Raw genomic sequence first — 121,130 nt, 5'->3', positions numbered from 1 at the left:
ACTAGGGCTGTGTGAAGCTTCAGGTGCTGATTTGATTTCAAGAAGATGCGAGCACTCTAGGGTGCCATGAGATCTTTTGAAGGGTGATGCTGAGAGAAGCTTAGGCTCAGACTTGTCCCTGACTCCAACAATGACTGCCCCACCTGACCCCAGCTTCCATTTCTTTAAAAAATGAAATAAAATCCCCGCACTCACTGGCTGCTACAGCAGCTGTCAGGGCTTCTGGGGACTCGTGGTAGAGCCCCCCCCCCCATGCAGCATGAGTCAGTGGGGAGCAGCAGGGATCGCCCCACCCCCCCCGCCACCTGGCAGCAGCCAGTGAATGTGGGGCTTTTTAATTTTTTATTTTTTTTAAAGAACCAGGATGCTGGGACTTGGTGGGGCAGCCAATGACAGGGCTGGGAGAGCGGGCAGGGGATAGGGCCAGTTTGATTTAGAGAGTCAGCCAATTCGGCAGCGGTCGAATCTCCGAATCAGAGTTGACTGAATCAATTCGGGGCAGTGACTCACCAAATCTACATTGGTTAGCACTACAGAAGAAAAAGACTTGGGGGTCATCATTGACCACAAGATGAACATGAGCCTCCAATGCGATGCTGCGGCTAGTAAAGCAACCAAAATGCTGGCGTGCATCCATAGATGCTTCTCGAGCAAATCCCGGGATGTCATTCTCCCCTTGTACTCCGCCTTAGTGAGGCCGCAGCTGGAGTACTGCATCCAGTTTTGGGCTCCACAATTCAAAAAGGATGTGGAGAAGGTTGAGAGAGTCCAGAGGAGAGCCACGCGCATGATCAGAGGTCAGGAAAACAGATCTTATGATGACAGGCTGAGAGCCATGGGACTCTTTAGCCTGGAAAAGCGCAGGCTCAGGGGTGATCTGATGGCCACCTATAAGTTTATCAGGGGTGACCACCAGGATCTGGGGGAACATCTGTTCACCAGAGCGCCCCAAGGGATGATGAGGTCGAACGGTCACAAACTCCTGCAAGACTGTTTCAGGCTGGATATAAGGAAGCATTTCTTTACTGTCCGAGCCCCCAAGGTCTGGAACAGTCTGCCAGCGGAGGTGGTTCAAGCGCCTACATTGAACACCTTCAAGAGTAAATTGGATGCTTATCTTGCTGGGATCCTATGACCCCAGCTGACTTCCTGCCCTTTGGGCAGGGGGCTGGACTCGATGATCTCCCGAGGTCCCTTCCAGCCCTAATGTCTATGAAATCTATGAAAGCTATGAAATCAGCAAATTGAATCACTGTTCCCCGAATTGTCTGAAGCCAAAGCGAATACTAGCCACTTTGCACAGGTCTATCACTTACTGTGCAGTAACCAAAATTACTGCACAATATGGGCACACATCTACACATGCACACCCATACTGCACAGTAAATATGATGACTTATGCTGACTCGAGTATAAATTTGATACCTGCACTATGCAGGTGTCAAATTTATGCCTGATTAGCTACTGCTCAGTAATGCATGTGTAAACACCTTACTGCACAGTAACACTGTGTGTGTGGACTGACTTGGGACTAATTTTTGTCCCAAGTCAGACCACACACAGCAATAATGTGCTTTAATGCCTGCACATGTAGATGCTGGCCTATTCCTAGTTACTGCACAGTAATTTACTGCACAGTAAATTTAAGCTGGCATAAATGCATGTGTAGACACACTCACAGTGAAGTAAATTTGGGCAAATTGCTTCAGCTATACTTTGTAAATTGACAATTCATTGTAGCTCTTATGAAATATAATGTTCAGCTTTTGTAAGAAGCAACATAGTAGCATATATGCATTTGCAAATATGGATTATGTAGGACAGTTTTTTTCATCAGTGAAGATACATTTAGAAATCACAGTTCAGTGGTTTGTAATATATTCTGTATTTGTCTGGTTTAATTTTAGATTTATTACAGCATGTGAAGATGCCACTTATTAAAGTGCCAGTGGTACAAAATTTTGGAATACAGGCCAGTACACAACAGGATGAACTACTAAAGAGATTTTTGAAAAAAACATTGCTGAGTTGCAATGCAAAATCTAAGTAAGTGCAATTTAAATTGACTATAAGATCAGTGTTACATACAGTAAAGTAAGTTACATAAGTTTGTAAGTTTCACTTTCTCTATGATTAACTTCCTGTAGAGAGTTCCTGAGTTAAGTAATTCATTGCTATCTGCATAGTCACTCAACTCTGGAAGTCAGTATGACTTTAAAAATATGTAAATCACATTCATTAATAGCAGCACAGTGTTGGCAATCTTCGAGCAGTGGCAGGCTGAATTAAAGCAGTTGGTCTTATGCAAGCTGCCATCTGTAACCCAGTCCCCACCACTGCATACCATCCCATGCCCTAGATTTCCACTACCATGGAATACTACCAACTCACTTCTGACCTGCTCATAGCTGATGTGCTTCCTCTGCTACCGAAAGTCACCTAATTACCCAGATGCCAAACTGCCACTGCATTCTTTTCTCCATGGGGTGGTTGCATTCCCTTTGTGGGCCAGATCTGGCCTGTGGGCTGTAGGTTACTGACCCCTACTATACTCGGCCACCTCTTCCTCTCCTAAGTATTTGGAGATTTTTTGAATGATTGATTATAAGATCTAGAACTGACCTACTGAATACAATATTAGCTCCTAATTTTCACATAACTTAGTACACTTTATCATTTAGTTGAAGACACAAAGTCTGGTTTTCATGAGTATATTTGCAGTGCAAATGGCTGACTTCTACAAGAAACACTTCCATTAGACTGTTGTGTAGGGGGACCAGAGACCCAGCAAAGATCAATCACTGAAGCTCAACTGAAATTTGGTCTCAAGGATGCAGTTTGGTAACTCGAAGTGGCTTGAAATCATTTAAAACCAGATCCTTAGCTAATGCAAATGAGCATAGCTACTTTCCAAATTCTCCAAGGTCTTACTAGACTCAGAAAATAGTAGGCCTGCAATCCCTATAGGCTCTTGTTTAAGACATTTTTTTCCTTCTGCTGGAAACAGTCTTAGCACAATGCATAACATTTTGAAAAATACTGAGCTTGATCAAACAACCAGATTATTCTTTTCCATCTCGATTTGTATTATTTGATTCACAGTTTTTCTTTTTTCCAATGAAATTGAGTTTTCAGAAGTGTAGGATCTCAGATGAAATATGTACATTTAGTTTACAGCCTAAAAGTAAACCATTTAAATGGAATGTGATCATAAGAGGTCTACAATAAAATACACAATTAAACTAGCAGATATTCACTGATTCCCCTTGAAAATCTTTTATTTCTGTCAGATTAATTGGTCTGCTGTTTGTTCTTTTGGTCAACACATGCAAAACCTATGAGGTACTGAATGATTGACAGTGACTCAAACCTTTACAGAAATTTCTTGCTTGTCTTATAAAACTGATTCTTGGAAAAAGTAAAAACTGTACAGTGATTGCAAGGATTTCCTTAGTGATACAGGATCAAAAATGAAAAAAATCATAACTTCTTCGCCTGGGAACATACTGACCAGGTGGAGGCTACCTTCTTTTGCCTATTTACTGCCAGTTTGACAACTCATTCTGTCCATTAACTCAGAAATGGAAAAAGCAATATTCCTTCAGAGAAGTGCAGTATTGGTGGTACACTAGTATCAAATTTTACTTTTTATCTGGATCTGTGTGCAAAGTATTTGGTATGGACAGATCCTCTCAGGAAAAGTACGATATTTACTTGAATACAAGATGAGGTTTTTTCCCCCAATCAGCACAGGGAAGGGGAAACCCTCATCTTACATTCACATACAAGGAAACCTCATTCTATACAGTGGGCACATCTCCGTGAGATGCTTAATACATAGTAGCCTAATAACACTGTGCAGTTGCATGCCATGCAAAAACTGTGCTAATACACTACTATACTGTAATATTAAGCTACTGCCCCATCCTTCATTCAATTTGTCCTTGTATAGGGTTGGCCTCCTAAGCCTTTCCCTTTTGGTTTTCTAAAAGAGCACCATCAGTTCCTGTTGAATCCTACATGCGCTGATCCACAATGGAGGGAACATCATACCTACATATAGTATGACTGGGAGTACCACTGCCTTAACTACGTTTACCCATCCTTCTACTGACAGCTTGTGATCATACCAGCTCCTCAGTTTTTGTTTCAGCTTCCCTTTCATTTTCTCCAGAGCCACTTCACCTGTCGTTGTGCATTCACCCTTGCTCCCAGTATCTTGATTTGGTCCACTGTGACTTGTAACCCCAGTTTTCCTATTCCTTCCATCTTCGCCACTGCTAGGTACTTGCTTTTTTGTATGTTTAGTACAAGGCTTCCCCACTCAAGCAGTAGTAGACTATAATGGGTTATTAAAAGGGGATAAACACACAACCCTAAATGGAACCTTATATATTAAGTATTGTCTAAAACAGTCCCTCTCAGACACTGCCAAATAAATGCAAGGGAGCTACTACAGAGAACAGAGGGAGATACACCAAGGGTTGCTGTCTAGGGACTCTACTGTCTATACCAGACCAAGTGACAAGTGCTAGGTAAGGAGGCCTGTACTGGAGTTTGCTGTTCCTCTGTCTCTTCCATTGGAGTCACTGCTACTAGGAATTACTGGGCCAGGGATTATTACTACTCTACCACTGCTGCCAGGGATCACATCTGCTCCACCACTAAGGATCTACTGTTCCTTGTCACAGATTTGTCACTCAGGATCACTGCTCCTCTTCAGGTTCCTTATGCAACCCCAACTCTTTTAAACCCTGACCTGCCCAATAGCAGGCTCAGAAGTTTCAGCGCTTTTAGAAGTTGTGGGTAAGAGGTTTCCACATGAGCCCACTATAGAGAATTCTGCACAAAAAGCCCTTTCCCTTTGAAGAATTGATGGCCAACTGCAATGCCATCCTGTCAGGAATCTCTCCTGTTCTTCATGCACACTTTCCACTGTGGAATGGAGGACCACTTCACTGCAGACCTGTGCACAGATCACAGTGAGTGCAGACCTCATGAGCAATCACTCACACATTAAGGCATAGGTAATGCATAAGCACTGCCAGTGGGGTGGACAACTCTGTGCTGCCACCGCAAGTGAGGGGACGCAACTCCGTACCTCCACTGCCACTTGGTTTCAGCCAGGCAGCAGCCCTGCACCTGTGTCCCTCCATCAGTGCAGAAATCTGGGGGGAAACAAGCCCCTTCAAGCCCCGCTCAGTGTATCACCAATGTATTAAGCATTAATCGTTAATGTTATTTCTTGTCTGCACAGCTCTGACTTGCCATTAGGGCTAGGGACAGAAGTTACACATAAACTGGTTTAAGTGATCAGAAGTTGGTTTAAACCTGTAACAGAACAGAAGTTCAGTGCACTTAAGCCACTTTCAAAATGGCTAAAACTGGTCTAAGATAAACCTGGATGGATGTAGTATCAGATTAAACTGATTTAGATCAAACCTGTTTATAGAACCGGTCCCAGATCCCTTCCCAGTTCAAGTTAACTTACTTGGTCCCAGGATGCTTTGTAGCCCTGGGCTGTGCTGTCTGCTCCAGCAGAGCAGGGTCTTCCCCAATCCTCTGCTCCCTAGTCAGAGCACTAGCACTCCTTTGACTGGTTGAGAGGGTGGAAGGGGGAAACCCTGCAGGAGGAGGGAGGGTAGGGGAGGAGAGAGGTCTTGTTTCCACTCTCAGGAGTCTGGATCCAGGAGCAGGTCTGGGGTTTCCCAGCAACCCCCCCGCCCACCTCAGTCTCTGGCTGGCTGACAGAGGTGGGGATGGCAGGGGAAGCCTGTACTTGGGCTTGGTTCCACCCCCCAAAGCTGAAACCCAGGACTGTAGCTGGAATCCCTCAGCCACACCCTGCTTCTCAGTTTGTGGCCCAGCTGGGAGATGGTATGGAAAGCCTGCATTCGGACTTGGCTCTGATCTCCAGACCACTGAGTTGGGGAAGGGGCATAATATTAGTAACTGCTGCACTGCAGCCAAACTACCACTGTCAATGCTTGCAAGGCAGCCACCGACACTGTCCCATGCTGTGCCATCGCCCAAGGTGTGGATGTGCCAAGTTGTGCTTCTGAGCATTATAATCTTCCAGGTGGCCTGCACACAGATTAAATCATACAAATCATTAGAAATATTTTGAAACTGACAGGTTTTGCTTCTGAGCTGCATACTGTTTTTTACTATCGGTAGTGCTCTGTCACTAGATTCTAATGTCTATATTTATAAAACCTTCCTTTTTGCAACAGTCAGCTATTGGTTAAAAATAGCTACATTACTTTGTCATTAAATATTCATTAAAATGAGCTGTGGTAGACTGCAAGAAGCATCTAATTAAGGAGTTCTGTTTCTATACGTAAGGCTACAAATGGGCATTCTCCTTTCTTTTCAATAATGCATCATAGGCTGCAGTTAGTATCTGTAAAATAATTGATAAGGCAAAAGTTATTTGAAAATACATTCTAGAAATAGGAAAGTAGATTAGAGAAGATGATTTTGCTGTGGGACCTTCCTCTGACTTTGGGAAAAGTATAGCATCCTTTGATTTCATTTTTCCACAGCCTGAGGAAAGCTACAAAGCCATATCTAATTTTACAGTATTTTCCATGTCTGATATGTATTCTGTACCACAGAATCAGATGGAAAAAACATTTTTGCTGTTATTCACCTCCCAGCTAATACAAAATTGTAATGAAGGCTTGATCCAATGAAAAGACTCAATGGGCTTTAGATCAGGCTTGTATTTCTTATTTTCTTGCCAATGCACTGGTTCAGCCTCAGGGTACCGACAGACATAGTAACTGTACTGATATCAAATGATAGCTATGTAAGCTGTTAAGCTCTGACTGTTACATTTACATTCTCCTATAGTGATTTAAGTGTAGCAAAACTGTTGCATCTTAGAATCTGTGGCTGCTTGTACACATGACAGGGGTTTAGTCCCCTAAATTGAAATGGTGGGTTTTTAATTGCAATGATTAAAAAGCCACCATTACAATTAAGAAGTTTTTGTTACCATTACAGTGAAGGACCTGATCCTTTGTTCCCCCCCCGTGGAGACTTCCCACCTCTCCAGCAGCTGGTGGGGTGAGCTGCCGGTAGGCTGAGCAACCCCTGGGCTGTGGGGGACCTCAGTCCCTCCTCCACAGCAGCTTCCCCTCATGGCAGTGGCTTCTCTTGGGGCTGTTCAGGCATGGTGTTAGCTGTGCAGGTGCTGCCCCAGCTCACAGGAAGCACCTACTGGATCCAATTCTTCCCCAAGTCCATGTGGGGATCAGTGCCTGGTAGGCTTCCAGCATGCAGGCTCAGGGAAAAGTTGGATCTGGCGGGTGCTGCCTGTGAGCTGGGGCAGCACCCAACACAATCCAGCTGTTCCCTGACCCGAAGCTGGGGCAGCACCTGCCCAGTAGCAGTCCTTCTGGGTGGCCCCAGGGGGTGCCATTGCAGCGGAAGGAAGGACTAGGGCCCTCCACAGCTCAGAGGCTGTTCAGCCCACCGGCAGCTCACCCCCCAGCCATGGAAGACATGGGTAAGTTTCATAGGGAAAAAAAAAAGATCAGGTCCCTCACTGCTTCTGCCTTCAACCTACATCTCCTATGGAGGGGATGCAGGGGAGCAAGCTGTCAAAGGCTGCAACATTACAAATAGCTACATTGCAAACTAAACAACATGCAGATGTGGTTTAGTTTGCAATGTAGCAAACTAAACCATCATTTAAATCATAAAAAACCCTTGCACGTGTACAGCGTGATGCAATTAAACTGCAAAACTGGCCAATATTTGTCACATGTACAAGTGCCCATAAGAATAAAACTTTACCAGTTTCCTTCAGTGTTAAACTTTAATAAGTGATTTAGCCAACTTGTGTTACTATTGGAGCAGGCAGATGTAACAGCTACAGGGTAACAGCAGATACATGCTCCAATGTACATTGGTTACAAATGTAGCTATTTTTAACCAATAGCAGTGCCCCCTCCCCTTTTAAAGCCGCTAAAAGGGTATGTTTGTCCATAGCCTTAAATTAGTTTCCAAGGGTATGTCTACACTACAGCTCAAGGTATGGTTGTAACCATTCCAGTCTATCAAATCTGAGTACCAGTAGCAGTGAAGTTGTGGTGGCACATACTCCAGTCTGGGCTAACTAACTGTGTGTGTACCCAGAATCAGACTACTCTGAATCTCATGCTGCTCAGTCTCCATTGTTATAGGTACCTCAGCTAGCTAGCTCAGATTTACCTACATGTGTACTGCAATTACATCTAGTTGTAGTGCACACATACTTTAAATTATAAATAGACTCATACACCAGTGACCACCAGTAATAAGAAAACTGGGGAATCAGATAAGCTCTATTGATCAAGCATTCCTTGTGAGACAAGGGTTGGGGGACAAGGTGGACTTACCATTACTGCATTCTCTGTACTTAGGATGTGGCTGGGACCAGCCTGGGATCTCCTGTAAGTTACTACAGCATGAAGCATACATATGCTTCTTTCTGGAAGATTTAAATTTTAATTATTGCCTCATATACATTTCACCTCCTGCCACTGACTGATTAATTACTGCCTGCCTTAATTTATTGATGTTAGTCTTAATTCACCACTTTGCTTGATTGCTAATGTCAAGTCTCTGTTTCTGAGCATACCTACTGATGATTATGAAGACCCACCGTACCATGTACCAGCTCAGCCTAAATTGTGTGGTATACTGGTGCAGCAGACTGGAGCTTGTATGGCAAATCTCCCTTAAATTAAAAATGTAGGCTTTAATTGAATTAAACACAAAAAGAGTACTGCAACCAATACAGTCTTTCTTGTGTCATTTAATCAGAGATTAAATGGTAGTTTCTTTTGCTATCCCTATACTTAAAATATTTAGTGTGATGCAGAATTTTGTATTGACAAAGCTGTCAAGGAAAGAAGCCTGCAGTTGTGGCAGCTTGGCACAGGACAGCTGCAGTTTTGGAACTTTGCAAGGCATAAAAGTGCAGTCTGAGGACATGTCTACACAGCTGGGATTGCAGTTTACTGTACACATACACAAACCAGCTTTAACAAATCAGGCAGTTTAGGTATTAGTAGCAGGACAGAGCTCAGTACAGGCTAATTTACCCAGGTTCTCGGAGAGCTGTTTGAGTGTGCACTGATCTGTGCTGCCATATCCAGGTTTCTGTCAGTGCCTGAGCTAAATACTTTATTAAGATTTGGGGTATGTCTTCAGACCCAAGCTAGTTTTGGATTATCTTGGGAAGCAATAACATACCTAACTTTGACTTAATTTTAAAAAGGCACTTTATAAAAGGAAGTGAAAAAATTCTTTTTTGGAAACTTTTTCACTCGGTATTTTGAACTTCAGGAAGAGAATATGAAACTACAATAATTGTTTGGATATTTCTGTAGATATCCTTTAGAAGTCACAGAAGAGTTTGTTCAGAAGTTCAATCATGCAAAAAGTCCAAAGGAAAAAGAATCTTTACTAGAAACAGCCAAAAAAATGCTAGCCAGATGTAAGGTCAGTATACAAAATAACACTCTGTAATGTGTATATATTATATACACAGTATTCTAAATCATTAATTCCTTTTGTCATTTTTCATTTCCATCAATATATCTGTTATCATAAACCAAAGGTAGCAAAATGTTTAAAGCTTTCATTTTTTTAAAAAAATTGAGAATATGAAGCTTACAATGAAAAGAAAACCGCAAAGTTAGGCACATAGCACTTAAAGTATGTGAACAGTCCCACTGATGTTTTATTATTTTTTTTTCTTTTTCTTTTGAACAAATATGGTGGTTGTGTACTGGGAAAAAAAATCTTTTTCTACCAGACATTCTTCATTCAAAGCTCCCTATTTCAAAGGCTATCCAAGCACATTATTTACTAGTGTCCTCATTCAAGTCCAAGTTAAGTCAATGGCTAGACTCCTCTTGACTTGAATGCACCCATTCTCCTCTATGTGACTGAAAAGGGGGTTTATTAGGAAGAAACAGTTATGGCTCCCTGATTTTGTGTTGGGCCCTAACAGTGTTGAACAACTGTTTTACTTCAGTGGAATTATGCCAGTTTTTACATTTCTGAAGATCTGGTCCTATAAATGGTGTTTTTGGACTACTCCAACTGCTTTAGAAAGAAAATTAATAGTAAAATTCTCAACAGAAATTAGCATTACCAGAACCTCTCCTCTTTAGAGAGAAGAGCCATTGAGTCCCTAAGATCCAGCAACCAAATACTAATCAACTCACGGGCAGTAAGCAAGGAAGGACCTCCTCAATTGTCATGCCTGTATCAATGAAACTAACAGACAACTTTGATGCCAAGCACTGTAAAGAACTTGGGGAGAATCTCATGCCAACATTTACCCTTGAACTCAAAAACATCATCAAATCCTTTCTGGACCAGCTTCAGAAAAAAACTGTATACACTAATCTCCACCTTTCCCACCCCAGAGATATTTGACATGCTCCCAAAGATACACAAACAAGGTAACTCTGGCAGACCTGTTATATCAAACTGTTAGCTTCACTGAAGAACTACCAAGATTCATAGAAACTATCCTTAAACTACTTGTCACTCAAAGAACAAGTTTTTTGCAAGACATGATAGATTTTCTTGACAAGATCCAGAACACCAAGGCCAGGATTTGCAACCTTGGATATCACCAGCCTATACTCTAATATCCCAGACAAATAACATGCACCATAAAGGCACAGCTGCCTGCCTGAAATACCTGCAAGAGTATGAACTACAGTGAGATTTACAACTGCAACATATTGTACAAATCATCCGCTTCATTCTCACCCACAGTAACTTCACTTTCAGCAACGTCTGTTCCTTCTAACAATAGGCACAGCTCTGGGCACAAAGATGGCTCCCTTAATATGTCAATCTTGTCATGAGCCATTTTTAAGAAAAAAAAATGGAAAACTGCACCATCAAACATGCATAGTACCCATGTTATGTAGATGATAATACCATCACTTGGACTCACTGATTTCTATCAGAGCTTCAGCAACTACCACCCCTGGATCAAATTGTCTCTAAAATACTCCTGGACTATCATCAGCTTTCTAGATATAACAATCCATATCCAGAATGGCACCCTGCAAACCACTATGTACAAAAACCCCACAGACCAGAACACTTATGTCTACAAAATCAACAGTCATCCCAAACTCACCAAGAAAGCTTCACTATATAACCAGGTCCTCAGATAGCATTACATCTGTTCTGAAAAGAATATTTGTGACACCCACTTCACCAACCGAAAAACTGGCTTAACTTAGAAAGGATATTTCAGCAGATAAATAGACTGCATCTTGGAAAAAACACTCAAATAACCCTCATTAACTTCCTACAGTGCAGAAAGAGAACCTCCACTGACCACACGCCTCTGCTTGTCATGTACGTCCTATACTGAAACTTAAAAGAAGGATCATCAGTTACAGCTTATACTCAGAAAGACTTTGATGGAAATATTCCCAACCCCTTTCCTCATGACTTTCAAATAATCTCCAAACCTTGCTCAACTGATCAGCAGAAACTCAACAAACACAAACCAGTACATAATCCTGCCTGTAAACACATCTCCACTGCCACCCTAACCAATACTCCTCATGACAAAACCATCAGAACCTACAAATCCTACACGGTTATCACAGAATAATATGGTATACTTCATCCAATGCACTAAATGCCTCACAGGAACTATGCGCATGAAACTAAATAACCAATATGCTCCAAAATAAATAATCACGGAAAAAAGATAAAAGACAGAGACATCAAATCAGTAGTAGGACAAAACTTCACAGAACAGTCAACTGATTTCTGACTTCATAATCCTTATACTCAAGGACAATCTACAAAAGACCTTCAGAAGAAGGGTCTGGGAAGAAAACTTTCATAGCTTTACTAGATGCCAACAACTTGGACTAAATGTAAGTGCTGGTTTCATGATTTATAATACTCTAACTAGTGTGTCTTTTAGCCCTTCAATATTCCATAGGTAATAACTGTCTTTTTTTGTTCTGAATGGTCTTGTTCTTTTACATAATTAGATTATCTATTCAACTAAGTTTCTGTTGCTTCAAAATTACTCCTGATAACTTCTCTTTGCTCCTAGTTTACAGATCTCTTCCACACCCTTAACTATCTTTTTTCTTTTTCCCATGGGGCACTTGTGCCTGAAAGATTGTCTAACATCTCTCCCAACTATGTAGGTGGTCCAATAAAACGTATCACCAAAATCTTGCTTCTTACTTAATGAGACATAGTGTTTCCACCATATATAGGTACCGGTGTTTCTGATTCTTTTAATCCCATTTAGGATGACTTTTTGTATATTAAGAGAGGAGCATCTTAGGGACAAGGTTATGGAATTATAGCAAAATAGGTCTGGAAAGGACCTTGCGAGATTATCTAGTCCAACTCCATGCTCAAGGCAGGATCATCCCTATCTAAACCATCCTAGACAAGTGTACGTCTAACCTGTTCTTGAAAATGCACAAATGACACTCTTGCACAACTACTAGGCACAGTGCCCTCCCTCCCCACAAACACCAAGAACACTTTAACCTGCTACAAGTAAACCATGGGGATGAGGGCACTGTCAGTATCCTGCCACTGCAAAAACAGAAGTAGTTTATTAAAATATTCTTAAGAGATCCAAGGAAGAGGACCAAGTCCTCTGCTACCAAATGCAAAGACTCCCACAATCCATGCTGATCTGACCATGGGGTAAAATTCTTTTGATCTCAAATGTGGTGAATACTTTGACCTTGAGTGGAGGAGCAACCAGGAACCTCCAGACTTTTTAGTGTGAGCAAGGACATTGGTACACCTCACTCAAAATATGCACTGTTGGCTGTAGCCAAAACCCAGTTCTTCTGAGGAAGGTGAATCACCTCCCCCTTGTATCTTTAGCAATGAGGGTGAAAAAAAGCCTTCCCATCTTTATATAGTAACCAGCAAATCCCAGAAACGTGTAAATTAAAAATGGGGAAAATCTAACACCCTCCATTCTGCACTACAACTTGGGGACTGCAAACAAATCCTAAACATGACATCCCCTAACTGGAGAACCAGAACTCCACTTTCTGTCATCCAGCCACCTTCATAAATTTATTCCAAAGCTGGTTGTAGAGTTCCGCTTCCTTATCCTGCTGCTGGCCATGATGCTTTCCAATTTCCACCTGTTCTGGGCTGCAGAGCTTTTTGTGATTTCTAAGCAATGCCTATATCAGGGTGTCCCAGGCTTCCTATTGTTGATCTTCACAGCACACTCCAGGTATTGCTATTCTTAGATCATCCCTATTCAATGTTTATCCAAGCTTTTCTTGACAATCCCCAGTGGAGGAGATCTGACAACTTCCTAGGCACTCTATTCCACTGCCTCGCTGTTCTCACAGTAAAGAAGTTTTTCCCAATGGCCATACAAACCCCACTTCATGGCACTTTCAGGTCATTCTACAAGTCCTACTCTGCAGTGATAGAGAAAAGATGTTGACCCTTTTCGTCAGCTATTTGAAGACTACTATCTTGTCCCCTTTAAATTGCTTTTTTCTGCAAGTTAAACTCACCTAATTTATTCCACCATTTCTCATATGGCTTATTTTCCAAGACTTTTCTAATTTTTGGCACCTTTCTTTGGGCCCTCTGTGACTTATTTTTAAAATGTTGAACCCAAAACTGCACACAATACCATCAGTGATGCGTAGGGGAGCGTAGGGAAGGCATGCGCCTCCTCCCCCCGACAGTGCTGTCCCCAGTGCCACCACCGCCACCGCCTATGGATGTGCGCCAGCTTTCTCCCCACCGCCAACACCGCTGGCAGGTTCTGCAGGTGCCTCCCCAGACTCAGGAGGCACCAGTTGCCCATGCGCTATTGTCTAGCTGAGGCCTAACCAGTGCCAAATAAAGTGGCACTATCACCTCACAGTCCGGCTGAAGCAGCCCACAACTCCATTCCACTTTTTACAGCTTCATCACATTGCAGACTTATGTTGAATCTATGATCCAGCAAGCCCCCTAGAGCAAGGCACCTCAAATTGTGGACATATAAATGAAACTGGAGAAAACATTGGGTATATATTCCTAAACAGTATGTTTACTTTTGGGACTTCTTTCCCCATGGAAATGTCCACATGGCTCGGACAGCGAATTCTTCAGGAACATGATACCACTAGCAGGCAAGAGGGGATTTAGAGGATTTGGGATTAGAACCACTGCCCTTTTTCTAATATGAGAGTCAAGTAATGGGAAGGCTATCCTGCCAAGCTGCAAGCAGAAGATTTTTACTATATTTTTTTGCCTCACAGACGCTTTCATGTCTTAGGATTTTTCTGTAGTTACCACGTAGTGCTAAATTTCTTCCCAAGGAAACTGAAAGAGTCTTCAAAAACAACAAGCCCTGTCAGCTCAATGTCACTCTTCAACCTGAATCTACCCTGCATTAATGCAACCACTGTTAAGCAGAAATATGTTTTCAAATGATTTCTTTCTTATGGTACGCATCATATATTATTGCTTTGGAGTCTGCCAGCTCCACTTCCATTTTTTAAAAGCAAAGCTAAGGGTTTTGTTGGAAGAAAGGACTGTGGTAGATGACAGGAGCAACAGGAAAGTGCAAGTTAAATTGGATAATTAATATCTATGCTCTCACATTTTCCTTATCACCAGTATTGTAATATAATATCAAGTTAATCAATACAGGGGCTGGCATTTGGTTCTTCTGTTGCCTGAATGCCTTAGGTCTTGATCTTATGCTAGCTTAATGCTTGAAAAATTAAAACTCAAGACTATATAGTGTATTTTACTAGTTTGTAATTGAATAGACTTATTTTAAGTTTCTACAAGAGAACTTTCCACAATGTTGTGAAGTGTTATTTAGCTGGAATACTGCTCTAATGTGGTTTTATATTTCGTTTTGTTCTGTCCATTTAAATGTTTGCAACTGTTTTGAAAGGATAAAACAGTAAACACAGCATTTAGAGACCCCTAAATGATTCCTTGTGGACTTAGAAAGCCAAAAATAGATAATGTGTAGAAACAGAGTGGTCATTCATATTGAAAAGACATAAAAAAGCAATATACTTGCCGTTTAATAAACCCTAAAGAGAAGGCTGTGGTGCTTATACAATCTCTGCAACTATCCAAATGAAAAATGTTTACATTATGAAGCACACTGAGGGCCTTATTTGCAAGTCATGCTTTTTATTTTGAGAGTTATCTTTTTTCCCCTCCCAATGGATCTCTTTGGCAGTGAAGGTGCATTGACTAACAGTATTCAATAAAACCCCTTGCAGAATTGGCAACCTTGCTGAGGGAATTTTGTGATGTTTGGCTGATTTCACACTTGAGCATAGATATGCTTTTTGACCAAATTATTGCTGGATTTTTTTCAGTGCTGCAAGAATGCTTGACATTGCATCCAGTAATAAAGCAGCAGCCTCTTTCAGCATTGAGAACAGGAATTGGACAGTTGGAAAACTGCCTCAGCATACTACATTTACTGATGCTGTTAATTCTGTCAGCTTTGGTCTCCAAAAGACGTTGCCTTCCCATCCTGTGCTGACTATGCCAATGCAAAATTTGGGATGAGATGAGAAGGGTTTATTTTATTGTCCACTATGGAATTCTTAGTGCAAAAAGCCAGTTAATATTCCCAGTTGCAACCAGTCGCTGAAACATAGGAATATAAATGAAAGAATATCCATATACAGTGTGTTTCCATTGTACATACCAAAACCAAGTGTATGAAAAATGTTATGAAAATCAGAGGTAATATACCTTATGTGTTCCTTGTTTAATCACAAGTACTAAGCAGATAATAGCCTACATTTTGGCTGCAAAACCCTCCATAAATAGGGTACCCATTGAGCTGTAAAGAGTAGGAATGGCTGAAATCTAAAGTTTCAGGGATGTGTATTATCATGACAACATATTTTCACAGTCCCCAACAATTTTGATCCCTCTGAGCTTGTTATAAGGGTACTTTTCTATTAACTTAGGTGGAGCCACTACTGTGATTCAGAGATAGTAATTAATTGTTTTTGTTTGTAAGATATTAAAGATGGATAATAATGCTATAATTAGAGTTATGCAGCCCTACTCTTATCTAAGTCTTAACTCCAGGGATTAAGTGTTGCTACCTCATTAGGTCCTGCTATTGTGCTTTGCATCAGTAAACTCTTACTAATGTTGTTTTTAAAATATGCACTGTTATTTTAAATATTTTGGCTTAAGAAAAGTTTCACTGTATATTAAATAGACCAACCCCCCCCCAACCAAAACAACCCCCCTTTTGACTTTTCTTTTGACTCTCACTCTTTTCCTTTAAAACAGAGAAGATTAGGAATTAACATGTTAAATTCTGGAAAACATGTGGATCTTATGAGAGGCTGGACTGAAGCACTTATATTGGTGCACTGCAGTGGTAAAATCCAAGAAGGTACAATGTTCTTAACTGTATTTCTTTTAATTACTTCGTGCTCTTTCTGACCCAGCTGCGAAAGCAAAATTTAATTACTCCCAGCTATAAAAACCTGAAAGAAAGCCAAGATGAAGTAGGCTTTATGTCTTACCTGCAGAAAGAAACTTTACAAAAATATACTAATATTATCACTGTAGCATTTACATACAATGTTTCAGATTCTTCTATTTTTATGCTTAATTTCCTAAATTGCAGAATCATTTTCATATAAGCACCGCTCATTTTTTATTTCCTTTCTCATGGTATTACCTTGTAACCTGTCTCTGAAATCGGTTATTAATTAAGAGTAATTTAAAAAGTCATTTAATGATCTCAAAGTGCTTCATATAACTTCTTTTATACTTTTTGTTCAACTATTCCTACTAATAAAACTGGAGAATATTAGCTTGGTTCTCCAGATATTTGAAATAAAAATGTTATCTCTACATTTTTTCAAACTAAAAACATCATAATCACAGTAGCCCTTGTTTTGTAGAATGAAATAAAGAGTGATAGACAGTGATACTCATGGATACACTGATTTATTTTCACTATTTTACTGGCATATAGAATGTTAGCTAGAATAAGATTTATGTTAATAATGTCCTGGCAGATAAGTTAAAAGAAATAGTTGTCATATGTACCTTAGGTTTTTTGGTTAGGTTGAAGAGAAAGCGCAATAATAGAATGGCTAAAGAAAAGATCATTCAACCCTGCATATATGAAACAGAAATGATGGATGAGCGTATATGTAACAGCTATGATCTACAGTTCACACAGCAGAGATGTAGGACAAAGCAAAGTCACTTCATTTCTATTTTATACTTTGTGCAGTCTTAGTATTTTGTATGGGGTCATTCCAAAGGTAAAATGGGACTTTACATAAGCCTGTCTGTAGAACAGGTAGGGGTGGGCAATTATTTCTGCTGGAGGGCCACTTAATGTGTTTTGGGGACCTGTTAAGGGCCACATCCATCTCTATTGCTCTTTCTGTTACCTGCTCCTTCTCCTTTCCCTCTCTCTCTCCCCCTCCTTCCATCCCTCCCTCCCCACTCTCTCTCTCTCCAGAACTCGACTGGAGCTGTAGTTTATCAGGAGCCGTGAAGCTCAACCATGGACTCAAATGGGGACTTCCACCGCAGCAGGAGCGCGGTGGTGCCAGTTGTGGGTGCAGCCAGCAGGTTCCCAAGCCCTGACATGGAACCTGCCAGCAGCATCATAGGTGATGATACCGGCCACCTGGTGCAGCAGCACCTCTCACCTGGGTCCATACCTAACGCTACTGTCAGGCTTAGGGTTGGGGCTCTGCACGGGAGCTTCCACTGTACTGGGAGGGTGGTGGCGTCACCTGTGGACACCACTGGTAGGTTCTCTGTTGGGACTTCTGAACCTGCCGGCAGTGTCCACAGCTGCTGCTGCTGCCCATCCGCTGTGACAGAAGCCCCGCTCAGGTCCACAGCTGATGTCCCCACATCAAGGGCTGATGCTGCTAGGTGGAAGCAGTCCCACCTACCTGCCTGGCACCATGTAGCAGCTGGAGCTCCCAGCCAGCCACACATCAGATCCAGTGAGCTGGCAGCTGTCCACCTGCGGGCCGGAACGAAACTGTTGGCAGGCTGGATGCAGCCCACAGGCCATATTTTGCCCACCCCCGCTCTAGAATGATATTGTCTATCATGAGCCTGGGATATCATGGGGGAATATTCTCTACATTTACCAAGTTACCAGATCATTATTGCAAGGTCTTCACTTCTAGTTCAGTTTTTCATGGCATTTTGAGCAACTGTTTAGATAAAATGAAAAAGGAAATCTGTAAAGAAAATGAAAATTCTACATCATGACTGTGAAAGCAATATCCAGGGTACTATCAAAGTCTTTTGTTGCTTTTATCAGCTGGGTATTCTTGGGGGTTTCTGCAATCAAGAGAAATACTCTTCAAGAGGAAAAGAAAAATCAAAACAGCTTGGTGTGCAGAGAGTTTTGTGCTCCTCCTTGTTTAGTGATAGCAGGATGACTGCTACATTATTTCTCTTATAACTGGCAGGGTTTGATTAAAGACATTGAAATCTAAGGCACAGGACTGGAGAGTTAACTTTTTCCATGTTCATTCAGCTCTAAAAATTCTGTATTTTATGATGACATTGCTGTCTTCAGTTACACACTTGCTTGCACCCCATTTACACCTTGATGTAAATTAAAGTTAAGTGAGGCAAGCCAATGATGCGTATGTTTCTGTATGCTTTGAAAAAGATGACCTCTGCCAGAAACAGGAAGTTTGAGAAGGAAGTGTTAAATAAAATAGCTAATCTGGAAACTAAGGTTGATAGATGTAAAATTTAGGGAAGAGAAACAAAGGAAGGGATCTCAGCTGAAGAGAGGTTATTGTCACTACAAATAACTGGTGACTTTGGAGATGAAAACTATTAACGTTCTAGTACTGTGCATTCTACTTACAAACTTTCAGTCTGGTTTGATGATCTGAAACAGGTTTGTATAACTTTGAAGGTCTACCTTCAAAACACTTGTAGAGGGGGGAAGGAGTGCTGTTGGAAAAATATGGAAACCTTTTTCCAGATGCATAACTAATGATTTTTGCACCCTAGACAGAGATGACAGAGAGCAGAGGGGAGGTGAGGAAGGGGTACTGGAGGGATCAGGGAGATTGTGTCAAATGCCAGAAACTAGGGGGGCAGAGGACACTGAGCTGCTTCAGGCTCCCCACACACAGGCCTCTAAATAAGTGCTTAAGGCTGGTACCCTGCTTGCCCTGTTGCCTTTTTTTCCTGTTAGGCCAACTGGCCAGCCTCTTTTAATTCAAATTATTCCTCAAACATACTAATTAAGATCAGTCTACTATCTGCAAGCAAATAAGTACTGAATTATTTAAAAAGTAATAATACAGTAGCTGCACCACTTAATAATAAATACGTACACTGGTCAACAGATAAATTACATGTCTGAATTGTTTTGTCTGTCTGTTTAGGCCATAATCCTGCAACACAATCTGTAAGCATACAGTCTTATGCCCTCAAGGAATACCTTGAGGCAGGGAACTGTTTCATCCATGTACAAGCCTCCATTTATCATTCAATAAATAACAGCAAAAGTATACCAGTTTTACTGATTGCAAAGAGAAAAGGCTTTGACATAATAAAACAAAGATATATCTTCTTCAGTGTTTTGGAGAAGAGAAATACTTTTTTAAAAGTCCTGGGAGCTAGGAAGGAGCAAGGATGTATAGGTAATTATAAACTCTTTTGGCCAAGGACTGTAATTTATTAAATATTTGTATTGTTCTAGCAAAATGGGTTCTCACCCTAGCTGAGACCTTTGGGAACTACTGCATTATAAATAATAACAACACACCTATATTTTTGGATGAGTGAAGGAGGCTGAAAAATTTATTAGGACTAAGATTGATTCTTTCATCATATAACATATGGATGATCAGAGTGGAGAAAGGGAGCCCTAAACTCAGAAGATTTGTGTGGGACTGTGATTTCACTCATCCGTGCAGGATTTGTGGTATTTTGTTTTTCATTCTACAGACTTTAGAGGTTGACTTAAATTGTGTTAAGTCAAGACTAAGGTATAATGACAGGAAAATTTGGAGAAATTTGCATAGTGATTGCTTGGCTAAATTTTGCCAATGGGATCTATAAATCTGTCACTTTAAAGAACACAAGATTCACACAAATCTTTAACCAAAATTGAGAAAAGCCATTATTTAATATCAGAAATAGTTGAAAGACCAATTTAACAACCTTTTCAACCATAAAAAGCAATCCTGCCTTTTCAGCCATAATTTTGTATGGGCCATTTCATTGACATAGCAAAAAAGATCAGCACATCTAGCAAAAATGGATACTATACAAACTTTCTAAAAATGTGTAATTCTTTCAAGAAATAACTTGCATTATTACACCTTTTCAGTACCCTGTTTAATATTATTCTTTCAGATTTAGAATTTTTCAGTAACTGATAAATACAGATTATCAGAGAGGTTTCAGTTGTTCTGGAGTACAAACTTAAAAAAACCCTCAAGTAAATTTTGTTGTCTTATTTTTGTTCATAATTAAGCAAGTGCTTGATGCTTGTGGAAACTGTGAATGAATACAGTGTATGAGGTATAAATCATGGGCCTCTTAGCACTGAGCATGAATGAAATAATTCTCCATTTTGTTTCTGCTTTAGAGGCTTTGGATCTCCTTCTAGTTTCTTTAGACCAAGCTCCAATACATCTGGAACATATCCCTGTTTTACTTTCTATCGCTGAAACCGTTTTATTCCGTCTTTCTCTTGATGTGGCATGGGAATGTTACTTATACTCAACGGAAGTCAAGTTCTCAAAGGTTACAGTACTTTTAAAAGTCTTTATTAAGATTTCTTGTTATAAATATGTGTATTTTATATAATTGTATCCTAATTGTACTATACTGATGACATGAAATCTATTAAATAACTGGATTTGCATAAGTATAAATGAAAACAGAATGTGATCCAATTTGTCACATGACTTTAAAGTTTTAGTATTTTATAGTTTTGTTTGATGCAGTCTTGTGCTATAATTTGCTTTAATCTTAATTTTTCTCTATCTCTGAATACCAAATATCTCTGAGAAGTCACAAAAAGACATTAGGAAAATACAATTTAATCTTTCACAGAGTATTTAATGAGGCACTATAAAATGCATATGAAAGTCTCTACGTTTTTGTCCATAATGCATAAAGTTAACTTGGATTTCTTCATAATTTCAGTGACAGTCTTGCATAATGTGTGGCTCTCTTGCTAAATTATGTGAACTCTTTATTCTCCCATCTGGACTATCATTAACTGAGATACAGTATGTCAAGTTATACAGTCTTAATGCAGCAGCAAGACAGTTATGAATTTAAGAAAAAGGATGATATTAAGGTAATACAAACGGGAATGATCCAAACGAGGGCAATCTCTTCTCAAAGCTAAGCAAGTAAATCCAAACTGTGTAGCAGAAGACTCACTGGGCATGTCTACACAAGGTGCTTAACTGTGAAGTAGCATAGTTTAGTGTGCAGTAAGGGCATGTGTCTACATATGCGCACCCTTACTGCTCAGTAAAAATCCCTAATTGTGAGTAATTTTGGTACCTGTATTTGCCTGCATACTGCCCTCGGTCCAGCACCACCCAGTCCCTCAACTTGGGCTTGGGTCTGCTACTTGCCATGGCTCTATGCGGGCATACAGCCAGAGCTGCCTGCAGGGGGGCTAAGACCACATTATGGCCCTGCTGGCCCTGGACACTGCCTGCCAGAGGGGGAGCACTGGCCACTGTAACTCCTGAGCAAGCCTCCTGCCCACCATACTTGCCACAGAGTCTACACCCACTGGGGAATGGCCAGAGGCTGGGATGCTGGCCACCTGTCCCCAAGCTCTATCCCCTAGTTCCCCCATCCCACAGCCCACTGCCCCAGGGTGGCACACAAAGGACATTGTACATAGTTTTCACAGGGAAGAAGGGTGTTTATTGTTGGTGGATGATGTGGATGGTGAAGGGGCTCTGTTGGGGTGGGGGTGGCTCTGGTTGATGTGAGGGGTTCTTCTGAGATGCATCTGCAGTGAGCATGGTGCTAAGTTTGGGAAGAGGGGACAGTCTGTGGGTGGCAGTGCAGGTGGTCTATAGTGGGATGTGCTGGAGGAGATGGTCAGCCACTGCCTCCTGCACCCTGTGCCCTGGCCCCCATTGATGGGTGTGTGGCTCTCCTGGGGCTTTGGTGGGGGAGGCACTGCTGATGCTGCATACCGCTGCCATGCCTCCTTGGCCCAGGCCTTGTGGAAGAGCTCCCCCTGGGGCTTATTAATGTTATGCAGCACGTAGGCTGTGATGATGACCTGAGGGAGGTTGTCCCTCTGCAATGATGACCCAAGGGAGGTGAACTCAAAGTGGGTAGTGAGGGTGCACTAGCAGACCTTGAGGTGCCTGAAGGTGCATTCCATCAGGGTGTGGATCTGGCCCAGGCAGTGGTTAAAGTGGGCCTAGCAGGGGTCCAGCTGGCCAGTATAGGGCTGCATAATCCAAGGCAGGAGTTGGTAACCAGCATCCTCTGGGCTTGGTCCTGGGGCCAGCACTGTTCAACATCTGCATCAGTGACTTGGACAAGGGGGTAAAAAACACCCTATTCAAATTTACTGATGACACTAAGATGTTGGGGCATGTGGGCACACTAGAAGGGAGGAATAGGCTACAATCGGACCTAGACAGGTTGCAGGGGTGGGTGGATGAGAATAGGCTGGGATTCAACACTGGCAAGTGCAAGGTGATGCACCTGGGGAGGAAGAACCAGCAGCATACCTACAGGCTGGAGAACTCCCCTGTTGTCAGTGCAGAGGCAGAAAAGGATCTCGGAGTCATCATTGATGCCAAGATGAACATGGGCCAACAGTGCGGGGACGCAGTCAGGAAGGCCAACCGTACCTTGTCATGCATCCACAGATGCATCTCTAGGAGGTCCAGGGAGGTGATCCTCTCCCTCTATGCAGCATTGTTCAGGCCGCAGCTGGAGTACTGCATCTAGTTCTGGGCACCACACTTCAAGAGGGATGTGGATAACATGGAGAGGGTCCAGAGGAGGGCCACTCATATGATCTGGGGGCAGCAGGGCAGGCCCTACAAGGAGAGGCTAAGGGACCTGAACCTGTTCAGCCTCCACAAGAGAAGGCTGAGGGGGGATCTAGTTGCCTATTACAAACTAGTCAGAGGGGACCAGCAGGCATTGGGGGAGTCCCTGTTCCCCTGAGCACTACCAGGAGTGACCAGAAATAATGGTCACAAGCTGGCAGAGGGTAAATTCAGATTAGACATCAGAAGGCCCTACTTCATTGTCAGGGTGGCTAGGATCTGGAACCAACTTCCAAGCAAAGTGGTGCTGGCTCCTACCCTGGGAGTCTTTAAGACAAGGCTAGACAAACACCTTGCTGGGGTCGTTTGACCCCAGTACTCCTTCCTGCCATGGCAGGGGGTCGGACTTGATGATCTGCTCAGGTCCCTTCCGACCCTAGAAACTATGAAACTATGAGGGACAGAACTACCACATCACCCAGCTGCAAGTCTGGCACACCTGGCACAAAGCACCCACTCTCCACCAGGCCTGGCAGGCCAGAGTTTTGGAACGTGAGCATTGTGGGTGCTGCCTGCCCAGCTGGCACTTACATGCGTGAAGGCGCCATAGTGGTTCATGATGGCCCGGAGCACCATGGAATGAAAGCCCTCCAGCTGTAATAGGGGAAGTCTCCATGAGGCGGGTAGATGATGGGGATATGGGTCCCATCAAAGGCCCTGATGCTTTGGGGGAATCCCAGGCCATGGAACTCCATGACCACTGCTAGGGGTTCATGCATGTGGCACACAGTGTCCCTAGTACTTCTTGGAGGACACTCCACTCCTCCAGGACAGCCTCCCTGGCAGTGGCCGTGTCCATGCCAAAGAGGTGTCTGAAATACCACAGGCTGGTGGGTGTGACCATCTTCAGCAAGGTGAGGACTAGCCAGGTGTCCATGGGGAGGAGCCCATCATTGGCATTCCTGGTGGGGTCCAGCCAGGCAGATGGGATTGAGGTGGCAGGTGTACAGCGGCAGCCCTAGGACAGCATGCAGCAGATGGGCGGGTGGTTGCTGAGTGTGTGGAAGCCAGGAGGAGAAAGAGGGCTGTGGGTCAGGCAGCGGTCAGCATGATGGGCCAGCAGGGCCAATGCAGTAGCCAGCAGGACTGTGGGGCGTTGGTTGTCACTGCCAGGGGCAGCCAGGAGAGTCAGAGGCAGCGAGGAGAGTGCTGCCACATGCTATCCCTATGCTGCACATGCTGCTCCTGGCCAGAGAAGTGGCTGGCCAGAGAGCAGTGAGCAAGGTGGGCTTTTGAAGAGGGCTGCTGACTGTTGGCAGCTGCAGCTGTAGTTTGGAGCTTCCCCTGGTGGCAGCAGTGGCCCATTCCAGGGCCCTGGGAAGCGGGAGCAGATTGGCAGCAAATCTGCTCCTGTTTCCCTGAACATGTAGATACCTGCCTGGCACTGTTAACTTGCGAATAATTTACTTGCAAGTAAACTGGTGCTGCAGCAAATGCATGTGTAGATGTGCCTACCTTGTACTATTTAATAATCCAGTGTTGCACTTCATGATCATATCTCTTTTCTGTTTCTTCTGAGCAATCATTCCCAAACATAATTGAGAAGGAAACTCAGCTTTTTACAAAAAGACAAGGATCTCAGTTAAGGCTTGGACAGACACTCAGTTGCTCCAGGGAGCGTCCCTGCTGTCTCATAATTTTTCTCCCAGATTAAAAGTTGCCACTCAGGAAGAAAAATAACATGGGAATGAGTTCTCCCTGGAGAATATCTATCAGGAGACAGAACTTCTGTACAGGCAGCAGATACAGATCCAATCTCTACAATCCCAGAGTGCTTTACTTCTCTCTCTCTTCTCCCACAGGAGTGCTTCTGTAACAGGATGGCACCCAAGGGCAGCTGTGACGCCAAATGACTGCCTTAATCCTGTATGGCTCCTGCTTCAGCCTCTCAGGGTCATACCTTGGTGTTAAAGGTAATCAGGGGCGGTTTCCCTCAGAGGCTGGTGAGCCCAGGTTACTTTCTCTCAGTATTCATTTCTTCTCTTGAGCACAATTTAGCCCATCTGACTTGGTGCTCAGAGCCTGGCACACAAATTTCCTCTCACTCTTCCTTTTGGCCTGGGGCTCCTTGGGCCCTGATTCTCTTATGAGCTGAATTTGTGGCATCCTTGTGTTCCTACCACCATGTCCATGCCTCACAGGTGTTACTCTGTCCACAGTTTTGCCTTCCCGTAGGGGCCTCGGCCCTCTTGGCTTTAGCTCCCTATGGCAGGGCCGGGGTTAAGTGGCATGGTAGCACGCTCTTTTGACCCCACGAGCCCTTTCTCTTCTGGGTGCTTGGGTCGTCCCCTTTTCCTTTCTGCCATGCCTTGAAGTTACTTGGGAAAAACTGTTGGGAGGCTGCCCAGGGGCCAGCGAGAGTTGCATCTATTGTCCGTCCATTCCCTAATAGTGCCTCTGGGCACCATTTGCCTTAAAGGCTGTGTCTGTGTCCTCCAACCTCCCTTATAGCCATGCACATGCCTCACAGTTGTTACCAGCCATTACCACAGCAAAGCTCTTTGCCCTACCCACTGTTTTTCTTTTTGATACTCAGCAACTTTGTGGGAACCTTGGCCTTCCCAGCCTTGGCTCCTTTCATCTAGCTGATTTATCTTTCCTTCAGCCCACTATCCGAGGAACATGGATTCCAGGCCCAGCCCTGGTATCTGCCCTTCTTGAGCTCTGGTCTTAGCCTTTCCAGCTCTGGACTGCTTCAGCTGTATTTCTTGTCCAGACTTTGGCCCTCTTGGTGGTATCTTGCTTAAGTTATGAGCCCCAGCCCCTGGCAGGGCTTACAATACTCTTCATAGATTTCATATACATTAGGGCTGGAAGGGACCTCGGAAGATCATCGAGCCCAGTCCCCTGCCTGAAGGGCAGGAAGTCAGCTGGGGTCATAGGATCCCACCAAGATAAGCATCCAATTTACTCTTGAAGGTGTTCAATGTAGGTGCGTGAACCATCTCTGATGTCAGGCTATTCCAGACCTTGGGGGTTTGGACAGAAAAGAAATTCTTCCTCATGTCCAGCCTGAAACGGTCTTGCAGTAGTTTATAACCATTTGACTTTGTCATCCCTTGGGGCACTCTGGTGAACAAACGTTTCCCCAGATACTGATGGTCACCCCTGATAAACTTATAGGTGGCCATCAGATCACCCCCGAGCCTGTGCTTTTCCAGCCTGTCGTCGTAAGGTCTGTTTTCCTGATCTCTGATCATGCGTGTGGCTCTTCTCTGGACTCTCTCAAGCTTCTCCACAACCTCTTGTGCCTCTTGGACACCCCTTTGACCTCCTCCTTCCCTTATAGTCACTTCTGGTCAACTGGTTAGCTTAAACAGAAGAAGTCTATCTATTGAACCCAAACCTTCCCTGCTCAGGCTGGAAGAATGCCCTGAAAGAAAAAGGTGTGCTGTCCCTTTAACAAACCCCCATTCTTTCTCAGGGTAAACTAACATAAAGAACAGGCAGGCAATAAGATTAATTCATACAGCCCTGTTCTGGATAAAAGTACATAAAGAAAGGGCAAACTATCACTCTCCCTATACAAGTTCCCCTCCTTGGGTACATGGCGTGCTCTTTGGGGTATTCCAGTTCTGATACAGTGGCTGAGTGGTTTCTCCCTCTCCCCTTACCTACTTCCCAGAGTGCCACCTTATCACTGCAAGGTAAGTCAGGGGCTCATACAAGTGTTTTGCTCTCAGGATAATGAGCCACTCAATCCTCCCTGTGGCTGCTTCAGTCTGCGGCCCACAGCCTTTCTCGGTTGCATGGTTATTTATATTGCTGGGTCTTCAGCTGTATTTCTCCCTTCTCAGTAACAGGGACCTCTGGCTCCCTGTTATACCCCACTTTATTCTAGCTTCAGGCTTCCATCCCCAGCCCATGGGTGCAGGTCCAGTTCTCTCAGCCTTCACTATATGTCTCCGGTCTCTGGGCCCCTTGGCTCTGTCTTGCACCTTGCCCCAGCCCCATTGGCATCCCTGCCCTGGCATGAAGCTGCTCTTGGTTTTGCCCAGTCCCCTGGCATCCCTGATCCAGGACAACATTGCCCTCAGTTTTGCCTAGCCCCGCCTGGCATCCCTGACTCAGGAAGAGATTACTCTCAGTTCTCCCCAGCACCCCTCCCCTCCCCGCCCCCACGTCCCTGGCCTGGGGTGAAGTTGCTCTCCCTGTATACCCATGTCCGGCCCTGTAACTAGGTTCAGTTTCCTATCTCTCAAGTATTTGGGCTTCCGCCCCACGCAGCCCACCATGTCGCAGACCCTGAAATGCTGAGTGTACCTGTGGCAACCCTGTGGCCTCCTATCCACCTCTATCAGCTGCATCAGCTCCTCCAGTGTACTCTGCCATCTATATGTAGACCCTTTCTGGATCCCCCCAGGTCCTCAACCAACTCCTACCCTTTGGCTGCTGGGTTGGCAGCAACTCCTTGGCTTCCTGGTTGGTTGAGTTCCTCCCTATTCTGCTTGCAGTGGGAGGCAGGGCCAGACTTTTAATAGGCTGGAGACCCGCCTTCTGTAGTCACATGGCTCAGCCCACAGGTGTTGCAGTTTCAGGTCAGAGCCTCAGTTGTGCCTTCTCCCCTGCTGCCCTTTAACCTCTAGTGGGTTTCCCTGGCACACGTAGCTCTGCAGGTGACCCCTGCCCTGCTTCCTACTTAACAGCAGCCCTTTGGTGCTAGCTCCTTACCTCTCAAGTAGCAGGGGCTAGGGGTGCCTGCTACAGCTTTGATCTAGAAAAGTCAAGTACTGAAGCACTTAGGGGATGTTTTCTGCTCCTGGCTTGTTCCCTGCCTGAATCACACTACAGTACTTGGGTGCAGGAAAGCATATAAGTGTATACACCCTGCCCAGCCTTAGCTGGGTTCCAACATAGCACAGGGGAGGGGAAAGACTGGAGGACTCTTCTGGGCATTATACCCTGTCCCCACCTTCCCTGTCCCTGACAATTCCTGCCCACATTCATTTAGAAAAAAAGACTGCAAGGCTCTAGGCTGTTCTAGGGACCCCTGGCATCCCAGGGCATCTTTACACATGCTCCAGGGTTCTGGAGCGGGGTGAGAGGGTGGACGTTTTAATTAGAGCAGCTTTCAGGAGCCTCTCTAATTAAAATGCCTGAAGCATCTTGTGTATTCAGCACCACACACTTCAAAATGGTGGTGGGGGTACTTTAATTAAAGCTTGTTCAATGCGCTTTAGTTAAATGCGCTGTCATTTTGAAACACTGGGATGGTGAATACATGTGAAGGTGACATTGTTGTAGCATTTTAATTAGATTAATCGAGTCTGCTCTGATGCTTTCTAATTAGAACATATCAGAAAAGGAGTTGGGCAAGTGTATTCTGTGTCCACACTGTAGGCTCTTGCTTCTCTGTTTGAACTTCTGTATAAGTCCATTTTTCTCTCAGGAAAACAAATCTGGGAGAGTTGTCTTGGATGATTTGAATGTGTATTTGCAGCCTCTGTCACAGCCCAGAAACATAAAACACTATTTCTCATAAGCAAGAGTAATAGACTGGGTTAGAGACTTGATTCCACACAACATGCATGTGGTGTACTGTTAATTAATGGGCTGGCTAGGGAGGATATTGGAACCTGAGGGTTGGTAATAGAAATGGTTGAAAAGTTGGGGAAAAATGCATCCAAAAGGGCTATTTCATAGCAATGAAAATATTTTTCAGAAATTTACTGCTGTTGATTAAATTTAGCTGTGAATATGCTGAAGTTTTTAAAGTGGTAAAATAAAGTGCAGTAGAGTCAGAAATATATATGCAATATATATGTACGTTCAGATTGAATGGATTTTAACTAAAACCTTAAAATATGTTCTCTTTTCAACTTTGTTCAGTCTCAAAGAAGATTTTATTTCAGCAAATGGACAGTTGCTGCTGAAATTGTTTTGCAGCTGCAACAATGGTGAATGATTCATGGTGTTTGGTATTTAAATTAGTGGAAAGCTCCCTGAAATTTTCTTCATGAGGGCAATGCTGAGTGAGATCTGTGGCAAATTTATTGTGACAGGATCTCCATTAGAGTATGAATCCAGTAAACACCAGGAAAGGATATGGCATCTCTAAGAACGGTCTGGGATCTGTAGCACTGGTTTTACTTTCCTATGACTCAATAAGGTCCTTGGACTTGTACTGTGCACATATTGTTTATTCTACGAGGGTTTAAGGGTTCCTGAAGTTCAAGTTCCATTTCCTTCTTTTACAACAAAAGTTGTCAGGGATACTGCAGATTTATCTTCTTGTAAGTAAGGTAATTGGGAGCTCTAACTACACACTGTAAGGGTTTCTTTTCAGTATTTACTCTTTGAAAACAGAAACTCCTATTCATTTTGTGAGATGAGGGTGGACGGATTTGTCTTCCAGTCTCTGCATAGACTTTGCAAGATTGAACAGTTGGGTTTTTTGGCATCCTAACAAAGTATTACCCATCCAGCAGATCACTTGTAACTTTTAGGATTGTATAAGTGTAGAGATCGCCTCCCTCCCCCACCCCCCATCAGCATACGAGTAATAATTTTCAAATAAATGTTAAACTACATCATAAAATCATAGAGAAGTAGGGCTGGCAGGGACCTCAGGAGATCATCTAAACCAACCCCCTGCCTGAGGTAGGATCATCCCAATCCCAGTCATCCAGTACAAATCCACTATATAACCTCTTAGAAAAACTGCACAGCCAGCCTGACACAACATCAGATGTAATACTCTAACCTTTCTAAAGCAGGAGGACCACTATGGCCAACATACTTCTGCTGTAAAGATTGTTAATATATGTTTAAGAGATCCCAAGAAGGGGGTCATGCCCCTTGCTACTGGAGAAGGCAAAACCCCCACAGTCCATACCAATTGACCATGGGATAAAATTCTCTCTTAACCCCAAATATGGTGATTGGTCTGACCCGGAGTGGAAGGGAACACCTTCTAGTCAGGAACCTCCGACTTCATATCCCAGCAGGAGCATTGTCACTTCCCAGCCCCAACCCCCAGCCTTGGCTACAGCCAATCCCCAATGCCTCTGAGGAAGGCTTAAAAAAGCCCTGATATTTAGCAGCCTGAGGGGGATGAAGGAGAGAGGGAGTGGGGGACATCCCTCCTGGCCCCATGTGGCAAGCAGTAAAGCCCAGAAGCATGGGAAATACTCATAGTAAAACATAGGCATAGCTATGCCTAGAGCATCCCTGACCAGTGGCTGGCCAAAGTCTTCTTAAACACCTCCAGTGATGGTGAAATCACAGCTTCCCTAGGCAGCTTATTTCACTGTCTAGCTAGCTCTTTCAGCCTCTCCTTGTACGACTTGCCTTCCAAGACCTTTATCATTTTTGTCACCCACCTCTGGACCCTCTCTAACTTCCATATCCCTTTTAAAATGTGCAGCCCCAAACTGCACACACTGCTCTAGATAAGTCCTCATCAGTGCCAAGTACAGAGGCACTGTCACCTCCCATGTCTCACATATAATGCTCCCATTGATGCATTCCCAAAACTACATCTGCCATTTGTGCAGTTGCATCACACTGCAGACTTGCGTTGAGTCTGCGATCTACCAAGACTCCCGGATCCTTCTCTGTAGTTCTGCCAAACAGCCGGGAGTCACCCATTTTGTATTTGTATTTTTATTACTTTTCCTGAGGTGCAGCACCTTGCATTAGTCAGCATTGAACTTCATCCTGTTAATTCCAACCCAGCTTTCCAATCTGTAAGGATATTTCTGACATGATTTCACTTTCCATCCCTGAAAGTGAAAACAAGTTAGGTGCGGAGTATCCCGAGCCTGGGAGAGGCCAGGCCAGTGACCGTACCCCACATCTGCCCTAGCCTTGTCCCTTGGTATACAATGACACTTTCTCCTATCAGGTACTTCACCCTGTATCATACGAGGAGAGGTGGTGTGGGTGCAATAGCAGCTGGTTTTAAGGCATGTCTGCACTACCTCTGTTGAATCTGGGAGTGCTGCCAAGAAGCATGCCTTGCCCACTTGTTCCCGCTGGCATGTATCAGAGCCCAGATATTGAACATCACAGCAAATTTACCACAGACCTAAGCATGCGCCAAGAAGCACATCTGAGACAAAGGCCAAGCATGGCTCTGGCTGTGTCAAACCAGTTACACTACCTAATTTCTAGGCACTGGGGCATATGAGGAGGAGCAAGTGGGCAGGATTACTCTGTGGAGCTCCTGGATTCATCATAGTCTTTCTGAAATGAAACCCAAAAGTAGCTACATGGGCCATTGTGGACCAAAGAGTGGCATAGCAGTAGAGAGATCCAGGAGCACTGGAGAAGTGAGGAAAGGAGGTGAACTAACAGCATGGTTCTGGAATAAAAGCAGAGATGACCTTAGTGAAAGTTCTCATGTTACAATTCCAGGGCTCTAGAGACCTTTGCATTTTAAGAGCTGGTCTCCCAGTGGCCCCAAAACTGTATAAGACCAAGAGAAATACAAGAATGTTCTTTCTGATTAACAGCCTGGTAGGATTTTTCTACTTACTTAAAACACTTTGTGCTGTTTCAATATTCCAAATAAAATGTTTTCTCCTTTACTCCCTGGCTGGGAGCCTGGCCAGAAGAAAGACAGATGCTTCAATGTTTTCCTTTTTCCAAACCCTTTCTTTAGAAGAACAAATTCTCTTGGTTTTGCCTGTATTCATGAGCTTTGATCTGGGAAGAGAAGAAAAATCAAGATTTTCAAAATAAAACATACCCATTTTTTTCCCTAGTTACTGCCAGTATTCTCTCTTTAGACATGGCTTTTGTCACATACACTTGGCACAGTAAAGATGATTGCTCTACCTACGTCTTGCTCAGGGGTCTTAAATGGAGCCCTTGTTTTGATTCAATATATTCTGTATTGAATCTTTAGCTAAATCCAACTGCAATACATTCAGTTCCAAAAAGAAATAAAGCTGTATCCTCCAGCTGCTCCAGGGAGTCTAATTATTCTGACATTTTGTGTTTGACTGAAATTTTGGTGAGAGGGGAAAAATATGTTTTTATTTAAATGATTTTCTTTAACAATGTCTGTATGAAGTCTATTAACTTTTTTCGATTCTTTTCACTTGGTTTATAGCTTTTTCAGCCCCTATCAGCTTGACAAGCATATAATTAAACCACCATCCAAATCTGTAAGCCATCAAATGTACTATCTAAACCTATGGTGGCAGAACGGACATTACTACAGTGTGCATGCATTTCACACAGGGCCTCCTTGATGAAGTTCCTATACTCTGCCACTTCAATTTTCAGGGTCTCTTGCTATATTGAAAAAGATAAGGGCTCCCCTGTTGTCCCAACTGGCATTTTTGCCGGTCATCATACCATGTTATGGGTTTTCTTGTGTTTTTGTTTCCTCAGATAAGTTGAATCCCCAACAAATGCAGTCTTAGGTTTACCAAAATGTGTTTTTTCTCCTTACAAAAAAAGCTTAGTGACTCAGAGTCCCTTACTAGTCCTAACCACTTAGAGTAAAAACCTATATAAGTGCCAAGATATTACTATTCATTTATTAAGTATCATAAATACACACTGAAAGACACACAGTAAAATTATTCATTAGTCATAAAATCACTATATGTGTAGAGTGTAAATATGTATGGCCCAATTTAGCATTCCGGTTTTCTCCTGATATAATATAACAGAGCTATATCACTATATAGTTGGAGGATGACAATGGTGTAGCCCTGTAAACTAGAATGTCATCTGCATATTTACTGTAAGCGTTATGAAGAAAGCAATAATATTTTTACTTCTTTTGTCAGGTTGGATTTTTGGTTTTTTTAAGGCTCCTTGTTTTTCATTTGTCTGGTCAATTGGACGTTTCTGAAGAACAGATAGATGGGCTTCAAATAGGATTAAATGGTAGAGTATTACATATTTTCTATATAGAGAAAATCTCTTGAAAAATACCCTTTAACTACTTGGGAACTGTAAATAAGCTAGGAATCAGTTTTGTTAAATGAGGTATATAGTAAAGGTCATGTCTATAAGTGAAAAGGAAGAAAAAAATTAGAACAACTCTGCACCCCTGACTTACTAAATGCAAGTTAGTCAATATAGTCTCAGGGCATGTGCCAAAAATTTCCTGTATCTTGTGATTTTTAAACCTATTGACTGGTCTCAATAGATATTGCAGTATATGTAGAAATGCTGAAAAATTAAAATGAAGTTGAATCAAATCAACTTATTTAAATCCTCTTTGGAATTTGATTGATGTTAATTACTCATGAAATCCACACACAAAGCTTTCTTAGATATTACCATATATTTTAGGTGATGAAAGGTCATTGCTATAAATAGAAAAAAGTCAACATTGCAAAATCCTTAAGCAGTTCTAGGGTACTGTAGTGACATATAATCCAATCCTGTAAGGTGCTGAAAACCTTATTCAGGGTGCTGAGTACCTAGAACTGACATTGACCACAATGGGGAGGGAGGGTGCTCATAGACTTAGGCTCCTATTTATTTATTTATTATGCCAGCACTGCTGATAAAACAGACCTAATGACAGGCATTCATATTATATTTCAGTTTTTTGCCTTTACATATGCTGGATGCAGTGAATCAGTAGGCTGCTGCTGTAGTAAGACTGCAGAGGCATTGCAGTCTTGCTACTATCATTGGTTGTCATGGCCACGAGTAATACACAAAATGAAGAACAAAGAATCGGATGTTTAAAAAAAATGATTACCCACTTTTTCCCCACTAGTGTACCTTTCCCATTAGTGTACCTTTTTATATTACAAGCTTTGTCCACAGTGGTCTATTACAGACAATGTATAAATACAGTAATAGACATCTTCACAATAGAACTTCCTGTACCTGCCATTCTTAAAGTAGTACTTACACTGATATGCAGTGTCCAGTATCTTGGTTTACAGGCAGTCATACCTTCTTTTAGGTAACCACTGAGGTTATGTCCTCTCACAAAACCCTCTTTTTCATGCAACTGAATACATGAAATTAAATCTCTTCTATGTCAAATATATTTTAACAGGAATCAAACCACATTTGTATTATAGATATCAGTGTATGAATGCTAAATATGAAACTTCAAGTATTATCAAACTACAAAAATATTTTGAGAAAAAAGTTACACTTTTGTTTAGGAAAGTTAAATTTGGTTTGCCAGCAGTCAGCCAGAAATACCTAGTTACCGAATAACTGACGTAACAAGAGAGATTTCACATTGTGATTCATTACTACCTGGAAGCCTCATCTTTGTTCAGAGTTAGCCATAGTTAATTAGGAACTCAGTCATCATGATAGACTTCAGTTGTATGTAGTTTGTGGGTTATGTAAGTTATTAGCTATGAATCATATTTGTAGTATTTTGTTGTACCACAAGAGGTCACACAATATTTATAAATCTACCCTGTGGTAAATTTGATAGTGGTCTATCAGTAAAATAGTAAAGGGAAATCTCATATAATAAGTAAAAGCCAAACAAAACACATTGTAAAACAATAGTAAGATAATATTCACCAAATTATTTTTCATGCCATAGCATTTTCACTTTGTGAACTACGGTACTCATCATTTCCAAACCTCTTCCTGGCTGTGAATTTTATGCGGGAGTCTGGAGAAACCATATGTGGTGCTATGGTACTTTCTGAATCATTATCAGGATCTGATGTAAGCTTGGAAGGAAGACAGGATCAGACTCTTCTTGGCACGGTGGGTAACATAATCGGATGATGTATGATGCATCAGATAGGATTACTGTGATCAAATAAGCATGCCTGGCAGTTCTGTGAAAATTATTAAAGCTGAGCTTAACTGGACAAATTGTCAATAGTACAGTAAAATGATAAACAGAATAGACTTCAATTTGGAGAGATTGCAGTCTGGATTTGTAAGACAGATCCTTTCATGAATTCACCACCCACATTTTTAATACAATTAATTATCAGTGTAATTAACTAGTACAATTGGAAGAGTCCCCTTTACACATTCCATTTTTAGGACAGCTTTAACTAATGCTCACTCTTTCAAACTGGTTGGGAGTGGGGAAAGGGATTCATGCATATCCCTCCTCTGGCAACACAGCACTTGAGTGAACCATGCTGCCAGGGGGGGAAGGCTGCAGATCAGGGAAACTAGAAATAGCTGGCTTTCTACCAGGCTATCCTGAAATATAAAGGTTTCCTATTGGATCCTGGGGTGTCAGCATAGTTGGATCACTATGTTCCCTGTTTGCCTTCAGCAGCCCCAAGCCTCCTTCCCCGCCCCCCACCAAGGGATTAGGCATCAAAACTTCTGTGCAATGGGCCATGAAGAATTTTTTTGAGTTAATTTTCTCCTCTGGCTGTTTTTTCTGTAGTAGGGGATGATACAACCATAATTATTTGATACACAATAACCTATCATTGATATGATTAAAAACTGCCTAATTATGTGTCTAGGTCGCAGGCTGTTAATACTTCAAAAGAGCTGATGTAGTCTCAGTTAGATGAACAATATTTCTTGTTCCTTTCTCTTTACTTAGTCATGTACTTACCTGAGAGAGAGTAACAATGTCTGAAAAATAACCAGCACCATTTCTGGTTTTTTCCTCCTAACCCAAATAAAAATAGTGGTCATGATACTAGTCTATTTTAGGTCTTAAATAAAGTTTCCATCCAAGAGCCTTATAGTATGTTTTAAAGAGGTTAAGTATTAGCTCCATTTCACAGGTGGAGAAACTGAGGCACAAAAAAGTGAGAACTCACATTTTCACTTAAGTGAAGTGCTTAGAACAAGCCTGTTCAGCAAATATGCTCCTGAGTGACTTTTCCAGGGTCACAAAGCTGAACTTCATTAAGATAATTATAATGTTGTTTGTGGCAGAGCCACGTGAACTCTTATAAGAGCAATGGCCCTTAAACATGAAAAGAAAATATTTAAATATTTTTTAAAAAACATGTATCCAGGGCTGTAGCCACTTGCATGTATACTTCTTTGGGCAGAGGAATGGTGTATGCATTGGTTGTCAACATTTTCAGTCAGGGCACCCCCCACAACTTTTTCAAAGGTGGCATTATCCCGGTTGAGAACCACTGTTGTATTCAACTTGCCTCAGTGCTTCTGAACTAGGTGATGCTTTTCTATGCATCTGATTCATAGCTAGACTTGGAAGCACCGTGGTCATGCACTTACTCCTCTTGCATTAGGGGTCTCAGAGAAAAGTGCTGGTGTTCAGTACATCGAGAAAAATGAAAGGGAAAATAATCATAATGAAATATTTAACCAATCTCTTCAAAGCTGACTTCTTCAAAAATAGGAATTGTTCCTCTAGTTCAGATTTCATCATGAGAAACATAGCAAACCAATCCTAACCATAGCAGCCAACCCTCTCACAGAAGCACTTGGAGGGAAGAATGAGCTTCACAGCATGGCCTGACAGTCACTAATCTGGGCTCCCTCAGAACAAGAAGTGTGGGTGGATAATAAACAGCTGATAGGAAAAGGGTTTTTATCAGTTAGGAGTGGGGCGTTGAGACAGATAGAAAGTAGGAGAGTGGAACATCCTACAAGCCTTATGTCAGGACAAGCCTGCAGAAGAAGATCTTTAATATAACCCACTGTGAAGATCTTTACAGACTGAATGGGACAAGTTAAATTAATCCTCTACTTAATAGGAAGACAATATAAAGAAGAAAGAGTAGCTGTAATATGATTGTTATTGTTTAGGCCCTCAAGCTGTGTTTGAACAGCTTTCAAGCAATGGGGAAGTGCTGGTAGAAGCCTTGGTAGAAAACGAATGTTAAGTATTGAAACACCTGGGCATTGGGTGGTGTATGGCATTTATGCAAGAGTGTGATTATAAAAGTAAAAGTGGAGTGTCCACAAACTGCATGGCTAGAAAAAAGATGCTGGTAATTTATTTTTAGTGTTGCACCACAGGGGCTAGAGACAGGCATTCAAAAAGCCTGAGCCTAAATTGATTCAATCATTTCAATTTAGTCTAACCCACGAGCTTGAACCGATTTACAAGTGGATAGACATTTACTTTTGAATCAAGAAATGCAGGCACATGTCTGCAGTGGCTCAGGCTAGAAGTCAGGGGGCACTAGAACAAGCCCTCCCTTCCCTTCTTCAGTGCTGAGCTGAGGGGGGCGGGGCAGGAATGGCTAGGTCTGGCAGTATTCTACTATTAGGGAGTGTTTTAAACCCCCACCTTGGTTTGCACAGGCTCCACCTGGAGTGTGCCTGGTGGGAGAGGGGAAAACAGCCCTCACCAAGCTTTCCTGGTTTGCTACTCAAAGGGCGGGAGTGTTGCCAGACCCCGGTCCCCAGCTAGCGCTCTGAGGCAAGGGAGACAGGACAGAAAGGACTGCTTGTATGTAGTGCATGCATCTGTTGATGATAGTGAGCTTTTCAATCTCCCTCTCCTGCTTCATCATACTGTCTGCAGCAAACTGACAGGCAAGGGAGCCAGCAGGGAGCTGATAACACAAAGTTTATCAGTCCATTGAGAAAACAAAATCCTCTCTCATTAGTTCAAGCTCTTCTTAAACAAGTTTTTTTCAAGGAAGAAATGGAGGGACATTACCAGCTGACCTGTTGATTAGCACCAAAAAGTCCTAAGCGGACACTGTTCTGTCTGCCTTTGTCCTAGTGAAATTGGAGACATGCACATACAGACATCTCTCAGCATTAGCTAGCATAGGATTGATGTGACCATGACCAGATGCTGGCTATGGTCTGTGCAGATGAGGTCTGTGCTGTTGGGGTGCGGGGGGGATCCCTGCTTGAGCAGTGAGCTATGAGTGGGTGTGGGATAGGGGGAAAACCAGGAGATGCTGCTGTGCCTGCAGTCCCCCAGCCCCTTCTCAGCCAGCTGGAAGAGTGACAGTGCTCTAGCTAGGGAAGAGAGGAGTGGGGCCAGCCCTGCTCTCTGAAGCAGGCAGCCCCGCCCAGGGAAAAGCATGCTGGGATGCTGGGGGACTCTGATTTAACCTAAACCAGGAAGGGGTCTGGGACAGAAGTTCCATAAACCGGTTTGACCCAAGTCAGTTGAATCTGATACTGCATTCAACTAGGTTTATCTTAAATCAGTTCCAACCATTTTGAAACTGGTTTCTGTGCACGGAACTTCTGTTCTGTTACAGGTTTAAACCAGTTTCTGATCACTTAAACCAGTTTATGTGTAACTTCTGTCCCTAGCCAGGAAGGCACAGTCTAAACTTACAGACCAAAGAGGAAGTGGGGTGGGGGTTAAGCCCAAAATGGCTTTATGTCACCATTTGTTCCCTCCTGATTCTTGATTAGTTCAGGGGCCAAAAGGGACTACAATGTAGGTGGCTCAGAAATGCTAGCTAAGTTATGACAGTCCCAGCCAAACTGCCCATAGGTAGCAGCGTCATACAGAAGTGCGATAGCAATGCTACTACTATCCCTGCTCGAAGCACCACCCAAACAAACCCCCTACCCTACAGCTTTCAGAAAAGGCTTTGTAGTTTCTATGTCAGGGGAATAACCCCACCAGCCAGATGCTGACTTGGTGGTACTTTTATGCTGCTGCAGCTATAGCCTGAAGGAAAAATCCTCCCCACCCTTTGTTATTGCATTCAACATGTGAAAATGATACCATCATTTTAATTAATTAACTAATTAATTCTGAGCAAGTTTCTTCAATGAACGAGGAGAGAAAATAAAAGAGAACCTTCTCATAACAAGGACCTCTGCTCACTAATAAGAAATAAGAAACTCTTAAAATGCCTGGATCATTAAAGGAAGAAACCAAAGAGGAGGGACGAAAGAAAGAGTGCTTTGGTGCCCAAACCACCTCTATCCTTTCTTTCACTCATAGAAAGTTTAGGGATTTGAAAAGTTTATACCGTGTAATTTAGCAGAATAATAATCTATTCCTAACCTTTGTTTTTTATGAAAAAGAATTGTTACAGCCTTCAACAACATTACTTAGTATTTAAAGGAATCTCCTCTGAAAAATCAGGTGTCTGAGGCTTTTGAATGCAGTCAATCTTTCTGACACTGCTGCTAATAAATTATAGGCAATACACACCTACACGTTTCAGCAGCAGATTGCAGAAGCTTCTTCTATGTCTATTTTTATTTTCCTTATTTCAAGGTCTGCTGTTCTTTGTCATAGCTATGAATCCCTAAATAAAAGTAACAGAGCAGAAAGGATTTTAGAAACATTAGACAAGTTAGGAGCAGACAGCTAAAACATATCCTGATGGTGATTCAATTAACAAAGCGTAGTTTCTACTAAATATTTAAGTGCACAGTTTAATACATTATCCCCCAAGGTTTACTGAATCAAGCAGTAGGGGCCCTCAAGCATCCTCCAAGAAGTGAGGATGAATGCTAGCTCCTTCATGGGAACTCTGGCTAATTTTAAAAAACAATTCCAGTCCACAGCCTGTTCCCTGAGTTTGCTAAGTCTCCTACTTACACACGGCTATGCAGGAAACTTGCCACAAGCCTTAAGCTGAATTAACTTGCAGGCTCAGCATAGCCACCAATGAGGAAATTCATGCACCTGAGAAATCAAGAGCAGTAGAGTTCAAGGAGCAGTTTGCTCATTTACATTCACCCCCCTTCCTCTCCCCAGAAGCTCTCTGTCAGCCATGAAGCAAGCATTTTGTGAAAAGAGTTTTTCCTATGAATGTGTAGACTCATTGCAGAGCCTGCACTTGTGGATAAGGCCATAAAGTATTTTGTTCTGGACTGGGGCTTTCTCTTTGGACTGTGATTGCACTTTTATAACTATTTTGAATAATGAATATATATTACTTCAAAGTTATTTCCAAAACAAGCAGGGTTTGGACATTTATACCTATATCAAGAATGTTCAGAGTTATCCTAGTTTCATAGAGGGGATATTAGACCTCACAATTTAGGGGTACACCACTCTCTTAAAATTACAAAGCAGATGAAGCTTCAACTGCAGGTGTGAGGGAAGGATTATGCTACATCTGCCTACTAAAGAGTTCTTTAAACTTCATCTGAATCATCCTGGTTGTTGGCCACTATCAAAAGACAGGAACCAGAGCTAGATAGACCTCAACTCTGATCCAGCATGGCAATTCTTTCCTTCAATATACATTATTTAAGCCAGGCAGCAGGAGTAGTCACACGCTAATGCATAAATGATAGACATGAATAATTTTACAAGTAGATTATTATAGAAGTTGATAAGGGTGTGTCTGTACTGCCTCTGCTGTGTGCTGTAGGATGCCACTAAGTGCATCTACACATTAAATTAATTTGACTAAATAAATTCCAGTGCAGTTCTCACTGAGGTTTATTGCTCCTGGGCACGGTGTTTACATGTCTGCTTGGGACTGCAGTACGTTGATTAGGGATGGCACAGCCCCAGCTGGTAGGGGGCCCCCTGGGGTCAGCTTGCCACCCCGGGGTTATTCCAACCTGGCTCAGTGTGCCGTGGAGGGGCTGTCTGGGACATAAAGGCACTTCAGTGAGGGGCTAGCCAGCAGGCAGCCTCCATACTGAAGCACAGTTGTGCCCCAGCCAGCCCTGTCGGTGTCTATATATGCAATGCAGTGGAGTAAATAACTCTGCCATAGGATAATACTTGTATCTGGCAGTAATAACCTATGGTGGAGTTAATTAGTTTACTCTGGCCTAATAGCTCCACACATGTAGATGGAGATCTTTTATTGTGGAACTAATTAGTCTCTTCCTCAGGAAATGTCTTGTGTAGATGCACCCACTGTGAAGCAACCCTTCTCACTCCTGCTTTACACACAGCAAATCTCGGAAATGAGGCCTCACAGAGCTGCACTGAGCCAATGCCAATATAGATGCCCAAGACAGCCCAAGTGGTGGCAGACATGCATTTGGTAGTGCTCTAAGTTAGCTACTTTACCTCATTTTCAGGAGTTAGCATGTGCAGATCAGGAGCATATAGATGGGTTTAGTTCATGCAGCATTCCCATGAGTGGCACACGGGCAACTCAAGTAAGTGTATAAAACTCCTTGTGCACCAATCAGGTTCACTTTGATGAATCATTACAAATCTAATCTGAAGGTTGCTACATTATTATGGAGTTCTACTGAAGTCAGAAGGACTCCAACAAAGGAAGAGAGGTCTGCACTAGCATATCCTGTTTCATGTGTGGCTCTTTAAGTCAACACTCCACGTCTCTTGATATGTAATATACAATACACAAACACGCGCACCCTCCCCCATACATACATACAGACATACATACTATAAAATGAGTAGAAATCCACACCTGTAGCCTGGCTTTGATCCTATAATCTGATAAGTAGAGGTGAAGACTTGCATTACCACAAAGTTCTGTTCAGAATGCAGTACTGGAGGCCTTACTCATTTACAATTTTCTATGAAAGTTCACCAGTTCAAAGGGTTGATGGACATAAAACCTCAAACTACTGAACTTGTACTTTTGTTAATAGTCAAGAATTGTTAATAGTCAAGAATCAATGAAACTGTATGTAATGCCAAACTAAAATTTTCTTTTCATAAATCCCTTCTCCAAATGGAGCAAAATCCCAGCAGGGCAGTTTATATTGATATACTTGCTGTAAAACAAGCTTAACTGTAAACATATAAGTAGGGCCCCTTATATTAATTATATCAAGAAAAACAAATTTGAATGGTGACGGCTTTAGAATACAGAAAGAGCCAGAGAACAAAACAGGAGCTCTTCTGATGACTATATTCTGAGATTTTGGGAGACATTGTGTGAAAGATACTAGATACATTTGTAGTACTGTGTTTTATAAAATAATAAAATGCTAAGCAAAATTCAAAGACTAACTTTTTAATCCAGTACCTCTTACCTATGCATTTCACTTCAATTTTCTTTTATTTTACCCTAAATTTTGACCAGACAGTTCAATTAGAAGTTGAACAAAAAGCATTCAAGATTCAGTCCTTTCTTTGGCATTGCCTTGTTGTTTGGGTATGTGTAAACAAGAACTCTTCACAACTAGATGAAGTGCTCCAACATCTTCTGCTCCGTAAGGAAGAGCTCTGCCAAAAAAACTGGTAAGGATACTCTAACAAATCTGACATAATTCTTATAGAAACAACCTTTGTGTTTAAATGTTAACTGCCCCTAAATTGCCCATGAAAAAGATGTATAATCTCAGTTCCCAAAGCAGAAGCAATTTATGCACTTTGTATGTCTTCGTTTTATCAATAAATTGTTCCTACCTTTTTTGCTAGAAGCACATACATATATTGTTCCAGTTTGTGTTTATTAAATTAAGTTTGTTATTGATAGGAATTTCAGTCCAGCATTTTAAGATGCCAAGTAGTTAAACAACAGACATGAAGTATACCATCCTTCAGGGAAATGTACCAAGCTTTGATTTTTGCATTCCATACTTCTCAAGTGTAACAAAAGCTAATCTCGAATGATTAAAATTAATTTTGAACTGGAATGTTTTCTTGAATCTTTCTGTAATTTAATCAAGTAGGTAAAGCCAAGCTTTATATCTGGGTTTCATTGAGCAAAGTTACAATTTGAAATGACCAACTTTACGCAATTAATGCCTTCGTCCCTCCCCCACCTGCCTCTCCCTGCAAGTGATAGTAGGTACGTGCTCATTCATAAGAAAAAAATCTAGAGAAAAACAAAAGAAACTACTACATGAAAATCAGAGGCATGGGATAGTTATTCCCAGTTTTTCATTGGGGCTGTGCAACCTCTAGTAAAATGCAATATTGAAAATAAGAACAATCTGTTACTTTTCATGTTTGTGGGCAGTATGCCTTGTAGTTGTGTGGCAGGGTTAATTGTGTAGTTTTAGGAGTAGATTAGGCAAATATTTGTATGGCATAGTGATGATCCTGCCTTGATCCTCCTGAGGTTCCTTCCAGCCCTACTTTCCTATGATTCTATATCTAATTAGTCTTGTTCCTGAGCTTTACTATACAAGGGGTTAAAGAAAAGAAGGTTTACATAAATAGAACCATGCAGAGGAATGCCTGCTCATGCTATAACTCAGCTCACAAACAAAAAAGGTATAAACTCTGCCTCCTTAGAGTGAATTATTAGTGCATTATATAAATTGATCTAAGCAGCAAATGTATTGGTTTGCAGATGTAGGGGCTTGGTTTGGCATCTCTACATAATAGTAGAATCCCAGGTATAATGTAATTATGATGCTGAGCAAATGGTCAAGTAATTTAACTTTTAGTCAATACGATGCATAAAGCCCTCACAGCTATCTATTTTCAGAAGTAATGGAACAGTGGGCACGTCTACACATGCACACTTATTGTGCAGAAACCAAAATTACTGTGCAGTATGGGTGTGTGTCTACAGGTGCATGCCCATACTGCACAGCAAATACGGTGACTTATGCTGACTTGAGCGTAAATTTGATACCTGTACCATGCAGGTATCAGATTTACGCTTGATTAATTACTGCAGAGTAATGCACGTGTAGACACCTTACAGTAACACTGTGTGTATGGAGATACTTGGGACTAACTTTAGTTCCAAGTCAGTCCACACACAGTGTTAATGCTCCTTAATGTCTGAACATGTAGATGCTGGTTTATTTCCATTTGCTGCACAGTATTTTACTGTGCAGAAAATTTAAGCTGGTGTAAATGGACATGTAGACACACCCAGTAAGAACTGAAGATAACTGCTAGCAAAAAAAGCGGAAGTCAGACACTCTGTCCCACACCATGGGCATGTCTACAAATGATGAAGTAGGGCCTATGAAAGTTCATGTCTCTCTGAACCAGTCTGTCTCTGAGGTGCCACCCTGCTTTACTTTCTGCTTGACTTCAGACTTATATGGCTAACTACCAGTTTCCCTGACTTTATGCGTGTTCTGTATGTGCAAATTTGCTCTTATGCAATGATCCTTTTTATACCAAAAATTCAATATATGCAACATAAATTCATTCTTATGCGATCTATGTGGTGGAAGCCCAGAGTCAGCTGCTTTGTGGGAGTGATGCACACCAAAATATAGTCTCCTGTGTGGATCTGTGCTCCTCACTCATTGTCTGCCACAAGTGTTTCTGTAGTTGCCATCCCCATTATGATAATATTCACCACCACCCTGTCCTCATGTGTACTGTCTGCTGTTGGTGAGTACCAAATTGTCTTCTAAAAGTGGTAGAAGTGGGTATGGGGGTCAGTACAGTTGAGGGCTTGGAATGTATCCCTATTTGTTACATTCTAAAGTGGGTTCCCTTTATGTGAGTATGAGTTATGTGCTGTTTTCCAGGAACTCATGTACAGCATAAAGCAAGGGAAACCTGTATCTCTCTCTCTAAAATTAGTGATATACAAAATTTACAGTATTTTCTCATATCCATATTTAGTACTTTAGGACTAAAGGCATTTTTTCTCAGTTTTAATTGATTACTTGTTTGAAGCTACTAATTGAAATGGAATCTGTTAGGATGTTTAATCAGTATGTGTCAGATTCTATACCACCGCTTAGACATGTAAGTGGACTTAAGCAACTAAGTGCAGTTCTATTCTGAAGAAGAATATCTTGCGTTTGAACGAAATCCTTGCCTCCTGTGTTCTATTCCACCCCACTCAAGTCTCTGAAAAACTGTTAAGACAAAAGATGGGTGGGTTGTCTTTCTTCTTCTTGCTTTTTTGTGACAGCCTTAAGGACAAGATGATGGATGGCGTGTTACAAAGTTCATGCATTAATGGATCTTCATGGACTTAAATAGGGTGGAAGTCCACTTAGATGTCTCATATGTGGAATAGAACCTAGCCCTACCATAGCATAATTCAGTTGGGTGACTAGGGTACCAGCCCAGGACATCAACTTAGGAGTGGACGTAAAAATAGCAGGTGCTACTCCTGCTCTTCTGACTACCCAGACCACAGAACTGCCCACTTATAGCTCTTGCCCTTCCTGTCCATAACTTTAAGGAGTTTCTGTGCCTTTTATTTCTGTTTATTATTTGATATCTTTTATTAGACCAACAAGATTTTTCCAAAAAAAGGTCTTTAATTGCATGCTTTCAGGCACAAACAGCCTTCATCAGGCATTTGAGAAAAGATTGTAAAAGTTCTCCTACCCAGGAGTGGTAAAAGTTCCCAGGAGAACTTTTACAGTCTTTTCTCCAATGCCTGATGAAGGGTGTTTGTGCCTGAAAGCTTGCAATTTAAGACTTTTTTTTGGAAAAATTGTGTTGGTTTAATAAAAGATATCATCTCTACTATGAGTCCTGATTGCCTTTTCTTCTAGACCAACATGGCTACAACCTGGATACCTAACACAGGCGATGCACTTTCCAGACTTTCAAGAAAAGATAGTCCAGGCTTTGAAGAGTTCATAGTCTAAAGACAGATAAGTGGTTAAGGGAAAGAGAATAATGGATTGAGATTTTTTAATGAGTCAGCTAGTTTCAACAGAATGGAATAGTTTTTAGTTAAATAAGTGAAAATTGGCTTAAATATATAATCATTCAACTCCACAATTTGGCTGTTTTTCATGTATGGTTTAACTGCCTTTTTGTAAGCAGTCAGTCCTCAAGGAAAATGGCTAAGCCTGAGTTGTTTTTCTCTCTTTTTTTTTTGCCTGTGAAGTATAAAAGCTTAAATTTGCTATCCAGCTACTGCTGCGGTAAAGCTTCCTTTTAACTCTACCCTACAGACCTCTCCCATTTTCATTTTATTCCCCCAAAGGTTTTTGGTCTCAAGTTTTTACAAATTATAGTAAATTAATTCAGAATTGTGTTTGCAAAGCAGAAATGGTCCACTGAATTTTAGAGAAAGGAATTTCAGCTGCTTTTTATGTACAGACCTCTTCTTAAGAGAGCAATCATGTTTATGAAGCACAGTCCCTCCCTATCATGATCCTACACTATCTCTATGGCAACTGTGGTACTTATTCAATTTATGTGTGTATTTAACAGCATTAAGATCAAATGAGTTTCCCTTTCTCCTTTCTAAAGCATTTCTCTATTCTCTTGAGTTTGTCTATGTACAGTTAATAAACATTTAAACTGAACTATTTTTCCTTTGCTTCAAGAAGCCCTTTGCTTCTCATTAGCCTCTTCTCTGCTGCTTCAACTCTCTACTAAGTAGCCTGTTCCTCAGCACTTCCTCTCCTAGTTCTGGTTCTCCTGATGACTTTCGTTCCACAAGCAGCATGTGCTCTTTGCTAGCTGGTAGATACAGGGTCCTCTTTACTCTCCTGTTAGTTACAACATTCCTTGTTTAAAGCTTCCTTGTCCTGCTTTTCTTCCTTATGCTTGACATTGTTATAAGTAGCTAGTAAGGAGACAATGCTCAACAGATTACAAACAGTGCCTAGAGCAAACTGGGTACATACAAACATTCAGGAAGATTAGAGAGAGGTTAGATTATGTTAAAAATGGCCATCCGATTTAACTTACTTCCCCCAGGTGCACCTAGATTGACCTAACTAGGGGTTTAGGTGCAAACTGTACAGAAGTTCAGATCAGTCTAATAATGGCTGACCTGATCTAAGCTAATGCTACCTTGGAAGCAGTCTAACTTAGATCAGGTCTGGCAAGACCGATGTAACTGAATTTTTGTAAAGATCCCAGCACAGCCCTGGGACTACGAAAGCACAGCTGCTGGTCCTAGCCCAGGGGTGGGCAGTTATTTTGGGTGGAGGGCCGCTTACTGAGTTTTGGGAAGCCATCAAGGGCTGCATGACAGGCATCCGGGGCAGAAAAATATTAATTCTCTAAAATTTTTAGAGTCCCTGCGGGCTGGATAGAATGGCCTGGTGGGCCGAAATCCGGCCTGCAGTCTGCATTTTGCCCAACCCTGTCTTAGCCCCAGGACTATGCTTTCTCTACCCAGTCCCTTGGCATCAGACTATTTTTAGCCCTCCACCCACCCCCAGATGAACATCCATCCCTGGTAGACCAGTTGGACCACCCCCCACAGCCCACCAAGCCCACTCATCCTGCAAGCTGCTCCCAGTGCTGGTTTTACTGGCATTTGCCAGTGCCAGGAGCCAATAGAAGTCAGGGTGGGGGGAGGGACAGGCAGGGTGGGGGGTAGGTTCCTCAGGGGAATTGTTCAACTTTGGGTGGAGGGGGTGTCAGGGAGCTAAAACTATCTCCTGCTTCAAGGGAGTGACACAGAAAGCCCACCATTTTCCCAAGACCCTCTGAAGACCCTGCTAGATCCCCTGATTCTGCCAAACCCCTCTGGATCCCACCAACCCACACCACTGACCCTACCTTCCCCCATTCCAATCTCTCCTATGGCCCCACTAACCCCCCCAGTCCCTCCCATGGATCTCATCAGCTCCCCATACCCTCTTATTCATCCCACAGATCATGCCTGCCCCTCCAATCCACCTGGAGCTGCTTGGTTCCCCAATCCTCCCAAGCCCACCCCCCCACTCCACTAGCCCTCCCATCCTGACTTACCTTAGATTGGGTGGCCATTTTTAACATGATCTAACCTCCTTCTTACATCTATGAATATCTGAACGTACTCATTGAGAACTACTATTTTAGATCATAATAGTAAAAAATCTCTAAAATCTTTATAAACATATACTGCTAAAAGAATTTAAAACACAACATATTCCATGAAAGGAAGATGTGAACCATGCTAAGAGAATTCCAGTCTTTATTGTATTTTAGTGACTGGTCTACCATAGTCACAAAAGCACTTAGTTATCTAGTGCAGGATTTAAGCGGGGTTTAGATACCTAAATCCAAGTGAGCAATCCACAGGATCCGTGCCTAACCTCTCAAGTGTGTCAAAAGGCCACCAGTACCAAGTTTAGACAGAAAAGTTCCCTAGCCATGTAGAGTGCTACTTTTGGCACAACTGAGCATCTTAGCATGTATTTTCTACCTGAGATTATTTGGGATTCACAAACTGGGCAGCTGTGCATTGAAGGTTGTTTAGGAGCCCAATCCAGTAGGTGTGCTCTGAATAGCTCCAATAAAGCATTGAATCAATGTCAAAACAAAGCAATGGCAGTAATTTCTATTTACAAACATAGCTGGAAGAGGAGAAGATTCCTAAGCTTAAAGAATTCATGACTGCTCAGTGTAAAGTGGGAGCAGGGAACAAAACAAGGTATCCCCCAAAACAGGAACTTGCTTGTAGTCTTTAATCATTGGGCTACAAAATCAAACTCTCTCTATTTGGCCCCAGAATCTTGCATTATTTCACACACTGGTACCACTTCATCAGGAAGACTGGAGAGTGACTCCTTTATAGGCTTGCCATCTGCCTGGTGGGGTGGTACTCTTTTAAGAGGTGGGAGATATGAATTTAAACCTCTTCAGCCTGAAAACTACCTAGAAACCCTACTGTCTAGACTTCTTTCTGGGCAAGTTCTCTAACATCAAGGCAGTCATTTCTGCTTAAAGAAATGTTTTGGGTACCAGAGTCTAGGCAGACTTCTCAAACAGTTCATAATCATCTTTTTTCCTCCTCCAGTTTGTCAATCAGTAGCTTTTTGGTAGTGAGTGTGTCCACGGGTCCACCCGTAAGGGCACGACTCAAGCACCCATGGGTCGTCGTGGGGGCCTGCCCCCCCTTTTTTGTACTCTGGAGTGACTCCCGCTCCCAGTCTGCTCCCGCCAAGTCCGCCTGCCATGACTTCGATGATATTGGTTCAGTGATTCTCCTTGGCGGGTGCACGTCCAGAAACGGGTCTCCTGTCCAGTCTGGTCTGGGGTCTTTGAGGGCTCCTGCCTCCCCTACACCCTCGCCCGAGCCTCCGCACGGTGAGTCCTGATGGTGCTCCCCTTTACCTCGGCAAGGGTAGGGGTCTCTTTTTTCCCAAAAAGAGTCCTGGTAGCGACCCCCGGGTCACTCGGTGAGTCCCGGCAGGGTCCCCTATGTATAGCCGGGGCCCGCCGTTCCTGCCCGGGGTCCGTCTCCCAACAGTCCTCCCTGGGTCAGCCAGCCGCCGCCGCCTCTGGCCACGGGCCGCTTCAGCCAGGGCTGTGGTGGGGGAGCTTCCCCACTCCCAGCCCCCACCACCCGATCAGTAGCCCTGAGGGGCCTCCGTCCCTCGTGGTTCGCCCCATGGGGCCCTACCCGGCTCCAGAAGGTCCTTGCCGGGTTCCCTCCTGTCGTCCGCCGTGCTGCTGCTCCCCCGCCAGGAAGCTCCTCTTCCTCTGACTCCTTCCGGCCCCCACTGCTCCGCACCGGCGCTGCTTTTGAGTCCGCCGGCTCCTTGTGGCACCTGGGAGAGTTAATTAAAGTGCGTGCCGCCGGTCTCCGCGCGGAGATCCCCTCCCGGGCTTTTGCGCCGGCTCTGGCGGTGCTGCGTCGTACGTTCCCGTCGTGTGTTCCCATGCTGCCGGCTCTGGCCGAGCGTGCTCCGCCCCGCCCGGTGAGTCCCGGGGCTGCCTGGGGTCGGGGATCTTCCACAGAGTGAGATGTCCAGAACTAAATGTAACACTCTATAATCGTATCAGATATAAACAGAAATGATCAATTTCTCTGCTAGGTACCTCTGCTACCTCTCATTAGGTACCTCTGCTACGTAATGCAATATGTTCTGTAAGCATTTCAAATGTAAATTGTTTTATGCTGCCATATAGCATTGAAAACTCATGCATAATTTACTTGAGTAAATAATTTACTTGCCTCTGTAACTGGTCACTTTCAACATTATTGCTTCAACGTTATCGCTGCTCACCTTGTCAATTTCATTCTCTCTGGGCACATCTACATGAAATGCTTTACTGTGCAATAGAACAAAATTACTGTGCAGTAAGCATCACCGTCTACATGTTCAGAAGCTTACTGTGTAGTAATCTGGAGTACTTACTGCACAGTAAGGCAGATGTAGACAGCCAACAGGGGGCAGGAGATTGCTCCCTGCCTCCAGGAGCTGCTTGCTGCTGGGGTGGGCTCTGGTGGTGGAACCTGGGCCAGGATAATGTCCCCCTGTCCTGGCAGCAGGGAGCTCCTTCCCGTGGTTCTGTGATCATGGAGATGGTACTGGGTGCTCCAAGCACAGGGAGCATTCCCTGGCCAGCCTGGAGTTGACTGGGATCTGCCCCAGGCAGGGACAGTTCAAGGCCAGCCCTGAGCTGGCTGGAAACTGCCCAAAATGCAACAGGGACTTTTATACATGCCACATTTTTTGCCCTTTCTTGCACTGCAACTACATGACTGTTTGCACGATCGAGTTTTCCAGATGGTTTAAAAGTCTCTCTGGTGCATTAAACTAAAACTCCTCAGACATAGTTTAGTTTGGCTTACTGGGAAATAAAGCATCGCATCCATGGATTCATTGAGTGCAAATGCAAAGCGTCTCAAAGATGTGCGATGAGCTTCTTTTGTCCACCAGATGGAATTGTGACTTTTTTTATAGTTCACCCCTTTCAGTTGCTTTCACTTTCAAATTGCTCCCACATTTGTTTTTTCTTGTGTGGTTTGCTGGCTCCCTGCTTCCACAGCTGCATGGCAGGGCATGGGCACAGGGTGGATGGGGGGTCCTGGGCCGGGAGGCAGTGCTGGACCATCCCAGTTTCCTGCAGTGCTGGCCAAGGACCCAGCTTCAATAGTTTGAAAACCTAGTGTGTGTAAATACAGATGTGACACTCCAAAATAAAAAAGTTTAAATTTTATAAACCTGTTTCATTTAATGACAATTAAAACCCATGGTGTGTACAGGTGCCTACAGTTTCCAGGCAGCTCCAGGATGCATGTGCATACCGGGACAGTTCTTGGCCAGCCCTGGGCTGTGCAGGGAGGTCTGCATGTGCAGTCTGGAGCTGGCTGGGAGCTGTCCCATTTTGGGCAGTATCCAGCCAGCTCTGGGCTGCGTGTATAGATTTCCCCAGCCCTGCAGCTATTTCCCAGCCCAGTGCCCCAATTGGGCAATCAAGGCATGGGGCTTGGAAAGACCTGTGGGGGAGGGGCAGGTCCCATCTCCTGCTCCTATCCACTGGTGGGCCAGCTAAACAGTGAGTTGCTGCAGGGGAGGGGCAGGTCCCAGCCCCCAGCCCCAATTCACTGGTGGGGCAGCTAAGCAGTGAGCAGCCAGCTGGGTGGGGAATACCTGCCCAGTCAGAGGCTCACTGCTAGCTGTAGCTCTTTACAAGCCCCCTGCCCCCAATCAGGGTACTGGGGCCAGGAATTCCCCGCTGCTGGAGCAAGAGGACATTGCCCTAGCCCAAGCGTCACCATTGAAATGCATCCTGGCAGCAGGCAGCTCCCGGTGGCAGAGAGCAATCTCCCAACCCAGCTGTCTCCTTGTCTGATGCTCCCTGCCAGCCCTTGGGCTAGTATCCAGGGGGAGCCTGGAGCTCCCCCTGGCTGCTACAGGGGGGCAGAGCAGGGTGGGAGCAGCCCAGAGAGCCCATTTGGAGTAAATCTGCTGTCAAATGCCTGCATGTGTAGCTGCTGGCCCAGGGTGGATTTACTCTGCAGTAAAACCATCTAGGAGCATTTGTACGTGTAGATGTACCCCCTGTAATTATATTAATTTGAATTGTTCATTTTGTTGACAAATTATTTTGTCATTTTTTATGACTATGTTACTAACTTCTTTGAAGACATTTGTGTTATATCTTCACTGATGCCTGCTAACTCTTCATTAATGAAGATGTGGAATAAAGCTTGACATAATATTGATTCTCTCAGTGGCTTGCTAGAAACCTCCATCCAGTTTGATTCATTGTCATTTAACATTTCCCTTTGCTTACCCATCAGCAAATTATGACAAGTCATCATTTTTCTTCTTTTCTAGTTAGCCAGATAACTCATATATCACCGATAGACCCAGGTGATGGCAGGAGGGGTTAGCAGAGGAATGAACTGGATTGCCAGACTGAGCTGTCTCAAACTATTTATTCCTTCCATTAAAAGATGTAACATAAATGCTTTATCTGATGACTTCCTCTTTGCTATGTGGCTGACAATACAACACTTCTAAGATCTAGCAGCGGTTGCCTTCTTGTTACCTATAGCAAAATATTCTACCTATGTTAAAGCTTAACAGAAACTTCTTCCTAAAGTGCTAACTGATTTGTTTTTACCACAGATCCAGAAAAAAGGTAGGATAGCTATACAGTTCTAAGGCATGGTTTTGTTAGACTTTTACAATTAACTTTATAAATCTCTATAAAAACTATGGCACACTTTTACTTTTTCTTTAGGCTTTGATGTCAACTGGCTCCAAAAATGCCAGTGTTTATTGTCTTTAATTGGTTCTAGCAAACTAGGACACTAATTGCCTCTGGCCAGCCAATAGTTTTATATTTTAAAAATCAATTATTATTTTATTTTGTACTAAGATTTGTTTTTTCTGTCCTGAAATATCTAGGTTGGCTTCAATATTAGGTTTGTTGGTCCTTGGGGAGGCCGCCAAATTAAACTTGTCCTGCTTGAAGGTTTTAATGGACCTAGTGAGAGATTTTATTTCAAGCTCTATGTCTCTTCAGAAGCAGGTAACAGCACTGTTAATTTAGATGTAAGAGGAAAATGTGTTTGTTTCAAACATTAAATTGGATAGAAGTAACGCATTTATTTTCTTTACTCCTGAAAACTGAAGGTCATGTTCATCTTAGAATTCTGAGATGCGGGATAGAGCGAGCAGACCAGTTTTTCAATAAACTAAACACCTGGGAATGCAATTCTCTTGTAGTTTAAACACCCTGCGTGATTGCTGAATGACTATGTCTTCTACTAAATTACCCGCTCACTTCTGAACAGTTAACATGGCCAAATGTGAAATTAGATTAAAGTATATTAATCTGCTCCTACTGTAAAATACTCAATTCTTCCATTAGAATCTGTATTTGTTATAGATTTTCTAGATATTTAATTGAAGCTTTATATTCCTACCAACAGGAAGAGAGGTCCATAACTTATCTACCATCCTGGCCCTGGGAAATATGCTACATGTACATCTGTGTGCTCCGAGACATTTGTTTAAGTGCTAATACATCAGATTTACAAAAAACTGCTTTTCTTGGATTCTGTGATTGCAAAAAAACATCAGAACATCCAAATGAATTAAGAGGAGCAAGTTTTTTTGACCTTTTGCAATATAACCTTTCACAAACTCCAGCAGATGGTAAGTACCTAATACGAAAAAACCCCCTGACGTTTTAACACATAGTAATGATACATAAGCACATGAAAAAACCCAGTTACAGAAAACTCAGTTTCCTGTTTACTTCCTTTCCTTGAAAATTTGGAGATAATTTGTTTCAAAGCTTCAAAAAGTTTTGTCTGTATTCTGTTCAGTTTATTTTCCCTGAAGCCACTAAATAGTACCATTTGGTTTTTGAATACAGGTCATATAGCTCAGGTTGCATTTTTAGATTTCATTCTGACCGAGATTACTTAATCAAATCAAAATTTGAATCATTATTTTTCTTCCAGATCGTATTATAAGAAGCATTTTCCCAATACATGTAAACAATGGAAATAATGAATTTAGTTATTTTTTTGGAACAGTGAAGGTTATAATATTGCTGACAATTTGAAGTTAGTTATTTGTATGCTTTTAATTGCCATGAGCATTGGTTGTCAAAAGTGGCACTATTTTTTGACATGTTTATTATGATTCTGGTTAACTTTTTTGAAATTATCTAATCAATATGTCACTTTTATAAATTACAAAAATATTTGAATTAATCAGGCATTTTAAGAATGAAATTAGTTGGCAATACTTTTAACATATAATTTCAGTTTAGCAATCAAAGTAAGTACTCCATGCTGGCAGCAACTTTGATATTAGTTATAGTGCTGACTGATTTACATTTCTCTAGAAACATTTACCTTATTCTAAAAATAGGACATTAGTGACTTTCAAGGACAGGTTGGTTTGCATTAGAACTAAATTTTTGTTTCATTTGTTACTTGGTGCTTAAAGAAACTTCAGTTACTCTGTTTATTCTATAACCAACCTTTGCACAAAAGGTCATATCCAATATGTAAGTAATCCAGTTAAAAAATAATCAAGCTCAAATTAAATCACACCACTTTAGTGCATCTACTGCACATATTCCATTTTAAATCCATGGGCTAGGGACAGACATTCAAAAAGCCTGAGCCTGAATTGATTCAATCTTTGCAGGTTAGTTTAGACTATATCTGTTCTGTAAATGGACAGACATCCCAGAAATGTAGGCACATGCCTGTAGTGGCTCAGGCTAGAAGCCAGAGGGCACTAGAGCAGGCCTGCCTTCCATAGCATGGAGCTGAGGGAGTGTGGCCAGGCTCAGGCAGGATGTTGTGATAAACCCAGCAGAGAATTAATAACAATGTTTATTATCCATTTAAGATAACAACAGAGGGACATTACCAGCTACTTGTTGATTCTGCCTGTTGAATCAGCACAGACTGTAGCCAGCATGTGGTCTGCTAGTTAATACACAAACACCTCCTCAGCAAGGCAGACAGGAGCAGGGAATTCCTGCTTAGCAGGGAGCGGTGGTAGTGGTGGGAAACTGCATCTCAGAGAGCAAGCTGGGATGCTGGGGGAGTCTGGTTTATCTTAAACCAGCAAGGGGTCTGGGACAGACATTGCGTAAACCAGTTTGAGTCAAATCAGTTAAGTCTGATACTACATTCAACCAGGTTTATCTTAAACCAGTTTCAGCCATTCTCAAACTGGTTTATGTGCACTGAACTTCTGTTCTGTTACAGGTTTAAACCAGTTTATGATCACTTAAACCGGTTTGTGTGTAACGTCTGTCCCTAGCCCAAAAGATAACTCCATAAAACAAAAATAACCTCCCTCCCAAACCACATTGTATTATAAAGTTCCTATATTACAGTATAGTTACCTTGATATTAAGGTATGAATACCCCAGGCTTTTATTTTAGAAGATGCTGTTACAATTAATATATATAACCAGAAGGTTAACTACATAACTGATTTACTTATTATAACCTTACAGGGTTCTCCTTAATCATAATGTTAGAATAGAGGTATATGAACTACAGCATATTTACACTAATTATTCTCAGTCATGCAATGTTTTATCTAGTTACATGTATAAGTGGTAATTTATAACTATCAAAGAGAAAAAGTATAATTGTACTGTAATGGTAGTGTAAATAACACTAGGATTATAAACTGTGTCAAATGAATAATGAATTATAAGAGAAAAATTGGAAACAGAAGACTCCTACTTAGGTCTAAATTTTCAAAATTATCTATTTTAGGTAGGGTTTCATTTTGCCAATTCTTTAGCTTCCTTTGATTTGTTTTACAGTGAAGTATGCTCTCATGCCCAAGGAATAAAATAGATTAACATTCTCTACAAACGCTTTCTTTCTTCTAAATACCATTTTATATCATCTCAACATTTAACCAACTCAGATCCACAGGGCTTATGTATATGCAGAAAAGTGTATACATAGCACTGGGTGTGTGCAAGCAATCCAGTGAATCAGTAGAAGTTGTAAAGGGGCCCCTAGCCCATGACTAGAGAGGGAAGGGGTCTAGGAGTGACTGGCTCTCTCTTTCCCTTTTTTGTCTTTTCATTTTTGTTGTTTTTACACCCCGCCTTTACTCAAACCTTCTTTGTTTTGCCTGAGCCAAACTCACAGACAGAGAAACCTGAGACAAAAAGGCTACTGAGCCTAGTTACAGGCAGTGCCTGATGGACATAGGGCAGAAGTGGAGAGTTAGGTGTCTCATTATAAGCCCAAACCCCAAATCAGAGCAGCAATCTGGTGGTAGGAGCTACAGGGGATGGAAATCCTGATAGAAGATCCCAGGGACAGAACCCAGGGCTATGAAGTAAGGACTCAGAGCAGCAGCCAGGGTAAAGGAAACCTGAGAGTCCGTATTGGGAACAAGAGAAGTGCCTTGGGCCTTTTTTGTTTTTTTTTTGGAAAGCATTGCACAGGGTGAGGTGAACCCAGGTGGAATACTTTTGAGTTGGGGCAGGTGCTCATGTTCTGGGGTTTCCATTTGTACCCATTAACTGTGTTGTGGCTGTAGGAGTGATGGAGGCCACTGAAATGGGTCCCTGGGAACACCCCAAATCTCAGGCTCAGTGTGTTAAGAGGACAGGAGAGAGAGACTGAAGCATAATCCCAGAACTCATGAGGGTCAAAGCCTGTGGGAGACTGAGAGGCAGGGTTGGAACCAGTGAAAGTGGAACCCATGACCACAGAGGACTGTACAAGGGTTGCATGAGGCCTAGAGCCTGAGGTCACAAGGATGTGACAAAATCTGAGCCAGAAGCTTGCAGCCCTGGGTAATGGGCTTCAAGCTAGTGGGCACAGCCAAAGTAGAAGTGGGATGCAGTATTGTCAGCTCTTACGATTTTTGGCATTGTTCTTAAAGTCTTATATATATAAGAAAGAGCTAGGTTTTTCACATTCCGAAAGCGAAGACTTTAAGAACAACCCCCAAAACCATGATAATTGGCAACATGAAGGGTCCACTACCCAAAGTCCTCCTCACCCTCAGGGCAGCCTCCCCTGTCAATTCATTACATTAAGGTGTGGCAGAAGAGATTGCAATGGGGGAGACTCTGAAGAAATGAGGAGTGCTAGCAGGAAAAGAACCATAAAGGTGGAAGCACCCATAGGTCTACTACAGAAGTATACCAGTTTAGTTAAAGCAATTGAAAACCCTGATAGACCTCAATACAAGAGTTCATGTGGCCAGGTGCATGCTCTGCAGATACCCTGTGCTGTAGAAGGCACCCAGCCAAGGGAACCCAGAGCACATACCCCAACGCGCTTTTCAGGCTCCCCAGTCTGCCTGGAAACTGGTGACAGTAGTGTAGGGCAGAGGTTCCCAACAACTGGGCTGTGGCCCGGCATTGGGCTATGAATGTCTGGCCGCTGGGTTGTGGCACGAGATCCCCACTCAGACCCCTGACTGTCTGCCCAGGCGAGCAGCTTCCACCACCAGCAGTCACACGTGGGATTAAAGCTGGGTGGCGGGGCAGTCAGCTCCATCAGCCCCATCCCACTCCCATGCTGGTCCACAGTATAAAAAAGGTTGAGAACCACTGATGTAGGGCATAGGGCTACTTGGCTGGAGGCCACAAGAACCGTGACTCTCTTGTAAGAAGACCCCACTCCCTCCCTCTCAGCTGTTAGTCTATTAGACAGCAGGCCCAAAGTAGGTCTTCTGTCTTTAAAGCCTGTCATTTTCCCTGCCAAAAGCCCACAATGGACCCTACTTCTCTGGCACAACCTGAGGGTCTGGCTGCTCCAGGGGGGCTTGGCCTATGATGCTGCTGGGGCTCTGGTTTTAGGAGACCCTGCCACCATAGCCAGTGCTTAGGGCTCTCAAACCTTGCATTGGGAAGCATCTCCCCTGAACAGCACTTCTGTGCCTTGCACTGGCATGCCTGCATATGGGGCTGCAGGCAAAGGTCTCTGAAGGCCCACATGGGGGTGATGGTCCCCTCCACGGCACTTCAATCCAGTTCTCACAGCCCCACACATGGGGTGGTTGGCATGGGGCTCTGAAGTGCCATGGGAAGAAGGGTAGATTTGCCCCCCAAATCACTTCAGAGCCTTGTACTTGTGGCTTCAGGCACAGGGCTGCAGGTGCTGGTGTTGATGTGCCCCATGGGATGCTAGTGGGTCCAAAGCAGTGCTTACGGGTGGCTTTTCTACACCTGCTCGGGGGGTTAACAGCTGCACAGCTCCTGGTCTGTGGAGATGGGCTGGGCTTTTTCAGCCCTGGGGCTGACAGGGGTTGGGTTTGTCTACGATAAAACCAGAGCAGTGGAGTCTGAGTCCGACCATCCCTCTCTGGAGGCAGGGGCAGGGAGCAATGCACACTGGGACATCAAGAGGACAGCAGAGGAGCTTCTATTGATTGGAAAGCAAACAAGCTTTCATTAACCTATTTAACCCCTATTACACTAAACTTAAACCTCAGAGGAGGTTTAATATTCATAGAATAATAGAAAATTAGGGTTGGAAGGGGCCTCAGCAGGTCATCTAGTCCAACCCCCTGTTCAAAGCAGGACCATCCTTAACTGTATCATCCCAGCTAAGGCTTTGTTTACCCAGGCCTTAAGAACCTTTGAGGATGGAGATCCCTGTGACAGGACAAGTCCTGTGGAAGCCATGGCACCTCCCTTTGGGCCACCCTAATCCTGCCTGCAGCCCAATCCTCTGTATAGCCTCCCCTGCTTAGGTTTCTTGCCATGCCTTGATGTTCTTTTGATGTTGAGTGAGAGGTTGCCCTTGAGTGCTCTCACCAATGTCTAAATGACCTCTCATGGTCTCTGGGCTCTCTGCTCACTAGCCAAAATAACACAGTTCTCCACGGGTACCTCTTATATCACAGCAGATCTACTGGTGCTTTGCTGGTACTGTGAGCCAGTGGTTACCATGTGTGGCCTGATTGGCTCTTTTTTAAACCTTAGGGCTTTTAATTGTGGCCTCTTGGCTCTATAGCCACACCCATGCCTCACAGGTGTCACTTTCGCCATTTATCTTCCTGTATAGGCTTTGGCCTTTTTAGCTTTAGCCCGCAGGTTACCCTGGCTGTAGACTGGCTGCTTAGGCTTACTGGTTCTGGCCTGACCTTTCAGTCTCAGTCTGTCATTGGCTTCCAGTGTGCATGCATTGCCCCCTCTCGGCTCAGCCCTCTTGACTTTAGGCTTCTTCTTTCTCATTCCCCCAGCCCATGGCAGGGCTCAAAACCTGTTGTGCCCTGCAGGCACCCCTGTGGCCTCGTTTCTACCTGTACAATCACATCCAGCCCTCCAGTCTAAAACTAAAATAAAAATGTAAGCAACCACTTTAAACTTAAACACTCCAAGCCCTCTGGGTTATCATACCACTACCAAGCCACCTTCCTACTCACTGGCTCTTTAAGCCCTGGGAATACCTGACATGGCCTACAGCTCCAACTCCTTGCTTGCCTGAGATGCCATGGGGTTTTTCTTCCTGCAGGGCTCAGGACTGCACTGCCCCTCTGCAACCAGGACCCAAGCTTATATCACCGGGACTCCTCCCCTTCCGGTCAGGTGTTCTCCTGACCAGCCGAAGGTGTGTCCCCTCAACCTTCAGAGCAACTTACTGCTGTTTCTCTGGCCAAGCTGTAGTAGTACCCTTGCTGCCTATCGCTAGGCTCTGCCCTATTGTCCTCAGTCTTTTTTTCTCTAGACTAAATAAGCCCAGTTCCATCAACCTCTCCTCAGAAATCATGTTCTCCCACTCTCTAACCATTTTGTAGCCCTCCACTGGACTCTCTCCAATTTGTCCACATCCTTCCTGTAGCAGGGGTCCTGAAACTGGACACAGTACTCCAGATGTGGCCTCACCAGTGCTGAATAAAGGGAAGGGATCACTTCCCTTGATCTGCTGGCAGTGCTCCTAGAAATGTAGCCTAGTATGCTGTTAGCCTTCTTTGCAACAAGAGCACACTGTTGGCTCATATTCAGCTTATTGCCCACTGAAACCCCCAGGTCTTTTCTGCAGAGCTACTGCTTAGCATTCAGTCCCCAGCTTGTGCCATTGCATGAGATTGTTCTGTCCTAAGTGCAGGATTTTGCACTTCTGCTTATCGAACCTCATGAGATTTCTTTTAGTCCAATCCTCCAATTTGTCTAGGCTGCTCTGAAGTCTTGTCCTCCCCTCCAGTGTATCTACTACTCCCCACAGCTTGGTATCATCTGCAGACTTTCTGAGGGTTCTCTCCATCCCATCTTCCATACTGTTGATGAAGGTATTGAATAAAAATGACCCCTGGGGCACTTCACTTGATACCACTTGCCCATTATACATCGAGCCATTAATTATCCTTCCAGCCCAACGATCCAGCCAGTTTTCTATCCACCTTGCAGTCCATTCATCCAACCTGTATTTGCTTAGTTTCCTTGCAAGAATGTTATGGGAAACCCTATTAAAAGTCTTGCTAAAATCAAGGTATATTATCATATCCACTCTTCTCCCTGCATCCACAGAGCCAGTCTTCTCATCATAGAAGGCAATCAGGTTGGTCAGGCATGATTTGCCCTTGGTGAATCCATGCTGACTGTTCCTAATCACCTTCTCCTCCAAGTTCTTAGAAACAGATTCCTTGCAGACCTGCTCTATGGTTTTTCCCAGGGACTGAGGTGAGACTGACCAGTCTGTAGTAATGCCCAGCAGCTCTGTAAGCACATCAAACAGCTCCCTCAGCACCTCAGGTGCATCACATCCATCCCCATGAACTTGTACATGTCCAAGTTTTCTAAATAGCCCCAAACCTGTTTTTTCACCACTGTTGGCTGCTCACCTTCCCTTCTTCCCCCTCAAATTGTGCTGCCAGGTGCAGTAGTCTGGGAGCTGACCTTGCCTGGGAAGACTAAGATAAAAAAAGGCATTGAGTACTTCAGCATTTACCACATTATCTATCACTACGTTTCCTCCCCCATTCAGTAAGGGGACCACACTTTCACTGATCTTCCTTGTGCTGCTGACATACTTTCAGAAACCCTTCTTGTTACCCTTCACTTCTCTTGGTAGCTGCAACTCTAGTTGTGCTTTGGCCTTCCTGTTTTAATCCCCACTGTGCATAGCGTCTTAGGCCAAGGTAAGCATTTTTAACACCAAGCATTTCTACCAGACTAAAAATGATTCTATCAACAGATATGTAATGCTTGTATGTGCCCTGTGTTTGCAAATCCCAGAGCTGCACATGCAATAATTGTACAGAAATCAGATAAATATGGATGAAAATGCCTGGGTACCCAACTATCAACCCCTTTGAATTTGTAATTTTAGGATCAGCTCCAGCAAGTGGACGTGCAGTCACTGATGTCCTCTTGGAAGCCCTCCTAAATACTTCAGTATTCAACCTCCTAGTTGCTCTGTAGTATGGCAACTGCATGCGTTTTAAGATCTATGGAGAAATACAGGATACAACTTATTTATAACAGATGACATATCACAGTGCTTTACTCAAGACCCATAATCAAATGTTAGTATCACATATAATTTGCATAATTATTGCTTGAAAATAGGCTTTTTACCTTATCACATGTTTCTTAGCAGTCCTTGTGAATGTGCAATTACTCAAAGAATGTCTGTTATCATTACAAGTGCTAACAACCCAGAGAACACCATGTCCATGGCAGACATGCATGAAAAGTGACTCTCTGTGTACGTGTGTGTGTGTGTGTGTGTGTGTGTGTTTTAAATTAACTTTTTATTTTAAAATAGCTCCTTCATTCCTTTTACATCTATATTTCTGTCACTACTTTACCATGTTTATGCTCATGAAACTGTTTTCCATTGTCTGCACAGCAGAACACCATGGGGTCCTCATTCATGCGGTGGGACTCATAGTTCATATGACAATAGAATTAATAATATTTTATGCAGCAGACAGATAAATGATAAGCTTTTTTTTATTCCTCCCTCTTTTAAAAATTACTTGCACTCCCACCTGTAGCTACATTCACTGCTCAGGACAACCAAAAGGCTTTGTATTCTTTTGTTGTGTTTCCTCTTAAGAAAGGTGGAAGTCCTACTGCTCCTTTTGTCAGGGGTTTCATGATCCATCCTCCTTTTCTGTCAGATGTTCTCAAGGTAAAATACATTACACAAAAAGCCTATTATTAACCTTACTATTTCGCTAATAGTCCCATGCCTCTTAAATGACTTCCCACACAGCAATGTCGGTGACATCTGTCATAAAAAATAAAGCCAAATATATGTATTTTTCATTTTGGAGACTGATTCTAAAAGGCTTCACCAGCTCTACTTGTCAGGCTTCAAAAATGGTATAAAAATCAACTTCTTAACAGCACACCTGACCTGGATACATAACACTTTACTGTTTATCTTATGGTCTTATGTTGTCTGAGGCACAGAAAAACGTTATTTAACACTAAGACTGAGGAAAGCAGGATGCAATGGAGACTGATTGCAACTTGCCTTACTAATGCCATAATTATATGTTGGTGTGTATCATGAATGGAGAAAGGCTAACAGAATGCCCATCTTTGAAAAGAGGGAAATGGAAGATATAGGTAAATATAGACCAGTCAGCCTGACTTCAATATCTAAGAAGTTAGTAGAAAAAATGTAAAAACATTCAGCTGGCAAATATCTGAAGAATGAAGGAGTGATCAGCAGCTGCTGTTAGGAACATAGGAATGGGTATTTGGGGGTGGTCACCTGACACAGGCAAAGTCACTGGCTGGGTTCTCAGGGAGCTGGACATCTGGAGATACCATGAGTCAGAACTGGAGTTAGGAGTCAAAGCCGGAGTCAGAATATGCCAGGAGATGGAACCAGAATTAGGAGTCGAAGCCAGAGTCAGGATATGCTGGAATTAGGAGCCAGAGCCAGAGTCAGGATATGAGCCAGAACTGGAATCAGAAACCAAAGCCAGGGCCAGGGTATGCCAAAATCAGGACCCAAAGCCAGAGTCAAAAGCAGAAATCTGATATACAAAGCAAGAGAGCACATGAGTCAAAAGCAAGTACCTAAATCTTTGTTTAGACAGAGTACTGCAGGCTGAGCCTAGTCTTTAAAGCAGGAATGGGCAAAATATGGCCTACAGGCTATATCTGGCCTGCCAGTTGATTCTGTTCAGCCCACGGCTGTCCCAGCAGTGTTTTCTGCCCTCCTCTCTCCCCCATTTAGGAGGCAGTGGCTAGCTAAAGTAAGGGCAATGTGTGGATTGGGGCTGAGTCATGGCTTGCCAGGGGCAGGAGGGGCAGGTGGGGTGCCCGGGTCTGGGCAGGGATGTTGGCACCAACTTTTGCAGGGTTGATGCATACTTGCTGCTCAGCTCCCAAATGAATGGCTGCAGCAGAGACAGGGCAGGGGCGAACCTACATGCACCATTTTTGTTTTTGGCCATGGGTGGTGAGCAGGGGTGGCACAGGGTGAACGGCTCCAGCCTGGCCCCAACCAAGGCTGTGAGGAGTGGAAATGTACTGGGGCACAGATGGGTGGTAGGGGGCGTAGCACTTGTTTCCCTTTGCAAACTCTTCTGAGTCCTCCCCAGGCTGAGATGAATTGAGCTGAGCTGGGAGTGGGTCCTCAGTGGCAGTGGTTGCTCCCCACCTGCCCACCATGGGCCACACATTCCCTCATGCAAGGGCTGGGAGAGGCAGTCTGAACATGCTCTGGCAGTAAAGAAGCCACTTTATTTCCTGCTGCCTTCCTCCAGCCATGTGTGACAGCTGAGCTGCCTCTCAGCCCAGGCTTAGAGCTCCCCATTCCCACTCCCCCAGTCCTACTCCTCCTGACCAGCCTCCATCCTCACATTCCATCTCCCTGAGGCCTCCCTATGCACCCCTCCCTCCCTCCTTCTTCTGTCCCTGCCCAGGCCTTCTCCTTCTCCTCTCTCTATCTCTCTGTTGGTGCTTCTCCAATCCCCAGTCCCTTCATGTTACATTTCACCCACTCCTTCTCTTTCCCTCTCTCTAGGACATGAATACACCATGTTTTTATTATTGTACATTAATTAACTTAAATTAATTAATATTTGCTTAGTTAATTAAGCCACCATTCATTTTGTGTGTGTGGCCCTCACCAAAACTTGCTAAGAGGTTCTCCAGCCCAAATAATTGCCTACTCCTGCTTTAACAGCTGGAGTGGGCATGGCCTGTTGCCTTTGGTTACAGTCTCCCAAATTGGGGGGTGGCACACGCAGCTAGGCAAGGCCTTAAATGCCTATATACCAATGCTTGTAGTATGGGGAATAAGCAGAAGAAACTTGCCCTCAGAATAGCCAGTTCAGACCCAGACATAATAGGGCTTACAGAAACTTGGTGGGATTCATCCCATAACTGGGCAGTTAGCATTAGGAGCTATAGGCTTTACAGGCGGGATAAAAAAGGAAGGAAAGGTGGGGGTGTGGTGCTGTATGTCAAGGAGCAATACACATCCTCTGCCAGCAAAATGGGGTCAGAGGGGCAAGCTGAAGTGCTCTGGGTCAAGATACAAGGGGGCCATGGGGAGAGGGATCTAACAGTGGGGGTCTACTACAGACCCCCCAACCAAGGGGAGGAGCTGGACTGGGAATTTTCAGGCCAGCTTGCGGAAGCACTTAAGGCAAGGGATGTAGTTGTCATGGGTGATTTAAATTACCTGGACATCTGCTGGGAGGAACAGTCAGCCAGGTCGAACCGTTCCAGGAGGTTCCTGGCGAGATACAGGACCTCCACTTAATTCAGGAGGTGCACAGTCCCACCAGAGGAAATGCCCTGTTGGACCTGGTCCTGGCCACAGGCGAAGACCTGGTAAGGGGGCTCCAGGTTCTTGACCACCTGGGTGATAGCGATCATCACTTGCTGGAATTCACCATCCAGCGCAGGGTGTCAAGGGCCAGCAGCAAGGCGGTAGCCCTAGACTTCAAGAGCGCCAACTTCAACAAGTTGAGGAGATTAGTGGGAGGGGCACTGGGGTTCTCAAGAACAGGGGAGCGCAGTGCCCAAGATGAGTAGTCGTTCCTTAAGGAGACAATACTCCGGGCCCAAGGGGTGACCATCCCAACAAAAAGCAAGAGGGGCTGGAGTGCCCAAAAGCCCCCCTGGCTCACCAAGGGTGTATGGGAATGCCTGATTGCCAAAAAGGCGGCGTATAACTGGTGGAAGGGGGGTGCTATCTCCAAAGAGGAGTATACCTAAGGAAAGCTAAGGTGGACATAGAGCTAGGACTTGCGTCCAAAATCAAAGATAACAAAAAATCCTTTTTCAAATATATAGGGAGGATGAAGAAAGCACCGGGAAATGTAGGACCCCTGCAAGATCCTCTGGGCAATCTGGTAGTTGCGCCAGAGGAGAAAGCAGACATCTTTAACCAATTCTTCACCTCTGTTTTCTTGGGCAGGGACTGGGACTTCCCCACCGTGATGCAAGACAGACTCAAGGGGAACACTTCCAGACCTCAGGTTGGGGAGGACCGGGTTAGAGAGCTCCTGGAGGGGCTGGACATGTTCAAATCAGCGGGTCCAGATGCTCTCCACCCCAGGGGGTTGAGGGAGCTAGCAGGGGTTATTGCAGGGCTCTTGGCACAGCTTTATGAGCGCGTGTAGTGCTTGGGCCAGGTGCCAGATGATTGGAAGATAGCCAACGTGGTCCCCATCTTTAAAAAAGGGAGGAAGGAGGACCCAGGCAACTATAGGCCCATCAGTCTTACCTCAATCCTAGGGAAACTCTTTGAGAAGATCATCATGGAGCACATCTGTGATGCTCAAGGGCAATCAGCATGGTTTCATTAGGGGCAGGTCATGTCAGACCAACCCAATTGCCTTTTATGATCAGGTCACAAAAGCATTGGATGCAGGTGTTGCCATGGATGTAGTCTTTCTGGACTTCAGCAAGGCCTTTGACACCGTCTCCCACCCCATCCTCATTAAAAAACTAGGTGACTGTGGCATTGATGCCTACACAGTGAGATGGATTGCAGATTGGCTGAAGGGTTGCACTCAGAGAGTGGTGGTGGATGGGTCATATTTGACCTGGGGAGAAGTGGACAGTGGAGTCCCCCAGGGCTCGGTCCTTGGGCCTGCGCTGCTCAATTTCTTTATCAGCGATTTGGACGACAGGGTGAAAAGCAACCTGTTTAAATTCACTGATGATACCAAAATTTAGGGTGAGGTGAGCACTCTAGTAGGGAGGGAAAGATTGCAGCAAGACCTGGATAGGTTATAAAGGTGAGCTAGCAAAAACAGGATGCGCTTCAATACTGACAAGTACAGGGTGCTGCGCTTGGGCAGTAGTTACCAACAGCACACTTATAAGATGGGAAACTCCCTTCTTGAGAGCACGGAGGCAGAAAGGGATCTTGGAGTCATTATTGACTCCAAGATGAACAGGGGCCAACCATGCGAGGTCACGGTTGGCAGGGCTAACCGGACCTTGTCGTGCATCCACACCTGCATCTCTAGCAGGGCCAAGGAAGTGATCCTCCCCCTCTAAGCAACACTGGTCAGGCCACAGCTGGAGTACTGTGTCCAGTTCTGTGCGCCCCACTTCAGGAGGGATGTGGACAACATTGAGAGGGTCCAGAGGAGGGGCACCCACATGATCCGGGGACAACAGGGCAGACCCTACAATGAGAGACTGCGGGACCTGAACCTGTTCAGCCTTCACAAGCAAAGGCTGAGGGGCGACCTGGTGACCGTCTATAAACTCACTGGGGGGGACCAGAAGGGTTTGGGAGAGATCTTGTTCCCCCGAGTGTCCCCCGGCATAACAAGGAATAACAGCCACAAGTTGTTGGAAAGTAGGTTTAGATTAGACATCTGTAAGAACTACTTCACAGTCAGGGCGGCTAGGATCTGGAACCAACTTCCAAGGGAAGTGGTGCTGGCTCCTACCCTGGGGGTCTTTAAGAGAAGGCTTGATGCCTACCTAGCTGGAATCATTTGAGCCCAGTTTTTCTCCTGCCCAGGTGGGGGGTCGGACTTGAAGATCTACAAGGTCCCTTCTGACCCTACTTCTATGATTGGCTTCAGAGCTTTCATTTGACCTCATTACAGCTGCTAACTTGACTGGCTGAAAACAAATCATGCCAAACCAGATTGGTTTCCTTCTTTGACAGGATAACTAGCTGGGTGAATAAGGGAAATGTAGAAGATACAGCGTACCTGGCTTTAGTGGGATTTGCATGCCATTCTCATAAGTAAGACAGAGAAATAAGGCTAGATAGATTTGCCAAGAGGTTGATACATAATTGGCTGAATAACTACGGGCAAAGAATAACTATACATGGCTCAGTCTCAGACTGACAGGAAGCCTCAAGTGGGGTTCCACATCAAGCTGGGATCCAGTCTTGTTTAACATTTTCATCAATTAATTTGATGCAGTGATAGAGAGAATAGTGACTAGGTTGGCAGATGACTCAAAACTAGCAGTGGTTTCAAAGCTTTTAGAGAATAAGATTAACATTCCAAAGGACTGTGTTAAACTGAAGGCCTGGGTTATCAACAACAAAATGAAATTCAGCAAGACAAATGTACATATAGCAAAGAAAAATCAAAAGCCCAACCTAGAATAGGGGATAAAGGGCTTGGCAGTAGCACGGTGGAGAAGGATTTGGGAGAGGCAAGTCGTAAACTCAATATACTTCAGAAATGTGATTCTGCAAAAACAGCAAACACAATTTGGAGACATTGTGCAGAGAAGCAGAGAATGTAGGACCTCAGGGATGATACTACAATTCCATTTGGGGTGTTTAGACTTTAGCTGGACTACTGTGTTCAGATTAGGGCACCCCATTTTCAAAAGGATATAGAGAAACTGGAGATGATTCAGAGGTGAATGGCAAAAATGCTAATGGAGGTGGAATGCAAATTAGAAGAGGAGAGACTGAAGTAACTGGATATGTTTATTTTGAAGAGAACAAGATTAAGGGAGACATGATACTAATCTTCATATGTTTGAAAGGCTGCTAGAGAAGATGGAGAAAAAAATAGTCTTCCTTGCCATAGAGGTCAGGACAGGAGGCAGGGAATTTAAACTACAGCACAGAAAATTTAAGTTAACCCTCAGGAAGAACTTTTAACTGGAGGAACAAGAAGTCAAAGGAGCAAGCTGCCTAGGGAAGTTGGAGGTTTCCAAGAAGATGCTAGATAAGCATGTGTCTTGGATGGCTTAGAAACAACATATCCTACATCTGTGTAGGGGATTGGAGTGTCTGACCCTTAAGATACCTTTCAACCCTATGATTCTATGACGTACTTATAAATATTTATTTCTTATATCCCTGCAAGTTTTGTGCCAGAGTGCATTGCATGGGTCTGGTTGATGGGGAAGTTTCAGAGCTGCGTGAGATTAGAATTTAGGAACCAGACTGAACTCAGTGAAGTTACTGGATATCATATGTATTAGTGACAATTTAACCAAAAGACATTGTGAAGAAGGGGTCAGGTCTTGTATTGCAAAGAAATGAGTAGTTGGCCTGGATTGGTAGATATAAGTAATTGTAGGTTTCAGTTTAGGAGGAAACAAAAAACCTTGATTTTTAGAAGGCTATAACAGAGGGAGAGCCTGAAAGGAAAATTCATTAATTTTTACTAAGCAAATCCTTTAAAGCAGATCGATACAATGATAGCCATGGTAAGGTAACATAGGTAGAACGATAGTTGTAAAACATTAAAGAATACAGGTATGTTTTAACCACATTTTATTTTATAAAAATTGCTTGACCCTCTATACTATTTCCCAGACAAGTGGGAATAAATTTTCATTAAGGATGGTAAAACCAGAGAACTAATTGCTCAAACCTGCTTTCTTTGAAATAGGCAGATGGATCCATCCAAATACTATCTTGCCCTAGTGCATGTTGATTAGAAGTTTGTTTTTCTGGTGGACCAGTAGTTAAACCGCTGTGCCCTTAGGAGTTCATTTGCTTTCTCAGTGTCTTTTTCCCTGCCACTCTGAATAGGTTTATTCACAATTATATGCTTAGGTTTACAATTAATTAACAGTAAGCTTTTGGACATGGGTCTTGGGTAAGGGCATAGTCACTGGCGATGCATAGTAGGTACACGGGTGCATGTGCACTCCCTGAGTTGGGTGGTGCACCTCCTGCAAAATGGCACTGCCAACACTGCCAGCAATGCCTGCAGGCAGTCTCTCCTCACCACCTCATCTCGGGGCACGCAGCATTCATGGGCATAGTCACATAAATCATTTACTGTGGGGTGAAGAAAGTGCTCTGGGCCTGTTGATACCTATGGATCATCAAAACACTGGTGCCCCAAAATATTACACACACACACAACAGCATCTTACTAATAGCTGTTCTGTTTGAGGGCAGGGGTGGCCAACCTATGGCATGCATGCCACCAATAGCATGGGCAGCCTCTGTGTGTTGCACATGACAGTCCAGGGAGGGGACAGACATCATGGTGGCAGATAGAACAGGGAGCAGAAGACAGAGTATCAGATCAGTCAGGGAGCACAGGGTAGGGAGCAGAAAGCAAAGCAGCTCATCAGGCAGGGGAAGGGGATTGGAGTGGCATACCAGGAGGGTATGGGATTAATTTGTGGCATGCTGGCCCAAAAGGTTGGCCCCCACTGTTCTAGGGTATGATTTTCGTATTGATTCAGGGAAGAGTGACATGTACTGGATTGCTACAACAGCTTCTGAGTTTCCCTTAGAGGTTCTCTCTCAACTAATGGAAAACCTTGGTCCTGGCTCAGCTAGTTAGATCTGATGAGACCGTAGCCTGAGGCTCTATATTTAGGCAAAGCATACCTTTATAGTTATTGTGTGTCATGGGACTGTGCTACGTGGCTGTGGCAGGGCGACCTCTAGGAGTGCCGTGACCTCCCCTCGCGCCCCTACTTACCGTGCCAAATTCGGTTTAAATGCACCCTCTTTATCTCACCCGCCATGTCTTTGATATTAATATGTTCAAGGGAGGCTGCCTTTCTACCCTCTTTGGCATGGCCAGGATGTACCCTGGCTCGGTCTAACCGCCTGGTGCACTCTGACCTTTTGGGTTGTACATGACTCCCACGGTCGCCCGTGCCCTTATGGGTCCACAGACTTATCTCCGTGCCCGCCTGTCTCACCTTGCGGCTCTTGCTCGCACTGGGGCGTGTTTCCCGCGGCTCTCGCCCGCCCCGGGGCCTTGCCTCTGTACCGTTGCGCTGCACTGGGGCCCTGCCTCTCCCCGCGGGCCTCGCAGCCCTCACTGGGGTCTGTCTCCACACGGGCCTGCCTCTATAGTATCGCCCGCACCGGGGCCTCTCTCTTATACTGTCACCTGCGCTGGGGCCTCTCTCTTCTGCCGTTGCCTGCGCCGGGGCGTTGCTCGCGCTCTCGCCCCCAACTGGGGCCTGTGCCTCGTGCTCCTTGCACTCTCATCGCCGACCGGGGCCTGTGCCTCACGCTTCCCGCCCGCACTGGGGCCTTGCTTGTGCTCTTGCCCCCAACCGGGGCCTGTGCCTCATGCTCCCCGCCCACACTAGGGCCGGTGCCTCGCGCTCCCCGCAAAATCAGGGCTCAGGTGGCCTTGGTCTTACCTGGCCCCAGACCCCTTTTTTGGGTCTTATGCCCACTGGGCTGCTCACAATTGGGCTCAGGCAGCCTCAGCCTCGCCCGGTCCTCTGGTCTTATATCACAACCAAAACAGAGAACGCAAAGCCCCTCGGCTATAACATAAATCCTAAGCCAACCTGGCTATCCTTCGTCCATATCCCTGCCAGGGTCCTCTCCACCCCGTATCATCATGCCATCACTGCTCAAGCCATCCGGCTTCCTTACTATGCCTGCCCTGCTTGCTCCAGCAGAGCTCCCGCTTCTTAGGCTGCCAGAGAGGAACTGACTCTGGCCTCGGCCTTGCTGTTTATGAAGGCCAGGCCCTGCCCCCTTCTGGTCAGCTGACCCAACTGGTTATCTTCGCAACCCACACCTGTGCTGCCCTGGTGAGTGGCAGCTGAGCCAATTACTGCTACCAGTAGCAGGCACCCTAGTGCCCTGCTACAGTGGCCTATCAGAATTCCCAACATTTGACACAATACCTGCCTTACCACTTTGTTGTAAACTCAGATTTCACATTTTTCTTGAGCTGGCATGGAGCAACATTATCTGGATTTGAAAATCCTTCAGTAACTCACACAATAACTCAAAATGACAGGTCTCCCATCCATCATCACCTTCTTTTCAATCACAACAACAATTACAAAGCTCTTGTGGATCACTTATTAAACTCTATCTTCAAGAACCTGTCCTTTGCATTTACACCAGGATTTTTTTACAGGGATTCTTGAAAGGAGAAAATCATAAGCAAGGCAAAGAATAGAAGACCAGAGAGAATATCACATTGATTGTTCAAAGGTAAAATAGTAAAACCTTTCCAGAATTATATATTTCCCATTTTGTACCCACAAAAGAAGCGTATGTAGAGCAATGAGCACATTAAAATAAGATCTAACTTTTATTTTTAACCATGAAAATGCTGGAAGACATTAACTGAAAACATTGCAGTTTGGACATACTATAAAAGGGATTGGTGTTTCTCCAAGAGAAATTGCATTTTGGGAATTACATGTGTATATAATGTATACATGTTCAATTTTTAAATGTCTGGCAGGCTTGCTGGTAGCAGCAGCCTGTCTTGCTGGCTTGAGTTGGAAGGCTTAGAGCAATTGGTGGGGGCATTTCCTTTCCCCACCAATCAGGAAAGGGAAGGAGAGAGGCTTGCCCAACCCTGACATAAGGGCGAGGTAAAGAGGAGGACCTAAGGGGGAGCAAACCCCTCAGGCTTTCTTATTGGCTTGCTCCTAATCCGGAGGTGGAGCCTGCTGAAGGAATAAAAAGGCAGCATGCCCAACACACGAGTGGCTTTGATGAGGTGTGATGAAGAAGGTTTGAGAAGAGCTGGTTAAGCTGACCAGTGGGGTGGAACAGCTGCCCCAGAAGCACCCTGAAGACAACATCACCGAATGGGGAGCAGCAAGAAACTGTGTCCCTGCCCTGCCCTGCCGTGGAGGGAGCCGTGGCGATGATGCACAGGTCAGTGCACAGAGGATCTGGGAGCGGATGTGACCTCAGCAGCTGCATGAGGCAGCTTGACTCTCCAGCCCTGCGTGAGGCAGGAGCCTAGCCCCATTCAGTGCAGTGACTGGTGCACAGGGGCTGGAGAGCCCGGTGCACAGAATAGTGCATGGAAGGCTTGGGACCTGATGAGACCACAGCAGCTACACAAGGCAGCATGGGTCTCCAACCCTGCATGAGGCAGTAGCAGGGCCATCAGTCCACAGAGCAGTGCACAGGCTGTAGAGCAGATGGGACACCAAGAGCTGCCCTAGGCAGCTCAGGCTCCCACCCCTACCTGTATGGGGCAGGTGCCTCTTCAATGCACAGGGCGGTGCAAGGGGTGGAGAGCAGGCTGACGGATTGGGAGAGCCACACAAGGCAGCTTGGGCCTTCCCACAGAGAGAAGGGATGCCTCGCCCCCCCCAAGACACACCACTGGACGAGAAGAGTCCAACCTCTTCAAGCTTGCAGGAGTCATGAGTCAGCTGGGAAGGGGATTCTCACAGCAGGGGAGGGCCCCTCCATGCTATGGGCAGCTGAGGGGAAGCCCTTGATGGGAGGGGACAATTCACTCTGGGGCACAGAAAAGGACCCAGGGCTTCTGCTTGTCAAAGGGAGTGGGGGTTCCCAGGTTAAGGGGCCCACCAGCTGAATAACTTAAGTGAGGGGAAAGGTGTCTTACGATGTGATGGTGTCCCTGCTTCAGTTGTCATTTGTTCACTAGGCAAAATCTTGAAAACATACTGCTATGTGCCATCATCACAGAAGAAAGATCTGTAGGAAGCAATACAGGGAAAAGACAAGTCCAAAACACTGCAATGTCATACAAATAAACAAAAATACATTTGAAACAGTTGTCTCCATGACATGCTAATGCTCCACCTACTTCCATTTGTATGTGAATAAGGGAATTCTGGCCCATGCATCTTCACTATTTTCCAGGTTGCTATGGCCAAATATATCTTTCAGGACACTACAAAGACCTTCAATAGTCCTACATACCTATTTGACTTTGTGGAAGTTATCCCACAGAAGGGCAACTACACTAATCTCAATGAACACAGATATCCAAGGCATTACAAATGTCTGTGGCAGTGGTTCTTAACTTTTTTCATTTGATGACCCCCATGTAATAACAGAAGAAGATTAGAGGTTACCTAACATCTCACCATAAAAGGGAAGAGTAATCATTTACTTTACAAATGCTGTGCAAGTGAGATGTGGCTGGAATTGAGGCACTGAGTAAAGCAAACCTCTATCAAGTACCTTGTCGCGGAGTCATTCCTACACACCATCTGAAGTAAAATAGACATTTAAAAAAATGCTCTGTATAGAAGAACAGAACAGTCAATAACTCCATCAAAGCTGAAGCTTTCTGGAGATACAGAAGACATCTGAATAAAGTCCAAATAGTTCTTTGCCCTGTATTTGTAAGCAACAGGTATCAGTACAAAAAAAATCTCTTAACTAATATGCCCCTCCAGCTGAGAAAATCCATTGCCATTACAGTGAAAGTGGATTTACCATGTCCTCTCTCACACTGTTTGCAATGGCTAGGTTCTCATAGCTTAGCTCATGAATCGATATTCATGAGCTGTTAAAGAATGCTTAGGCTCAACTTCAACTCTCAGACTGTACACAACAGAGAACAAAGCCAGCAAGCTTTGCTTCAATTGTTAGTCCTTTTTTTTTTTTTTTTTTAAACTTTTATAGAACCCATTCTGCTCTTGTCATTAGATGTGCTGTGTTGGGGTCTTCCAGAAGATTGAGTGATAAGAGCTGTTAACACTTATGGATAGAAGTATTTTCTTAATCAGTCCAGCTGTACATATTTTGTTTGGGTGGGTATGGGTGTGTCCTATGAATACTTTTAGGTTCATGAATACATACAGGTATATAGAAGTGACAAATTTGAGGCTACTTAACTAGACCTCTGAGCCAAGTTGTCTTCTTTCATAAGTCATCAAATGAAGAAACATAGGCCAACCAAATTAAAAATAAGAAAAAAACAAGTAGAACAATCCTATTACTTGACTACGCATTCTGAGCCCACTAAGAATTCAAAATAGGCAAAAAAAAATACTTATTTTTTGGAAACGGGCAATTTCAGGAGAACTTTGTAGAGTTAGGAAATACATTAATAAGTCTGTAATCTTCCATGAAATACACTTGCCTCTTAAAATCTCTGTGGCTGTCTTTTTCTTTCAGGAATGATGTCATGTCTAGGAAGACACGAATCTTGATCTTGTAGCACTTAGATTCATTGCCTATAAAATTGCACTCTGCTGTCTGTCTCAGTTCAAACATTTGCCAAAACTATTAATCATTGCTATCAGTATATATTTATACAGTATCAGCCCTCTTTTAAATGCTTTAAAAATGTGTGAAGGCAAAATCCTTTTGTCAAGGGTTTATGTCCTAAAATAGACAAAGGGACAAAAATGAGAGGGGATTACAGTGGAATATAACAAAAAGCACAATATTTAATCCATGAAATACACAACACATGAGGTTAATTTCATGATGTAATATATAGTTATCTCTGCAGGGGAAAATGGAGATTGCAGGCCTTTTGACAATTTAAGTGAGAGCCAAGATTTTTAAAATTTTGTGCCTAAAACTGAGTTTCTATTTAGGTGCCTAAATAATTTTATTTAAAATTTTTAATTTTAAATGCTCTATTTTGAGAGTTTCAGTGGAATGTACACCCTCTTTACAGGTGAAAATTTTGTCCTGTGTGGTATACTTAAGGTCACATAATGAGTAAGTTGCTGAATTAGGGTCAAGAACTATATCGCTTGAAAAATCCTGAAAATAAGGTGCCAGCTGTATTTCTATTTTTTTCCCTAATGCACATTTGACTTGCTGCTCAGAGACAGGGAGGAATTGGCTGAGAATATGAAGGTGGAAAGTAACCTGGATAACAGTGACCATGAAAGGATAGTATTCAAGATCCTAAGGGAAGGAAAAGAGTAGAGCATTAGAATAAAGACAATGGACTTCAGAAAAGGAGACTAAAACTCAGGGAACTGGTGGCTGGGATCCCCTGGGAATAAAATCAGAGGAGAAAAGAAGTTCAGGAGAGTTGGATGCACTTTAAGGAGACTCTTTTAAGGGCACAGGAGAAAGCTATCCCAGTGCAACGAAAGAACAGAAAGTGCAACAGGATACTACCCTAGCTATATAGCAATCTTCTCAACGAGTTGAAATTCAAAAATGAAGTCTATAAAATATGGACAGTTGACTATACTACTAGGGAAAAGTTTATGAATATTGCCTGGGCCTGGAGGAAGAAAATGAGGAAGACCAAGGTGCAGTTTGAAATGCAACTGGAAAGGGGTGTAAAAGGCAATAGGCAGGGATTCTACAAGTATGTTAGAATGAAGAGGAAGATCAAGGAAAGGGTAGATCCCTTCTGAATGTATAAGGCAATCTAGTTATGAATGATGTGAAGAAGGCTGAAGTATATAATGTCTTTTTTACTTCAGCCATCATGAATAAAGTCTGCTATCAGATGACGAGTGCAGTTGGCAGCAAAGATAGGGAAGATGGCAGGCAGCCTAGAGTACCAGAAGAATAGATAGGGGATTAATTAGAGAAGCTAGATGCACCCCAGAATACTAAAGGAATTGACTGAAGTTAGTTTCAGAACCACTGATTATCATCCTTAAGAACTTGGGGAGATAGGGTGAGGTCCCAGATGACTGGAAAAGGGCAAATATAGTGCCCACCTTTAAGAAAGGGAAGAAGGATCTAGAAGACTACAGTCTGAGTTTAATACTTGGAAAGATCATGGAGCGGGCCATCAAATAATCGATATCTAAGTAATGTGGTCAAGAACAGTTAGCATGGATTCACCAAGAACAAGTCATGCCTGACCAACTTGATTTCCTTCTATAAGTTGACTGGCTCTGTGGATGTGGGGACAGCAGTGGATATGATATAGTTTGATTTTAGTAATATGTTGTAGCCATGTTAGTCTAAGAAATACAGAAAAACAAAACTCTTGGAATTGAGGTGATATCTTTGATTAGTCCAACTAAATAATAGAAAAAACATTTTCTTTCTTTGCAAGCTTTTGGGTCCAAACACCCTTCATCAGGCTGAAGAGAATTCAAAGATTGTAAAAGTTCTCTCAGGTAGAAAAGAAACTTCATTTTGCACAGGGGAGATAGAAGGTGGAAGTTTTTCCCTTGGGCTTCTCAGAGTCCTGTTGTGAGAGGGTTGCTCTGTGATGTGCAGATTAGGTAGGCTTCTTCCCTGGAGGAGTTCAATGGAGGTGAACTTCATTTCTAACCAAAAAAGAAGAAATTTTCAGACTTGGGAATGATTGGTTAGGCTGCAATGTTGCAGAAAAGGACCTGGGGGTTACAGTGGACCATAAGCCAATATAAGGCAACAGCATGTTCTTGTTGCAAAATAATAATAATAATGATAAAAATAACAGCATATTTGTCATACTGGGTTCTATTAACAGGATTGTCTCTTGCAAATCAGGCTGGGAACCAAATGGCTAAGTAGCTGATCTGTAGAAAAAGACCTGGAGGTTACAGTGGGCAATAAGCTGAATATGAGCCAACAGTGTGCCCTTGTTGTGAAGAAGGCTAATAGCACATTAGGCTGCATTAGTAGGAGCATTGCCAGCAGACTGAGGGAAGTGATTCTTCCCCTCTATTTGGAACTGGTGAGGCCACATCTGAAGTACTGTGTCCAGTTTTGGGCCCCCCATTACAGAACAGATGTGGACAAATTGGAGAGAGTCTATTAGAGGACAGGGAAACATGACTTCTGAGGAGAGGTTGTGGGAACTGGGCTAATTTAGTCTGGAGAAGAGAAGAGTGAGAAGGGATTTAATAGCAGCCTTCAACTACGTGAAGGGTGGTTCCAAAGAGGATGGAGCTAGACTGGTGTTGTTGTGACAGAACAAGAATCAGTGGTCTCATGTTGCAGCAATGGAAGTTGAGGTTAGATATTAGGAAACCCTTTTTTACTAGGAGGGTAGTAAAGCACTGGAACAGGTTACCCGGAGAGGTGGTGAAATCTCCATCCTTGGAGGCTTTAAAGATCTAGGTAGATAAAGCCTTGGCTGGGATGTTCTAGATGGGGATGGTCCTGCTTTGAGCAGGGTGTTGGACTAGATATGGGGTTTTCAACGTTTTTTAAAAAGTTTATCCCCAGTGGCCAGACGTGGAGTGGGGAGGAGGGGGTAGTGCATGGCTGGATGTGGAATGGTGACAGCATGGCGTGGTGGATGATGGCAGTAGCCGCTGTGTGTTAGTTTCCCACTCCCCAGTCCCATGTCTGGCCGGTCGGGTGGTACCTGTGCAGCCCGCAGAGGGATGCCACTGCCCTCTGCCTCCCTCTGGCCCTGCTCCTGGGAGGCGGTGATGCAGGGTGGTGGGTGCCACCTGCGCATACTGCTAGGGCCTTCCCAAGTACTGCCCATTGACAACGCCTGACTAGATGACCTCCTGAGGTCCTTTCCAACCCTAATTTTCTATGATTCTAAATCAAGGGGGGGTGGGGAATTTTTCTGCTCTATTCAGCACTGGAGAGGCTTCACTTGGAGTACTGTGTCCAATTTTAGGCCTCTCACTTTAAGAAACAGAAATAGTGTCAAACTACAGCAAAATTTAGGTTGGAGATTAGGAAGCTTTTTAAGCTTTGGAACAGGTTATCTAGAGAGGCTATGGAAGCTCCATCCCTGGAAATTTTAAAAAGTAGTTTAGACAGAGACTTGACCGGAATGAATTAGTCAAGTATGACCCTGCCCTGAGCAGGGGGCTGGACTACATGACCTTCTCAGATCACTTCTAGCCCTACTTTTCTATCATTCTATATTTATCATACCATATATACTTTTCTATATTCTATATTTATTTTCCCCTGTAATGTTCAAATACAAACATCAGTATAATGTTTTAAGTGACAACAAGCATAAAGTTAGCTCCTGCTGAAGACAGTACAGCTGCCTTCCATAAAGACGGAGACAGTCTATTGCCATGTTATCTGTTTCATCCTACATTAGAAGAAGGAAGCAATATTTGCAACTTAGTTGGTAACAGTTCAACCTTTTTCATTGCCAGAAAAGGCAGTAGATGGAAGAATATTTCTTATTAAAGATTTACTTGATAAATAAGTGTTTTGACTTTTGTGTTTTAATTGCATTTGAGTGATATGGTTGTTTCTGAATCACCTTTTACATTTTTGTTTTCCATGTATGCTAAATTAGCAATGAACTGAAACTCTGGCAAAAAAGGAAAAACCAGAAAACTCAGAACATCCTTTTCAAGTTCCCTGTATACCTAATGTTTTTTCTTTCTCACTTTCTTTCTTCTTGTCGTTAAGGACTTTTGTCGCCGAGGCTTTTTACATTTTTGCCAGAATATTCACTTGCTGAGCTGTCAGGGGCATATTTCCTTTCATATATTTAAAGCAACATTTTTTGATAGCTGCCACCAGGTCACCCAAAGCAGAACAGAAGACTGCCTTGTGTTGCTGCAGGGGACCTGGATGAGTAGTTTTATAACAGTCAGGTTTCTCAGCAAAATGTCTAGACATGATTATTAGATTGCAGTCCACTTTTTATGACAATCCTAACATATTGCCATCTGTCTTTATAAACAGATATTTGGTTGGGTTGTTTTTTGGGGGGATTTTTTTGTTTTTGTTAACTACATGGCATTTGGGTGCAATAGGTTCTCCTCACAAATATTCTTCTTTGGGGAGACTGTAGCAGAGTTTAAATCAACATGAGATGAGCCATGTGACTCACTTGTTAAATCATCAATAGCTTTTAAAAAGGAATTGCGACTTGCTAGAATCTAGTTGGCTGGATGCTTTTATGATTTATAATTTATCTTGCAATTTTAAAGCAAACTGCATTCAGATTGATGGCTCTCGTATTGTCCTTATAATATATTGTTTCTCACTGAACAAAGATTTCAAGCATATAAAGAAAGAGGGCTTGTGTGCAACACTTTTCATCATCTTTTATGAAAGTGAGGCATGTTGATAGAGAATCCAAGATGATGTCCAAATATTTTCATTTTATCAAACCATTGTATTCGCTGTTAATTACTACTATGGTAGCACACACACCAGCCTCCAGAAGTTTATAGTCAAGACCTTCTATTTTCCAAACCATTTGGAGGGCAAGGAGAGGATCATGCCCTCTCTTCCTACATTGCTGTAACAAGCAATGGTTAAACTTGAATCCTACGTACCCAACATCACATTAAAACTCTATTGCTGCATATATACCAATCAGGTAATTCATTATTCAACAGATGCTATTAAATTAATATTATAGATATTGAAAAAAAATGTCTATTATTTTACCACCTCTGATGTCTGCAGCAGTATATATTTCTATAGCTAACATGTTCAAATGTTCCCTGCAGAATCTTTCTGAACTGAAAATACTCTTCAAGTAGAACTACTGTATGTGTGGGTATAGGTACCCTTTATGCATTTCTGGTTTATGTTAATGTAAATTCCCAGAGAAAACTCACTTATAGTTAGCAAAATAATAAAAATAAATAATTGGACATTTAAATAAATATAAACTTACTGAAAGGTATGTTAATTCACAGTTAAACATTCAAAATACTCTACTCTGTCCCTTTGACAATCTGAGCTCACTACCTACCCTCCTTTTTATAGCCACTTTGTAAGATCTGCTGTTGGATCAGATCCAATACCTATAGCTGTAGAGTAGCTCTTTGCCAGTGGAAAGAACTGCTCAGTCAGTCTATTGGCGCCTGTTCATTTCAGGATGTAGTTTAAAATTTCCTTCTGTGTACTTTAAAACTTCTGTGGAGCTCATTCAGCTCCTTTATAGACCATTTTCCTTTTGATTCTCTGATATTCTCCTCCTTTCAATCTTGTACTTGACCTCATCTCTGTTTCTTCATGCAGTCTGACACTGTGGGTGTGAGAGCCTTCCTGCCATATGAAAAAATCTTTATGCTTATCACTTATGTTTGAAAATCTTTTCCAAATGCTCATATCACTTCTTTTTCCTAAACATCTTACTTTCTGTCACTCACTGCTCTCATTTATTATTTTTCATATTACATAGTCTTATTTAAATTATAAAGCATCTGGCAATATATTTTGTATGAAATGCTCTCTAAAAATAGAGTTGGATTGTGTGTCTCACTTATTCATTCTTGAACTGTATAACCTCTTTAGTTCTTACCTAATTAATCTTCTTGTGTTTGTTTGTGATCCTCCCACATGATTATCAGTCACACCAGATATTTGGTTCTACATATATCCTGTGTTTGCTTTCAGTCATTTGTACCTTCACTTTATAATTCATGGTTGAAAGAACAGATTTACTGAATACTTTCTTTTACAAGACTACTAAATGTCCTTGGCTTCAGGTTCTTCAGTATAACTAGTTAGCTCCCTACTGGAGTTAAAGAAATCAGACAGAATAGATTTTTGTGGGTGTGGCTACATGCGCATTTGCTATGGGATGGGTTTACCCTAGAGTTAATAAATCTAGAGTAAACCCACCTTGAGCAGGCATCTACATGTACAGTGGCACAGGAGCAGATTTGCTGCTCATGACAGCAGTCTGCTCCCATGCCCTAGGGCCCTGCACTAGCTCCCTGCTGCCACCAGAAGCTCCAGCTGCCATGTTTAAAAGGCAGTCCCATATGCTGATCCCAGGCCACCTGATTTCTTGGCCCAGAGCAGCATGCAGAGCGCAGTGGCTGCATGCAGTAGTTCTGTCACCACGGCCTCTACCCACTGCACCATGGCTACTCCAACCCCAAGTCCTGGCAGTGACGTCCATCACCTTGGGCTCCTGATGGCCACTGTGCTGGCCCTGTGGGCCTACCATGGGAACCACTGTCTGGCCCAGGACAGTCTCGGCCCTGGTGGCCCTGCTATGTGGCAAGGCCAACCAGCCTGGCTCCCTGTGGCATCCTAGATCTCCTGCCACTGTGCTACTATCACCCGGGCCTCGTGCTGCCACCTGGACCCCAGCAGGGACACCAACAACATGCTCCTAGATGCCACTGCCAGCACGGTCCATCCTGTTCTGGGTCTCAAGCCCAGCTGCCTGTAGGCCCAGACATCCAGCCAGGACTGGCAGCTAAACATCATCCGGATAACCTAGAATGACAAGCAGTTGCTCAAGTCCTTTTGGATGACCCAGGCCACTTTCCAGGAGCTCCACACATGGAGTGGCAGAACACCACCATATGGTAGCCCCTCCCCATGGACACCCAACTAGTCATTGCCCTGATCAAGCTGACCACTCCTGCCAGCCTCCACTACATCAGCCACCTCTTCAGCCTGGGCAAAGTGACTGCTGAGGAGGCCATTCTGGAGATGTGCAGCACCATCCAGGATGAGCTGGGGCACACCACGCTTTGTGTGCACAACCCCCTAGCAGTGGTAGCAGGGTTCCATGTGCTGGGCTTCCCCCACAGCACTGGGTCCCTGGAAGAGACCCACATCCCTGTCACCTGCCTGTCCCTTGGCAACCACCCCTACTACAGCTGGCGGGGCTTCCACTCCATTGTGCTCCAGGTTGTTGTGGACCACTGTGGCACCCTCACCAATGTGAGCACCAGCTAGGCGAGCAGTGCCCATGATGCCCACATCTTCTGCAACTCCTCTTTGCCAGTCCAAGTGGAGAGCAGGCACTTCATGCTAGGGGTGCTAGACCTCCAGCTGAGTGCAGTGGTGGTCCCACCATTTCTCACTGGGGACACTGCCTACCTGCTCCTCCCCTGGCTCATATAGCCAGCTGGACACATTGACCAGCTGGATACTCACCAGGCACTCTTCAACTGGTGCCTGGGCCAGACCCACAAGCTCATGGGGTGCACCTTTTGGCACCTAAAAGGATGCTGGTGCACCCTCACTGCCCACCTTGAGGTTACCAAGACCAACATCCCTTGGGTCATCATCCCAATTTGCATGCTGCATAACATCTATGAGGCCCAGGGGGAACTCTTCTGTGAGACCTGGGTGGAGGAGGCACAGCAGGCAGAGGATGCCAGGCACCAGAAGTGCCAGTTGCATTGGCAGTAACAGCAGCAGGTCCTTCCCACTGAGGCCCTGGGTTAGTGGGGGCCAGGGTACTGGGTACAAGAGCTGCTGGCTGATTAACTTCTCCTGTACTCCCTGCTAGAGCCCACCTGGACAACTGCCCGTGGACCCCCACCCCACCGTGCACCCCCAGCACCATGCTCACAATGGACAGTTCTCAGAAAAGCAGTTTATTCTCCTCCACAAACACAAACCCTATCCTCCCTCCCCAACAACAGAACCCCTCCCTCACCCCTCCTCTGCATGAGCCCCTCCCCCTCCCCAACTGCCCACAGAGTCCCTCCACCACCCACCCCAACCACTACCAATAAAATACCCTCTTGCAGACTATTTACAGTGTATGCTGTGTGTGTGCCCTCCCAGAGGTGGGGGGCCTGTGGGAGGGGTGCCCAGGGGGCAGAGCCTGGAAACAGAAGCCAAGCACCACAGCCCTTGGCCACTCCCCCAATGAGGTCAGTGGGTAGGGGGCACTACTCTGCTGGTGCACCCATCTCCCCCTCCTGCAGACTGGGCCAGCAGGGCCTGCACACAGTCCTGGCCCCACTGCAGGTAGCTCCTGCCCTGCAGCCACATGGATCCAGGGCAAGCAGTGGGGCTGGGCCCAGGTGTGGGGGCTGGGTGGCAGGGAACCCAGGGAAGGGGACAGGGCAGGGGCTCCTAGGCAGTGGAGACACTGCTGCACCTCAGCCCAGGCCCATGGTGGGGGGGTCTATTACTGGGTGGCAGGCAGCTGCCAGGGGACACCTGCTGCTCCAGGACCTCCACTTGCCACTTTTCCAGGAGAGGCTCCTGGACCTGAAGCTTCTGGTCTACCTAGTCCCTTGCCTCCTTGCGGTGGTCCCTGGCATCCTTGTAGGCAGTGTCCTCCACCCACCAAGTCTGCGAGTCCTCCAGATGCTCCTCAGCCATGGTGGTCTAGGAACTGGGTCCAGTCCTGCATTCTGCGCTGCCAGAGCTGATGCATCTGCAGGACCCCAGCACATCCTGGCTTCCAACAGGTGCCTCTCCCTTGTATGCAGCTGCAGGGCCTATGGAGCCAGGAGAAAGTTGTTGTTTGTGACATGTTTGTGAGAGTTTGAAACATTTCTGAGATAAGATGCTCTGTACCAGGGATGCTGTGCAGTGCCCAGCCTCAGACCAGGGGGCATGCATGCATGGGTGCCCACAGACCATGGTAAGTCAGGCAGGCAGGCCCTGGCACAGGCAGCTGCTGGAACCTCCTCTCCCCCATTCCTCTCCTACCCTGTTCCCAGGCCAGAACAAGCCTGGCTCCTGGCAGCACCTGCTGCTATGTCTCCAGAGCCACTCCCCTCCCCTTCTACCTTTCTCCTGCAAGCCAGCCAGTCACCTGAGCTACCATGAAGCCCTGCAAACCTGGCATGGGTCTCTGAGCTTTAACAGTGTGAAGGGCAAGCCCACCCTGCCCTGCAACCTCTGTCACTGCCTGGAGGCTAACTGTGGCTGCATTACACGTTCCTGACCCCTGCAGCTAAAGACATTGCCACCAGAATTGATGAATTCTTCAGCATGTGAGAGGCCCATGTCCACCAACTGGTCATGGCACAGGCTGCTCAAAAAAGTTTTACACTTCTCCCGCCTCCCGGCATGCTGTGGTGAGGGATAGGAGGAGGCCCTAGGGGGGTACAGTTGGACCAGGTGGAGAGGGGAGGACAGGGTTAAGGGCCTGAGCAGGGACAGAGAGAGCCTTCCTCCCAGTGCAGGGCTTAACAGGTGGCCATTGCAGGCATGCCTGACATCCCAAATCAGTGTCCACTGGTGGCAAGGCTGTGAGACTCCCAGTGGTTTCCTGATGTGCAGCGGTGTGGCATCTGGCTGCCCAGGGAGGAGCTGGAGCTGCTCCCAGCCTGGCCTAGGGGGCAGGGCTGATCACACAGAGTTAACAGGGCAGGCACTGGCCAGGGCTCCCAGAGATGCTGGAGGAGGCTGTGGGTGGGGCGCTTGGTGGGATGAGGGGCTTAGGGGCCCTCCTGCAGTGACACATCACTGAGGGTGCCAGGCTGCAGCAGAGGCTTGGGCAGGTCACCCGTGCTGGAGTACCCAGCATGGCTCAATTTGGGATGCTGAGGTGCGAAGGTATCATTCAGCTGCTCCATAAAGGGCATGGACTTGTGGGCAGCCCCTGACTGGCAGTTGTGGTCAGGGCCAGTGACCCACTGTGCCCACAAGGCCTTGACCTTTATGCAACACTGGTGCACCAACCTGTCATGCCCTCACACCTGCATGAGGCCTGACAGGCCGTCATAGATATGCACATTGGAGTGCTCACTCCTCACAAACTTGGTGAGAACCTTGGCCTTGCCCCACAGTGTGATGAGGTCCACAGTCTCCCCCTCGGACCAGTTGCAGCCCCATGAGGTGGCATGTGGTGTGTAGACACAGACACTTACTGTGCAGTAATTTGCCCTCCTGCCCAGTAAAGCATCTTGTGTAGATGTGCCCTATGTCTCCAAGTCCACTAGTCATACCTCAATGCGTTAGAGGTATGACCAGGTATGAAGTTATCCATGCTGGTATGAGTTATTTGGGATCTTATGAATTTGGTTTCTGCCTTTCCTGCTACTTTTAAAACCTCTGAGACTATCCTTCAAGTTAGCGCTCCCCACAGTGGCAACCAGTTGGGTTACAGCACTCTCTCCTAGCAACTAGCAATCTTCAAACTGAAAAACAGCTCCTGGTTTGCTTTTGGACATTCTGCTTGACCACAAATATATATGAACGACAGTACTGCTCACAACTACAATGATTAACTTAAAAATGGAAATAATGTTTGCTGAAGCTAGTCAGAATGATGGCATAATATTATTTATGTAGATGGGTTGATTCTTGTAGATTTATATTTTGTACGGTAAATCTAAATGTTTTGCTGGACCAGTGTGCAAAAAATGAAGAATGATACTTATGCTGATCTCCTTAAGGTATGCATATTTTATCCTTGTGAAACACAGCCTGCAGAATTTTGGATTTATTCCAAAACTCACGCTAAATTAATCTAAATTCAAACACAGGCAAGTAAATCTCTTATTAAATATTTATCATTCTGATTTTTTTTTTTTAGGAAGATGCCTTAAAAGTAATCCAGTTCCCTTTTCCTTAAGTGCAATATGAATACACAGTGGCCTCTATTAAAAACTCTTAGTTCCTGATCCAGCAAGTTCTAAGCACCTTCTATAAGTTACTAAGTATGCTGAATCTTGTTGACCTCAGTGGAAATTAAAATTGTTTGACAGCTTTCAGGACTTAGCATCTTTCAGGACAAATACTTCAATATTTTGTAGTATTACATATATTAAGTACAAGAGAGTATTGGGGACATTAGAAATACTGTGTTGTGTGAGGGCCCCTCTACACATGCAGGTAATGGCATGATGGGCTCTAATGCATGATCCATGCAATTGCACCTCCTGCCATGGCACAAGAACATGGCAGGAGGCACAACTGTGTGGACTGTGCATTAGATCCCATTGCTCTCTATTGCTAGTGCAGGAGGAACCTGATCCTGGGCTCCCCCTGAACCACCCCTGAGTGCAAGCCTGGATCAACTGACCAGGCTCTCAGCCTCAGGGGAGCCCCAGGGGTCCCTGCAACAGGAAGGCTGCAGTTGCTGTGATCTCCCAACTGTAGAGAGAGGCTTCACACACCCTTGCAACTGGGAGACCACAGCAGCTGAGATCTCTGAGTCATGGGAAGAGGTGGGGAGGGAGAACTCCATTCACCCCTCAACTGACCACATGTTCAATTAATGGCAGTGATAGGAAACAGATACAAAGTTATTACACATCTTTTGTGGAATAACTTGGTAGCTTATTCCTCTTTTTATCATGCCATTAATTGAACATGTGGCTGTGTGACCAGTTAAGGCATATGAACTGGTTAATCATGCCTTAAGTGTAACATACATGGGGCCTAAGACAGAAGAAATGTTTAAGGATGACTACTAACTTAACTTGTTTGTTTTTTTGACTCATTAAAGCTCGTCTGTTATCTGAAGTCTTCCCCTTTCTCTTTTGAATTGAAATGGGAACTGCTGTATTTTCTGTGAGAACTGAATGACAGTTTGCTAAGATCATTTGAGATCAAATTATTCTGCAAGCCTGGGATACTGAGTTTTACACTTATTTCCATTAACAACAGGCAAAAGCATCATCTAAGCTCCCTTTGAGCCTTTCCTCCTCTCCCTCACCTCCCTCACACAAATACACCGTTTCCCCCCACAAACTCATTTATAGTATCACATGCCAACAAAATCCATCTGCTAAAGGATTTGATTCTCCTGTTACACAAGTAAGTATCCACTCTACAATGTCTAAATTCACTAAGCCAAATTCTCTGCAACTCTCCCCACCAAAAACCTAAAGCTTACTTTATGGGTATTATTATAACTCTGATTTAATAAAGGGTTTCTGTTTCTTTGTCTCTTCCTAAAATACATTAATCTGATAGCAAAATTGTTACATGTGGCACACACTAAAATGTAATTATTTGCAGGTGAAGATCTATTCTGGATTATTCGATATGGTTTGGTTCACAATCTAGTTATGATGTGCAGTGAACTCAGTGGGGATGTGAGCCGAGAAGAATTAAGGAATACAATGTGGAAAGCTTTACAGAAACAAAAGAACAGTATAAAGGATGACAGAATCCTAACAGCTGTAACAGTAGCTGAGGTATGTATAAAATTTGGTAACCAAACAGATTATTACTAGTGCAGACTGATTACTGTAATATAATTTGAATACTTATTTTTAGAGTGAAAAATGAGGATGCTTCCAATTATAGAAATAACCTCTGCTCCATGGCTAGAAAGGCCACTGTCTAGTAATGCTGGTGTTCTCTGCTTCATGTCATACTTATAAAAAGATAAACATTTTATATTTAAAATAGGCTCAAAACAGTTTCCTTTTAAGTGAAAAATGACCTATTTTAAATTGTTGTGATGTGGCAAAGAATATCAACTAACATTTTAGTTGAATTTTTAATATACTACTATCCTATTAAAATAACACCCAGATACTGACTTCTCCTTCTGTTGCATTGGCAAGCAGTTAACTGTTAACAGTGGTTGATTTTTTGCCAACATTGATGATGGTTGGTGGACAGATAGAAGTTAAAACAAAAGAAAACAAAACAACCCAAGCTGCTATGATAACTTCTATATTACTTCTATATAATAACTTAAATAGAAAAAAATACTAAATAACACAAGGTGTTTTCTAAGGTGCCATATACCTCACCTGGAACAGTTCTAAAGGTTCCACTGAAGTCAGTGGCACAGGATTGTTTATCGGATGCATTACAATATTGCCTAGAAACACCAGAACTTGCAGAAAGGAAAGACTTTTTTTTTTTTTTTTCCTGTTTTTTTGCACCGGTCCTGGAAGCACTGCAATACCAGGTCAATGCATGGAGTGGATGGAGCACGCTCCGGTTCCACCACCCAATACCAAAAAGAATCTGCTCAATATAGACCTCCTATGGAGGACATATCAGAGACAATTACCCTGGGGAGCTCACCTACGTGGTCACGCTGCTTCCCCTGCCAGGTAAGAAAGGAAAGACACACACACACGCACATGTGTTTTACTTGCAATCCCACTGAAAATTTGCGAAAGAACCCGAAATTGAACCCAGACCCTTTGTCACAGGCCAGCTGGGCGCTGTGAGTATATCAATTTAGTTGCAGACTGACTGAGCACTGCAACTTTATTAGCCACTGGGCTTTTTGGTTCAGGGTCGAGAAGGTGATGTTGGAAAGGAAAGAAATGACAAGTTTTACTTACAAAAAGGAACGAATTTTACTTATGATAACGAAAGATATAGTTTGCATATATAATAGTTAATAAAAAGGTTAAGCTAATAAGCAGACAACATAACAATACAGATTAAAATTGACAGTGATAATAAAACAGATAAATTAACCAAGAGGTCCCACTTGGTTAGTAACTTATCGATAGTCCCTCGGTTAGAAGATGCATGTCAAGTCGAATCAGCAAAGTCAGATGTCTCTGAACTGGGCTACCCAAAGGATGCCAGTGGAAGCCCCTCAGTCAGGATCTGGTCCTCGCTCTCACAGGGAGTAAGAGAGATCCGTGGGGGTATGGGACAGCAATGAACCTTCTGTTCTGTCCTTCCCGAGGGTTACTATGATGTGTGTGTTTTTTTATATTCTAATTATGCTAATTTTTTAGTTATGTAGCCATTCATAATATTGCTTTATAGGTGTTATCCTATGGGGTTAAAAGGTGTTAGAAATTATTATAATAAGTTACTGCCCAAGCTTGGGTTTATCCAATAAACAAATTGCAACACAGCATCTTCAGGTTTGAAATTAACATTACCCTGCCTAAATCCAGCCCTTTCAAAACTCTCTGACTATGCTTTTTTGAGCTATCCAGTACATTTCAAGAAAGGACAAGTTAGGCAGTTGAATCCAGTTTTTATCATCATCAAGGCTAAATTCTGAGCGAGAAAGAGCTATTAGGTCAGGTAATTTCACAGCTATAGCTTTGTCTTTGAGGCCTAGTCAGTTCCACAAACAGTTACAAATTATATTTGCGGGTTACAAAAATACAAGCTTCATATTAGACAAAAGTTCCAAATGCCTCCAAGAAGCAGATATTTATTGCTTATTAATTTCTTTGGTTCTGTTCATCATACCCTTGAGTCCCAATCAAATACTTTAATGACAAAATAGTCCTTTCTTCTGGAGATTAGGCTCTAACTGAAGAATGGGTATGGTGAAAATAAATATTTTTGTAATTTTGAACTTCTCAAAGAACATGGTAGAGAGACACAACAGGAAGACATCAACGTTATTTTGCAACAACCTTTGTGGTTTTAATTTTTTTATTGTTCTTAATTGAAATTTAGACAAAACCTTCTGATGTTTTTACAAAACCTGAATTATATCATAGGTCTGTGTGTGTATGTAGTTGGATGGATATGGTACAGCCGTAGACTGTGGGGAACTCAGAGATGTTTTCATCTCAGATACTCAAAATCTGGCAAAGTGGGGACTTGACCCTGGGTGTCTCACATCCCAGACTAGTGCCTGAACCACCCATGGGTAAAAAAAAAGAGTCTTTCTAACCTCTCCTCACCTAGTAGAGTTTAGTAGACGCTGATATGTTTCTGCTCCAGCGAAACAACATATTTCAGCAAAATTTATGTCCCAGCAAACTCAAATTGTAAACAGTGGGGAAAAAAACCCTGGTAATATATTAAAGAGAAGAGCTCAGATGAAGATAGATAAAAAATATGGAACCATGTCAGATGATCTGAAGAATGGTAGCATAAAACATGATCTTCTTGTCTGTGAGAGGGTGAGCAATTTTTATTGTTCAGGTTCCTCTCTCAAATTGGTATTAAATGCAACCTACATTTCCCCCCCCAAAAAACGTAATTGCCAGCACACGTAAGGGGTTCTTACAGCATTATCTACCTAGATGAGGCAGGACTTATTTATTTACTTTGGTGAGACAAGGAACAGCAAAATATTTGTTTGATGCTGTAAAAGCAGTCGATCCTACTGAATTAAGTTTCACATACAACATTTTAGTTTAGATATGCATACATTACAAAGACTTGCATTCAGTAAAGCTACATAGACTCTTAACCCTTTTTTAAGTTGAACTGTTCTCCCTGTATTCATCAGACACAAGTTCTTGTACTATATTTACCATTTAAGGGGTATCAAACAGGGATATATTATAGAACTTTATTGTTTACTTTACCCATCCTCAGGGTTGCCGACCCAAGAATTTTTTTTTTTAACTGAGAATCTGCAAATTTTACTAACAACCAATCCTTTTTACTGACACATGGTTTTACTAATATCTGTTTTACATAATGTAATGCAACATTCTGCTAGGCCCTAGATGGCAGTTAGAAGGTCTTGGTTCAAATTTAGGAGTTTAACACCAACACCAGGGGGGAAAAAAATTAGTTGTCAGTAAAAGGTTTGCAGATTCTCAGCTAAAAAAAAAATTTTGGGGTTGGCAACCCTGCTTGACTAAGCAATGATATTACACCATGTTGCTTCTGCCTGGGGGTCCCCTACTCACCCAACACCCTGACACCCCTGACTGGATCCCATGTCATGCTGCTCCCCCCTCCCCAGCCCACGCCGCAACCAGATTCCTGCCAGCCCTGCTCTCTCCTCCCTGGCACCTGCCCCCTCTCCCCCTCCTCCTAGCCCCACAGCTCCATCCTTCCCGCAATGCCTCCCTCCCTGTGTGTGACCTGGAAATGCACCGCTCTGCATACCTTCAAGGTGAGCACTGAGCAGTCATTACAAGCAGCTAATATCTGGGACATGCAGTGGCAACATTTGGCTATGGCAGGAAAGGAGAAGGAACTACAGAGCTCCAGCAGGCCAGAAAGCTCTGATAGTTCACTGCAGGATGCCAAGCAGTGCTCCTGCTTAGACACCAGGTGGTGCAGCTCTGCTCTCTCTCTACACCATGCACAGTTGAATCTAGCTTCATTCCCATGATGGATTGTGAAAGGTGATCACTGTTTTTTAGTTTTTTACAGACATCTCACTTTTTCTTTATGGACTTCACAGACAGGCATTTTAGGCTGTTTTTTTTTCATGGACTTCCTGTTAATTTACAGTTGGCAACCTTGCCCATTGTACTCTTTGAAAGTAGCAATCATGAGTCAACACATGATCCTATGAAGTCCTCTAATTCCTTAGACAATGTACAAAACTCTCCTCTATATGTTGTTACTATTTCCATATAGTATAGGAATTAAAGCAGATAAATCCTTTAATTCTGGAACTTCTTGAAGCATCAGACATATTTCACTTTATCTCAGGGCATAACATAAATAGAAAAACAATGTATGCCATTGATCTAAACAACCACATTGTCTCCAGAAGGTGATAAAATATCTGGCAATTATTTTTGAGCATGCTTTAAAGGGCATGAGTTCTTTGAATTTGACTCCATTCTTCAGAAAACAAAAACAGAATTTCAGAACTGAAATGACTTCCACATAAGATGGATAAAGAAGATAAATTTGCCAAAAGCAGTGCCAGCAGAAAAGTTAAATTATGTATTCAATTCTCTACCCATTCCTATTATTTTAAGAAATTAGACAGGAATGTCTGATTTATTTAACTGAGATGGAAATAGGCTTGGGAGATAAAGAATTCAGCACTTTGATAGCTTAGGAAACACAGAAGGATTTGTCTAATAGTCACTAGATATTTTTGAATATTTGCCTTTGCCCAGCAGAATGAAGGGCTATATTCTGCCTTGTCGCATGCAGGTATGAAAGGAGTTGTCTTCCAAGCCCTCACATCATTCTTTGTTACCTGTTTGCATATGATATGGCCTTCTTGTTACACTAGCACATACTTGTGGAGCACTCATCTCAATTTGTTGACATCTTAAATGGTGCTGCACTGTTTACGGTTCATAGTCGCAATCACAGGTGACAGAAATATTGTGAAAATCCAGTTCTTCATTATATTCTTTGCCCAGCCAATTAGTATGAAGTCTTTCTCTAGTCTGCAGTGCTGCATTTGTACCCTTGTTGCTGAAGGTGACAATGAAAGTGGCAAAAAGCTTTGTTATAACTTCAGTCACCTCATTCAACTGCTCAGGAAGAAAATATGCAGGGGCATGTACACCTGCAATTCATTTGAAGCAGTAAACTCTGGTGCATATTGTGCCAGAGTTTATTGCTCCTGGGCACTGCATTTATATGTGTGCCTGGTACTGCAACACATTGAGCCAGGCTGGAGTAGTCCTGACTGGTAGGAAGTTTGGGGGGACAGCCTGCCAGCTTGGGTCTGCTTCAACCTGGTTCAACATGCTGTGGAGGGGCTGGCTGGGGCAGAAAAGTGCTCCAGTGTGATGCTAGCCAGTAGGCAGGCAGCCCCTGCACTGAAGCACCCTCATGCCCCAGCCAGCCCCATCAGCATCTACATGTATGTTGCTGTGTACTAAAAAAAACTCCTCGACAGGATAGTACTTGTATTTACAAGTACTACCCCATTGTGGAGTTTACTGAACCCTAAAAAGGGCACAGATTGAGATGTTTACTGCTGAGCTAATTAGGTAGCTCCACAGTAAATATCTTGTGAAGACAAACCCAGGGACACATAGGCTATTGATATTTGCAGTTTTAATGCATTTGGTGAAATAACAGTAGCTAGTGTTTAGTGCAGAGTCCAGGATCCTTCCATATGAGGACTGTTCCCATTCTGCACAAGAATGTTTGGTTTGAAGAATCTACATGCAAGTGTATGGAAGATTTCCTTCCAACTGGCATTAGGCAGACATATATAACTTAATCTTTGCCTGGAGATGGATAATACAATCTTTTATGGATGTAATTTCAGACATAGTGTAAAGCAGATTCATCTCCCATTGAAGTCAAGAGGGAATGTTCTTGCTTACAGTAGATTAAATACGTCCCTATGGGCAAAAGATAGAAAATATTTTTCCTAGAGAAACTATCTGCACCAGGAATTACAATGAGATTTCTATGATGAGCTTTGAAAGGGGAAACAATTCCCCAAACACCATACATGCAGATATAAAATGATACCTTTTCAGTGAGACAGATTTGCATGATGCTTTTTTAAAGGTTATTGCAAAATAATGAAAAAATTAAAGTTGCTAAAAAAAGCAGCTGATTGGAATCCATTACAAATGTATTTTCTTAGACTTATAACCTCCATGTCCTTAAAAAGATTATAGTAGCAGCTTTAAAGTACTTATATTGTTTCCAAGAGGGAAAATGGAATGACTTTTTAAAATGTGGCAGGTGCACATTTGCCATACAGTTCTACACCATGAGAACTGCAAATTCTGCAGGCTTATCAGGAGAGTAACCATACATGCTTCTAAATAGGTCAGTTCAAATCATTCAAATGACACTGAAGAGAAGTAGGAGAAGAAAGGGGAAGGAAACAGTTTACAACTTCCCATAACTGAATGGTATCAGTTCTGATTCAAAATAAAAATTCTCTCAATTTTCTTTCAACTTGCAAACCAGATACAAGATTTTGGATTTCCAAAAGGTTTGTTATGGAATTCTCATCCCTATTCATTGCTCTCAAAATAACCAAAACAGAGCTATCCCAGTTCTTATCCAATGCATTGTGTTGCACACCAATCTGGTTTGTCTTTCAAAACTTTAAAAAAACCAACTGGTTTGTCTATCTTGAATTTTGTTTTGTTTCTTTCCAGATTGCTTTGGGCACTATTACACGTGCTCCAGGGGTGGGGGACCAGTGCTTTAATTAGAGTGACTCCTAGAGCTGCTTTAATTAAAGTGCCACTGCATTTTGTATATCAGTGTCTCCGTGATTTAAAATGGAGGCAGGGGGCACTTGAACTAAAGCTCATTGACAAGATTTAGCTCAAGCACCCCTGCTGCCATTTCAAAGCATGGGGATGCTGAGACATGAGACATGGGAGGCTGCTGGAGTGCAGTAAATACCACACTCCACCAGACTCGATTAACGAAGTCTGCTCCAATGTACTGTAATTACAGCTGGTCAAAGCAGCCTCCATGCTTGAGTACAGGCACCCTTTAATTTCCATTTTCCTCTCTTTTCTTTTGAATTAATAGATGCCAAAATAGATAGTATAACAAACTTTGGATGGGGTAGCTATGATACAAATGAAACTAAGTTGATATGTCCATCTGGCAGTTGAGTCTCGTTTGTCAACGATATCGTATAATTTACGGAGTTTTCTTGTTACTGTAGCCAAAGTATTAATGATCCTGACAATATTTTGTATCCAAAGCTACAATATTAGCAGGGGAAATGTGTAGGGGGTGCATGTGGGTACATGTGCACCCCGAGTGTGGTGGTGCACCCCCTACAAAAAGGTGCCACTGACACTTCTAGCAGCACCTGTGGGCAGTAGCCACTTGCCACTTCCCCTCCTCCCCCCCACCCCGCCCAACACTGTCAGCGGCATCTGCAGGTAGTCAGCAATCCTCACCGGCAGGCAACGCCACCTGCAGTTGGTTGCTGACCCCTGGGCTCGCCACCCCCTCTCCCCCACCCCCAACAGCACCAGTAGTGTCTGTGGGAGCTCCCCCTTACCACTGTTGCACTCCCATCACCGCCACTGCACTCCTGCCACTGTCATGCCCCCCAAACCCCCAGGTGTGCCTACATGTGCAATTAATGCACACAAATAACCTCCGGAGCTTATTGCTCCAGAGTGTTTTGTTCCCAGGCACATCATTTGATGTGCACCCAGGAGAAAAAACTCCAGGGTTTATTGCTCTGGAGTTTATTGATGCACAATATATTGAGCCTGGTCAGAGCAGCCCCAGTTGGCAGAAGCCTAGGGCTGCTCAGAAGCTGCTCTGACTGGGCTCAGTGTGCTGAGGAGGGGCTGGCGGGGCATGAGAGTGCTTCAATGTGGGGCTAGTTGGCAGGCAGCCCTTACACTGAAGTACCTTCATGCCCCAGCCATCTGGGCAGTATCTACATGAGCAGTATTCTGCTCAAAAAAACTCCAGAGCAGGCTAGTATTTACAAGTATTAGCCTGCTCCAGAGTTATAAGTTTTGTGTGACCTAACAGGGATGTATGTATAGATGTGGAGACATTTACTGAGGAGCTAATTAGACAGTTCTGCAGTAAATATCTCATGTGATGCACCCACACAGCTGTAGTTTACACTGATTTTATACCCTGACATAGATTACACAAAGATGTGGAGCAGCCATAGAAGCAGTCATCTAATAATAGCTGCTTGCTGTTAGTACAATTATTAATCATAAATGACTACCATCTGGGCTAGATTCACCTTTTAGAGGGCCCTAGAGCAAGCAAACCTGTGGACTCCTACTCTCTCTCTCTCTCTAAATTCACACACACACACGGGCGGGCTCAGGGAAGAGTTGAATTAAACCGGGTGCTGTCTCTGAGGTAGGGCAGTCCATGGCCCACTAGCCACCCACTTGGGGGGGGCCACCACTGTGGAGGAAAAGCGTGGGGTTCCCCACAGCTCAGGGCCCTAGGCATGTGCCTAGCTTGCCTATGTGTTAATCCAGCCCTGGCTACCATAGATTGGAAACAGGCAGACAACACCTAAATTAGTGTACCTTAAAAAAGGGTAATTTAACTACAGATTTTTTCTGGACTGACTTCACCCTAGATTCAAGGCAGTTACACCAGTATAAGTGTTTATGTTATCTGACAACTCCTTTTTTATGTACTCTGGGTTATTAAACTGGTATAAATGTGTCATGTACCCAGGTCCTGAAGCTTGTATCATTTATTTATTATCACAAGGCAGGGGGACTCAGATGTGTCCATCTCCCACTTTTTTCAGACTTGCCTGAACCTCTCTGCATGATCCAGCACACACACAGGGCTGGAACAAAGACTGGGTTTGAGTAGAAGCACTGAGGCAGAGGAACATGTACATCAAAATGCTCATTCTTATTGTTCTGAGTCCATTAACAATTAAGATTCAAGCCCATGGGAGAGGGACCAGAGCAGCCCAACTCAAAGAGAGCAATCATGCAAGGGAACCAAGGAAATACTAAGTCTACAGAGACAATGCAAAGTTAAAGACCTCCTGTATGTGGGGAGTATAGGTCTCCTACAAATCCCTAGTGATAATCTAGGTATATCCCCATCTTGGAGTAGGCCTCACAAGTGCCCCCCATGTGCAGCAAAATACCTATCACCAAACACGTGGATCTAGAATTTTGAAAAGGGCAGAGGGGTGCAGATGGTGAGGTGCATCATCACATATAAAACAACACATTTTTTCTCCAGTTAAAAATAAGCTAGAAGCTTTATTTATGTGTTAGGGGTCTAGGGCTGTACTATTCAATTTGAGATTGAAGCAAAAACAAATGCAACTTGGAATGAGTTAAAAACAATCTACAGTGCTGTGAAATAGGAGATTAATTACTAGGAACAGCCAAAAGACAGCAGAATTGCAGAACAAAGAATAGATTTATTGGTAAAACACCAAAACCATTAAAAAGGAGAGGGGTAGTTAACACCTGTGGAATGAAGAATTTAAAAAAGGGATTAGGTAGATTGCAATGAACCATGAAGTCAATTGACTCCCTCAGCACTGCCTTACTAGAAATGCCATTGCCATTGCCACTTTCAGGCTGTTGGTTTCAAACTTTGGGTGGACCAGGAATCATGTGGTACAACTGCACCAGTGCACCTCTCCTGGATCTGCCCCGGTACTACCACCCCACTTCCCTTGCATGGTATCTGCATGAAGGTATGGGATTTCCATGCAATGTCCTCACAAAATTCCAGAGGGAAAAACATCTGAATCCACATGCCTATATAACAACTTCTGCACTTAAGTACACTACTAAAAAGGGGTTTTTTTTCTTTGTAAGATCCCTGATGTTCAAGCTGGCAAAATACTGAAATTGGTTAGAGAGGCAAAAGCAATTGAATCAGTCCGTGAAAGGTGAAAGAGCTGAAAATACAGCTGCTTAACTCAATGCACAGAAAGCACCTCCTGAGCGTTCATGAACTTGCACTCAGCATGGGTGTTTACAATATTTTAATGGATTATTTCCTCCCAGCATGTGGAAATGTACGTCTTTGTCTGACACCTCAGCAAAAAGCAATGTAACTTTTCAGTGGTCTGACCACTGCAACCATATGCAAAAGACTGAGAGCTGCTATGTATATTTTTAGAGCTCGGAAAGACCGTAGGCAATGAGATTCAGTTACCCCAAGTAATTAGATGCTGTAGATATTAAGCCATGATCATATCCTGAGCTACTTTGATTAATGAAACCATTTTTTTCTCTGAAAAAAAATGCTGCCCCATCTTATCATGCCACCCCTTTTTCATTCTCCCTTCTAGTTGATAATTCTCATTTCTTTCTATCATATACACAGCAACCTAACAAATACACTGTTTAGTAATATTGTAGTCTCCCCCTCTCCACCCTGCCTGGGCCACCCGAAGACCAAGAAGAATTGACTCATAAGTGAAGAGCCTACCTGCTGTAGGGTTGACTCCAAGGGCTCCATTTTACTTTCTTACTTGCAGAGTAGGGTGGCAGCTTATAAGCTAACTCATTCAGAAAGGCATGAGCTTTTGTAGGCTACAGCCTACTTCATCCAATTACTTGCTAGGGTGTGTATCTTTTACTTCCACTGATGAGGATTTATTCACATGAGTAGCTCTTCAAATAAGTGGCAAAGGGATCAATGAAATAGCAAAGCCAATGGAAACTATCCAAGGTCTCACAGCAGCAGCTAGAACCACAAAGCACCAGACAGAACCCACACTGAGAGCTAGATTTAGTGCAAAGACTGTGGTATAGTTTATATACCAGGACAGAAATGTCTTAGGAGAATGTTATATGTTAGCAATGTTACTAAATTCTTTTTTTCACCTTTAATCCATGTAGGACAGCTGGGGATGGCAGTGTAGAAGGAATCCTACCTCCATACTGGAGGAAATGTGCAGCTTGCCATCTGGCTGTGGGTGACCTTGGCAGAAATGCATAGAGCTGTCATCCTTATTTTCCTCCTGAGATGATGTGTCACCATTATAAACCTATCTTTTGTTAAGATGGGTTTACTCTTATGATCTCACTAGTTTCCCTTAATAAGTGGGTATGATCTCTCCAGGCAGTTAGCTGTGTTAGTCTGGAGTCAGGCAGAAGGCAGGGTATAGTTGCACTTTCTCGACTAACTAAATCAGAAATGTATAGTGTAAGCTTCTGTAAACTTCAGCTCATTTCATCAGTTGCTGTGAAAGGACATGCACAGAACAGTGTATAAAATGGAAAAAGTGATTTGAATACAAAAGACAGGGAAAATAAGGAGAAATTGGAGAGGGAAGAAAGGAGAGGGGAGAGCCAAACAGTGCTGGTAGAGGCAAACAAGCAGTAAACCTATAGGAATGAAGAGGGCATGTTTACATGAAATGCTTTACTTGAGGTTAGAGCTAATTATTACACACTAAGCCTCACCATCTACACAGCAGACACATACTGTTCAGTAACTTGCTCTAATCTTAATTTGCTTGATTACTTACTACACAGTAGCACACGTGTGGACGTCAGACTGGTGCAAATATGCTCCTGGTCTGCCAGGCAGTGGGGGTGAGAGATTGCTTCCCCTCGGGAGCTGCCTGTGCTAGGGTGGGCTCCACCACCAGGGACCATGCAGCAGGGAGCTCCCAGCCCCACCCCACAGTAGTGGGCCCCAGCTGGGAGATCCTTATCTCTTATCCTGAGGCAGGGGGACACTGTCCTCAACTAGGCTCTGGTGGCAGAGTCCAACCTAGCAGCAGGCAGGGAGCAATGTCCCAGACCCTGCCAGGAGACAGATATCTCCTGGCCCCTTGCCCCCTGCCAGCCCCTGGGCTAGAACCCAGAGGGAGCCTAGAGCTCCCCCTGGCTGCTGAAGAGGCCCAGTGTAGGGCCACAGGAAATATGAACAGTCTGCTGCTAGGAACAGCAAATCTGCTCCTGTGTCCCTGCATGTGTAGAGGCGTGCTTGGGAAAGCTTACTCCTGCATAATTTGTATGTTTAGATGTGCCCAGTGGTCACAAAAATTAATCCAGGTAATGAGATAAGAATCCATAGTTTTCTTTAGATCATACTTACCACAGTTTAGATGATTTGTGGATGATTTCTTGTTCCACAGTTTTGTGTTAAACACTGTTTTAAACATTTTGTTGTCTAAGAGCTGTTACCCCAAGTCAGCCATGGAGTATCCAGAGAAGATAAAGTGTTATGTTGGAATTGTATATCTTTCTGGAACTGATGTCAGATCGGTGTTTGTTCATTCTTACACATAAGGATCACCCCATGTGCCCAACATAGACAGCAGATGGACATGATAAGTAGGTGATGGCATATATGACATTGGTAGAGTTGCAAGTGAATGAACCTCTGATATTATAATCTGCATTATTTGGTCCAGAGATGATGTGGTCTGTATTGATGAAGGGACACATCTGCCATCTAGGTCTGTTGCAATGTCTGGTTTCTCAGTGAGAATAGCAGTTAAGTAGCTCATTGCTTCAGAGATGCTGTTTGAGGTTTGGGGGCTGTCTGCAAACCAAGTTTGCCCCTCACGGCTACCTTGAGACAGTTTTCCTTTTCCGGGAGGGGTTGGAGGTCATTACTGATGTCTCCAAAGGTGTTGAAGCTGGGGCTGTAGGTGACAACCAAAGGAATTCTGTCGTCCTTGTCCCAGGAAAACAGAAACTCCATTCTATACACTGCTTTGTTCCTGGCCTTTCACAGCATCTGATGTAGTGAGCTTGGGCTCACAACAGTGTACATTATACATCTCTGAATTAGTTATTCCAGAAAGTGCAAATGTTCCCTGCCATCTCTCTAAATTGACCATGGCTTTTTTTGTGTGGTCAGTAATATACTGAGAATTACTGATGAACAAAAAAGGGCAGCAGGTATGAGGCAGTCCCTGGCTGTAATCATCACAAAGTATCCCTAATACTAATCCAAGCTAACTCAGGTATGAGAAGGAATAGAGCTGACTTAGTGCAGTGTTGTTCTGTACCTAAAATCCCATTTCTCAGTAGGGCTAATTACACTGGGTGAAATACTGTGCTGATATAGGTATAATTCTTCTTGTACCAAAGTTGTCTGGGGTACCTCTGTACAACACCATACATAGAGGCATGGTATATGTGACTTATTTGTACCTCAGCAATGTTTTATTACTGACATCAGTGGTTGATTGATTGGTGCAAACTATGAAAAATTTGGCCCCATAGGGTTCCTTGGTTATAGGTTTGGGCATGCCACATGCCCATAACAAGCTTCCAGATTCATGGCAGCAGAATTGGTATCATAAGTTAAAAGGTATGGGCTTGCTAACAAGACTCAAGAGTGAGTATTGGACCTGGGAGTCCAAAAAAAAAAGATAAGCATGCATTTTTAAAAAGAAAAGGGAAAAGAGTAGAGTCCTAAATGCCTAGAACTTAATCCAATAAATCTATCAAACAGACTAAATTGTGGCCCTAATGTCTGAGAGGAAAATAGAAAATTGCCACAAACACACGTTCACATAATAAGCAAATGTTAATGGATGTGCTTTGTTTGTGATAGTTCCTGAGAGATTTGCAATGAGCAAGGCTTTTCTGTATGGGCAATTCCACAGCATATGCTGGCACATCTAGGAAGAGTCATCCTGTCTAAGTACTTTCTACCATCTGCTAGGAGAAGTGAAAGATTAAAAAATGTTCTCTCTCACTCCTCTCCCCCTCCTTTTCACTTGCTTACCCAGTGCTTATATATTTATATACGCAACTCTTACTACATTCTTATTCATTTTGACCCATAAGGCTAAATGCTATGTTCTTCATATGTCATATAGTCCTCTTTTATAGGTTTCTCTTACATTTATTTCCTGTAGTTGAACTAAATTATAGTAATGGGTATAGAATGAAAATAAGAATGAGTAACTTTTCTGACTGACATAAAGACAGCCTCATGGATGTGTTGCTTTACATTCATATTTCCTTTGTGCTTCAAGAGGAGAAACTGCTGTTTACCACAGGCTGGGCAAGAAGGGGCATCAAACTAGCCAATAAAAAAAATGTGGAACAAGGGGATACCTGAATTTCTGCCACTCTCCACAGCTTAGGTAGTTGAGGTAGGCATCTCTATCTACTTGAGAGCCAAATCCTGGACTTTTCCTGAAGGGAGGTGCCTCCAAATGTTCTTTGAACGAATTAAACAGGGTGCAGTATTTTTAAAGATGTGGCCAGAAGTGGTGGAGCCACCCAACTTTTATATAATAGTCTAGTGGCTACAACACTTTCCCATGAAGCATAAGTCCTGGATTTGAGATCCTCCCTACCCTAAGAGACATTTCACAGGTGATTGGTAAGGGAGACATGGGGGGGGAGGGGAGGGCACATGCCTCCCCTGAGATTGAACTCTGACTTGGCATTGCTCAGGACAGGGCAGTTTTTTTGCTGTGCGGGCTGGCGGTGTGTTGCAGGGGTGGGGACACTAATCCATGGCACATGAGTATAGGAGTGGATATGGGGCTTTTGGCTCACCCCAGGCCTGCCCACAAAATGTGCCCCCCAAGACTCAGGAGGCACCCCTGATTTCAACCCACATCTGCCACCTCCCAGGACATGCCAGGTTTGTGGCTATGTTGCTGGATGAGAGAGCACTATCATAGCTGCGGAAGCTGAGCCAGTGTGCAAAAAAGAATGTGAGGTTCATGGGGCCAGAAGCAGAGAGCAAGAGAGGAGCATGGCTCCAAAACCTGGTAATGAGGGCACTCAGTTGGGAGGGCTGGAGTTGTGGGCTCCAGTCTCCTTTTCCCAAGATTGTTTCTGTTCTTTTATTTTGATTGTATCCATTAGATTTGTATCTGCCCTATCCAAAAGGCTCAGAGTGGCTTACAATAAACAAACAACCCAGAGATAGGAGTTGATAAACAAGATCCTGAAATCTGAGAACTCCAACTCTCTCCTTCACTCCCCGCAACCACTGCCTTCCTGTTCAAACTCCCCCACAAGCAAACCCTTCCCATCACTCCAGCCATGCCTCCCAGCTGCCACTCGTATTTGAATGCATGCAACCTTTTTCTGTCTTTCCCCTAAGTCCCACCCCACTACCGCACTTCAGTCCCACAGAAGATGCCCTCACCTTCCACCAATGTCCCCACCCAGCCCATACCCCCTGTCCTACAGAGCAGCTCTGGCTGTCACCCCCTCCTCAAAAAGCACGTCTAACTCCTTCAGATACAATACTACATTTCAAAAGAATCCTAACAAAAAAGTAAAACAAAAAGAAAGACCCTTGATCCTCACCTCGGTCATCACCAAAGGACACGCTTAAGCATTTTTAATCGAATGACAGGTTAATGTAAAATGCATAAAAAGCCCTGGGAGCAGATACCAGAACCCAGGGCTCTGGTTCGGTATTCTCTCAGACTGAAGACAGCCCAGAACCCTGGTCTCTTACTGCCTGAATGACAAGTCTAACCAGCAGCCTCTTGTGTAAAAGACAGGTGGTGGGACAACCATGACCAGCTCCTGCGCCTTATCTATGTTTTAAAAACAAAGTAACTACAACTGCATTTTTGGGGAGGGCCTGATCTTGCTGGTATGCGTTAGGCATGTGTAACAGGGTGAGGTACCTGGGGGGTGGCTGTGTTACCCCCAGGTCCTTAACCATGCCAGTCTTGCCCTACAAGCACCCTTGTACTCACCTGCCATGTCTTGATGGTATGATGAATATAGGGAGGCTGCCCTTGAGCTTTAGTTTTGGATGTGGTCAGGCTAGATCCTATCAACCTTGTTTCTAAACCCCCTGATATCCCACTTCACTGTGGATGGTTCCTGAGTCTCTAAACCTTATGGGCCATATGCGTGGCTCCAACCATCCCTTTACCATGCCCCAAGTCTCGCAGATGATACAGGCATTGTCTTGTCTAGGCCTCTTATTAATTCAGCTCCTTGTCCTTGTTGGGCTCTCTGTAGCCCCGTCTCAAGTGCTGCGCCCTGTCTGGCGCTGGGGTCTGTGCCCCCCAAATACTGCTCCCTGTCTGGCGCTGGGGTCTGTGCCCCCCAAATGCTGCACCCTCTCTGGCGTCAGGGTCCCCACCCTGTAGTGGGCCACTATGAGGCCTCCTCCTTCCCCAACAAGCCTCACCCAAGCCACTGGTTGTTATCAGACAGCACACACTTAACCACCAACCACCATGAGTCCCTGGGCTGTAACTTAACAGAGAACTCACATCATGCTCTGCTCCTTTAAAAAAGTAAAACTCCCCCTCTGAGGCTTGGTGCCTAGTAGGCAAGGATACCTTGTGGGCTCCTGGTGTCCCCTTTGTTCTATGAGAAGCATATCTGCTGGCTACCACATCTCTGGGCCCTCCCTTCACCTGGAGGCTCCTGCTGGTAAGGGACTAACTCCCTGGTACCAGCCCTGGGGTTTATATGGGCCAAAGGCCCTGCCTCCTCTGGCCAGCTGACCAGGTGCAGGTGTGGCCAATTCCTTCATTAACCAGTTGTCATGGCAACCTGCACCTGGGTTCTTATCTCTGCTCTAAGAGGAGCAGGCACCTTAGTGCCCTGCTACACACCTTCCCACTTAAGACCCAGACTCACCAGGATGGGTCTTCACTCTTGTCCATCTCACGTCCTTTGTCTTGGTCCTCTTAAGTTCTTGTTCTTGCTCACCAACAGTTCAGATACATAGAGGTGGAGCTTTTCAGGTGCCTTCTGCTTGCCTTTCCCCCAAGACGCACCATGTGGGATTTCACGGGAGTTGCCCTGCCACAGGTAGTCCCTTCTCATTAGCCAACCTTGGTAGGCTGAACTCTTAGTCGGTTGAGTTCCTTGCCTTCTAAGGTCTACCCTCTCCTCCTATGCTACTCTCGGGGGGTGGGGAGGGGGACTTTCCCCCACTCCTGTATCTGCTGTCTGTCAAAAGTGAACCCTGTTGTGAGCTGGCCCAAATCTTCTCACTCCTCTCCAGGGAGTTCTTGCCTACTTTTGGGTGGTTTTTTTCCCCACTTCCATCTGGCTCATCTATATTCCACCCTTGTATACCCTGGTCTCTTTCCTAAGGCAGATTGTGGGGTTTCTCACTTCCCTATGGCTCTCTGGAGATCCCAAAGCCTTCCCCAGATCTCCCACTGTCTCCCCAATACCTTCTGGGCATCTTCTTCCTTCCAGAACTCTATCTTCCCCTGGCCGGTGGATCTTTCTTCAGGTCCCTTATGAACCTTTACATAAACTACACCCCCAACTTTTGCTTCAATGATTTTTCTCAACATCCACCACCTGACCTACCCATGCTCTCTGCCTAAGTCATAACTACCCTGGCCTTACGTTTCTGGGTTGGGGCCTGACTGAGAAAAAATAAAAATAAAAAAAATTTAAGGTAAGAATAGCAGAGAACAAATTCTCTGCTGACCAGGGAAAGTAGTTTTCTTTGTATTTGTTTTAGGTTCATGATTCTCTTATGAAGCAACAAGGATACCATAAAACAGGGCTGGTCCCTGCAGGCTGGAAGAGGGGTGTTGGGCCAGTCTGTGGGCCCAGCCCTTTGGGCTGGTCTAAGCTCACCCTGGACTGGCCATGTGGGCTGCTTGCAGTATGTGCACCAGATCCAGCCCCACCTGCTACATGCATCACACATGGCCAGTCTGGTGTGGGTGGAACATGTAGCCATGTCATATGCAGTCTGCACTAGGTGGCTCTGTGCACCACATGGGGCCACATCCAGGGCTAGCATATCCTGCATGCAACAGTCAGCATTGTGGCCTGGATGATGCAGCTTCATAGGCTGTATCTTTGGCACCTCTACCATAAAACATCTGAGAGAAAAACATTGCAACATGGCAACATTTTCCCCTCTGTTATGGTAAAAAGGCCAAAATAATTTTTAATAAATTTTACACACACAATCAGATGTGCAGAAGAGCCATATAAGCTGAGCCTCATGAAATGTATTCTTACAGCTGAGTCATAAACTAGGATGTATAATGAAAATGTTGACACATCTGTAACTGTACAGTGACACTAGTAGAAGCTTCTATAACAGCCATTAAAATGCTTACAAACTGCAGCAAACTGTGGGAACAAGATGTACAGTTACTAACTTTGTTAACTGATCAAATGTACCTACATAATGATATTAATAAACATGTTACCCAAAAGCAAGTCCCAGTAATGTTAAGGAGTATGATTGACATTCAAATACAAAAAAGCTTTCCCCATTCCATCTGTTTACTCTTACAAGGATTGATAGGCAAGCAAAATCAAATCTGACTGACTGGTAAAAGGCTGCATAAAGATTTGTAATATTCAGAAAATAGTTTGTCATTAGTATTTTCAAGCAAAATTGACAGGATATGACATCCTATTTACTTTCAAGAAAGAGCAATTATATTGTAAACATAAAGAGTGGCTGATTATAACATTACATGAGATTTTGAAGCTAGCAGCTTCAATTACTATAGCCAGATTCTGGCCAAGAATAATATGCCTTATGGGTGCTTCATCTGATGTTTTCGCTTAGAGAAGAAAAGTAATTAAAAAATAGGCAAGGACATCATCACCAAAGTGAAGAGAAATAGAAACATGGTACTAGTGGGTTTGTTTGTACTGTGAAAATATACATATAAATAAGAAAGAAAACTTATATTTAAAAAAAAATAGCCTGAGTTTGTAATTTAACTCTTTAACAGCTAATGTCCTCTTGGATTGAGGGACAATTCCAAACATTTAATCAAAAAGGCTATAATTTATGTTTTTGTGTGCCAATATACATTTGATCAATGTCCCATTTAAATAAATTTTCAATCTGGTCTCTGAAATTTTTCATGTGCTTTTATGTGCACATATAAACTCATTTTAGCAATCATTATGAATGGGCATTTTAGAGTTGCAAATCACATACTCAAACCTGTTACTTTATTTGTGCACAAAACTGCCTTTTTTCATCCTCTGATGGTTGGACAAGCAAACCTGCATATGCAACTTGAAGCTATACTTCAAACCATGGCTCTACATTTTATAAAAGACCTCTTTGTAAGACTGGTAACTTATTCAAAATGTCGTCACAAGCATGTGTTGTGCTTTTCACCACTGGGGAGAAACATACAAATCAAAACCCTGTTTATTTATTAGAACTGAGATGCTATTCATATTTCCAAAACATTAAAAATGAAGATATTATTTCACTTTTATCATTTTGTTCTATCACTTTAAGCAAATAATCAGGGGTGTACTTTTCCCTTACATGTACTGAGTCAAGCAGAAGCAGTGAATCAAAGTGAGCCATGGAAAACAGAATTAAATACTACATGCTTTATTTATAATTCTGTCTGCAGATGGATTATAGCTCTGATCATTTTTGTCATTGGCTTGGTTTAAGAAGTTTATTCTGGTATATGTCATTCTTTTTTTTTTCACTTTTCATTCAATAGGATGAGGCAAAGGCTCTAGCAAACCGTTTAATTAGTTCAAGTGAAAAAGCATCATCAGCTCCCAGAACCGTAACCTCCTTCCACTATATAGGCGGGCGAATTGCCAGTGCAATGTGCCAGTTCTTTTTACCACCCATTGGCCCCAACATCCCTCTGCCAAACAAACCTCTACAGAAGCAACCTTCACCACAACATCAAGACTCAAAGCAGACCCATATGGAAAAAAAACCTGCACGTCCTTCTTTAAGGTAATAGTCTTTTCTGTTGTGGCACATGCATATGTTCCATTTTCCCTCCATTTATAAAAAGGAGGCTGAGATCCCAAGTTAATATTATTTATAATTTACAACAATACCTGCCCCTTTGAATCTGGCATCTGAAAATGTTCGGCAAAATAGTTAATCTTTCTGGATCATGTCTAATGTTTATGATGAAACACTTTTATGCTTTGCATTTAGACAGTCCTGTCTGCATGTCATCTCAGTCTGATGCTTTATCAAGTCTAAAGCAAGTGCTTAAATAAGGAAAACATCTTGCCCAAGATTAAGGGCTTTCTGAATTTGTTTTGAGTAGGGTGCTTTAGCAGTGCTGTTTTCAAGAAGGTAACCAGTAATCAAAGTAAAATGAGATCACTCAATATTGTACACTGGGTTTAAATGAAGACTTTATTGCCGAATTTTGCAGTCGTGCCACATACAAAAGTAACTTCAGGGAACGCAGTTTTATTAGTGCACATGCATTTTATTCCAGAAGGGCTGATAAGAAGATTTAAATTTCAACTACACGTTACAAAGACATCATACTCAGGCAGAATACTGACCATTTACCTAATCCTGGAACTAGTCATTACTTGTTATGCTACTTTATGTTCCACTGAGTCTTTTGATGCTCTTTTTGTACAAAAGGTCTGCAGAATGGCCCCCAAGAATGTCAGTTAAATCTTTTATACTCCACACTTTTGTTTTGTTTCTTCTCTGTGGTGTAGTTCTTAATTCTTCAGCTGTTCCTATAATTCTCAGTGTAAATGGATAGTGGTAGATAAGCCTTGTGGAACTGATAGAAATTAACAGAACTGTTTACACAAATGTATGCACAAATGGATATGCCTACATACAAAACTTGTGTACAAATGTTCAGAGGCAAGTAGGAGATTATCATTGTTCATTGTATTATTTTCTTTGAAAGGGGAAGAAAAATCACAGGTAACACTCATTCTGACTTTTGAATAAAAATGAAATGTTGACTAGATGTTCCAACCAATTTTGCCTGCCATACTTGATTTTGCTATATATCTTTCAGTTGCTGTAGTACACTAACTTAGTTAATATTAGTAAAATCTCCTGAAGATGAAAGGCATTGTATAATTGTTGCTGTTGTATATTTAAGAAGTTGCTTTTACTTTGTAGTGCCCCATTATCCTTAAAATAAAAAGCACATCCACAAGGTGTTTCTGCTGTGTATTTTCTATGCCATTTTTTATGGTCAATATAAAACATCACTTCCTGATTTGGAGCAATCGTCTAAACAACTTAAACTCTAATTGTAAAGTTCATACTATAATATGACCGGAGGACTTCATTGTTTATTTATTTTCCCTCAGCTACAGACAATCGTGACAATGTATACTTCTGTTCAGGGATGGGCAGTTCTTACAAACCAATGAATAGTAATAGGGGAAAATATCCACAGATGAGACAGCTATATATAAACATATTACAGCTTCTGGAAAAAGATAAGGCATTACTTTTCCATGTGTATCAAAGGAAAAATATGTCACATCTGAACTGAACTATGAATACAGTCTGTTGCATAAACAGGGAGAACTCTAACCCAGAAACTTTGCACGCTTGGGTTTTACATTGTGTTTAAGATCCAAAAACGTTCTTTATAACCATTGAAGTAACCACTGTTCTGAAAGCAGTAGGATTAGAGAGCAGTTGAGCAGAAAAGGTTTTGGAAATGGATTTCTTGACCATTACGGTCTAGGTTGGTGGTATTTAAAATCTAAAACTGTGACACTCAACATACATAAATGTAATGAGGCCTCCACTGGCCTTTGCCATTAAGTAGGGGTGTGCGAAATGAGTGCTATTCAATTCAGATTTGGCCTGAATCAGGGACTGTGATTTGATTTGTTGATTCAGATCACTGTCCCCAATTCGATTCAGCCAAATCTGAATCTGAAGATTCAATGCTGATTTGGAGACACAGCTTTAAATGTTTTTCCTACATACTTTGAGGTACCAGCATGGCTTGTGAATGTGATGTTGGGGTACATGGAGTGTCCCACCGGAGTGTGGGGGGCCCTTCACGTGCTTGGTGGCAAACCCAGAATTGGACCAGAAGTACTTCCAGTCCACTTCTGGGTCCACTGGGGAGCACCTGGGGGGCCTCCCAGATCCCACTGGCTTGGCAATTGGCTGGAGGGGGACCCTGGGTGCCCCACAGGCCCAGGAGGCACCAGTTGCTAGCCAGGAGGGTGCAGTGGGGCGTAGGGGGCCCCCGAGTGCTCCCTGGTGGACCCAGATGTGGACTGGAAGTGCTTCTGGTCCACTTCCAAGTCTGCTGCTGAGCATCCTGCACTCCTGTAGGACACTCCATGCACCCCAGCATCACAATGTTCATGAGCTGCCTGCTACCTAGAGATACTTAGAAAAAACATTTGAAGTTGTGTCTATGTCCAAATCGCCGAATCTTTCTGAATCTCTCCAAATCGATTTGGAGGGTTCTGATTTGATTTGAAGAGATTAAAGGGTCCTCTGATTTGATTCAGAGATTCAGCCACCGAATTGGGCCAAATCTCCACCGAGTCAAATCAGGGACCAAAGCTTCGCACAGCTCTACCATTAAATCCCTTCCTTTTCCCCAGTAGCCTATTCAGTTTGACATTCACAGCCAGGACTTTTTTCTCTTCAAGCAACTGTCTCAGCTGCTGTAAGTTGTGCTTGGCTGTAACAGTATCTAAAGATCACTGGAGCATATGAAAACTCTGCCATGCCCTTCTTCATCAGAAGTGCTCTGATATGTCACCTCACCTGGCACTGAGTCAGCTCTCTGTGATTAGTGTCATGTCCCCTCTTAATAGCCTCTTCTGCAAGTTGAACACAACTACGTTTCATTTTGTTATCTGCCTCTGGACCCTAACCTCTCTGTGTCCTTTTTATAGTGTGGAGGGCCAAACTCCACATAGTACTCTAGGGGCATTTATAGACATGCTGCAGGAGTGTGGGGGGGGAGGGGGGAAGGGGTGCACTTTAATTAGAGATGCTCTTAGAGAGTCACTCTAATTAAAGCACCTGGAGCATAATCTTTATCAGTACCTCCCCCTTTCCCCCAGAGCATCATGTGTATCAGCGTTGTCAAACAAGCTTTAGTTAAAGTGCCCCCACTGCCATTTTTCAGTGTGGAAACACTGATCCCTGTGATGCTGGAGTCTGTTGGAGGGTGGTAATTACCACGCTCCAACACATTGTAATTAATTACAGCATGTCAGGGCAGCTTCTTTGCCCATGTCTAGGTGCCGTAGATGAGCCAGTGCTTAGTAAGGAGGCATTATCAATTCCCATGTCTTACACCTAATGCTTCTATTGCTGCAGCCTAAAATTGAATTGGCTTTTGTGCAGCCACATTACACTGCAGACTTGCATAGGGTTTGTGATCCACCAAGGCTTCTAGATCCTTCTCTGTAGTGCTACCATTCAGTCAGTTGTCAACCATTTTGTAGTTGTGTTTTTAATTATTCTTCCCAGGGTGTAGCTCTTTGCATTTCTCAACACCAAACTTCCTCTTGTTAGCTCCTTCCCAGCCTCCCACCTATCAACATCTTCTGAATTACATTCCTTTTCTCCACCATGTTTACAATCCCTCCTGTCTTGTGTCACCTGCAAATTTGCTCAAGAAGTTCTCTCTCCCAGCATCCAAATCATTAATAAACATGTTGAACAGCACTTGGCCCAGGACAGGCCCCTATGGGACTCCACTCAAAACCTCCTGCCATTCTGATAAAATTACTTTTCTGCTTGTGGCTATTGAGCCAGTTGTCTATCCTCCTTGTAGTAGTTTTGCTTAGCCCAGATTTCTCCAATTTGATTATGAGTAGGTCAAGTGGGACTTTGTCAAAAGTCTTGCTGAAGTCCAGATACAATATATCTACTGCACTTCATCCACCCAAGTAGTTATTTTGTCAAAGGAGTTCAAGTTAGTGTGACACTATTTGTTCCCGGTAAATCCATGCTGACTGCCCATGATAAGCCTTTCCTTCTCCAGATACTGGCAAAAGGACTTTATTATGCTCAAGTAGCTTCCTGGGTTTTGAGGTGAGGCTAAACAGTCTGTAGTTCCCCTGGTCCTATTTGTTGCCTTTTTTAAAGAGGGCACAATGTTGGCCCTTTTCTAGTCCCTTGGTATCTTGCCTGTCTCCTACAACTTCATAAATATTATTGCCAAGGGCTCCAAGATTTCTTCTGCCAGTTCCTTCAGTACCTTTGAGGTGAAGTTAAGGCTTGACCAGGCCCTGCTTGACTTCATCCAGTCCAATAAAAAATTCTCTGACTGTTTCTTGTGTTATTATCACTCAGTTTGTCCTCTACCTTGTCCAGATATTCCTTATAAGCTATCTGCAGCTAATTTTTTTTGTGATTAGTTTCAACAAAGTAGCTGTTGAACAACTCTGCCTTCTTTGCATATTCTTTTAGGAGTTCACCCTATCTATTTAACAGTGGACCCACAGTTCCCTTGGTCTTTATTTTCTGGCCAACATACTTACAGAACCTCTTTTTGTTGTCATTACCTTCTCTCACCAGCTGAAGCTCATTTTTTACCTTTGCCTTCCTTATTCTGTCCTTTAAAGTTCTTGCTATTTTCTAGCATGCTGCTTTGGTGATCTGCCTATCTTTCCATTGTGTATATGTTTTCTTCTCACATGAGGCATCCTAGAAGCATCTTGTACAGCCGCATTGTTGGGCTTCTAGTACCATGCCTTTAGTAGTTCCTGAACATCCTGGGCACCTTTATCCATCAGTCTATCTTCTCATGCCACCATACCAACTATCTCCTAGAGTTGGTTGAAATTGTTCTTTTTGAAAGTGTCCTAGTTCTGCTGACCTCATGCTTTCCTCATTTCAGGACCACAAATTCTGTGATCGCTTCCTCCCAAGTTTACCGTTACCTTCACATTCTTCACCAGTTCTTCCCAGCTGCCCAGTACAAGATCCAAGATAGATGATCTGAGTTGTACCCTCAACTTGCTGGCCACTTTTTTTTGCATATGCTGTGAACTATTACATTAGAAGACCAGAGAATCAGGCTACATGGTTATTGGTACTTTACAGAGGGCCATACCTTCTATGGTGCATGGCATGGGCTGTTGAATAGATTTCATCGACATTAGGGCTGGAAGGGACCTCAGAGGATCATTGAGTCCAGCCCTTACCCCAGGGGCAGGAAGTCAGCTAGGGTCAAAGGATCCCAGCAAGATAGACATCCAAATGTTTCTTAAAAGAGTCCAGAGTAGGTGCCTGCACCACCCCTGGAGGGAGTCTATTCCAGGTCTTGGGGCTCAGACAGTAAGAAGTTTTTCCTTACATCCAACCTGAAACGGTCTTGAAGGAGTTTGTGACTGTTTAGTTAAGAAAACAATGTAGGAGAATATCCCGTACATCCTGTAATAGCACTGGAGTGTTGTGGTAGTCATTATCGTCTTGAAAATGTATGACAAGAAAGGGTTTTTAGATTATACTTTTTATTGGACCAAAACCGTATAGTGGGGAGAGATGTTAATCAAAGTTTTGGGCACAAAGTTCCCTTCTTCTCTGAAACTTACATAACATCTTTCCCAACTGTACAGTTGATCCAATAAAAATACTAAAACCCTTCCCTCTGGTCACACATCAGAATATTTCTCTAGACTTTGCTAAAATGGCTTGCAGCCTGCTGTGGGTCTATGGATTTCATCTGAAGTTAGTTTTGTTGTTGTTGTTTTTTGGATGGGGGGGAGTGAGAGTGGGAATACTGAGAAAATTTGTTTTGTTGTGTCTTCGTATTTAAATATTTTATTTTGTTTCTTTTTTTCTGGCTTTAACTGTAAGCCAGCCTAAGACTTTTTTTTTGGCGGGGAGGAGGGGGATGAGCTATAAGTCTAAATAAATATATATTATCCCAGAGAACTCAGTGTTGTGGTTCCTTCATGACACAGACTTCTCAGAGAGATCCATTCCTTGGTAATCTCAAGGCTAGGTTTCTGCTATGCCCTGTACTTACAGTAACCCTTCAAGAGGAGTCAGAAACTTTCACTAAGGCTCTTGGATGCAACAGACATTTATAAGTCTGTAATATCAGTCTTCCACGATTCTACTCACTTTCAGACGCAGGCAAAGGTATTGCTTATGCTTGATAAAACACTCACACTAGTCTGTGATCCATATAGCTAAGAGATAATCTCACTCCCAACATCCTGCCCTGGCAGGTCACTCTGGTTGCAGGTTCTTGGTGGGAAACCTTCCATGTCCGTTCAAAGGTCATTCTCAGTGGAAGCATTGTTCTTCAGGGTCCTACTCTCTCTGGCAGTCCATCAGATAGTGCATTTGGCAAGCATCAAGGCACAGCATAAGTTATTTGTTTGGCCAGGCTTTTCATTGAATTTTGTAATAAGGAATGGGGTTTGCTTGTTAACAAGCAGGGGTTCTGTTATATTCTCTTGATTTGTTATTGATTGTTTTTATTGATATATGGCATCTAGTTGTTTTAGAGACAGATGACACTATAAATTTCTAAACAAATAAATAAGTGTGTTGAATAGCTGCTCTGAGCCTTTAGTTTCACTGATATATTGCTTATTTACTCCTTAACTTTCTTTCCAGATACAGCACTGGGTTATGATCACAGTACATAGGACTGGAAGGGGTCTTTGTAGGCAACCACTTTATATAATTTTATTGTCCACCTCACCCATTCCCTGAGTAGCTTATCTATATGCTACCCTTCCTTTCTACTTGAAGCCTCTTGCAAGTCCTTCTTCCCTCCTACCATCTACCAAGAGCTCTCCACCCCACAACCATATCGCCTCACACCATGGCTCTTCTAGCATATTGTTACTACTAGTGCTGGGATACCTGAGCCATGGAGGCTAGTGAACAAAGCCAACCTCCCAGTGAAGAAGAGGAAGAGGATGCCTCCAGGAAGGTAAGACAGTAAGGAAATTCAGACAGGATATAATAAACTCAGTAGTCAAAAGAAGAGCAGATAGACCCAGAGTTACAATTCAAATTTTGCTTGCATTTGCTGGAACTTGAATAAAGAAACTCTTCTAGAGCCAGATGGGTAGTGCATCCCCCTCTCCCACACACACATTAGTTAGTACAAAAATAGTAGTATCTGGTGCTGGTTCTGTTGCCTTTATCATTCTCAGAGATATTCTTACTTTCTTAGTTGTTTTTCTAAACAAAGGGCAAAATCAAATCTGCAAAGGATACTAATTTTGACAAACTGCCTCAGCATGTTAGCATCTGAATAACTGCATGAAAATCTGAGGGGAATAGATAGTTTATTGCAATTAATATTCCTTTCTAGCCAGGCCAAAATAAACTTGCCCTGTTCACTAAGCGTTCCCATAATAACTTCATTCTGAAGTGTTAGGAGACTCTACAGTAAACTTGACTTGATTTTCATTCTTCTCTTTTGCACATGAGGACATGGACTCCTGGAGCCATGCTCGTGGAGGTGGGCTAGGAATAAGCTAAATCAGCAAATCCACTAGGAGTCATGGCTGTATCTCCTTCCTATTCAATGCCACTAATTATTTAAACCACTTGCCACTAGGAAAGAATGGGTGACGTGAGCCTTGCAATTTCATAAAACCTCACCTGACTGCTTACTATAGCCCTCTCTCTGCTGGGCCAGCAACAATTCAAGAAAAAAAAAATCAAGCTTATAGTCTATAACTACTCTAGCTCCAATGAAAAGAATGAGGGAGGAGAAAGGAAGAAATTCCGGGAAACAATTTCTCAGATGACACATCTCTCTGTATGACATGCCTTTCGTGAGTTTGGCCTCATTTCATGACATAGGAATGGCTAATGGGCAATTTGTTTAATTGGGTGATTGTGCTTAGAATATTTTTCTTTGAAATACCAAGATAATATGCAAATGAATCTGCCTGAAAGAAACCACAATGGGGTCCAGGAAATAAGCTGTCTTGTTTTACTGTCTGATTTTTTCTCAAGTGCTTTTCAGATGCTAACACAAGGCAGTCTGTCAGAGCTGTTAGTCACTAAGGGCTCAGTTTTGCTCTGTTAAAAAAAATAAAACAAGAATGAACTAAAAGTATAGGTGTCTGCCGCATACTGTGTGTGATTCAGTTCTGGTACCAGTGAATTCCCTTGCCTTCAAGAGTACAGGATCAAGCCCTGTAAGGGAAGCAGCACTTTGAGTCATAACAAAGTAGGGCTGGAAATTACCCTGTGAGGTCATTTAGTGTAACGATGCTCAAGGGAGGATCTTCCTTGACTAAACCATCCCAGTTAAGTGTCTGTCCATCCTGCTCTTGAAAATTTCCAGGGATGGAAGTTCCACAGCTTCTTTAGGTAGCCTTACCCAATGCTTAACCACCGTCACAGTGGGAAAGGCCTTTATAATCCCCAACCTAAACTTTCTCTGCTACAGTCTGAGGCCATTGTTTCTCTACAGCCACAAAGAAAATTTATCTCCATCTTCTTGAAAATCACCCTTTGGAGACTAATCAAATCCCCTGTAACAGGCTGCAGGGTGGAAGCCTGGATCAGTTAGTTAGCTGGTAACAGGCCACCTGCCTAAGAAGCTGCAGCTGTCTCAGTCAGTAAGTAAATGAGGGGAAGTTGACTGGCTGATCCAGAAATAAAAGGGGACAGGAAGAGGAAGTGAGGAGGAGGAGGAGGAGGAGGAGGACGTGGACGAGGACGACGACGATGACGACGACGAAGACTTAGAGGAGAAAATGTTCACATGGAGAGGAAGGACTCTTCAAAGGAAGACTAGAGGATGAGGATTAACTCATGCTGGGAGTGGTTATATTGGATTCTTTTATATTTGCAATTGAACCCTGTGGCGTAGATTAACCTGGGGCTTCAAAGCTTGTGTTGCTGGGACATGATTGAAGGGATGTTCATTTGAATCATTTTGCTTTTGGCTGAGCCCTGGGAAGCAGAACAACCCAGGGCAATATAGCTCATGTTTCTGAGCCCAGAGAAGGACTATTACTGGGACCAGTTTAAAGAGCCCAAGGGTGTGTGAAGCAGGCTGTATTCAATTTGGATTCAGATTTGGCCCAATTCAGGGGACTGATTTGATTCGTTGATTCGGATTACTGTCCCAATTCGATTCAGCTGAATCCAAATCTGAAGATTTGATACTTCCAGTCTATTTCTGGGTCTGTGGCCAAGTGCATGGGGGACACTCCCCTCCCCCCGCCCTGCATCCCCCCGGCTTGGTGATTGGCAGCAGAGGCACCCCGGGTGCCCCCCCGACCCAGGAGGCACTAGTCACCAAGAGCCAGGGAGGCAGGGGAAGGGTCCTCCAAGGCAGATGCGGAAGTGGACTGGAAGTGCTTCTGGTCCACTTCCATGTCTGCTGCCGAGTGCACTGGGGACTCCCACTGCTGCACTCCTGTGGGATGCTCCATCTGCCCCAGAATCTCAGTGTTCACAAGCTGCCTGGTACCTTGAGGTACGTAGAAAAAACATTTAAACCTGTGTCTATGTCTGAATCATCAAATCTCTCCGAATTGACTTGGAGGGTTGTGATCTGATTTGGAGAGATTAAAGGGTCTCCTGATTCAATTCAGATTCAGAGATTTGGCCACCAAATCAGGCCAAATCTCTGCCAAATTGAATCAGCAACCGAAGCTTCACACTGCCCTCATATCCGGGTCATTTTAGATCCTAGCCCTACCCTCCAGAGTGTCTGCAACTCCACCAAAAGCAGTGTTATCTGAAAATGTGCTAAGCATGCACTCGATCCTATTGCCCAAATCATTAATGAAGATATTGAACAATACTAGACCTAGGACAGACCCCTGAGGAACCCCACTTGATACATCTTCCCAGGTACACATTGAGCCACTGATGACTACTCATTGAGCATGATAATCCATCCAGTTATGTATGGATCTATTCATCTAGTCTAGTATTTCCTTAGCTTGTTCATGTGAAACAGTGCCATGCTATATTACAGAAGTCAAGTTATATTACATCCACTGCTCTCCCCACCATCCACAAAGCCTGTCACCTTATCATAGAAGGAAATCAAGTTGGAAATCAACTTACATACCAGTGAGTTCATTCAGTTGCTATAGTGCAAATCTAAGCAAAATTAGGCTCAATTCGTTATTCTCCTTTAGCATCTTTAACTTTTTCTGAGCTCACTGATTTTTTTTGCTTGGTTTTCTCATTAGCCAGATCTATTTGAAACGATAATATTCCTTCACTTTTCCCCTCACCTGCAAACTGCACTATCACTTGAATGCCTGCAGCCAAGCTTAAAAATGTCTATCTACATTGTCCATTCTAAGCTAAAAAGCACTGTCTATCACTGCCATTTTCATTCCCTCCACCATCCTAGTATTCATTTCCTTTTTTTCAAAATCTCTCCTTACAATGATTCAAGTCATCCTCCCTCTCATCTACTACTACTACTTTTAAAGAGGGGAGCTGCATCAAGCACTAACCATGTATCTTTAATAAATTGTCATAATCATTTATCTTCTTGAGCAGCTTCTACTTCCCTCTCCAGCTGTGCCCCTGCAATTTAAGATTAGTAATTGTTAAACATCCATCATATGTAAAGTGAATTGTCCCTACAGACTTAACTGTTAACCAGAGCGCAGTGGCCAAAGCCTGTCATTTTCTCTCTCTCTTGTCTTATGTTGAGATAAAAAAGTTCACGCAAAGCAGTGAACCCACTGCTAACACTGAGATACCAAAACAAAAACAAACAAGAGGGAGAGAGATAAGACCCCACCTTCCCACTATGTTATTTCAGTGGCCTAATAAACTCTGCAAACTCCCATTTTTCTCAGCAGTCCTAAATCTGAGCAGACATATTTACTTGTTGTCCCTTTGTTTCCCAGTAAAATATTCTAAGCACAGTCATCCAATTAAACAAATTGCCCATTAGGTATTCTAATGTCGAGAATACAGAGAAAACATGGTAAAGACATGTCACACAGAAAAATGTGTCATCTGAAGGACTGAATTGTTTCTCAGCATCTCCTCTGTTCCCCTCTCCCCTTCTGTCTTTTCATCAGCTCCTATTGTAAACAACACATTTTGTCTCTTGTAGCAGCAGTGACACCACCATTATGAGGAAGTCATTTCACAATCAGTTCAAAAAGCAGAGCTCTTTTTAATGTTGCCAGGCCAAAAAAGAAACCTGCTTGTAATACTTTATCTTCATTTCCTCTGATCTTCTAAACAGAGGGTTTACCAGGTGCTACCACAGGGATTATTTAAGTTCTCTCTTAAAGACAGCAATCGCCCATGTGCCACCTGACTATGACTACTCTCATGACTAACTCGTGCAGTGGGCAGGATAGAGTTGTACCTTATAGGCTAACTAAATTAGAGATACATAAGCTTTCAAAAGCACACATTCAGTAACTTCCTGCTGCATTGCATCTAATGGAGTACAGAATTGGGCCCAGACAGTTTACCCTCCCTGGGCACATCCACACATACAGGCACATGCTTTTGCAGCAGTGCAAATAGGACCGGCACAAATTTGAGCCAGGGTTTTTTGCCTCAGTGCACATGCCCAGACATGCACTTTGGTGTGGAGCAAGTTGTGCCTCTTAGGGCAAAATAATCCTGCCCAGCTCCTCCTGGATCTGCAGCCAGGGGGAGCTAGAACATGGGTCCAGCACCTGTACTGGTCCCAGCAGGATAAAAAGCTGCCCTGGCAAGCAGCTCAGGACTACTTACCCTCAGGAGCTTCTGAGGCCCAGCCACTTGGTATCTGGGGACACTACCCCTTGTGCCAGCTGGACTGGTGAAGCAGCCTAAACTTAGAGTGGCCCCTGCACCCTCTACCCCTTGTAGCAGTTTGGCAGTGGGCGCTGCTGCCTAGCTGTGACCTGCTGCCACCTTTGACAGGATCCACATGCCTCCCTGCAGGGCCCACAGTCCCCCTGCTGGGGCTACAGTCCCCCCACAGGGCCCACAGCTCACCCCTGCAGCAGCAGCTGTCAGGGTGCTTGGGGCCCTCCTGGCAGCCCCCATGCGGCATGGAGCAGTACTGCTCAGTCCCAGCTGACTGGCACTCAGTGCTGCTTGTGTTGCATGGTGCAGGCCTGGCCCGGCTCAGTGCAGCACCACATGGTTTCAGGCAGCTCTGCACTACTCACACTGTCACTCAGGGCCCCATGCTCACGGGGATCTCGTGTTGTGCTGGGTTGGGTCCTGCCTGCATGGGCCCCATGTGCCATCAAGCCAGGCTGGTTCTGTGCAGGCAGAACCATGGCACAACACATGGTCCCTGTGAGTGGTGCAGGGCCCCGAGTAACCGCAGCACAGACAGTGCCAGGTGGCCAGGGCCGAGGCATGCTGCCCCGCATCTTGTGGGGGCTGTGCCAGGAGGGATCCCAGCACCCCAACAGTCACTGCTGCTGGGTGGGGTGAGCTATGGGCCCTGTGGAGGGAGGTGAGAGACCCACCCCTCCCAAGCAGCATACTCTCACAGTCCTTGTCCCCCACAATCTCCTGCACCCACACAGCCCTGGCTCCAGTCTCCTCCATCCCCAGTCTCTACTTACATGGGGATGCAGCCCGGGTCCAGGTCAATGCAGCCTGCACCGCTCCTTGCCCTGCACGTGCTGCAGCACTGGGGCAAGAAGCAGCCAGAGAATTGCTGTGGTTGGCTACCAGAGCATCTCTTTGGAGGACCTGAGCCTCCAGTTGCCTCAGGGTACAGCCCCATGCTGTGCCCCACTTTTATTCTGCAGGGTTTTTTCGATATCTGGATATCCAGGTATCACATTTTGAGCCTGTGCTACAAATATGTAGTGCAGGAAACTTTTTTGTTCCCAGCTTGCCTCTTGTCACATCTCAAACTGCTTTGAGACACGGCAAGAGGCACATGTGGGCTCCTCTGGATGCACCCCTGAGAGCAAAACTGGACTCCCCTGGAGTCAGAGAAGTGTAGAGATACACAGATATTTCAGCAAGTATTTTGTAAGACATGCAATTTTACCAAAACAAGACTAATCTACTAATAGAACCCATATTTTATATGGTACATACACATTCAGAACTTGGTGAAGACCATGAAAGCCATGTAATACTTTAGATAATCTAACAGTACCATACTGATCTACTCACAGGGAGATAGGATTATATAGTCTCTACTCACAATATATAGCTGACAATATACAGCTCACTGGTCAGCTTGAACTCCATGAGATTTTTTTTAACATAAGTAAAAGTGACAGGATCCAGGCCCCAACAAATCTGCCAGGTCTCTTTTTCTCAAAAGTATTTTTGTTAGGGTGCTGGTTCTGCTGATGTGCAGAAGCTTTAATAGGAAAAGTAAGGAGGAAAATAAGCTAAGTAATATTGTAAATGTTTACACCTCTCATTCTCTAAATAATTACACTCTTCTGTGGCTTAATACTCTAATTCTTCTAATCATCAGTAGGCCATTCATTTTGGGCACTGTAAAAAGGTAATATTATAACAAGGTCAGTTGTCATTTTAATTGGTGGAGAAAAGCCACATAGCAATGACTTACACCAACAAAAGACAATCTATTATAACAGGAAAGTCAGTGGTTAAAATTTAATCAGTATGTATATGTGAGATACAGTTTAGCACACACAGTAGGACTGCAGTTGGCACACACTCTGTCAAATAACGCCCTCATTTCTACAATTCTAGAAATTTAACCCACTGTGCTTGTTGCAATTTCTGTCTTAAGATCTGTAATGTTAGATTATAACCTATGCTACAGGGAGGAATTTGAAAGACAGAAAGAGTATATGAGGAGGAGCTTGTCATATTGTCATTATAGAAGACTTCCACGTTAAGCTCCTTTGATAGGTTTTGATTCAATGTTTAAGAATGCATACACATAAGAAGTAATTTGAGATTATTGCTACTTGGTTGTTTGTACCTCTATTATGTCAATAACAGCTTAGAAAGAGATATTTCATTTTATGCAGAGCTAGGTACTCATTCTTCCATTGACATTTATCTTTTGTACAGTGACAAAATGTTATCGAGCATATAATAAAAAGTTTAGTTATTTTATCTTTTTAAGCAGAATGCTGTAAGCATTCACTTTATAATCAAAGGTAGCTGCTTCTGTGATTTTCAATACACTTTGTTATATACCACCAAGATATTTTTTACAATGATAACATTGGACCAGGACGTGATGGGAGATAAGTGGCACAGGAAGCATCTCTGATGATTCAGTATGTGTTCCTCTCCCTAATAAATCACTCTGAGCCAATGCTTCACGGTGGACATAGGGAACAAAGTGCTGTCTTTCAAGTGACATGCTAAAACAAGGCTGCTGAACATCTCTGATAATTAAGCTCTTAAGGCACATTTTGTAATAGACAGTGCAGAGGCTATTGCCTTTTGGTCAAATTCCAAAAAGGGATGGGAGAATCCAATAATCTTTAGGTTACAACGTATTTGTAGATTCCATAAAATGTGTTTTTCATTTAATTTTAACAATGTTTCTTTATGGACAAAACTTTAAACACTAGCTCTGGGATGCTGGGAAAGATGGTCATTCCCCAGGGATAATTATCTGGTGGAAAAAACACTGTATTCTAACACTACATTTGGCAGCTACTTGGATTTCCAGAGGCTACGCTCCATGGAGGGTGCTCAAGGTCTCTACTTTTCATATCAGGCTCCCCGCCCCATCACCTCTGCCCCCCCCAGGTTACTTGTAGTTGCCTGCACTGTCTGTCCTAGAGGAGCAGGCAGGGAAGATTTAACCTGCCTGCCCAACCCCCGCCACTGCCACCGCTGGGCTGCTGCTCTTCTCTGGGCTGAGCCCAGCCCAGAGAGCAGCAGCAGCAGTGTCAACCAGGCAAATAAGTTAACCCTTCCCTGCTTGCAGGGTTTGAATTTCATTCTGACTCTTGTGGGGGGGTCTTTGGTGGTGGCAGCTGGAAGGAACTATGTGATTAAGAGTGTGATTAATTGTAACTTTTTTTAAATCTTGTTATTAATGGCAATACATTTTTTTAATCATTTGACAGCCCTACAAATTAGAGCTGTACAGGTTGAGGACAGTCAGAGAGAGTTTCTAGACTACGGATATGACTGCTCCAAACTCCAAGCTAGTACTAACACTGTTTGAGGCCAGTACTGGGTGTTGTAGCTGAATAATGCAGAATAGCACACTAGACCTGGGATGAAGAATATCAGTTGCCCAAAGTTACCATAAGACTGCAGCAAAAAACTTGCTGAATTCTAGTGGTACACTACTGGGCTACACAAGATCATTTACTTATTAGGCCAGATAGGTAATGATAATGAGACTCTTGTCAATTTTGACATGTGTCTATTTTGAGCAATGCCACTGTGCATGAGAAAAGTGCAACATCCATAATATTGAGAAGTACAGGAAATGAAAAGTCGTGAATTACAGAGCTGTTAGTGGTATCAATGTGTTAGAAAATTGTCAGTCTGT

At 43.6% G+C, this 121,130-nt stretch overlaps 2 protein-coding genes and 1 non-coding gene across 3 annotated transcripts; 2 read left to right on the top strand and 1 right to left on the bottom strand.

Annotated features, from left to right (window-relative positions):
* The first annotated feature begins 1,927 nt into the window (after positions 1-1,927).
* On the top strand, positions 1,928-42,079 carry LOC149868307 (transmembrane protein 232-like). Its single transcript, XM_090037206.1, has 7 exons — positions 1,928-2,046; positions 9,384-9,495; positions 16,324-16,429; positions 20,645-20,802; positions 32,852-32,951; positions 34,597-34,766; positions 41,918-42,079. The coding sequence occupies exons 1-7, from the start codon at positions 1,928-1,930 to the stop codon at positions 42,077-42,079; spliced, it is 927 nt and encodes a 308-aa protein (XP_089893332.1).
* A 10,244-nt stretch (positions 42,080-52,323) lies between these two features.
* Positions 52,324-106,487, top strand: LOC149868305 (transmembrane protein 232-like). Its single transcript, XM_090037207.1, has 5 exons — positions 52,324-52,440; positions 52,844-53,069; positions 86,018-86,196; positions 105,456-105,703; positions 106,361-106,487. The coding sequence occupies exons 1-5, from the start codon at positions 52,390-52,392 to the stop codon at positions 106,485-106,487; spliced, it is 831 nt and encodes a 276-aa protein (XP_089893333.1). The 5' UTR covers positions 52,324-52,389.
* LOC149868306 (U2 spliceosomal RNA) lies at positions 86,888-87,084 on the bottom strand. Its single transcript, XR_016441550.1, has one exon. It is a non-coding gene; the product is annotated as a U2 spliceosomal RNA (small nuclear RNA).
* Positions 106,488-121,130: the final 14,643 nt, after the last annotated feature.

The sequence above is a fragment of the Crocodylus siamensis genome, chromosome 3 (genome assembly GCF_052110815.1).
Source record: "Crocodylus siamensis isolate JL-2025a chromosome 3, ASM5211081v1, whole genome shotgun sequence".
NCBI lineage: Eukaryota > Metazoa > Chordata > Crocodylia > Crocodylidae > Crocodylus > Crocodylus siamensis.
This window is presented reverse-complemented; position numbering and strand designations above follow the sequence as displayed.

Excerpts from the sequence above, each read along its gene's own strand:
- LOC149868307 (XM_090037206.1), top strand. The coding sequence starts at position 1,928 with ATGCCACTTATTAAAGTGCCAGTGGTACAAAATTTTGGAATACAGGCC. Across the intron at positions 9,496-16,323 it reads AAATGCTAGCCAGATGTAAG|AGAAGATTAGGAATTAACAT; the intron begins GTCAGTATACAA and ends CCTTTAAAACAG. Across the intron at positions 16,430-20,644 it reads CAGTGGTAAAATCCAAGAAG|AGGCTTTGGATCTCCTTCTA; the intron begins GTACAATGTTCT and ends TTTCTGCTTTAG.
- LOC149868305 (XM_090037207.1), top strand. The coding sequence starts at position 52,390 with ATGGACCTAGTGAGAGATTTTATTTCAAGCTCTATGTCTCTTCAGAAG. Across the intron at positions 52,441-52,843 it reads CTATGTCTCTTCAGAAGCAG|GAAGAGAGGTCCATAACTTA; the intron begins GTAACAGCACTG and ends TCCTACCAACAG. Across the intron at positions 105,704-106,360 it reads CCTGCACGTCCTTCTTTAAG|GTCTGCAGAATGGCCCCCAA; the intron begins GTAATAGTCTTT and ends TTTGTACAAAAG.